The sequence below is a fragment of the Oreochromis niloticus genome, linkage group LG19, assembly GCF_001858045.2.
Source record: "Oreochromis niloticus isolate F11D_XX linkage group LG19, O_niloticus_UMD_NMBU, whole genome shotgun sequence".
Taxonomy (NCBI): Eukaryota; Metazoa; Chordata; class Actinopteri; order Cichliformes; family Cichlidae; genus Oreochromis; species Oreochromis niloticus.
Window position 1 is genome coordinate 17,600,481 of NC_031983.2, and position 144,179 is coordinate 17,744,659.

Below are 144,179 nucleotides of genomic sequence, written 5' to 3' on the forward strand. Positions count from 1 at the left end.
TGTGAAACCAGTCTTCTTGTACAGGGCGGGACAATAAGAAATGCCACGACACTGACAGACATTTGCCATTTGTTTACACTGAGCCTGCACTCTCATCTTGTGGTCCTTGTATGATTGGTGTTACTAAAGAGGAGGCTTCCTCGTCATATTCACCATTGTCTTTGCTGCTTTCGCGATCTTTCCGATTCTCCGTGTCTTACTTCACGTAACTATCAGCGCTGACTTTCTCAACACTTCCGCTCTGTGCCCGTGGAGTTTTGGATTAAGGACAGCTGGGCTGTAAGATGTTTTATTTGCATGGCACTGTGACTGTTTATGCCACACTGCGATGGCAGTGTTTGCCTTAGTAGGCATGTGTTTTCCGACATGTAACAGAGAAGGAAGAGGGAGCTTGTGGATGTTGAGTGTGGGAGAGGCGTGCATGTGTGCGTGCCAATAAAAATGGGAGACAATAGCAGCATAAAACCCACAAGCCAAGACACTGACACATCAATTTCACTCACAGGGCCAAGATGGTGACAAAGGTCTGCCATGAATTAACTGTTCTAACACTGCGAATAGGCGAACGAGCGAAATGTTCGGAAAAGTGACACAAACAGTCACATCAGTGTCACAATTCTTTTCATGCTTCCTGGAAAATAACTGCAGAGCACGAACGGGAACTGTCCCACAAACAAGAGCCCTCTCTGAGGGAGGATAATGGCGGACACTGTAGGCCAGGACCTAAAGGTCATCGTGGCTGTTAGGCTGGCACTGTGGGCGCACTCCGGCTGACTCAACCAGGAGAGGACAAGCAAGACTAACTCATGTTAGTCAAATATTAGTCACAGCGCCCATTTAGACCATGCACATGAAAATGTTCCTGTTCTCCAGACAAACTCTGGGGCCCAAATGTCTCACTGTTCTCAATCACATTGTGACCCGATGTCACTGCATTTCCTCTCGCGTCTGTTGGAGCAGCCAACGAGTTGCCGGATTCCTGTGTCAGAGGACTCCCACTCAGATCCTGATGAATTTAAACTGAGCTGATACCACACCTCCGCTGGAGGGCAACTTTTCCTCTGTGGAAATGGAGTTTCTTCTCTGGAAACAAAAGTCGCTCTTGTCTTCTTCTTCTGAGGAATTTTATCTTCAGTATAAATTGGATGCTGATTGGCCAAAATAATCAGGCACTGGTTTTTTATGTGTGTACAGTCTTGCATGAACATATTTCTGAAACGTTTCCAGTTAATATCAGCCTTGAGATCTTCATTGTCTGCTCCTATTTTCAAAATTATGCACACTATGTTACTGGTATTCACAGGACTGCACTTTGTTTACTTTATTCATTCTTCCATAAAGAAAAAAAGTAGAATTTCTATTGCTTGGATTAGTCTGCAGCTTTTTGCTGGTATATTCAGTTATATATATTCATATATTTTACATTGCTTGCATGTCTTCTGAAAGCTGAAGTTACATGAACGGTGATGTATGACAACATAATGTTTATGACCACTGCCTTTTCCCCGAATCACTCATGAGTTTCCTTGAGGCGTTTCCTTGCCTAGCTGACCTTTTTACTGGAGATATTTGGACATGTCAAAGAACAACTTCAAATGAATAATGATCCAATTCCATTTAGCTGCTTCATTTTCAGAAACGTTGTGTGTGAAATTTCAACTTGTTAAAGTGAAAGCACAGGTGCAAATGTATTTTAGGGAGCCACTGATTCGGTGGGACGTTTAGGGGGAACGGCGAGACTGTTAACGTTAACGACCCAGACTATGACAAGACGAAATGACTGCCGAGAAAAAGGCCTGTTATTTTTTGTGGTCAGGAGACTGGTTAATCTTCCCAGCATCTATGAGTCTGTTGGTTCTTGTGTTTACATATTTGATGATGATAATCTAGACTGAAAGGTCACACTGAATAAAGATGAAATAAATCAGCAGTGAGTGAAGCAGTCTGTGGGTGTTTGGCAGCTCTGTGTTTTGACTATTGCTTATTCAGTGTCTAGCCATAGTGGCTGGCAGTTTCACTACAATAGAGCTGGAACTGTTAATGTTAAGGAACGAGTTTTTCATATTTCCGTCACGTGCATTCCCGTAGAATAAACCCTGGTGGCCAATATAAAAGAGTCTTTAAAGCTAATTTCCCTTTTAATGCTAAACTATTTAACTTTTGATGCCAGTGTGCCCAAAAGTGGAACAGCTGTAGGCTAGATGTTTGCTCCAAGACCGATCGAATGCAGATTAAAAAATAATAATGAAATGAAAATATTCCCTATCCTCAGGCTGAACAAAGATGCACGTTTTAATGGTAACATCCCTGCCACAAACAAAACAAAAGTAAACAAAAAGTGCACATTAAAAGAATTTAGGAATTGATTTAAAAGGATTAAGAGATACAGTTATCATTACGTCATAATATAACTCTGTCAAATATCTGAGCAGAACTCAACAAGAATTAATGAGGAAATGTCATAATTCACTTGGGAGTCTGTTAGGAAGAAGAAGAATCTCCTCATTGACACAAGGATTAAAATGGAGAGACAAGATTTAGCTTTGGCAACCTTTCCTGTAGCACTCACTGACTCAATAGCCTCATATGGTGAAAAATTGTAAAGCAGAGACCCGAGGCATGGAAAGTAACAGAGACAGAGTGATTCAGTGAAAGTGAATGGCTCTAACCATCACTCAAGGGGGGAGAGCCTTAGAGAGAGAGAGAGAAAAAAAAAAGCAGGGAAAGGACGGAAAGAGGGGGAAATGACTGGCGACTGTGTGGGAAGAGAGACAGAGAGCGAGAGAGAGAGAGAGAGGAGGGGCTTAAAAAGTATGAACTTGTGTATGATTTAGCTGCAGGAAGCATTAAGAAGGGAGAAGACTGCAAACAGGACGTGGTAATACCCACGCTTTTTTTTTGGCTTTAATGAGGACAAGCTACTCCAAGACTTATCAGAGGGTGATTTTTTTTTGCCTCCGCACTTGGTCACACTTTTTTCTAGTGCGCTTCTTCAGTCCCGAGAGTTGCCTTGTTAATAAAATCCGGTCCTGGAACCCGTGGTGTTTTTCCTCTTTCTGCTGTGCGTAATTTGTATCCAGGATCGATCGAAAAAAAAGGCGACAGAGCAACAACACGAGGACGAGAAGTCAAGACATATATAAAAGTAACTGGTGGAAAATGAAAGGCGTCTTGGATTTCTGCTTGATTTTCCTCACGCTGCACATTCCCGGCGTGCTGTCCTTGTCCACACGTAAGTTGCACACAGATGTCCATCGATGCGCAAAGTTACGATAGTGCTGGGGAAAGGTTTGGGGGTTTGGCTATATATGTTTGTTATGTTTTATTTTATTTTATTCTAATTTTTAATTTGATTTTTTAATTTAATATTTATATATTTTTCGAAAGAAATCAATGCAAACCAAGTGTCACTCAAATATCCCAATGTAAACACCAGCACCATGTGACAGTCCAAGTCTTGCTCCGGTATGTTTGATTCTGGCGATAAATATGTTGTAAAAATAGACTTTTACTGCTACTACAGTGAAACGTTTTAGAAATGTATTAGGCAAGTTAATATTGGAGTATTACGCTCTAGTAATACGATTTTGAAGGGGGAAAAATGCAGTTTTTTGAGCACAACAGTGTTTTAGTGATACCACGTGGGACACAATTACTTAGGAAGAAATATTAGTCACTGGAAAAAACACACAAAAGGATGAATCTAATAAATATTATGCTCATATCAAGTAGAGTAAAAATAGTTGACCACAAATAGTTTCCATACAAGAAATATTATATGAACCCCATATAAGAACATGTAGGAATTGCAGGGGGCTTTCTTTGAATAATACTGTTTTTACAATGTGTTTCCAATCTAAAATAACACCAATTCCACGGATTCTTTCCTAAGTTGCCTTACATAACAGCAGGTCACTTCCTTGGGACACATACTGGATCCACTTTGCTGGCTTTCTGGATACATTTTAAAAAAAAAACGAAAAAAGAAAACGGCCACTTTGTCCACTTGACAGCTCATGTTATAGATGGGCTCCTGCTGTAGTAAACTGGTCGTTTCCCTGCAGAGAGAACTCATCTCCCATGAGGCTGATTTTCAACAAGTCAGGCCATAACTCGTTAAACACATGGAGAGCATGGGGGCTTTACGAACCACATCAACACAATGACATCATCTGCTGGGGTTGTGGAGAATGTTAACCACCAGCTTAATGCACAATAATCTAAATAAATCAAAGTTATGTCCATTTCACTCTTTAAGTGGTTGGATTAGTTTTTATGGCGAGCTCGCTGGCAAACAGCAGCTCCACTGTGAGGATCTCCTGCTATTCATCCTGTTTCAAAGGCACTAATAAAAGAAACTATAGTTTTAGGGGCTTAAAGGAGACAATGGGCCCTGATCATAAGCCGCCCTGCTGTTTATTATACGACATAATCGGTCATTACCATTTTATTCATTGTAATAATGGACTTTGCTTCCCTTTCACTGACTATGCTGCGGTTTACGAATGCCACCATAGTAAAACAGTTTAAATGTGGAATTTTTTTTGCACTAACATATAATTACTTTTCACTGCAGCTCATAAACTTTTACATTTTTAGTTTATGTATTCCGTGAACAAACAATGAGACGTTTATGTGGGATATTATCATATTTTTTAAAACTTTTTAAAAACAAAACAGACTTTTAATCAGAAACAAACTTATTCTATCCTATATTTTCCTTTTGTGCGCCCTATTTAAACTAAGATAAGCTAATTTAATCTCTCTCGATAAGACCATCAGTTAAATAACTCAAATGTAAACCTGTAAAAAAACAAAAAACTCAAGAGAAACAAATAACATCCGTTGCTGTTTCCTCGGTCTCTTTCCCAACGACGTTGCATGGCTCATTGTCACTAAATGTTGCGTGACTTCTTTCACTTGGCTTGTCCAAGCGGCCCCTCAAAAAGTTCCACATGTACTTCTATTAAGCAGACAGAGAAAAGTATTGGCTGCCTTTCAAGCGTTGCATGAATGAGTGAGAGGAGCTTTTTAATACAAAGAGGAGGTGGCATGTACCTTTGAAGACTGACAGCCTCAATACCGCTTAAGTCCACTGGAGACCTTTCACTCTCAAACAAAAGTTCAAAACTTTTCCTCGGCTGAACTTGCCCCATAAGCTCGTCTCCTGCCCCAATGAGAGCTGTGTTTCGAGTTGCCTCAACCTCTCCAAACAAATAATATTTTACAAACCATTTCCTCCAGTGAGTGTGTCCAAGAGGCAATAAATAGCAGTAATTTCGTCTAGAACCGCCTTGTTTGAAGGAGTGTTAAAGGGGCTTCACACCCTGCTCAGGGGCAATGTCCTCAGTGCCTGGAATACATAAACACTGATTGTTATTCAGATGGATCGCAGTCCACTGTATCCGGTGACAAAGACAACCCAGCCTCTGTGCAAGTGTTTGTTTGTGTTCATTTGTGTGTGCATAAATGTGTGGAAGTGTTGTGTCAGAGCTCAAGATGGGGTTACCATATTAATATTGGAGTGGAGTTACAGTTGATTTCGCTTGTTCAAAGGCGACTCCTCCATAAAAGACCCACAACATTGTCTGTAAGCGCAAGGTGGCTGGCAGCTGAATAGATGTGGCCCCGGGCACAGATTTACAGTGGTCTAACAAAGTATTGATGCTCTCAGTCAGTGTTCTTCGCTCATTCCTTCATAAAAGGTTTTCCACAGTTACGCACTTTTCAATACGTTGGACTTAGCGTTATTTTTTTAACTCTCGTCCCCTCTTGTCTCCTCTCTTCTCTTCCATATCCCCATCTTTTTTTGTTCCTTTATAGTTTTGTTCACTTGTAGTGAGATCAAAGCTCCACTGTTTGACTTTTAGTTGTCAGATAAGATAAAGAGATAAACAGTTAAACTCTTTCTTTGACTATTTAGCAGCTTCTTTGCTAAAACAACTAAAAATACAAAAAAGCAACGAAACTGAACTGCGTCAGTGTTAGCTAATGCAAGTGAGAGAGGTAGGGTTAAAAGATCTAACGAAACTGCATTAGCGCATGTCTGTGCTCTTTCTGTCAGATGTTTTATCCCAAAATAGTGCACACTCTGCATTGCCCAAATAATTTTACATAGAAGCATTTGCACTTCATACTACAGCATGAAGTTCAGCATGCACAAGCATGCACATTTGCTTGATTGTGATAGATAATCCAATTCAGACATTTCATCCCTTATTAGTTGCAGATTTTTGTCACAGAATCATGAAGCAGATGGTTTAGTCAGGACACTGGAAAAAAGAATAGCTTTAAAGGGTTTTTTCTCAGTAAGATTTTAATTATTACTACTCTAATGTTCTGTTAGGGGTCTAAATGAGGGCAAAACAAAAGAATCAGCGTCACGCTATGTTGGGTGTGCTTTTTCTATAATAAAACTTATATTTCAGCAGAAGTGGGTCTCGCAACCTTCAACAATTATATAAGACAAACAGTCCTAAACAGGTACCAAAGCTATAATCTACAGCAGGACAAGGTTGCTTAATGGGGAACAAATATGGCAAATAAGCAGTTATCTTTTGCTCACTGGTAAATTGTTACATAACAGGCTGGCAAACCTGTGAATCCCAAACATTAACTACAATTCTTCACAATACACAAATAGCACTAACTAATCAGTGCAGTGTCAGTTGTCCCATTAATGCTGTTAACATTTTGATTATTTTAATTTGGGGGATTTACAGAAAAACAAGCAAATCTGACTCAGAGTTCAGTGACTGACATGGAACTTTTGAATTTTCTTCTACAAATTTCAAGTAAAGTACAAAAAAAGCCATTTTTCTCATTGCGGGAATTTGAAATGTGGCTTCACTGAGGATGGTGTGCAGAAATCAGCCACCACAGGCAGAGGACAAAATCAGATTGGAGCAGGGAGTTGAGCTAGCCAACCATGCAGCAGACAGTGAGCAAACCCACTGTCACATTACAGCAAGAGGGCAGCAAACCACCTTCATGACAATGATGTTTCAAATATGATGCGCTGGGCAGGGTTGCACTGTTGGAACACAAACCAAGGAATGAGGTTGCAGAATGAGGCTTTGCCCATCGTTTTTCACTTACACGTACAATAAGAACAAATGAATTAATACCTAACTGGCAAAACACAGGGTGATAGTGACTTACCACAAAGAGCTGCTCTGACTTTTAGAAGAAAATAGGGCATCACTCAACTTGCAGCAGCTAAAATACTGGGCAGCCTGTGTTTACGTCATGGAATATAAGGAAGGCTCAAATTTGGCAACTCAGTAAATTTCCACTGCAAACCAGGCGCAGCAAACCTTTACAGGTGAAACATACATGGGACTGGGCTGACTGTGATGTGGTGCCCTGTAGAGTTTACAAGTGACCCTAACATGCAGTGCTACGTAAGGCGACAACATGAGTTGAAGGTAGATGTGTGGATGAGAGCTTCATACTGTGGGAAAGCCTTTTGATAATTCCAGCACAAGTACAACTTCATGAGGCCAATTCAGGGGTTTCAAGAATGAAGACATTGGCCCGCAGCTACATGTGGTGGCCAAACATGAATGCATATGCTGAGACAGGCATGCAAAATCAACCAAGCTACAACCATGGGAGTGTCTAACTCCACCATTGATGAGATTCCATATGGATTTGTGTGTGCCTCAGTGGTCTCACTGTTCACAATAAGTTGATTCAAGCTCAGCCATTGCATTCCATAAATACTGAAACTTATCTTTGCTACCCTTGAAATCCTGTGCTCATGAGCTCAGAGAGCACAGAGTTTAAAAACTTGCACAGGCATGGCATCGAGCATATATTGACGGTGGCACTGTGTAGCATTCTGTTAGGGGTTTCAGTGAGGGGGTAAAAAGCCTTGTAGGGTGTGGCTTCGTAGTAAGAGGCTCAGGAAGATGTTGGAGTGGAGCTGTGAAATAAAATTGCCAGGGATTCAGCTAACATGCCTGGCAGCCCCTCATATCCACATTGCAGCAGGACCAGTTTAGCTGTCGATGAGTCTGACGAGTCAGAACCCATCTGTGGGTGAGGGATTTTATGCTGGAAACAGATTCCCAGTGAAAGAACCCGAGCAGTGTCTCAAGATGATAAAAACACATTGACTAATATGTTAGGACATGTCCATGTTATGACCAGAAACAGCATGCCTTCAGCTTACAAGATAAGCACTGCCCTGCTAACAAAGCTCCACTAGAGCCAAGAAACACTAAACCTGAGAGCACGGTGCAGGACAGAGTGGTTCTGGAAAACAGGGAACAGGAATTTGAAATAGAGCAACATTATCCAGCTGGAGGTGGTGAAAAGCACCAGAGCATTATCAGAAGGTTGAGGGGCCGAGAGAGAAGACACGAGGCTCCAAAAATGAAAGGGAAGTAGGGCACAAGTCCAGAGCTTTGCTATACTGAAACTGTTAATAAAGGTTCCAGCAGATAATTGGATATTTTGTCTTCAGCTACACTTTAGTACATCTGGAGTGCCCCTTGAACACAGGCAGTAACTTTTTCAAGTATTAGCCTAAACTTTAAAACCATTCGAAAGACATACTCCCTCTAATATCCATGTCCTCCCACCCTCCTCCAGATGTAGCAATCATCTACCCTCAGGACCCTGTACTTCGCATTGGGTCTAACCTGACAGCCAGCTGCTGGGTCCACCCCGAACTTGGCGTCCACGCCAGCTCGCTGTTCTGGACACTGAATGGTCAACAGCTGCCCAGCTCCTTCTACAGAGTGCTTAGTCCGACTAACCTCAGTGTGACGCTGGCAGGACTCAATGCCTCCAAGCAAACATCTGGTGACAACCTTGTCTGTCACAATCACAAGGGACACATACTGGCTGGCTCCTGTCTCTATGTTGGCAGTAAGTTGAAGCATAAAATGTATAACTTTAAAATAATCTTATTCCTCTGACGATTCTCTGTATTTGCTTCTCTGCTTCGCTACGAGGAAATGTTACATAAATGTATAAGTGCAGGCGAGGACTTAGAGGAGCAATACACCAAAGAGATGAATGGAATGAAAAGGAAATGGGAGTAAAAGGAAACAGCAACCAAGTAGTGGGCAGATTTTTAAGTGTCCCTGCACATTTGTAGCTGTATTTTATGTTTAGTGTTCCTGCCTTCAGGCCCAGCGAGAGGCCTCTATTGCCCGACGCTTTAACCACCTGTGTGGTCCATTACTCGCACTATCACTCATAAAGTATGGGCCTGACATTTTACACACGCACAAACACACATGTCTGTACTTCTACAGTTTTGAGACGTAGTGTTTTTCTTTTTTTATTGGTACAGTAAACTTTATAGAACTTACTGATTTGGGGCTTATGACAACCCTAATAGGGCATATTCCTGTTTGCTGTGAAACAGTATGAGACTATGAAAAATGTGCTTATTTTTCTACCCAGAAAACAAGTAAACATACAGTATATAAGGACATGAATATTGACAGTGAAATAGCAATAATCTCACTAACAGGGTGGCAAGACTTAGTAATGCCATCCATGTTAGTATGGCAGGGAACCAGCAGGTGTTGGTCCTGGAAAAGACATATGCTCATCGGCCACTTTGCTAGGTATACCCATTCATCTAATCAGCCAATCATATGGCAGCAACTCGTTAGGCATGCAGACATGGTCAAGACAACTTGCTGAGGATCAGAAACAAGAAGAAGGTGACTTTAAATGTGACGTGGCTGTTCGTTGCAGAGTATTTTAAAATGACTAATCTACTGGGACACAAGCTTCTCTAGGTTTACAGAGAATGGTCTGAAAAAGAGAAATGAATGGCATTTCTCTGGGAGAAAAAAGCCTTGTTGATGTCAAATGTCAGAGGAGAATGGCCAGACTGTAACAATGTAACTCAAATAACAACTTATGACAGCGAGGTATGAAAAAGAGCATCTTGGAACGCACAACATGTTCAGCATTAAAGCAGATGGGCTACAGCAGCAAAAGACCGCACCAGGCGCCACTTTTGTCAGCTAAGAACAGGAAACTGAACCTATAATTCACACGGCTCACTAAAATTGGACATAAACAACTGGAAAAATGTTGTCTGGTCTGATGAGTTTCTGCTGCAAGATTCACATGGTAGGTTCAGAACATCAAAGCATGGGTCCGTCCTGCTTTGTATCAGTGGTTCAGTCTGCTGGCAGTGGTGGTGTAATTGTGTGGGGGATATTTTCTTAGAACACTCCGGATCCCACAGCACCAAACGAGCATCGTTTAAACGCCACAGCCCCCCCGAGTATAGTTGCTGACCACCATCCTCTGATGATGGATGTTCTCAGCAGGATAACATACCATGTCACAAAGCTCAAATAATCTCTCTAAATAATGTAGTTTAATGACCTCCACAGTCACTAAATCTAAATAGATCACTTCTGGGATGTAATGAAACAGGAGATTCACATCGTGGATGTGCAGCAACTGGGTGAAGCTCTCGTGTCCACAGGGGCTAAAAACTGAGGAATGTTCCAGCACTTTGTTGAATCTGTGCCATGAAGCATTAAGACAGTTGTGAAGGTAAAAGGGGGCCTAGCCAGTACTAGCAAGGTGTACCTAATAAAGTGTCCAGTGAGTATAGCTTAAACAATATAATTAGACTATTATTATTATTATTATTAAGATAATTGGGGGGAGTGGTCTTTTTCTCTGGTCTTTTTTTCATTACAGTAAGTTTAAAGAGCTTTTACTACTATTATTAACAGTGATGAGAATGCTTACTAGAACTGCAAGAACACAAAATCATAAACACGCTCTCTCTAACACACACACAGAAAGATGCAATCAACAAGATCTCTGTGGGACACTAGACCTGAGCACCTTGTGTTCTGAGAGATGAACATGCACATACACACGCCAGTAACAAAAAGACACAAAACAACAGCTATTCCAGAGGAATATCACTTTGTAGCCTCACTCATCATTTCTCCTTTGCCATGTTTTTTCTCCTCTCTTTTCTCTTCACAAATTTCCCCCACCCTCTGTCTTCGTCCTACTCTCTCTCCATCTTCACCCCATTCTCTCCCAGTGCCTCCAGTGAAACCAGTCAATCTGACCTGTTGGTCCAGGAACACCAAAGACCTGACTTGTAGCTGGGCCCCAGGGGAAAAAGGGGAGACTAATATCAGCACGCAGTACAAGCTCAAGTATAAACTCAGGTATGCACACACGCACTGCAGCTTAACTTTTACAAGTGACTCAATTCACTGTTTTTTAAATGATCTAAATCAATTACACTACTATCTACACATTACCTACCCACACGCAGCTTTGCACGAGAATGCAAACATCTGAATCATTCGGACTGCAAATTAAGCACACCTGCCAGCTCCCTAATACACAGTTTGTGTAGTTTCCAAATGAACCCATGTGAGAACAGTTAGCTGGTGGCTATCATGTGTCACTCTAGAAAGCCGACACCCATTTTCCTAAACCAAAGGGAGTAGTTCCATTAGTAAGAACACATCTGTGGCAGATAATCTCTGCTTGTGTGCTATATGTGAGAATGTCCAGCTTTGGACAAGCAGATAGTTACTGTTCATTACATCACTGTTCTAAATGTAATCAGAATGCAGTTACTAATCAGACAATTCTGTCTTGACTTGACCAACATAGTTACTTTGGTTTGCACGATTCGTGGATAGAAAGAATGATCTAAGGGGCAATGATTAACTAAGGGACAAGAAAGAGCAAAACTACTTCATGCAAAAACAGGAATCTACCACTGCAAACCCAGCATCAAACCTCTAAACCTCAGAGCAACAACAGCAACACCCCAAACCAGAGTTTTGCTCACAGAGAGTGTGAACAAGGCAACCTGAACAAGGCAGCCAAAGCTTCACTTTTAACACATAGCAAAAGCAGAAAAAGAATAACTTTCACAGCAACAGATTCTTCCAACAGTGTCCGAGCAACCTAAAACATTTTTAAAAAAAATCTTTCAGTAGTTGTACAGTCGGTCTTATAGTGGACCTATCAACACCGTGCTAGAAAAAACAGAAAGCCTTTCACCCAGGAAAGCTGATTCTTTTCATCTGGATGCAGCATTTTCACTCATCCAAGCGATTTCTTTAGTCTTAGAGACTGAAGAATTCACATGGATGAGTGATGAAAGATTTATCCCACTAAAAACATTGCATCCAGATGAACACAATCAACTCTCTGGGATTTCCTTACCTGGATTGTTAGGCAAGCATCGAGACCTTTCATGCTTACTTACTGTTATTGTGCTATGACTGTCCAGTTGGCACGGAGGGCTTTTGGCCAGTTAATAACATTTCTCAGTAGCCTAACTTAATGGATGAAGTGAAAAACAAAATAAAACATGAAAACGCAGCCAAGGTTTTAAACGAGTAAGCCCACTGCGAATGTTTTCAGTTAAAATCAGTATATTTCATAAGATTTTTTTTTGTTTTTTGTTTTTTTACAATACTGACATTCCTTAGAAAATCCCATGAAAGAAGTTTAAGTGGAGGTGGAAACAAATCCAAATACCGCTGGATTTATTTTCAAGAACAATAACACACATGATACCCAGAGTGAACGCTGTTCAATAATAGAAAGCTTGAGTGTCATGAGAAGATGGTTCAATGTGGAAGCAAAATATTTAAAAATGATTTTCATATGGGGTATAAGCGCTATAAAATATATAGATTTTAAATAAAAATAATAATAAGAATCAACCTTTTTAAAACACCAAAAGGAAAATAAGTCTATATGCTGTACCTACAGATAGTTTAATTTCAATTTCAATTGGTATAAAGATTTGATAGAAATGCTAGGGGTGGATAAATTAGCAACTTGTACCACATCATGGAATAAATTGTGTTTTGTTTTTCTTTCAGATGGTATGGGACAGAGAAAGAGTGTGCAGATTACACTCATACACAGCTGTACTCCTGCAGCATCACCCAGGACCTGCACCTCTTCACACCCTACGAGATCTGGGTGGAGGCCTCAAACCAGCTAGGCTGGGCTACCTCTGATGTCATCACCCTTGACATCCTAGACGTGGGTGAGTGTGAGAAGAAGTTCGCTTTGACCCTTGTGCTTCATCTGCTGCTCTGAGAGCCTTGATCTCAGTGTCAATGAGGCCTCTGGCTGTAATCTAGGATGATTTGCAGCAACCTTTTAGGCTTGTTAGCCTTCAGAAGGAAAAAAATGTCTACCTGATCCTTCATCCAATCTGCTGGAGGTTCAACCAATGAGTGAATTTCCCTTGTGTTAATTCACTATTTGAACATTCACAGCAAAACCAAGATTAAACATGAGAAAATAACTGATTCAAAACATTAAAGAGGAAACACTGTAATTTATACAAATAGAACAAGACCGACAGTAAACTTTGAGAAAACACCTTACCTGACGCAGGACACCATGATGTTTTCTAACCAAATTAGCCAATTCTAGTACCGCCAATTTGACCAATCCAGGCTAGTTTAAAGTCACACTCCTACAGTTATGGAAATACAGCCTTTATCTTTCTTACTGAGAGTGACATGAAACTATCTAGACCACCTTCTTTGCTGTGCAGCTAGCTTCCCTTATCATTAAGAATGCTAAATCTAAAACACACCTTCAAGCGCCACTAAAATGCATCGCATTTGTTTAAAACATAGTGTAACGACACCAATTTGTGGTTTTACAGGAGGTTATTTGCCAAAACTTTTCTTAGCCAGCAGCAGTTACTTCAAGTCTGCACAAAGCCAGGGTACCTAATGAATTTGTCTGTTTCTAGTCTTATCCTAAACTAAGCTGAAAGTCTCAGTTGCTTCATAGTGATTTGAGGAATACGAGAGTGCTTTCTAATCTAACAGGAAGGTAAAAAAGATGTAAAAAAAAAAAAAACGCTATATTTTCCGTAGAGAGTGATTTTTACTCTAATTTGTTACCATTATGTCAAATTTCATTGCCACATTTTATTAAGGCATTTCTTAAAGTGTAAATATCATATACACTATACTCGGTTCAGCTCTATACAATATACACGCGACATAGTATAGATTCTATACTATAGAAGATACTATCAGATGGTTTTGGGGGGGGGGGGAATTGTTAAATAAATGTTAAAGCTCCTCAGTGAGACTAAGCCGCTGATTTCTTGCCAGGTTCATCATCTCAAGACTCCCTTTCGATTTATCTTGTGGCCCCCAAGTCAGTACCTGTGATCTAAACAACTTTTATTTCCACAGACAGGTCATTGGCTTGACTTCTGTGAATTCTGCCTTTTAGAGAAAGTTGTTCACAAGCACTGATCTGGCTTCTCACTGATAGAAACTGAGGGGCAATTCCTTTTAAAGCTTTGTTATGCCTAGCTTAGTGCGGTTTAAGCCAACGGAGCATACATCATTATCCTCAACACTCACTCACACATACAGACACACACACATGCACACATTCAGTCACATGCATGCTGACACCTGGATAGGCAAAGTTGTGCGATGACTGGAAACGCCCTCCCTTTTGATGAGCTTGTTTTCTTTTTACTCATGCTCACTGGACACACACACATGTGCACCACCTTATAACCCCCTTTTATCTAGTTTAGGAATGTTCCCGGCTGATCCTTGGGACTAATCCTGTCTCTGAGGCGGCCGTAGACGCCCGAGGCTTGAAAAGTTTGGGCTTTGAGGCTTTATGACATGGACCGGAAATAATACAACCTGATTAGCTAAGAACTCTTCACCTGGTTTACTCCTGACATGTTCCTAACAATATACTGGAAGAAGCCCATATGGAGTTTCGAAGGTGAACACGTCATTGGCAAGGAAACAAGTGTCCATCAAGTTGTAATCCCTTTCTTCTTCCTAATGTATGCATGCACGCACCTGTTTACACACCCTGAGGGCTGGGCAGGTCCTGGTAACAGTATAGAGACAGAGGCAGAGAGAGTGGGAGGTTTCTGCACTGGTCTCACTTTTTCATTCAAGTAGTTACCACAACAGCAGCAGCGTGTCATGAAACACAGCAACCAACCACACCTGCATCGGGGTGCCGTGACTCACTGGAGTATACGGTCACGTCCGATCAGCTATGAAGGCGAGGCGGAAACACCTACAGTTTCCCCTGCATTTCTTACTCACAGGGAATCCTCTGAACAGAGAGGCTAGAGGAAACTTGTATCGCCGTCTGACTCTGAAATGATGACGTATTGAGGAAAGGCATATGTTAACGATGATTCATCCGTAATCTGTCACGTCTCATTGACTTTTATTGCCAAATGCATATAATGCTCAGGGTATCACATTTGCTGTTAACTGCAGAACAATACCATTACTATGTGTTACTTTTAAATTAAGTAAAAACCCATTTTCTTCTAACAATTTGACACTTTTCTATCATTCTGTTATTGCCCCAGTCTGTTTTATCTGTTAATACTGGAACATTTGTCTTTCTTTTTTAAATAGATGTTAAAAAGAGTTTTTTAATTAACAATAGTTTACTGTCATAACTTTAAATTATGCTCAATTCTAGCATCTTGAACAAAGATGCTATATTATATATATTCATATATTCAATATATATTTGAGTTTTGGAGGCCTGCTGTTTGCCACATGTCTAACAATCACAAGGAAACAGGAACCCTCTTTTCTAGAAGTTTAACACGGGACAAAGAAATAGTCTCTGTTGATTTTTAAGTTGTTACATTTAATGAGTAAATCAAAAGGAAATGACGTAGTGGATAGAAAAACACGATTCAAAAGAAAAAAAATGATCTCCTTGGTCCTTAATATTATGTAACTGGAAAAAAGAAATCTCAGCTTTCAAGAAAATGAAATGAAAACTCATGTCTAACATTGGTTTTGCATTGTGAAAGAGATACATTTTTTTTTATCAACCGTAGCATAAAATCAATTATTTCAGTTAAAACACTGCAACAAATTGGTGTAAAATTACAGCGATGCACCGTATTTTGTGAATGCGGACGAATACTGTAAATTCTGATGCCTTTGAGAAAAAAAAAAGTTAAGAGCAAGCTACTGCACATAATGAAATATTTTTCTTTGGCAAGCGCAAGAACTTATGGGAATATAAATGTTTACATTCAAATCATTATTTTACACATGTTCTCGTGTTTATTTCCGTTGTTCTGCAATTAGTCTGTTTGACTGCTGTGGATGTTCTGTGTGGTTTCATGGTTTGATCAAGACCCCTATAGTTGCATATAGCCTGCGTGCATCTTCAGCGTCTTGAATAGACCTATAAACCATTCTTATAGTTGTGGACAGATGAGCCAGAAGAAAAATGATATATGGAAAAAAGCACTGGGCCACATCTCTTAATCTTTGAATGCAGGTATTTTCAGTCCCTTTGCCAAAGGTGGATAAACTCAGTGTACATGGACGAGGACATGCAGTTACACTTTACAGTATAATGATATCCAGGAAGCAGTGAAGCTTATATTAAATACAGGTTTAAAAATATTATATACAGTAAGAAACTGTTGTTGCAGAGTACAGAAGGTAGACTTTAACAGTAAAGCTTCCTGTACAACAGGAAGTATTTTTTAGAGTGTACTTTAACAAAACCTATGTTTCCATCTGCAGATGTCATTGGCTATAATTGCATTGAGCCCTATGTGTGTCCACTAAAGTATTCGTATTCACATTTTACTCTTCGGTTTACTGTTTAATCTCTTTCCAACAAGAAAAAAGCCTCTTGTGTCAACTCCCATTTTTCCTGCGCTGAATCTTTCCCATCTTCTTCTTCTTCCCTCTGATCAGCTTGTTTATTTACTAGCTATTCAATGATGGCATTCTGAAAAAAAGGAGCTGAAGTAGATACTGAAATGATCTCAAAAGCCCCAAAACGAGTAAAGTTAATATAATGCTCAGTCACCACATGTTTGTTTGCCGAAAAGATAATTGTTGTCAGATGAACATGCCTCTTCCAGCTCGCACAAGTCAACTCTGCAAAACTAAAAGGCGCCTAGAGACCTCAAACCTCCGGCAACACTGAGCAATCTTTCAATGTGTTGTTACACATAAAGACATCACTCCTACTGCTTAAAATTGAAACTGAATGGATTGCTTGGTCGTGTAAACATAAGGAGGTAGAGAAAAGGCCCTAAGCAAAGAGTTTTGTTGTTGTAATATGCTTTGTTTTACTAAAAAAAAATGCTTGTGACATTAATGTTTTAATTCAGATTAGTGGTTCAAATCAACCTCTAGTCAGCCACAGCATCTGTTAGAGCTATTTGATAAAAATCAAGGGGGTATTTGCCTCTCTCACAGAGCAGACAGATAAACTATTTCCTATCTGTGCTCGATTTCTTTATAACACATACATTTGTAATACAGGCAACAGCTTACAGCAGGGAATCAAATGTATGAGTCGGGTAATCTCTCATGAACAGCTATTAACTGTTGGTTAGAACACAAAAAGATGGAGCCATTACATCCATGCGTTCATTCTGACCAGGGACTGTTTCTTTCTTCTTGCACTTTCTGTGTGTTTGCCACTATCAAAGTAATGGATAAGCATCATGTGGCATGCCACTGATCAGATGTTTTGGGTGCAGATGTTGCAGCAGTTTCCACCTGCACCACAAGACCTAAATATATTCACTATATTTTTCATTATCAGTTCTGCATGTGATGCTTAATGTCCTGATGCCATTCCTCCTTCTCCAGTGACCACAGACCCTCCATCAGGTGTGACCGTCAGTCGCGTCGGGCAGTTGGAGGACCAGCTGAGCGTTCGCTGGGAGGCCCCGCCTGCTCTCAAAGACTTCCTGTTTCAGGCCAAATACCAAATCCGCTACAGGCTGGAGGACAGCCAAGACTGGAAGGTAGAGGACACGAATCCATAGCTATAAGGATGCAAATCTGTTCTCTTTGTCTTTTTCTGTATAACAGCAGCACTGTCCCAGCTGTTTCTCATCCTTGTGCTGTAATCACCTCTGATGTAGCCTGATTGAGGCCTCCTCTGCCAGATGAGTTAATAGTTGGGCTGGTCAGAAATTTTCATTAGTCATAAATCTAGAAGCTACAGCCCAAAGCCACTGTATGTGTAACTCCGCACGAGCCTTTAATGAATGAAAAACACAGTGTAAAACCTTAAGACGCGCAGATGGTGCTTCCCAGAAATCATTTTCCTCTGGGTAAGAGTGAAGATTCTCCTGTAATTAAGGGGGAATTACACCGATGTAATATAAGCAAGTCTTGACTCGCAAAGTGGAAAAAGAAAAGGCGGGGAGTGGAGCGAGGCGGAGGAGGGATGATACGATTTTGAAGGAGGAGAGCTGGAGACTCGACACAGAGTGGTTTTAAAGGGTCGATGGTGAAAACAAAGCACCATTTCCCTCTGAACCAGCCCTAATCATGAGGTCATGCTGAGGAATGGAGGGATACATCTCAGCTGTTAATGTCTTCAATATGTCTGTAAGACGCTCAGCTGTAACTTCTGCCTGTTTGGCTCCCCCACATCACATCATTAGCCTTTTGATGCCAGTAATTTCCATGTTCTGTTTTTTGTTTGAGTCCTTTTTAACAAGTGTTTATAGACTGATGCCAGAGAGAAAGTGAGGATTATTAGACAAGATTATTAATTGCAGCATGTGTGCCTTTCTTCTTCTCTATTTGCCTGTCTTCAGTTATGCTGTTTGCATGAGTACCTGTAAGCGCTGCTGTGTGTGTGTCCCAGCATATCCAGCTCTGTAATAAATAATAGAGAACAGATTTTACCCAGCAGGCACGGTTACATTAAAATAGTTTCATAAACATGCTGATCAGCAGCCACCAAACAATGTGAGGTTCATGCATGTTTGGGTCTGTACATGGTTTGCGGTTGTGTTTTCTGCATCTTGATTCGGTCCTGTGTTTTAGTTTATGCCCATTGGTATTTAATACTGTGGTCAGACCTCCAGCGCTCAGCGCTTTTGTGTTTGTGTCTTTGATTTGTCGTGTAGGTGATGGAGGATGTTGGGAATCAGACCTCTTGTAGACTGGCTGGACTGAGACCCGGAACGGTATATTTCGTCCAGGTGCGTTGGATATGTCTCGATGTGTAATGATTAAGTACTTCAGAGTAGCTTTCAGACTTTCTAATGCTGTATTTTCTCCAGGTTCGATGTAATCCCGTGGGCATTTATGGTTCTCGCAAGGCTGGCATCTGGAGTGAGTGGAGCCACCCGACTGCTGCTTCCACACCCCACAGTGGTGAGCACACACTTGTACACAGTCAGAAGGGCAATCAGAAGTCATTTTTTGTCCATTATTGAGGTTTTTAAGAGCATTTTAAGGCATCATAGTGCACATATCCCACAGATCGCTCCTGCTGCTGAAAACTGGCAGCCTCAATGTCTCAGTGGTACTGTTTTATACACTTCTTAGTCAGTCTTCCAGGTTGTTTTTTATAGTGCTGGCAGTTTTACTTATGTTAGACAAATCCAGTCAAAGACAATAAAAAATAATAGCCTAACCGTCAATGTAACATAATGCAATCTTTGCCCAACCTGACATTACAAAATCAAACCAGACTTTGATAATGTTTTACTTGCAATAGGTTGTAAAATAAACAATTTCAGGACCAACAAAAAATTCAAAAAACATTACTCATGTTCACAAAGTAGTGAGCACTTGTGGTTGTTTCTTCCCCAGACATAACTGCTGTGCAAAATGTTATCATAACTGATCGGAATAAAGACCACAACTATGAAAACAAAACCCAGTTCATAAAACCTTGATTTTTTTTTTCATTTTCTGGAAGGGTTTCTGCAAGGGCAAGCTGAAAAAGCACAAATCGGGGAGGGGGGTTTAATTCTGTCTCCCTTTCTCTCCTCAAAGTCTTTTCAGTCACTCGTCTGTCTTTTTTTTAAAGTCTTTGACAGTGAAAAATTGCATTTGCTTGAGTACTGCTCTGCAGATTCTTAACATACTGGAGCATTACTTGCTTATTTCACTTTGCCATTATAACTACTTTAAACTTTAAGCCACAAATTTGAGCCAGGTGAAAATTCTGCCTCGGTGTTTTGCATGGCATAAGCCCAGATTATACAGTTAGCGTATAACCTCAAAATTCAAACTGTGCAAACCATTTACCATTTACCATACCAACACCACAGCTACAATAACAGAATCAGCAGCAGCTCCTTACTTTGCTGCACGCACAGTATGACCTTTCCATCTTTGATGTTTTCTGCATGTGTTTTGATCATTTGAGGTTCAGTTAAGCCCTTTTAGTCATCTTCTTGAGAAGTTGAATCACTGCTGCTTTTTTGATTTATCCAGGTGCATCCAGTTGAATTCAACGTGATATAAGGAGATGTTAAATAAACTGTATGGCTGATTTCTGACTTCTAGATGGGATAAAGCCAGTATAAAAGTAAAAATTTGGTGAATGAATCTCATCAGCATCATCAGCTTGAATTTAAATTGTTACCTGCTGCCCTTCATGTAACTTAACACTGACCTTGCGTTACTGTAACTCCATAGCGTGCAAACTAACCAGTTTAGTCTCTATTAAACTGTACTGTCTTAGCGTAATATTTTTAATGCAAATGTTAATTAACACAAAATCCTGCTTCATTTTGTTTAGAAATAGATTTCACATCATGAAAAAAGATAACTCTAAAATGAATTAGGACATTAAAAGTATAATACCTGCTGAAAAGTCCTTATCTTCCTCTCCTTGGGAAATACATTAAGCGTCCAAGACACCATGCATGAGAAGCTGCACAGAAACACTTGCGCTGACTGAAAAGTTACATCTTTAGGCTAGCTCCCCTTCTGCAGTGCTAGCTAGATGCTTAAGTACCGCAGACGCAACATTGACACCTCGGGTAAACGCACCACAGGAAAAACTGATTTGAGGGTGAAGTGAGGTGTGGGATGTCGTGTCCACGCTGACGGCTGGGAGCAATGCCAGACTGCAACACACAGAAATTTAACTCTCTCGGCATTATGTATCAGCCTAATCTTCAGATTTGATTACTCATTTATTGAAAGTGCCAGAATGCTGTTCCGGATCATTCCCACCCACTTTAATCCCCGACTTTAGGGCAAGCCAACCCTGTGACTGAGGAACTGCTATCCAATGAGTGTAAAGTGTCCCTTGACATCCAAGGGGTTTTTATCCAATGTGCAATGTCACGATAAGAGTCTATATTAAAATTATGTCAGATGGTAAGTGGACTGGTACTTAATATAGGGCTTTTTGACTCAATTTGAGTACTCAAAGCACTTTCTTACTACAAGCTTCATTCACACACACACACTCCTTTTCTATGCCTAATACCTTTTGACTGGTTTCTCCTCCCTGCAGAGAGAATGATGTCAGGCTCCTGCGACTCAAAATCCAGCGGAGACTCCAACTCCACCTTGCGCAGGGAGCTGAAGCAGTTCTTCGGCTGGGCGCGGAAACACGCCTACGGCTGCAGCAGCATGTCCATGAAGTTGTATGACCAGTGGAGAGTGCTGATGCAGAAATCCCACAAAGTTCGCAACCAGGTAGGTAAGCATCATCATTCCAATCAAATCACAAACATGCACGTGTACACATGCTGCTCACACAAATACATAGAAATCTAAAACTTTTTTATAAACGCTGATTTTTTTTGCAGGTTCTCCAAGGGGATAAGTCATAGCACACGCTGGCTTTACGAGCAGAAAACAAGTCAAGAAAAGAACTGAGTGAATGTGATTCGTGTTTATGTGTGTATATGAGATAAAGAGAGTGTATTCGTATATCAGAATTATAAAGACAGTTTGCTCCGGACATTTTTTGTACGGCTACCAGCTGTGGCCACAAGAGGACATCCAAAGAAAAAGTGGGATATTCTTCCTTTATGTAACTTTTTGAGTCAACGTAAGGAAGGTGAACTCATCACAGACATGCTGGTATCACAAGAGGCACCATTTGGACTACCTTCTTCTTTCAAAAATGACACATTTGCATGAATAACTTGGATTATAGTAAAGACTCTTGTATTTGTGTGCAAAAAGGCAATCAGATCAGAAGTATTCAGTTACATTTTGGACTTCTTTTTTTTTCCTGTGGATCCAAAGCACCATCTAGTGGCGGTTCAACCTCAATGGATACTCCCACCTCAGCCTTCACCGTGGCCCCCATGTAAAAGGCAAAAGTAAATTATCATACAGTATTTCTAATTTCTTCTTTGTTTTATAGCTGGATACTATACCAAACTGGTTCACTCAGGATTCTTCTGTTTCTGAGTGTCAGTAAGTGACTGATGACGTGATGGTGTTTGTGTACGGAAGCATTTCTCTGCCTTTTATTTTTGTACTAAATTGTACCAGCATATTTAAAGTATAAAGCTATGTTTTAATTCTTAAATTATGTTTAGTTAGTAAAGACTGTACAATGACTGAAGTTGTTATCACTCTGATGCTGTTCTATAAAATGATGTCAGAAACCCAGGGTTTGGAAAATAGTTGTCTGCACACCAGAGTCGCCAAGCACTGAAAAACACAACTCTGCGCCTTCTCATATTGGTCAGATGACCAAAATGCAAATGGCAATTTAGCTGGATAAAAAACAAAACAAAACAAAGCAATAGAGATCATATGGATTCTTAATAACATATCATGTTGACTCCACAATGCATAAGGGGTGAAAATGGAGCTGACCCAAAGTACTTTACAGTGGAGGCAGATGGACTGATGGGAATACAGAATATTAGTCAAGAGCGGCTCAGTGTCATCGTCGCCTCGTGCCGAGAAGATCCTAGTTTCTAATCCACTAGCCAGCTTGGGCCTTTGTCTGTTTTTGCATGCTCTCCTGGTGCCTGTATGGGTGCTTTCCAGTTTAGTCTCAGCTTTCTTCCAAAGTCCAAAGACATGCATTTAAGAAGTGCTGAGTCTAAATTGGCCAATGCATAAATGTGAGACTTTCTCTGTGTGTTAGCTCTGTTACAAACCTGCAACCTATTCAGAGTGTACCCTGCCTCCTGCCCTGCTGGTATAGGCTCCAGCCCCCACAGGCCTAAACTAGATAAGTGGAAGAAAATGGATGGATTGTATTAGGAAAGTTACAAGCAGGAGTAACAGAAATGATAACATGTTGAGGACTATACAAAGCAAATCACAATAAGTAATATATAATCTGGTGAAAGTAAGAACAAAACCAGACTGAAAAAAAACTATTAAAGGTGTTTAAATTAATTAAAAGTAGGTATACAGTGGTCCCTTGTTTATCGCGGGAGTTACGTTCCAAAAATAACCCGCGATAGGTGAAATCCGCGAAGTAGCCAACTTTATTTTTTTACAATTATTATAGATGTTTAAGGCTGTAAAACCCCTCACTTCACACTTTATACACTTATCACTTATCTTTATACACTTTTCTCAGACAGGCATGAACATTTTCACACTTCTCTCTCTTGTTAAACACTCCCAAAGATCAAACCTTCGTAGAAAAATAAGTCCAGTATTATAGAATGAAACCAAAAGCACCCGCGGTTCCTTTTGACGGTGCAAAACGTTTCGTCGACATTGTTAGTTTTGTTGGGGAGAAAACTTACAAACATACAGTACAGCACTTCAGAGTCACACAGCTAGCGATAGAAGATTTATTACTGCGTTAATTTGACCAGCTGAACGCATTCTGTACTGTACAGGAGACACAGCACGACACTGATTGACAATGATCTACAGCCAATCAGGACGCAGAACTCAATGCACTGTAAGAAAAAAAAAAGCATGCAAAATTGTACCAAAAAAAAAAAAAAAAGAAATCCGCGAAAGGTAAACCGCGTTATAGCGAGGGACCACTGTACATATATAAAAACATCACAAATAAAGGGACATTGATTACTAAAAGAAAAATGAAAACTCTGTATTTACAGTACACAATAGATACAATAAAGTACCTAACTTAAATTAGTAAACTTGGCCTGGGTGTAGAAACACTTGGACAATCTTGTGCACGTCATGCAGATGCCTTCAGTTCTTCACATATTAAACGTGCATCAACCACGCTGGGCTGTAAATGAATGATGAATGAAGAATTATGATGAAGTGTGTCAAGCAGCACAAAAGAAAGACGCCTTAAATGAGTCGGAATGACTAGGTGTGCAAAATAAAAATGTTCACAAGCAGAAACAGGTGTGGCGTCCATGGAGCATGGCAGTCAATGATTGAGAGTAAAAACAAAAAGTGGCATGCATGTAGTGGACCTGTCTCTTACTACATCTTATTGTTTTTCCTTTGATTCTTGGCTGTATAATCTACCAAAAACCACATGTGAAAGAGTGCAGAGCAAGCAATAACAAGCTTATGTCTCCATCGAACCAATGAATCCATGTTAGAGCTCGACAGCGAGTAACATCTTTGATCCCTGCTTGTTACATGGTGTCAGTGTTTATCTGGGAAACTTGAGACGCTGGTTGTGTTTTCTGTCATGCTGGGAGTTCATCTTCCTCTGACAAGCAGTATCTTGTTACTGTGCCTGTGAGCACTCAGTCAGCAGTGCTTAATATTTAACTAGCATGGAGTTCTCCTTGGTCATGGCTCTGCTCTCAAGCCTTTAGTTACCTCTGCATCCGGTGTCCAGGGTCCTGAATGTCAACAATGGGGAGCTCTATATGTGCATGCCAAATGCTAATCCTACTCCGAACTTCTGCCACAGCTAACTCTTTTCAGATGGTGTCTAGGTGCTAATTCAGTAGCCACAGTGGCCCGCAGTGATATGGAAATTGTGGCTGTAAATCCATTGTTCTCATGTGCACTGACACAACCTTTTATAAGTTCAATATAAATATTAATATACTGATGTGCTGTGGTTCTCACTGCACAGTACTGAGGACCCGATACTGGACACAAGGCAAGGCAAGGGGCTGACAAACACTAAGGAAGGAAACAAAAGCAATAAAATAAAATCAGGACGGATGAGAATGTGATTTATCAAAATAAAACAGGAACCAGATTAAGAGATAAGGTGAAACAAGAAGCCACTCATGCAGTGACACTTTAAGTCTTAATGCCATTGTTTTTGTTTGTGCTTTTTTGGGGGGAAAAAATCCTGTGATCGACTGACAGCCTGTTCTGGGCACTATAACAGCTGGGATGGGCTCCATGCTTCATGGATGAATAGATGAAAAAACACAAAGACAGGTAAACACAGAAAGACAATGGCACTAATGCACTAGACATATGGACACAAGCCAGGGAAACTTTAGGGAAATCAGAAAAAAAAAATATTATAAACACCCAAATTAATCACAAAATCAAAACAGGAACCGAAAACTCAACAAATGCAACACTAGAACCCGGGACGATGACAGAAATCTTATGTCTTGGAAGAAATACTGTAATTTATTTACATAAAACTAAAACTGTTAGTTTAAAGTGCATAAATAATCGGAGAAAATGGACTTTAAGGACAAAAACAGCAGCAGAAAACGGGAATCAGAAAAGGTCCTTTAACCTTTTGCTGATAAAAAAAAAACCTCCTAATTCCTTGTGAAATTTATTGTACTAATAAAAAATTACATCAAGAAATCTGAATTATCTGAATCTGCACAATGTTTTTGGTCAGTTCTGCCTATGCTTTTCAACACACTTAGCTTCATTTCTGTCATTTTGACTATTTACATGCTACTTCTAAAATTTAAAGTAGTCATAAAGTAGCCACATTTTCACCATTTTTTGCTGTTAAATATATAAATAAATACTGCAGAAGGCCTGTGAGGCTTTTCGAATAAAATTGTGTCCACTTGACATCAAGAAGGACCCCAAATGAAATTTGCAAGCATTTGTACTCACATAAATATCCTTACAAGTTCAATAAAGAACTTGGTGTTTAATGCTCAGATATCAATATGCAGCAGAGGAATGTTCTAGGTCCTTCCACTTTAATAGCATGTCCACTGAGATGCTGTTACTCGAGTGAAGACAATTACTGCAGTACAGTAACCAAATACTTTGGAATAGTGTTACAAATTAACTACAGTACACGTTACCAACATGATCATTATACATCACTTCAAGATCCTGTTTCAGCAGAGCATTTCACATTTAGATTTACATGCTAAACAATTATTTGAGCTCTTTAAGTGTCTATTTGGTAGAAACTATTTCTCCTGAGGAACCTTGTAGATAAAAAGGTTGACAACAAGTTTGTGCAGATCAGGGCCTCAGTCAAGATAGGATTTCTTTACCTCATGATAATGAATAATTCAGCCTGGGAGACTTACCTGGACAGAGCCACACAAGAAAAGGAGTAAGAACGGGATGTGTCTGAAGTAACAGTGGACTCAAATAAGAAAAGCCGAGGAGAGGGAAGAAAGAGGTCGGTAGACTATGGAGGAGGCGGAGAAGAAACGGCCGATTATCTCTGCTAGAGAAAGAGGTCAGTTTGAGAAATGTGTATGCCTGCATGTGTGGTTATGTATGTATGTGTGTGTGTGTGTGCATCCACATGGACTGTATTATAGCTGAATTATACAGTCGTTGCTCCATACTTGTTTGAGATTTCTACTTTGTTTAGAATCCATTCCCCAAAAAGCAGAGGAAGTAGGTTAAAATGCATAACCATAGAAAATAAGTCAAAGAGCTCCATATGGAAATCATCAGAGACGATGCAGCCGGAGCCAAAGAGCGGTGGGTGTGCTATACTGCTGCTTGGAGCTCAATCTGTTGCATCATTTTCACCACCATCCTCCTCCACCTACTCATTGTCAGGCCCAGGCCCTGGACGCTACAGCCTGCCCCCTACAGTTGGATACGTCAACCATGACTTCACCAAGCCCAGAAGTGCAGCATATACCTTCCACAGTCGTATGAGCAGTGCCAGTAAGTTGTCAGTTATTTATGTATGTTCTGTTAAACTTGCCCTCAGTGGACCAATCATGACTAAGGAGTGCTACAAAGAAGTACTTAATGCTAAGCTGGAGCAGTTAAAGTAAAGGAATAGCACTTTCATGGTTTTTGGCCTTGTTTGCAGTGGTCTCTGTGGACTCCAGCCCAGGACCGAGGTACCACGTTGGATCAAAGGTCACGCGCTTTGGCTGCATGGAAACGCCATCTTACTCCATTTTGGGCAGAGGAGGGAGCACAGGAAGTAAAGGTAAAAAGAAAAGAAAAAAACATTCAACCTGTGTGATTGACGTCAGATATTTGGACAAGCATTAGTCATCCATCCATTTATCAGTCCATCCACCCATTCATCCATCTTCACCCTAAAATAAAGGAGTAATTTCAAACTACTTTCCTTTTATGTTAGGTGACCTATTCCAGACTCCCGGGCCCGGGGCCTACAGTCCAGAGAAGGCTCCACCCCTCAATGGCCACCGCAGACCTCCATCACACGTTATTGGAGCTCGAACCAGATACCGCTCTGTGGATGCTGTACCAGCACCTAACAGGTAAAGGCGAGGAGGAGAGGTAGATTGAAGGTCAATGAAAGTGGTGTGACATCACCTGTTGGTTTGTGGATCCCTTTCCTGAAGCCTTCCAGTATCCATAAACGCAGTTCAAGTTAGCATTTAGTATCAATCTAGGACTTAATTCATTTAAAATTGTGCATAGATTTCTTGAGCATTCTTTAAGTATGCAGTATTAAAACTTGCAGCCACTGTTACTAGGCTCTGACTATATTTATTTCTGCTCTAAAGTCCGACAGTACAACATGGAAGATTGACTCTATTATGGAGTAAGGGTTAAGTAGCTATTTGAGGAACCTCAACTTTTTAACTTCTGCTTTGAAATTCATTCCCAGCCTCAGAGGTTGTTGCTTAATAGCGTCTGATTGAGCTCCTTTGTTTCCTAAACTTAGAGGGGATAGCCGGCTATATCCACCCCAGCCATTTCCTACTAAGTCCACAGTCTTTGATAAATATGGTTTCCTTTGTTTTTTAGGAAAGAAGAATGGGCTTGGGAGTAGGTGCCCAAGACAGCATGAGGAATTTGGAAATCAAACAGAGAATAACACCAGATTCACCATCTTACATCACACTCAGTGCTCCTGTTAACCTTTATATTGTTTTCATCAATCTTCCAGTTACAGTCTTCCTAATCTTCTGGGACATCATATTCCTCACAAACCCTCCAGTGCCAGCTACAGTTTCTCAGCCCGGAGGAAGGTCGGCGCTCCCTCTGAAGATCTCGCCACAACTCCCGGACCAGGAAAGTACAACAGCACCAACCCGGACATTTACCGTCAGCGCCATCCGTCCTTCACCATGCAGGGGAGGACTAAAAGGCCCGATTATTCTTCTGCTATTCCTGGCCCTGGCGCCTACAGCCCGGAGAGATTTCATTTGCACCTTCCAAGACCACCATCCTTCCCTCTGGGCATCAGACACTCTGAGTTTGTCACCCCACTTGTGGTAAATGTAACTGACTGACAATGAGCATTTGCTTCAGACACCTTATTTTTATTCTTTTTGACTTGACAAACCAACACTGTTACAAAATAACAATAATAAAAAAAATACTGACTGAAATATAAAATACTTAAACTGTGCACATGTTATCCATTTACAATACTCTTTAATAAATAAAACAAAATATAAATAGTTTGTGTTTGCATTGGTCGTGCAGTTAAAATACCAGAAAATGAAATTGTTTACTTCAGTGCAAGCTTAACAGGAAATGGGTAAACAAAAAAAGGAAGTCAGTGGAACTTCCTACAGTCTTTTTCTTGGTATTGTGATCTTGACGGGTATACTCCAGTCGCTGCATTTGCCCAGACCAAGTAGCTCCCTAGCACACACTTGGAACAAGTATGGCCTCCCTGCGGGCAGGCCCTTCAGTTCAACCTTGGTGTTCTCATAAGGACCCAGCTAGAGGAGAAAATATAGGATACATATGTAAAAACACACATAGTTAAGACCAGGAGGCTACAAGTCAGCCCAGTGGAAAAAGATACTGGTTACTTTAAGTCACATATTAAAACGAAGTAAAGGACTTATAAATAGTTGATGAATCATAAACCGTTTCATGAAAGTGGATGGAAGAGTTTAGTAATAAGGCAAATGTGTTTGCCATCATTAGTCATACTTTCAAATCAGTTACAGTGTGTGCTGTTGCACATTTTTTTTAAAGTTTCAGTAAATCATGACCAACATCTTAAAAACAGTTTATGAGAAAATATTTTCACACAATTTTGAACACTTGAAGTCAAGTTAATGAGTCTTGTAATATTTAAAAGGAAACAGAAAAGCTACTGATGATTAAATGATTAAATTAAAAACTGGATCCTGTAGATGATGGGAACTTTTTAGAAAAACAACAAGTACAAAAAAAGCAATTTGAGGTTGCTTCAAAAAGTTTGGGTAATTTTGAACTTGCACATGTGATATCCGTGTAAGCGTTAAGTGTGATGTGCCACTTACAAAACTTGTGGTTACAACACTTTTATGCAAATATGGTGTGATGAAAACCATACTTACACGAACAGACCTTCGGGTCCCCTTGTTTTCCCACTGGTAGAGAATCTGGTATTTTAGGGGGAATATTACCATGTTGGTCCAAGTAGGTGGAGGAGCCCACTCAACCAACAACTTTCTGTTGTTAGTAGGGGAAACCCGGACATCAACGGGAGGATCTGGTTTCACTGAACACATAGAACAGATTTTTTTTTTTTTAATTTTATTGCTTTTTTGTTTGTTTGTTTAGATAAAAACAGGAATTGGGTTATGAAGCTAAGTGAAGTTTGATCACATTCGGTGTAATTTCATTTCTCACCTATATCCTCCAGCATGAAGTTTGTTAGATGGGAGCTGCTTCTCCCAGAATGAACTGCTGTGATGTTGATGATGTAGTCAGTAAGAAGCTTCAGGTTGGGCAGCTGGCAGATCCAGAACTGAAAAAAAAAAGAAAGAGAAAGAGACGATGAAAGAAAACTTTGGGGAATTCACAAAATGACAAGCACTTGAGATGATCAGAATTAGTAATCAACGACAGATCACAAATTACTGAGACCCTGGTTTCCTCAGACTCACAAGATAAACTTGAAATGATTCAAAAAAAGAAAAGAAAAGAAAAGAAAAGAAAAGAAAAGAAAAGAAAAGAAAAGAAAAGAAACAGGATTTTCCAAAACTCAGCCTGTCCCGTCAGGTTTGTGGATCATTCCAGTACAGTATATATATATATATATACATATATATATATATATATATATATATATATATATATATATATATATATATATATACATATATATACATACAGTACAACTTATCTAAATGAGTTAAATTTTGTTGCATGAATTCTGGAAACCACCTCTTCTCCTTTCTCTTGGCTGCTCGCAAACCTAAGGGTTAATGTCACCCCATGACTGAAAATTCCCTCCACACTATGCATGATGCATGATTTCAGTCTCAGGATCCAGGGAATTTTGCTCATAACAGACAAGAATATATCCAAAAATTCCTAGAAGCAGAGCCAATATCAGATGATCTCTTAATGTTATAAACTGGTACCTGCTCAGAGGATGAAGAGCCAGGTGGAAGGAGATGGCATTCCTCGGTGCTTGCCTGATTATGTCTCTCACTGGTAAACACAAACATTTACACATAAACACATTTAAGAAAAAAAAGGCTATTTAATGACACTTGTTAAGCAGAGTGTCTTCTACAAAAAAGGGGTCAGTGGTTTGGGTCAGCACCCACTAAAACTATTCACAGACTTACCTGTATGTGGCAATGTAATGTGTGGTAGGGAAGTGGGGTGGTTTAGGCCAGGTGCACAGGGTCACATTCGGATAGCTCGAACACCGGCAGTGCACCTTGGGAGCGGAGAGGGGATCTGGAAGGGAAAAGCTGGATTTAGTCACTGAGTACAAAACATAAACACTGATAGAAATACAGAATAAAGAAAAATACAAAATTTAATATCTGTATCTGTGTCACTTTGAGAATAATATTATAACATAAAATGAAAGAAAGAAAGAATAAGTGGAAGTGGGAAACATGTAGTCAAGATCAGACTAGCACTCACTCTGTGATGTTCCAGTTCCTCTCAGCAGGTCCACTGCTTGACTTTCAAGAATGCTAATTAGTAGAATCACAGTGACATAGCCACCACCAAACACTGCAGCCCTCATTGCTTCAGAGGAGGGATTATTCACCAAGAGCAGTTTTTCAAAGTAGTTTTAGAAATGTTACAGTCAACTCCCAAACCCGGGTCCAAGTTAAATACTACTCTCTTCTGTTATTCCCTTGTCCTTTGCCCTTCTCCTTGCAGATCTGCACCTGTCTTTGTGTCAAAGTACAGCGATAACAAGCTGCTTCACAGTCTCGCCTCCCCTGTGTATTTGAGCGCCTCACAGCTGATCACGGTATAAAAGCCAAAGAGGTCATTGCGAAAGAGGAACAGTCTTGGTCTGGTGGAGCACAGGAAATTCCTTATAAGAACTGAACAGTTATGAATTACTGCATCCTGAGTAAGGTTTCCCTACGTCATGAAAGAGAATTTTTTTAAGTTGTTACTTCTTTAATGGTGCATTTATGGCACAAACGAAATTACTGGTCTCCAGGAGCCTCACAGGGCACGTGGATTTACAAATATGCAAATAAGCTTATCAGTAAAGACAAAATCAGCAAAGCCAAAAAAGTCCCTACTTCATATCAACTGTCAGTGCTCTCTGGTACTCTCCTCAGCTCATGGTGTCTTGACTGCCATCTAGTGCACAAATTAAGAATCAGCAGGTACAGGTTTAAATCATTCTGTATATACAGTGGTGGGTTATCACTCGGGCAATAAAGTCATACTTCAGCAGAGGTATAACCCCCCTCTAGTGTCCAGTTTTATGTCATCTGCGCATTCACAGTCCAAGCTCTCAGACATTTTCTCGATTGACTCTGTGAGGCCACGATAGCTTCTTGGGGCTCCATCCAGAGAGGGAGGCACTGTGGAGGTTCCAACCCACTGTGTGAGTCCCGTCTTTGTGTATGTTAAGACTGTGAAGCCCCCCGCTGGAGGTCCGCAGCGAGGTGAAGGCCTTGCTGATCCAGCTGTTCTTTGCTTCCTGCAGATCACTGGTCAGGATTCCCTTCTGGTGCTCCAGCTCCTGCATGAGGACAACACAGATGTTTGACTGCAAATACTGCACTGTGCAATTAATTTTACTATGTTTTTACTAAATATGCACTTTTTTAATTTACATTATCAAAAAAAAATACTTTTAATAGTTTTAAATAACAATGACAATTCATATGATTATTGGCAAATTAACGCTCAAGTTTTGAATCTAATTTAGGTCAGAGTTATACCTGAATTTAACTGTAATGATTAGTTTTAAATAATTCACTAACTGGACACCATTATGAATTACTTTAACCCTGTAAATCCTGAACCATAAAACAATTGTCAGAAAATTCAATTTTTTTTTGAAACTGCAGTGTTTACCGAACCTTCTGACCAAAGTTTGTACATGCGAGTTTTATTTTGCATCATATTTGCTACATTAAGCATTTTTTGCACAATTTAGTTACATTTTTCAGGGGAAAAAAGTTGCACAGATGATTTAGGAGTCTCAAAGGCTCACAAAAACACACGTATTAAATATGATAGAAATATGATAATGTATTGTGGAAGTAATGCAATTTATTTATATGCCTATTTTAAGCATGCCAGATATGTGATTAGAGCACTTTAATACTTAAAAAGTAATAAAGTAATAAGTAATGAATCTTGAAGTATTCTTCAGGATTATCCCATTATGCTATTTCTGTGTTATTTATGAAGCAAATGACTTCAAAAATGAGCCAGGGTAATTCCTGTCAGCTTTTGAAGTCTCTGTTTTCTGCTACTTCTTCCTGAAAATGTTCCTTTGCAACTTTCACTTTCCAATGTTGTCAAACCTGTTTTACTGGAACAGCGACAATATCTCAGAACCTGGTCCTGTTGTCTGTCTCCAGGGGCTTATGCTTAGTAAGAAGTGCTTCATATCAGCTTTATTAGAGGTCAGGTGTCAACATATTCCCTATAAAAAGCCAGATTTTATGCAGTACTAGACTAGCAGAGCTCACAATCATGCTAATGACCACTTTAAAATAAAATAATCTTTTTTTTTTTTATTGAATGCCACTGATCTCTCCCCCTTATGCTCAAAAAACCAGTTGAGGTTGTTTGAGCAGCTAATCAGGATGCCTTCTGGGCACTTTCCCATCAGGTTTTCCGGCCACATCTATCCATCTATCCAGGGAGACACCCCAGAGCCAACCCAGAACATGGTGGAAGGATTATAAATCTCATCATATTTGTAACTGGCTCAGTATCCCCAAGCAGGAAATGGGACTGGGGAAAGAAAGACCCTATTTAGCCTGCTACCACCTCACCCCAATTCTGGATAAGCGGAAGAAAATAAATGGATAGACAGCTGGATGGGTGGCAACCAATATTTATCCAGATCTTGCTTGATTTTTCTTAACTGTGACCAAGAAGCAAACTGAGAGAGATATTTTATAGTGTAAAACTATGACAAAAACATTTCTTTGCTGCATTTTGTTGCCACTTATTGGCTGACATATATCCAGATATCCTCTTATCTGCAAAACACTGACAATTTCCAGTAAATATTAGCCTACCAGGGTTTTTTTTTTAAAAAAACCCTTTATTGTGCATGTTTTGGTTACATGCTTGTAGATATTTGTGAAGGTCAGAGATTTAATCAAGATATGTATCTATGAATGGTCCGGTCCGGTCTGATTCACTGGTCTTACCTGGATTTTGCACGTGGCCTCCACCATCTGGAGTTTGGTCTGGACCAGCTCCTTTTCCAATTCCCCAATCTGAGCCCTGAGGAGCTCCTTTTCCTGCTCCCTCCTCCTCTGCTCCTCCAGCGTGGGACCTTCATCCATCTCCTCCAAGCCCTGTTCAGTCACTTTCTGATCTTCTGTCTGCGCAGCCGTTCCTGAGTCCCCACCTATGTCGGACGTTTCATCTGAATTCACGACGTGTTGACAGTGGGAACAAGCTTTTATTGCACTCTGTAATGTGAAAAAAAAGGGTGTAGCAAAAATTAAATGATACAGATTTTTTTTTCTCTCAAACGTGACATATGTAATAGATAATCTCTGATGAGAAAGATGAGTAACTGATGAGTTAATAGAAAGGTTGAAAGAATTTTATACAACAACAGGATTGGAAATGAAGCACGGCGGAGGTAAGAGGTGAGATAAAAGAAGAAGAGATGACAGCAAAGCTCCAAAGGAAGAGTGCTACCCTCACCTTAAGTGAATCCATCTCCTCTCTGTGGGCGGCTTGCTGGCTTTCAAGGCGGTTTGTCAGCTGAGAACAGATCTGAGCCAAAGATCATGACTTTAACATAATTAAGCAAAAGATCAGCAGAAGAAATGTAGTGACTTTAGAAACCCTCTGTACCTGTTTGTAGTCTGCAATGATACCAGACGACCTTTTGAGTTTCTGCTCAGCCTTTTCTATTTCTCTCCGAAACACTTCCTTCAGCTATAATGAAAGATAACATTCCTTCGCTCAGTTATGCCTGCAGTTAAATATCAAAATCTCTGATTGTGAGGAAGCATGAATAACTTAAATCTCACCATGGCATCTTCCTCCTCTTTCCCTCTTTTCTCCTCTTCTGTGGTCTGCAGTTGCTGTCTAGTTTCCATAAGGTCTTTGGTTAGTTCGTCCACTCTGTCCTCCGCCTGCAAAGAGACAATCGCAGCAGTCAGCTCAGGATATTACTCTTTCATCGTGAATGAAACTTTTATATCGATGTCGCATATAACTGCAGGGCCATGCACAATACCAGAAGTTAATAATAATACAATAAGACAAAAGCACTGCGCTATTCTAATGAAATGTAAAATGAATGCCAAATATATTATTCTATTACGGTTACACTTTATTCATTTCCTGTGGGGTTTCTCTACCCTTTTGAAAAGGGCAGTAATTAATTGTACCTTGTCTAGAGCGTTCCTCAGGGCCACCTTGCTGGTGATCAATTTGTGGGCCAGATTGTCATTTTCCTGCTCCAGACGAAGGCTGGCCTGCTGAAGCTGACGGTTTTCCTTCTGCAAACCACAGAAACAATCTATCAAAGTCTCAGCATTAAAAAAAAAGACATTTTAGAAAAAGAATAAGAAAATAACTTGAACATGTGCTGAGTTTAGAGACAAAGACCCCCACCACATATTTGTCCAAAGTGTCTTCCTCATCATCCATTATTTGAAGCCGGCACTCCTTCAGTTTAGCTTTCTTTGTTGGTACCTAATGGCAGAGAGTCAAAATACACTAAATATAACAACGCAGAAAAACTGTCATATTTGACTGAGCTGAAGAAAGCTATCTCCTCCACACAGATATTGTGCCGGATGAGGGATGAGCATGACAAATCAAGAACGAGCCCAAGAAAGAGATCCAGAAGGAGATAGCACCAAGATAAGATAAAATAAGCACATGGGGAAATGATCAAATTACAATGCCTGAGGGAATAATAGTAGAAGGAAGTCTGAAATGGCAATTTCCATATCTCAGATATCTAAAATGAACAACCAGAAATCATTCCCTTTTTTTTCTGAAATTAAAATCCATCCATAAAACATCCAAAGGAATGTTTTATGTGTTGTGATTGTACTTGCAGCTACCGTTTAGCCAGTTGCTCGTGTAATAGATGTAGAAATATTGTAAAGATCAAACCCAAACAGGCCTGTAGAGGCAAGCTAAGGGCAGCACTACACCCATTTAATGCTTTGCTTCTAATCAACATTCAAATAAGGATAATCTGTAACTTGAAATGAGTGTGTGAGTGTTACAATCTACTAACATAATCATTTATATTAATAGGTTGTTAATATGCATTAACAAGTAAGAAGAATTTTGTTGCTGTAGAGGATAAAAGTAGTGTCTTGTTGGAAAGATCAGCCAAATGTGTAATATTTCTTCTGAAATGTAGACATCTAAACATTGAAATACACACAGGCAGTACAAATCTGCTTAAGGACAGTACTTGAGTAAATATAGACTCATGTTCTACTACTTCAATGCTGAATTATGAAGAAAAATAGCTCAGCTGTTGTCACTAAGCGCACAAACTGAAAGAAAAAGAAACAGTCTTACTGTGAATTTAGGTCCTGTTTCAGACTCCAGACAGGCAAAAATCTCCTCCTCGCTCATCTGTTCGATTGCATGGGCATCGTAAGCATTGACCATGGACACCTCTTCCATCATCTTGTCCAAATATGCAGCTACAAGAGCTGCCTCCGCTCAATCAGATGTAAACAGTCAGAGCTTTTGCACGTCGAGACTCCAATTTTAAACAGACCCACGAGAAGTAATGGGGATCCCGTCAGGCCTGAAGGACAATGTGTCTCTTAAGTGAATTAAAGAAGCGGGTTCATAGCGATGCAGTCACCTTCTTCTTCCTTGCAGTGATGATCGTTGCAAGTCCAGTATTTGAGCATAAACAGGAAATATCAGGTTAAAGTCCAAGTCATCCGAGGATAAGGAAAGTCTGTTTATAGTCCAAAGGTGAGTAACAGAATAATACGCCAAAGGTAAAATGTATCTCTGCTTGAATCCTCGTTAGAGGTCAGTCAGAACTCCCTATTGTTTCAGGAAAAACAGTGTTATAGGTATTCGGGCGGTAACAGGTTCAACAGGGTTTACAACCGACCTGAGAGGGAGTGTGACAATAAGACAACCTTACACACACCCAGAGCAGAGCTCGGCTTTCTTATCAACTCACGTGTCCATGCTCTCTCTCACACGCACGTATACATATATAGAAGAACAAAAAAAGAAACACGTGTTTTTGGAGCTGAACTTTTCAAACAAACTAGTTCACTCTAATTTATTTGGTGAAAGCAAGCTCACGCTATGAATTGTTTTTCTCTCACACTTTAAGCTTTCAAACCTCTTTAAAAATTCACTCCAATCATCTTTTCTTCTCCTTTTTCCCCCCTTTACACTTTTCTTTGCCAGGTAGAGGTGCTGTGTGAAGCTGCCAGACCCTGCTTATGTATTTAAAGAGTAAAAGATGTCGTATTTGCGATCTGTCATCCGCAGGTGTTGGCGTGACAGAGAACTGTCGCTCTATTATTGTCATGGGTGAAGCAGCCTGACAGGGTATGAAACGGGTCGAGCAGGTAAAGCACTCAAATACCAAAGCACCAGTGTGGAATAACAAGGAGGATTCTGCGTTCGACGCCCTCTTTTTCCCCATGGTCTCGGTGTCACTTTCATGTAATGATGCATGGTTTCTCTTAATTCCTGGCTTGCATTATAAACCTCTCAGTTTTTATCTTCTCTTTCTTGATGACAGACCGGTTTCTTTTTTAAGGTTTCACTTCCCTTTCTTTAAACTTCAGTGTTTCACTACCTTTCTTTATCTGAATTTTGTAATTTTTATTTGTTTCCCCTTTGTGGCTTTAAAGAAAAAAATCAAAACAATTCCCGCTCTAATGTACGTCTGTAGTTTTCTGTTTTTTTCTCTTCTGTGACCAGAAACTGATTTCAACATCGCGTATCTACTGTCTGAGTCACCGTGTGGAAAAGACAGACCAAAAAACCATGTAAATATACACCAATATCTACTGCATATGTTTAGTTACGTTTTTTTGTTTCCCCCTCTGTGGCTTTTTTTTTTTTTTTAATCTGCACTTCCTGCTCTAATGTACACTACCAGTAAGTTTGTTTTTTCTTTATTTTCATGACTATTTACCTTGTAGATTCTCACTGAAGACATCAAAACTATGAATGAACACATATGGAATTATATAGTACACAAAACAGTGTGAAATAACATTTTGTATATTTTAGCTTCTTCAAAGTAGCCACCCTTTGCTTTGATTACGGCCTTGCACACTCTTGGCATTCTCTCGATGAGCTTCATCGGGTAGTCACCTGAAATGGTTTTCCAACAGTCTTGAAGGAGTTCCCAGAGATGCTGAGCACTTGTTGGCCCTTTTGCCGTCTCATCTCAAACCACCTTGATGGGTTTAGGTCAGGTGACTGTGGAGGCCAGGCCATCTGGTGCAGCACTCCATCACTCTCCTTCTTGGTCAAATAGCCCTTACACAGCCCAGAGGTGGTTCAGCGTGCCGTCAGTTTTGAGTAAATGCCCAACAGTGTCACCAGCAAAGCTCCCCCACACCGTCACACCACCTCACGGTGGGAACCATGCATGTAGAGACCATTCGTTCACCTTTTCTGCGTCGCATAAAGACACAGCAGGTGGAACCAAAGAGCTCAAATTTGGATTCATCAGACTAAAGCTTACAGTTCCGCTGGTCTAATGTCCATTCCTCGTGTTTCTTGGCTCAAACAAATCTCTTCTGCTCGTTGCTTTTCCTTAGTCGTGGCTTCTTAGCAGTTATTTGACTATAAAGGCCTGATTTGCACAGTCAGAGCCACTTTCATCCTAGTGCTTAATGGTTTTTGCGACTGCACTAAGAACACATTCAAAGTTTCCAGACTGACCTTCAGTTCTTAAAGTGGACTATCGTTTCTCTTTACGGAGCTGATTGGTTCTCGCCTTAATATGAATTCTAACGGTTGTCAAATAAGCCTGTCAGCTGTGTACCAACCTGATTCCTGCACAACACAACTGATGGTCCCGACCCCATTTAAAGGCAAGAAATTCCACAAACAAACCCTGACAAGGCACACCTGTGAAGTGAAAACCATTACAGCTGACTACATCATGAAGCTCATTGAGAGAAGGCCAAGAGTGTGGAAAGCAGTAATCAAGGCAAAGGGTGACTACTTTGAAGAAGCTAAAATATCCAAAATGTTCAAAATCTAAAATGTAAAAAATATTTTGAGTTATTTCACTTTTTTTTGTTTACTACATAATTTCATATGTGTTCATTTATAGTTTTGATGACTTCAGTGAGAATCTACAATATGAATAGTCATGAAAATAAAGAAAAACCATAAAATGAGAAGCTGTGTCCAAACTCTTGACTGGTAGTGTACATCTGTGGTTTTCTTTTCTTTTCTTTTCTGTTTTTTTTTTTTCTTCTATGACCAGAAACCGATTTCATAATCCTGTGTATCTACTGTCTGAGTCACTGTGTGAAAAAGACAGACCATAAAAATATGCAGATATCTACATATTTATTCCTCCTGAAAAAAAAGGAACATTATGTGAAACATTGTGGGTTTTCCTCAGGTCAAAGCAGAATGTGTTTTTTTAAATACAGAAACAGTAACCTGAAAATAAAAGTTAAGTTCTGACACAACAGTTGTGTTCTCTATGGTGCGATAAACCTGTGAGCACAAACACTGAGTCGCTCTCATCGGACTAAGGGGATATTTGTTGGGTAGGTGGCAGTGAACGCCAGTGTTCAGTGAACATCTAAACTGACAAAGACATTAAAAATAAAAATAAAGCAGTTTACATACAATACTGTGCAAAAGTCTTAAGTTAGCACTCCATTATTTGGGTTTAGCTTCTAAGGAGGCAGACTTGTTGGTATTTTTAAACCAGTTTTGAGCAATAGTCCACTCCCTGCGCCTGATCATTTTCAGAGGAATGTTTTTTAACACTGACCTATGAATTAAACAAGCATAAAAAAGGCACCTAATCCAAGTAATGAACCAGTGTCATGTCTATACGCACCAGACAAATTAGCAAAGAACCAATTATTAAATTGTATCTTTAGGCACTTTGTTATTAGAAGTCTGCTGCAAAAACATAAATTTATTTTCTCATGTATTTTATTGAAACTACAAAAAATGCCAAAGATAGTTTGACTGGCTTAAAATACTATTTGTGCACAAACAAGGTGATTACCAAAGGGCTACTTCCTGAAAACTGCATATCTCAGCATGATGTGCAGTGTGTCTTTGAGAAATGAGAGGAAAGAGGACTGGAGGAGGACAAAAAGAAGAAGTAGCAGTTCTATAGCAGATGAACAGTCATTTTAAAGGAAGGCAAACAGGCAGAAAAGGGTGAGATATGCTAAATTACACAAGAACTGGACTGAAAATCAGCAGAAACAGGTCCTATGGAGTGAAAATTGGAAGTTTTTGGCTCAAATAGTCATCAGCATGTATCGAGGAGTTCAACAGTGAGTTTCTACAGCGATCTGTAAAACACAGCAAGGCTCTCTCATGGTTTCGGGCTGTATGTCAGTGAACGGTGTTGGGGATTTTGTTGAAGTTGATGGAATTATGAACGCTGAAAAGTACCCTATGGTCATCAGTCATGGGTTGGACTACCGAGAGCCTGGACTTACTGATATTACTATAACAGATCATACCTACAGAGAATGAAATAAAAAACAGCCAACATCCAAAGAAGAGCTTTGAATGTTCTTCAAGAAGCCTGGAGAACTATTCCTGAAGACTTCTCAAAGAAATTACAAGAAAGCTGACTAAGAGCATTCAGGCTGTGTTGAAAAGTAAAAGTAGTCATACCCAAAAATTCACTTTTAGGCTTGCTAGAATTTTACAAACTTTTTTCTTTCCCTTATAAACTGTATTTCTGTGTATGTCGGTGTATGTTTCATGATATCCCTGCACCCATTTCCCATTTTCCTATAAAGAAATGACATGTGGCTCAAGACTTTTCCACAGTACTGCATAAAATTTAGAACGTACGTCTGAACAAGAGACTGTAAGATCAAGAAAATAAGGAAATTTAGTGAAGCTTACAGCTGAGTGAAAACAATGTGACATTAAAGTGAATAAATATAGTTTAGATCTTAAGTAATAGTCTATGTTCAATAATACTCTACATCACTGTTTCACACATTTTCCTGCGTTTTTCACACCTCTGGCACAATTTATGTTTTAAGCTGAGTTGCCATTTCCACAGTTGTGTTCCTCTGCAGCTGTAAGGAGTGCACAGGAACACAGAAAGAAACCAAAACTGAAGAGAAAAGTACTGAAATACGTCTAAACCCGAACATCCCTCACAAAAAAATGACAATACTCCTTAAAAATATATAGATTCAGGCATATACTGCAATAACACTCTTATTACTGTACTGTAGCAGATATGATGGCTCATATATAGATACAAAACCTAAGCTTTAAGATCATTAAGTATGGTACAGCATCTTTCTTTTCTTCTTATAACATGTCTAAAAATCTGCCTTTACACGTCACAATCTGTAAGCACAGAAAAGGTAAATACATCAGCTTCTATGGAAGACACTGCGGAACAAACTCTCTTCAGTTTCATGGCAATTTCATGTCAGAAGTGAAAACAGAAACAGACTAAACTGACACTTTTCTCACAGACTTTCTGGTAATCTGCAAGAAGAACAAAAAAAGGCTTAAAAAGTTGTAGTTCCTTCGCTCGTCATGTCTTTCTTCTGGATAAAAACAGTTAAGCTCCATTAGTAGTTAATATAGCTGTTAGCCCTCATGTAGTGTAAGCTGCAGTGGTAAGAGGTTCACACTACCATTAACCCTTTGTGACACAGGGAAAAAGGGAGAAACTGGAGAAAAGAATAAGAATAACTGCAGTGATGTTGTGCATGCCTTCTTCATGTGTGTCTCAGCTCTGTCTCCTCGTCAGCAGCAGTCACATTTGATTTTTTGAGTGGAAATGCTGCTAAAAATAAATTCAAAGTGCTCACACGTAAGAGAAAGGTATTTATGTGGTTAATCTTAATCATACTGAGGGTGAATGATAAATGCAGCACTATATCTAGCTGTGTTTATGTAACTATGTCATTCTTCAGATTAGGCTGACATTTGTCTGCTGCCGGAAAAATGGTGGTTTTTACTTGATCCCTGCATCCAGGATGCATTTGCCAGAGAATGAGCCGAACATGAGATCATAAACTCTGTGTTCATCTAATCTAATGCAACTGAGGTCCTGAGTCATAAATAACTGCCGAATGACTTATTAATGCAGAATTTGCCATTAATGTCCTTACTGTTTTTCCACTGAGTTTAATAAAACATGTTTCTAATTTAGTACTAAGCCTTTTCTTGTCAAACTGAATACATTTTTTCTCCATAAATTACATAATTACATTCACAAAACTTCACAGAAATTAAAAAACAAATTCTATATGTCACCATTTTTTAATGGCTAAATTACTTTAACGCCCAAAAACCTCGCCTGTTTTTCTGCCTGGGGACTGTCTGAGCTTATGGGTCACGTCCCTGCAAATTATGCGAGCATGTACAGTAATATGGGCATGTGTGTATAATTGTGCTGTCCTCTAATCAATTACCTGAAGTTAGTCTCAAACAAAAGGGCATGTGCTAGACCGTGTAGGTGTGTGGGTGCCTGTACAGTGAAGCAAAGGTCAGACGTCAGTGCTGTAGGAGCGCGGCGGGGGAGGAAACGTGTCCGAGGGACTGCAGTAGCTCAGAGGGGAGGAGCTCTGAGGGTGAACCGACAGGGGAAGAGATACAGATGGGTTCTCGTAGTAAGTATGGAAGCCGAGACGCTCCCCTCCGTTACGCATGTCGTCTGTGAGTCCCGAGCGCAGGGTGTACGGTGAGCAGCTGGGGCAGTGGTGAGCACCCGAATCCAGCTGATCCAGAGAGACGGGGGTGATGGCAGTGCCGTCCATGGCGAGGGCGTTGCAGGCATTGCATGGAAAGTGAGAGAGAGGATCCGGTCCTGCCATGGAGGCCACGTCCACCTCAGAATCATTTTTCTTACAGCAGTAATACTGCAGGAGGATGACAAAGAAGGCACCAGGGTGTGAGCAAGAAGAAGAACAAGGGTTCGAATGTCTTCTTAAACATTCTGTGATTCTGATTGCTTTATCACATCAAAATAAAATTGTGACATCAAAATCAAAATATGAACAGTGACAAACAAAATTCAGTTTAACATGGTGGGAATTAAGTTTGTTTTTTTTCAGAGGTAGGTGAAAAGACTGACAGTATAGTCAGACAGCTGTCACTAGGCTTTGGAAGGGCATTGTGCAAATGTTGAACCACTGACTGCTCTGGCCACCACATCTGCTTTTATTGTAACCAGATCCAGCTGTAACTTGGTACTAGAGTGCTATGTTACATAAATGAGACACAGAGTGTGGAAAACCATGTTAAGCTGGCAGACAATTAGACTGGGTTATGGCTCAGTCTCACTACATTAAAAAAACTCAACATCCTTGAGTTGCCCGGTGACTGAAGTGACTTTCTGGCAAATTCAGGGAACGATTGGAAGTAGGTCGCCTCCAGGTTGAGTGTTCGACAACCTCAATCTCACGGCAACCACTTTTGCTTGTTTGTTTGCTTGTTTCTATTTTAACTATTGCAATCTGACTGAAGCCTAGATTATACTCTGTTGCGGACATGGACAAGGACGGCTGGATGGTCAGACAGCTGAGTACTCATTCCTGTTACTACTTTTTGAAGTCTGCCAACTTGGTTGGCTGTCTGGTGATGACATTCTCTATATTTAAATTTCTTGGTTTTTTTACTGTATAATTGTCTGTCTTTAACTTACTGACTGACTGTTGCTTTAAATTGGCACTATGTGAATAAAACTGCATTGAAATGAATTTTATGTACGTCACTAGAACCCTATGGTATTTTGCTAGTAAATTACAAACCTGGAGCAACTACGCCACTAACTGTGGAAACATTTCTGTTTCAAGCCAGAGAAGTTCAGTCTGGACTCTGATTGTAAGTAGTTAATGTGAATTTCCAATTAGTGTGAATTACTGTGCATGTAGATGGCAACAGATTTGCAGCAATTTATCACAGTATGATATCAAACAGATAGCAAGTAACTGGCAACTTGACCTTATTTAATTGCAGACTAATAGCAGACTGTGCCAATTTGCCATTTTTTCACTCGCTTTTAAGATGGCAGCTGAGTGTGAGTAGTGCCCATCTTTAAAGCAAGTATTTCAAAGACAATAAGACTGCAAGTTCATTGCACACGGTCACAAACTAGATTAGTTAGTTGAGTTTGTTAAACATCAGTAATGTAAAAAGAGCTTCTGGGTGAACAGCAAACTGCCTAAAAGACCAAGAACCATGAACGTGCACAGTAATACCTGGAGTCTACAGTAACAGAGAACTGCTACAATGCACAGCAGTATCACTCCGGCAAGTATTCCTCCGGTTATGACAATAGTTCCCGCTGACATCCGACCAGCTCTCCATCAAACCCTTCACACAGAAACAACACAGAAAGCGAGACAGAATCAACAATGACAGAAAAGAGGGGAAAATACGTCAAGAATTACATTTGGATTTCAGTAATGTTAGAATAATTTCTGCAGAATATTTAGCATACTTACGTTCAGCACAGGTTTCTAATGGCTAAAAAATATAAACAAAATAGGCTGGATTAGTGTATTTATATGCCATTATTAAACAATTACAACTGATGAAAATGCACAAATGCCATTCTTCCAAAATAAAAGTCCTTCTGGGTTTACATGATGTAAAAAAGCAAAGCTGCTGTGCTTCGAGCCCCCAAAACGTGTTCATTTAGACTGAGACGAGGTGATATATGATTCAAACGATTCTGTTTCTGATTGAATCAAATGGCAAACTCTGGCGTATTTGTGCAGAGAACAGGAAACACTTATAAGAGTCTTCACTCTTTACAAACTGTATTTGCCAGAAGTCTGTCCATACCCCAAACTAGGTCTACTTACATCGTTATTGGGTTCAAATAGTGAGATTTTTTTGTTATATTTTTGCTGAGCTGCAGTTGAATTTTTGCAGGGTACTGTGCATAAATAGGATATTACAAATTCTAATTTTGACATTTGCTTTTTAGGGATAAAACAAATGAGAGTAGTTGTATTTTTAAACATTGGCACATGAAGGGTAGCTGTTTAGCACTGCATGCTGTCTTAATGCTGAGCTCATCCCCTCCCAGCTTCTGCTCAACACTCTGTGAACTGACATGAGAGGAATGCTGAGCTGCAATACTGAACTATTTCTTTCATTTGAAACCCATCTGCAGGCTATAACCTCCAGGCTAATGTTTTTTTTTGTTTTTTTAATTTTCAGAGGTTAAGTGCTCAGAGCAAAAATAATCTTTTCAAGGCGCCGTCAGGTCTGAATTCCAAAAAACCAACCGAGCACAAACATAAGAAGACAGCAGGAGAATGTAAGAAGGTAGGAAACTATAGCAGGCCTGAGGACTGTTACTCTCAAAATCACCTCTCTTTGGAACTCCTGCAGGTAGAAAAAGATGCTTCTGTCAAGAGGAAATGTTTGGCATGAGAAACGCTACATAGCAGCTGTTGTGCAATGCCGCTGATAATTTCTATGATTCTGTAATTATGTAATTTATATTCAACCAAGCAATTGTTTAGCCCATAAATGCAGTGTAGTTATATAATCTGTGGCTTTTACAAATTAAATAACACAAGTGGTTGCCTAAAATGTCTAAAAGTAGTTTACAACATACACCCGCAGGCCACATTTTATTAGTTCAGCTGCTTGCTAATACAAATCAGCCACTCACGTGGGAGCAACTCAATGCATTGCAGCTCAAGTCTGAAGAAGTGCTTAGTTGATGTCAGAGCTCAGAGGAGAATGGCCAGACTGCTTCATGTTGATAGCAAATGAGTATCTGTGAATGGATAACACATCAAATCCTTTAAGCAGTGTGTATGGTCTTCTGTTGTAGCAGTGGCAGACCACACCCACTGCCACTCCTGCTATCTAAAGAACAGGAAACTAAGGCTACAATTCACATTGGCTCACCAAAATTAGCCAATCAAACACTGGAAAATGTTACCTGCTCTGCTGATTTCTGTAACTAATTAGAATAATAGGTCGAGAACTTGGTATAAACAACATGAAAGCAAGACTCTATCCCACCTTGTATCAACAGTTCCAGCTGCTGCTGGTGATGTAAAAGGTTGGAACTCTTTGGGGCCCTTAGTGCCAGTCAAGCATTGTTTAAACACCACACCATACACAAGTGTTGTCCCTGACTATATCCATCCTTTTATGACCGCAGTGTACCCATCCTCTTAAGGTTGCTTCCAGCAGGATACCATGCACTCAAATGGCCTCCACAGTCACCACATCTCAGTTCAATAGAGCACCTTTGGGATCGGGTGGAATGGAAGATTGATATCATGAATGTGCAACCAATATTTCTGCAGCAAATGCATAATACTATCACGTCAATAATAACCAAAGCCTCTGAAGAATGTTTCCAGCATCCGGTTGAATCTATGCCATGAAGAATTAAGTCAGTTCTGAATGCAAAAAGGAGTAAAGCCACATGTACCTAATGAAGTGGCTGGTGGGTTTGTATTACAGCTGCTGTTTCATGACAAAGAATCTGTTCTTTCTATATAACCCATAAATAGGCATACAAAGGAATGAATCACGCTCACTCCAGAATACTTAAAACAACTGGGAGCTGTTTTGAATTGAAAAATAACACTCAATGTGTGGTTGAATTAACCTGCTGAATGCAGCAGCACATTCTCTGCATACTAATAATATGTGTGGCATTTCATACAAGTATGTGCAGCACAGTTTCAGCATAATAATACGTTCAAGCGATATGTCGCTTGTCCTTTTTTACTGTGACAGCTTCAAAATCACCTCTCACTGCTGCGCTGATAGCTGCCACCATGAAATCTCCTGGATATTATCAGGGCATATTGTCACATGAACCCAATTCCTTTCCCCTTTTCTTTGCTTTGCAGGTAAACAACCTTAAGCAAACAGATCTGATTGACACTGAGACACAAAAGAACCAAAGTAGTGTAAAGAAATAAAAGAAAAGAAATCAAGGCAGATGCACGTATATTTATCTCCGACGCGCACAGCAAATTTACTGCCTCGCCTCAAAAAGATCTGCTTCTAAACAAGCCTGTCTGAGAGAAAGCACTAAATTAGCTGCGTGCGAGCGATAAAGAACCCCGCGTGTGTGTGTGTGTGTGTGTGCGTGTGTGGATGTCTTAATTTCATTTTACTGGCAGTGACATCAAAATACTAAATAAACAAACAACCACGGCGCAGAATACCCAAATTAATCCGCTCAGAGAGTGACCTCTTATATCAGCTTTTAAATTTCATGATTTTGACATTAATTTAGACAAATTTGCATGGCTGCGTTCGGGCAGAAATATTCATTTTAGGCACTGCCATTATAGTAATTACAACACCAGAAGACTCTATTTATCTACCGTTCAACTTGATTAACTAAAACATCCAGATATTTCTCACTGGAGTAACAGCATTTAATTATGCCAATTAAATGGATTCAAACAAACAAAAAAACCCAACTTCCCTTTATATTAATGCACGTTTGTGAAAGCTGTGAGCTTTCTAAAGCAGTAATTTGCAGTTAATTTACATTTCATTGACTAATTAATAGATTTAACTGTTCTGGGATTTGATATTTTGACATTTGGTAAATCTCAGCAGGAAGGTTAAATAAAAAGAATAGTTCATAATTGGGTGGCTTGGTCAGCTGCCAGCGAGAGGTTTCGCTGCTCTGTCCCTTTATTTGTCCGATGTATCATTAATGAGGTTAATGACCCTTCATAAAGAGCAGCGACAGATCAGTTCATAAATCTTCTCCCTGTACAATGAATAAACTTGAATCTCTGACTATTTTAAATGGATACTACAATCACATAAAGCACTAGATCTCTTTCAGTATGTGTGTGGCCTGAAACGAGCATGTGAGCCTCCCTCTCAGAGAGCTCACTTCTGCAGTATCTTCCATTGCGTCATCGTACTAAATTATATACACCATGGGCCGCGATAATGTCGTTAAAAGCGATGTGAAGTCTCTTTTGCTCCCCATTTCTCCATCCCCTCCCTGTCTAGCGCACAATCTCACGTCTCCTTACTCCTCTTTGTGCATCTTATCTTTCCTTGATTCTCTTTGTCTCTCATTTACTCTTTGAAGAATACCCTACTTTTTCCAAAACGCTATACATCACTCCGTGCTCAGGCTATCGACTTAAATTTAAGACCTGTGTGCAACTATTGTGGCACATGCATGCAAAATTCATAACCTTCTCTGAAATATATCAACAAAGGCGCAGCAATGGAATCTTTCTAGAAAGAAAAATAAGTCACTTTGACTAACACGCGACCAAATTATGCTAGAGAGGGAGCGCTGAGGTAAAGCCTCAGATTAGAGAGTTTCCAGTAGACTGGAGAGACAAACATGCCAAGTGACAGAGGTTGGAAGACTCAACTTTAATGCTGTCATCTTATCCAACACAATTCATGTATGACTCCCAGTGGGTTCAGAGCCGTCTGATTTAGCTGGGAAGTACACACATACACACACACTCATAATACCACATAAAACCCTTAGATTTAACTGTGGTCTGAAAGAAGGATCTGCCACAATCCTGTCAGTAGCTGACTTGGACAAGTGACACTGAAGAAGGGGGATGAAGCCGTCTCAGAGGAGCCAACAGGCATCTGATTTCCACAACACAGAAGCTACATAAAGTCATTATGTATACCAGTCCCAGGTGACCTGTACACTCTAGTTATACAGTGTGTATCTGTCAAGTCAGCTTCAATCACAGAAAGAAAGGATCCACTTCCTCACTGTGCAAAAAGCAGCGCTGAAGAAAATGTAAATCCCTGAGATTTGCAGGGATTTTGAGAGTTGCCAAGAAATGATGTAAAGTGTATGTGCAAATGAGAGACAGGGAGGCTCTTAAGCAGTCAGCAACATTGTCACTCTTGACTCAAAACACTGAGTGTCTAGCAGGGTTGGGCAAAAATTCAATTTTGGCTTCAGCTCATTATTATTTTCACTGTCGATTAATTTGTACTGAGAGAAGAGAGCAGGTGGAGGAGAACCTGGAGAGGTGATGATATTCACTGGAGAGAAGAGGACTGAAAGTCGGAAGAAGCATGAAATATTATGTGTTTGATTGAGAGGGAGACAGGTGTAACACTGAATCTGCAAGCAGTAGATGTAGAGAAGGTTGATGAGCTTAAATATCTGGGGGTCCACCGTGAAAAGTGTAATGGAGAGGGGAAAAGAGAGTGCAAGCACGGTGGAGTGTGTGGAGATGAGTGTCAGGGATGATTTGTGACAGTGGGATAGCAGCAAGAGTGAAAGGGAAGGTTTACAAAACAGTACTGAGACATCCTATGAGGTATAGTTTGGAAATGGTGGGACTGACACAAAGTGTAGTAGTGAAGGAGGACACGGAGGAGGTTGGTGTGACAGTGGGGGATGCTAGGGACAGGCAGACAATTCACTGTGGTGACCACCTGCTTCTCATCAGCAGTGATGATTCTTGGCTCACAGGTTGGCTGCGTTTTAAAGAGAAGTTTGTGTTTGACTTGAGGTTCATAGAACTGCCGCAAATAGGCACATACAACAGGTAAAAACAGGACTTCTAATTAATGATCTAAAAATAGCAGCAGTGCCGGAAGGGTTCAGAAGTGCACAAGGAGAAACCTCAATGGGACAAAATCTAAATCAGGTCAGGCTTTTTGCTTTATATTGGACACACTGATAGATTTCATTTATTATGAATGATCTTAGGCATCAAGAATTTGTCCTTGGTGGTTTTCTGATATTTCTGCCATCTTCTGGGAATTCTCTGACATTTTTGTAGATGAATTGATTAATTGATTAATCAGAAAGAACATAGAAAGATGGCTTTATTGAACATCCGAGTCTCAAAAAGTCTGTGTGCATAAATAAAAAAATCTTTACCAGATAGCTGACTTTGAAAGCAGATTTCAGAAAGAAAAATCCAACCACAATACCACAACTTTATTGATCCTTTGGTAAGTTATTCTTATCTGTCCAATGAATGAAGCAAGTTGACTCAACTGTCTGAATTTTGGAGTCTGGGTTAATGATACAGCAGATAAATTCAACAATCACAGGTTGGGAACATTCCTCATAGAAAATACAAGGCATTGAGTTGCTATAGTCTCTGACTGGCCTCCTCTTCTTCTCTGCTTGCGAAAAGCCATTAAAGACCACGAAAACGGGAATTCTTGCATGCAAAGACAATAAATCATCAACTTTAACACTAAATCTGTTATACTGCATTACACCATATTTACCCTGATGTTATATTCGTCTCTAGCATATACTTTGTTATTAATATTATTTAAAAATCACATTAGCCTCCTTTAGCACAGATAAGAAAACTGACTCTTCTTCTTCTTCTGCTTTTTCTCCTCTCCCTCTCTTTTTCGTTCACATACAACATGCACATGAAGAGCTCATTAGAAAGATGATTAAACCTTTGTTCAAGCTACCACAAAATCCTCTCATTCGACCTCCGCAATGTTAGAAACGCTGAGAGAGGTGAAGAGGTTTCACACTCCACTTGCAGAACTATATTTAGCAGTTTTGCCATCTCTTAACACAGTGAAAAGCACGAGATGAGAGGCAGAAGAGAGAGGTGTCAAATTTTAATTCGTTTTCTCTGCGGGAAATGAAACGATCCTCGCATACAGCTACATGCAAATGAACACGCACGCACCCACAACCAAAAACACCCCTGATCGAATGCTGAAGAGGTAAAAACACCGCTTCCCTCAGAACTTTCATGTGGGACGATGTGGTGATGATTAGTGTTGTGAAGCTGGGAGGTTCTTCTCCCATGTGATGCCTGAGTGAACTGTGGAAATTAGAGAAGCTATGACAGGAAACTTTAATTAGAAAACTCTATGCTATACGGTAAAGCAGTGGATGACAGCAGATCATTAGATGAAAAGTGATCCCGTATCTGTTCAGTCAATCTGAAGCTAAAAGGAAAATTAGCTTAGGTTTGCAGCAAAGGCTGGAAATGGGGAGGAAATTTAATTCGTTCAGTTCAATTCAGTTTATTTATATAGTTCCAAATCACAACAGCACCTTACTGTATACATCATTCCAATTGCTTTATGTGGTAAGGTAAAGACCCTGCAATATTAGATAGAAAGCCCAACAATCACACAACCCCCTGTAGGCAAGCAGTAGGCCACAGTGGGAAGGAAAAACTCCCTTTTAACAGGAAGAATGAGGTGCAGGGAGGGGCAGACTGGGGGTGAGCACAAAAGGCAAACTACAGGAGAGAGAGTAAAGCATGTGGCTTAGTTAATTTTGAAGATAACAAAACCTGCATACCAGTATTACCAGGACTGCTTAACAGGGACTTTGTGTTAAATCTATACTGTACCAGTGTCATAACCACACACTCTTCTGAAAACACATGCTACAACACTTCCCTAGAAATGTTACTGCACAACTATCGTGATCTGTCCACTACTGTCGATTTCTCCTATCCATTTATGGTTGCTTGTTTGAGTGGATTAGTGAAAGATTAGCCTCAATATAAGGAATCACGGATATTAGCAAATTCCTGGAAGGAGACAGCAGAAAATATCACGAGGGAATGTACAAAGAAGGAAAAACCTCACAGCGTTTTATTTGTGTGTGTTGTGGCTGGCACTGCATGCACAACACCAAGACATGACCGCAATGTAATTAGCGCATAATGAACCAGACACATGCATAAATGTTGGCAACGAAACCACCACTTGCATAAGTAGGCAGACCCATGTCTATACATTATGGCCGTGCACTATGTACTATGTTTGTGATGTTGTTGGTCCTTCAGCTTAGCATTTGCCATGGAAAAAAACAGCCGTTATATACAAGAAACTTCTTTGTATTGAAGTGAAACCAACAATGTAAACTCCCCAGAGTGCTGTTGTTTGTGCTTCTCATGCTGCTTTTTTTTTTTTTTTTATCTTTGAGGCTTATTTTTTGGACTTCTTCACTCTTCATACTGACCTCTGCTGTCCTGTTCAAGCCTAATTTAAAACCAGTTTTACTTGTCTAAAGTGTCACAGACTAGGAATGTCACAATACCACCAATACCAGTGCAATTATATGATCCTTTATAACCAGTTTAATACCAAAACTAAATGATTAGGCCATGTACCAAATCATAAACACCTGACGTGTTGCTGGCAGACTGTTAATATTATGTATCATTGAAAGGACAGACTTGAATGTTAGGGTAGTTCATGGACAGCACTGCCCAAATTAGATGAGTTTAAGTATCAGGGGGTCCTTTTTCATGAAAGAATGAATGCTATGTCACTCTCTTGTGGTGAACAAAGAGCTGAGTCTGAAAGCAAAGAGCTGCAACTACTCAATATCAAAAGGAGCCAGATGTGATGGTTTGGGCATCTGTCCAGGACATTTCTTGGATCCCTCCCAAGTGAGGTGCTTCAGGCATGTCTTACTGGAAGGAAGCCCAGGGGCAAACCCAGGACATGATGTAGAGATTATACCTCTCGACTGGATTGGGAACGCCTTGATGTCCTTCCAGATGAGCTGGAGATGCATTGAGCATCAGAAGATGGATGAATGGATGTCTAAAAGCTCAAAACTTATATACATATCATTGAAAAACTACTAAAACTACTACTATATCAGAAAGGAGGTATGTGAGATTTTCAATATATGCCTTTTAAGTTCTTATTTAATAAAAGCTAAAAGATATGGATAAGGGTTAGCAAGTGGTTAATTTTTTTATAAATAAAGAGATGAGTTTACAAATGGAAAAGGAAGAAAAGAGAGAAGGAAAGCAGGGAGGGATCAAACAGGGAGAGTAGGGAAGCAGGAGAAGGTGGCAGTGGCTGAGTGGCTGAATGATATACCCACTCTTAAATAATGATATGAATATTTTGTTGAGGTGGCCTTCAACTTTGCGCCGAAAATCACAGCAGGTCCTTGCAATTTTAAAGCCCCGGGGCTTCAATTATTCAGGTATCATTCCTTTAACAATATTTTTCCATCACAGGACAATTTAGCCAGGTAGTAAAATCGGGGACTTTTCTGCCTTGTCTGCCTCTGAAAGCACTCATCTCAGCGTGTGAGGAGAGGAACACATCCACATCTAAGACAGAAACACCCACTATCAGAAGGGAACAAAGGCAGCCAGAGGGAGGAAGGTGGTGCGTGTGTGTGTGCTAGATTTCATTATGAAATACTCAGAAAATGAGTCTCAGAAATACACATTTTTCCTTATGACTGACAGCACATGAACTTAATCAGGTCTCCTGTTGCGTTTGATGCGGTTACCGCATGTCCTAATTACCTCATTGTCAATTATTTTTTGTATTACTTATGACTGAATGCATCTCAGGGGTTCTGGGGATGAATTTCTTTCAGAGTATGCCAAAACAAGAGGGAGGGGGGTTATACAGAAATCCAAGTACACTCTTGAGATCTGAATTGAAGATCCACAGCAAGAGCAGAAACACAACTTTCCTTTGCACAGTTTGCCCAGAGGTTCAGAATCGAGATCAGAGGCACTGCATGAACAACTTTGTGGCCAAAGGTTTACAGTGCTGGCTTCCTGTAACAAACAGTGTGTGTAGGCTACTGTACGTGCCAGAGACATAGCTGTACAAAAAGCACCCTTACCTTTAGAAGTCAGCATCTGGGGGAGAGCATTCTCTGCTGTGCTGCAAATCCCCCCTGGAAAACCCCAAAAAAGACCTGACATCAGTTACAACAATGATTTCAAGAGATGCCTCAGGGCCCCAGCAGTGATGTGGTCAGCACTGCGGCTACAGTAACTGAGCGAGTTTGTCTCAAAGTGGGGATGGGTCTGTCTGCATTCCCATCAAAAATCCACTCATCCATCAATTTTTCACATCATTAATCGCTCACACAATCACTGACACATTTTGCTCCCTGTCATTGCTCATATTACCTCATAAGACATATGGAAGTTGTCATAATCGTGCAAATTAAAGCACATTTTCTGGTCATTCACGCCACAATAACCTCTGACATCTTTTTCATCCTAGTCCAATGCAATCAGACTACTGTACGCAAAATTACTAGAAAGAGCTGTGAGATAGATGTTAAACCCTCTAAAAAACAAAAATCGATTTTCCTCACCTTACTGTCCACATCATTTCAAGTAGCGTCTAAACTACTACTAGTTTAGACGTTAAACTAGACGTCTTTTTTTTGGCGAAATAAAATTGAAAATCCTTACTTTTCCGATATAAACACATCTAATGCTTTAACAGAATTGGCGGCTGGAGGTCAATTTAACAGCTGTTACATCACTGATTAGCCTCATTTTACTCAATTAAGCAGATAAATTAATGCGCACAGCTGTTAAGTGGCGCGCGGATGATGTAAATCCAGGATGCCCTACCTTTTCGGACTGAATGTCTCAGCAACCTGTTAGAGAGACGTTTCTTTTCTTTTCTTCCCTTCTTCTTATTTGCACCGCTGTCGGTCCGGTGTTACGCGGCTCCACAGACAGTAAAGTCCACTGATTTCCTCTCCAGCACCGGTCATTAAAGGTGCCCGGAGCCCCCCTGTGCTGGCTCTACAACCGGAATCATCACGTCATTATCCGCCGTTGGTTATCCCCTCTTGACCACGGGTTTACTCACAGCGTGGAGCCAGTGAGGGCCTGTGGGAAATCTCATGGCATCCGACCCCTCTTTGAAGCGCTAAAGACGGATGAGACCAGGCGGTAGTCCGGCTGCAGAGTGTCACCGCTCGGCATGGCAGCGTTTTCAGCGAGGTTCTCTGGGGGCGTTTCGGCACCTGCTACCGCCGTGCCCGGTGGGGCGGGGTAGAAAGAACAGTGGGAAGAGTGAGACGGTGTCAGCTGTACCGTGTGATATCATTTTACAGGACGATGGAAGGGGTGGTGATGGTGGTAGTGGGGGGGGCAGAGGGTCGTCACCAGTATGACATGAAAGCGTAAAACGGGTGCATGATATACTCAGCTGCAGTGGGAGAGGTACACACGGACTCTGCGGAATCCAAAGGACATCCAAAACATGTCATGCCACTTGTCTCAGTAAGTCATAAGCTTGAAAGAATCCAGAAAACCAACCTGCCACATGATGTCTACACAGGATTTGAGATATTTTGAGAGGAAAATCTGCCCAGTAAAAAAAGAAAAGTTGTGGGGAAAGAAGAGGTTAAAAGGCTGAGTGACACACACACACACAAAATTAAGACTGTAAAAAAATCTCTTCTGAATTGAAGCTGCCCCTGGATCTGATTAATGTGCAGCAACTACATAGCAAATATAGAGGTCATACTCAAGGGTGAGTGGTGGCCTTGCTTCAGTGCTCCACTTTTACTTTCCTCTCTGGTTAAGGACTACAAATTGCAACAAGTAGGTTACAGGCTTCACAAAACAGCTACTAAAAAAACTCGAGCCACTGTTTGTGCTGTCCTTGGTGCTGAAGTCGACTATAAGCAAAACAGAGGGCAGGGTGATACGCAGCTAAAGAACTGTTCCATAAATCTCATTGTCATCCATTTAAGTCCTTCAAGCAGCTGCAGACAACTCTCTCAAATGACTTGAGCAAACAAGGTCCATCTTGACAGTAATATCCACATAGCATACACTGTGTGGACAAATATTTGGAAAGTGTTCTGCCTTGAGTATTCTAGTCTTACCACCTGCGCAAAGAGATTTAAAAAATCTTTTAAAAGACATGTAGGATAGGAGGTTAGATCCACAAATATGTTATTCTAAACTATTGGCTCACGCAGTGTTTAACAAAGCAGTGAACACTCTTCTCATCAGTGTTTCATAGAGAGTCATGCTCTCTGAGTGACCTTTTTACAGCCATGATGTTGCTAATGAACATTGTTAGCCTTGTTCCACCAGCACTGCATTATTTTGTCGACCCTAATCTAACTTTATTAAAATCTGTATTTTCTTTTCTTTTTTTCTTTTTTTTTAAATCCCATTGAGGTTTGTATAGCTACTAAAGAGCTTTGGTATGTTTCCATATGAAAAATGGATTTAATTCACACTGAAAAGTCAGAAAATGTAAAAAAATAAATACAAAAAAAATAAGTCTTTCATATAGATGCAATGCCCTTGAAATAGCTGAATTATTTAGGCATGCTCGGTGGACAGTCCATGTTTTGCTGCAAATATTCAACAGGATTGTACATAAAAGAGAGAGAGAGAGAGAATGTTTACAAGTTGAGGCATCATTATTGACCAAGGAATACCTCACGATAGATTTTTGGTCAAAGGTTTTATAAACAGCATTTGGAAGGTTGTGGTTGCTGCTTCAGTGAAATCTGATCACAAACAGATGGAGAGAAAAAAGCGACTCCATAGATGCTTTATTACTGATAACTGAACACCTAATACATGTGTATATTCAGCTTTGGATACAGCGAGCTCATTGTATTTATTCAACAATACATTTAATCCCGAGGAGTAAAATTTGCCTAATAATTGTGCGTGCAGTGTAATGAGGAGATTTAGTCTGGCTAAACTTGTTTAAGTATAATCTTGATCCAGATAATGGCTCTTTAGCATTTCTCTGCTTCTCTGTGTCTCTCTGGCTAAGTTAAGCTAGCTTTGTAGCAGGGGGCTGATGAAGGCAGGCCAGTGGGGAGCGCTGAGATTACTGCTCAAATTGAATAAAGGCGTCGACACATTACAGCGGCTTAGATGATACACCCCACTGCACTGATTAACTCAAAACAAGCCCAGTGTTATACACGGGAAACAGAAACACACATAAACACAAAGCGCACAAGCCATGCGCATAAACCTGGCCAACCCACCTCTTTAACACCATTTTTTCCTGCATTTACCTTCTCTCATTTTGTCTCTGCTACACACACGCGGCTCACAACCACTCGCCGCGGCCTCTGCCTCATGACTTGAGTTCATTACTGCCTTGGCAGGATTCCTCATATGAAATTAGAATGACAACAGGAATGACACAGAGTGTAGCAGTGGAAAGTTTACACAGGGTGAAATCGAAAGAGAGTGTGTGCGTGTGCGCACGTTAAACAAATCTAATCTAATCGTCTCTGATTCATGGGCAAGCTTGTCTGCATGCATTTGTGATACACTTCCTCTTTGCGTATGTACCCAGTCTAGGAGATGGAGACAGAGAGCGGATGAGACAGAATGGCTTCTGACAGGAGAACACAGCATGAGCACAACTCTCTGGGACAAAGTCGCAAAGCCTTTCTCAGCAGGACCACCAGCTACTGTTGACAGTGCCGGCTGAGTTTATTTGCTGGTAGTACAACTTGTGACACAGTTACATAGCCCAAAGGCTGAATTAGAACTTTCTTAACCAAAGAAGCACTGGGAAGCTGCTGGTCTCCACTGCATGGTTAGACACCAAGGAAAGGCTACTTCTCAAGTTCCTCAAAAGCAAAAGACACTAGCAGTAAATGTGCAGATTGGATGCTGCATATATCCCTTTTTTCAGCTGCAAATTTTACCCCAGCTTCATGGTTGGTCTAGAAACAAGTTGTTAGAAATGTCATCGTTTATTTGTGTAGCATTTAAAGATAAAGACAAATACATTTTTACCCAGGCGAGCTGTATTGAATGGCTATCATTTGTTTGTCTACTTTGCATGACTGAAACTCTAGACTTTGGTCTAAATTTGCAGTATTTTATACATTTTCCTGGCTTGAAAAGTGAAGCCGGTGCAGAAGCACAGGGTGACTCCTTTGAGTGTAAAATAAGACACCGGAATGGGAAAGAAAGGTGATTTAAGTGACTTGGTTGTTGGTGTCAGACAGGCTGGTCGGAATATTTCAGAAACTGCTCATCTACTGGAATTTTTCCAAACAACCATGTCGAGGGTTTATAGAAAATGGTCTGAAAAAGAGAAAATATCCAGTGAGTGGCTCTGGCAAAAACAAACAAACAAACAAACAAAAAAAACAGTTTATGTCAGAGGTCAGAGAAGAATGGCCAGCCTGCTTTGAGCCGAAAGGGAGGCAACAGTAGCTCAAGTAATCATTTGTAACAACCAAGGTATGCAGAAGAGCGTCTATGAATGCACAACAAGTCTAATCTTAGAGGAGATGAGCTACAGCAACAGAGGACCACTCCGGGTGCAGATACAGGAAACTGAGGCTACAGTTTGAATGGCTTTAACAAAACTGGACCCTAGAAGCCTGGAAAACATTGGCTTGTCTGATGTGTCTGAAGGTCGCGTCATTGTGACACATTTAGATGGTGGGTGTGTAAACACTGGTGGTGTAAACAATGCTAGTGGTGGTGTAATGGTGTGTGAGATATTTCTTTAGCATTTTTTGGGTCCCTCAGTACCAGCTGAACATCGCTGAAGTCCCACAGCGTACCTGAGTATTGCAGCTCACCACAGTACACCCATCTCCTGTTGGCTGCTCCCAGCTCTTTAACACAGCATGTCACAGAGCTCAAATCTGATTTCCTACACATGAAACTGTGTAACCAAATAGCCTCCAGAGTCACCAGATCTCAATACAATAAAGCACATTTGGGAAGTAGTGGAACGGGAGATTCGCATGCTGGATATGCAGCTAACAAATCTGCAGCAACTATGTGATGCTGCCATGTCAATATGGACCAAAAGCTGTGAGGAATATTTCCAGCACCTTAAAAGAATTAAGAAAGCTCTAAAGGCAAAAGAGGGACCAACCCAGTACTAGCAAGGTGTACTCAATGAAGTGCCCAGTGATCATATAACAGTGTGTATGTATGTGTATGTATGGTCGAAGGGGTCCAATTTCACTGCAGGTGCAAACTTGCATGTGACAAATAAAGGTTTGATTAATTGATTGATTGATTGATTTGATTGAACTATTAGCTGGAAAGAAAAGCATCTGGATGACTTTAAGTTGCTTGAAGACGTTTCACCTCTCATCCGAGAAGCTTCTTCAGACCCCCAAAAACACTTTCCTGTAAGCCTCAATTGAATTTTGATTTGATTTCTAATTAGGTCATTTTTGCATGCTGGTAGAGCAAATTAAGCTGTGCACATGGTAAAAATTATCCTCAGAACGTTAGCACTGCTCATGTGAGCAGACTAGCTTTTTAGCATCTATATTAAGTCAAAGCGCTGTTTGTCTCAGAGGCTACACTGCAGGCTAAGATGTGGGTTTTTTGTTGTTGTATTTGTTTTTCATGACAACTGTGAACGAAACATCACATGGAATCTGGTCTTCTCTTAGTCCTGATGTGGGCCACTTCCATATGTGGTCCTAAAAGAGATACAGATCTACTTTTTCCTCCTCAGTTTGAACAGTCAAATAAGAAATCATGAGACTTTAATGTCATTTGCCTAACTTGAGTGTGCGCTTTATCCAAACCAGAGTCACTAACGTATCTGTAAACACAGAAAACACAATAAAATATAACCAAGAATTTACAATGAACCTTTTCTAAAATAAAAACATATCAAAAACACACCACTTCAAGCTTCAAAGCCTGAAAACTTGCCAAGTAAAGAAAAAAAAACTGATGTACTACAACCCATTTATGTCAAAGAGGAGAATATAGTCACAGTTTAAATTATGCGAGTAAAAGCACAAGCTGATTAACTTTTAATAGACCTGCTCTTATATACAGTACATTAATAGCAGGATAACAAAACAGGAACATTGCATGAAAGGGACCAGACTCTGAGGCAACCTCAGTGAATACGTTAAGCTGAAAGTCTGGTTCCCTTGCACCCACTTTAAATGAGTGCTTACATGCACCACTCTTCCAAAGGCCAAATAGCCTTCACAAGTGTTTTTTTTTAACACCTAAATAAACTCAAGTGCCTTCAGTGGCCTCTGAGCTCACCAGATTGAGGCATCAATAAACCTTTATGTGAAATCCTGGAGGGTGAGTAAGTAGAGTGTGAAACTAGATTTTCAACTCCTTCAACCTTAAAGATGTTTTTGGGTGTAGTACACACAGTTTGGGAGAGGCAGGCCTGTAGCAGCAGTACAGAGAGGACTGAAGCTTTCCTGAAGCTAGCGGTTGTTCTTATTAGTTCAAATTCAAATGCCCCCCCCTTTCCTCTTCAAAGCTGCAGTATCTTGAATTTAGTGTTATGTAGGACAAGTAGCCAGTTCTTAATATCCTGTATTCTCCACAGAGGAGATTTATGCAGCTGATCTACCACTGAGGCAATGCTTAGACCAATATAGTGAAAGCTAATTAGATCTGTTTGTCACCACTAGCAATGCTCTGCGGTGCTGTAGAGTAGAACATATTTGCTGCCATACATCCAGAACAATCAAATTAATTCCACATTGTACCATTAAAAGTAGTGTAGAAACATGATCTTTCCCACAGGTAGCATTGATTAAATTTTAACCAGGCTTCATTTTCCCCGCCTTATTTTGTGCTATTACAAAGAAGCAGTTGTTTTTATTATGTCACCCTATTATAATCTATGATTTGTTGATTATATTTTGTATCAATGTGCATTATAATCCGAATCTGTGAAAAAGTAACTAAATGAGTGATGCAGGGATGCTCTCTGCAACTTCTGGACATAGCCAGCGGCCGTTTGATGCCGCTGCACCTCCTGAAGCTCCATTGTTCAACTGAAGGAAAAAGCACCCCAGACCACTGTGGTGCGTAGAAAACATTTCAGGTGGCTTGTCATGCCAGTAACCTTGGAAACCATCAGGACCATCAAGGTTCATTTTTTTCTTATCAGAGAATAAAACTTTCGTCCACCTTTCAATGTCCCATGTTTGGTGCTCTCTTGCAAAGTCCAAATGGTCAGTTCTGTGGCGTTCAAGGGGACGAGGCCTTTGAAGGCGTTCTTTGTTTTTGAAGCCCTTCAGTCTCAGTTGCCGTCTGATGGTTATGAGGCTGCAGTCGGCACCAGTAACAGCCTTAATTTGGGTCGAGGATCGTCCAGTGTCTTGACGGACAGCCAATTGGATCCTCCAGCTCAGTGCTGGTGAAATTTTTTTGGGTCTTCCACTTGACTTTTTCGTTCCATGACTCTCATTTAAGAGATCTCATTTAAGAAATTCCAAATGACTGTCTTAGTGCATCCCACCTCAGCTGCGATGGCGCGCTGCGAGAGCCCCGGCTTACGCAGTTCAACAACCCGACCACGTTCAAAAAGGGAACATTTTTTTGCCTTTTTCATTAGAACATCGTGACAGTGTGACTACCTGACAGAAAATGACAACGAATCCACATTTTTGCACAGATTTGGCCTTTTAAAGGCATGTTTTGATCAGCTCTAAAACAGCATGTTTCAGTTTAAGTGTTGTTTTCAATAAATTGCATGCTCAAAAGAATGTTTCGTCTCACTGCCATTTCTTCTTGTTGCACGTTGAAGCTCTACTTGGAACCTTGTTAAGATCCAACCATGCAAAATACAATTTTTTTCCATTTTTCAAGTGGTCTTAAACTTTTGATCGGGACTGTACTTCCATCATTTTTAAAACAAATAACTTTTTTTTTTGTTTGCCCTACGAATCAATCAAACATATAACGGCACCTAACTCATGGATGAAGCAGTGTCGTGATGAAACATAACAGACAAGTTAGCAGAGAACTAGTTTTAAACTATATCTTTAAGCACTTTACTAGCAAACTCTTGTAAAAACACATCAATTATTTCATAATTAGCTTTTTTAATCTAACTTTATGAAAAATGCCAAAGATAACATAGTTTGACAGGCATAAAAGAGTATTTTTGCACCAGCAAGGTGAATTTGGCATATCTCAGCAGTGCAGTGTGTTCTTAAAAATTCTTAGGAAATTGGACAAGTGGAGGACAGAAGTGGAGCAGAGGAACAGTATCTAAAAGTCATATCCTTAAGAAATCCAGCAAAGACCTGAAACAGGACCCGAGAGATGTATCCTGAGCCTTTAAGTTGCTGCGTCTACTGTTCACTGACGACTCATCAGAAATGGTCTCAGTGGAAGCGTGGCTGTCAAGAAGAAAATCTTTACAAGGGGAAATTCAGAGAAAAGGCTGAGGTATAAAAAAGGTCAACAGGTCTTCTAGAACGACTAATCCAAATTTGAGGTTTATTGTCAATACGTAAGGAGGTGGTCAGGGAGAGGTACAACAGGGTTTGGTGTCATGGTTTGGGGCTATATTTCAGCCATAGTGTTGGGGATTTTGTCAAAATGTATGCAATTATGAACACAGAAAAGTACCATCAAAATTTGATCCATCATGTAATACCATCTGGAAAGCATCTGATTGGCAAAGCTTTATTTTCAAGCATAACAGTGATGTCAAACACACTCCCAATGCAGTAAGAGTATGAGCTGTGGATTTGCCTCTGCATAGCCTGAAGAAGAGCCTTGTGTGGTGTGGTACAGGAACAGTGTGAATCTTATGGTTTGGTAAAGAAAAGTTCACTGACTGTATTTTTATCCTACATACATAAAGCTTATCCTCGTTATGCCAACGAGCTGTTTTGCCTTCCATCAAAGCTATAACAATTATCATCACGAGCGGAGCTGCTGCAGGTGAAGGCTTCTCTACAGTATGAGGCATATTAGTCAATTCTATTAACATGCTCTGCTGAGCTTGGCTTAATTTTAAAAAAAAAATTACATTCAATAATGCAAAGCGTCTCCAAGCACAAGACCAAGACAATATCACCTGCGGCAGCCTCTTCTTCAGGGTTCGGGCAGAGAGTCTGTGAGTAATGTATAATTTTCACATAATTTAAAGTTGTAGAAATGACATCAAGTTGAGTCACCGGCATGCAAACATTTCTGACTTTAAAATAACCTCAGTGTATGACGCAGTTGATTCTAGCAACTACTCGTCTCTCTGTGCCATCTGTGTTATTTAATGTGACTGCATGCCAAGAAAACTGCATCCAGAACATCAAAACTCCTTTCAAATTTAATATGAGTCACATAAGAGTCACAATGATTTGAAGTTTCAGTGTATTTTTGCTGTGAAGACGGCTTAAACGGCTTCATTCATTCACTCAACATCGACTGATGATGATTTATTTCTTTGCAGTTTCACAGCACAGCACGATCCAGGTCACCCAATAACCACAGCACACACCAGAGCCTGAAATCCAGCACACAAATTCACACGCATGGAGTTCAAAGCATTTCTGCTGTTTTCACAGTCGATTTGTGTTTTTAAATTGAATTATACTCAGTCTGGACTGCGACGCAGACAGCGGAAAATACAGATTTTTACTGCTGTAGCAGCACTACAGCTCAGAGAACCAAATAAATGAGAATCTGATTCAAAGAATTTCAGTTTCTCGCAGCTGCTGAGGATATAAAATAATTGAATGTGAGAAAGCAGAACAGACTATCAGTTAGCTAAAAGAAAACTCTATCATCACTCTCAGTCTTTTTGCTTATGCGCAGAGTGTGGGGAAAACCTACAGCTGGGCTCCAGAGACGAAATCCAGGTCCAGAAAGGAGCCAAAGCTGCTTCAACCTTCCTTCACCTCATATTAAGTGCCTGCATCTCTAATGAGGCAGAGTCCCTGAATGTGGCTGAATAAGTCTGTCTCACAGTCTGAGCACAAGTTTATTTAAGTATCTTGTGGTAGGGAAAGAGCGGCAGGCCTTCAGTGAAAGCAGGAATGTCCATGATGGCTATGGCACCTTCCACTTTGGGAGAGGCGGGAAGGAAAGTAAGCTTAGACACTTCACCATAGGCTGAGCTCCTTAAATCCTCATCTTTGCCTTTTTCTTCCTGCTTTTCACCACTACCCTCCTCATCATTCTCTTCAGCACCAAATCCCACCACCTTAAGGACACAGAGACGAAATTAGTACAGATATAAAGTATATCATGTCCAAAATACAAAGAAAAGTAAAGGACTGTGCAACATAAACACAAAGGCATTGCTTACATGCACACTGAGCTTCCTGCTGCTCTGTCCACGATGTTCTTTGAACCAAGAGACGAGTTCATCTCTCGTCATCTGTTTCAGAGCCTCGATCTGAACACACAGTGGCACAGACCAATGGTAAGACAGAACCATTCACTGGAAACATAACAGCTTAATTCTCAGTGTCAGAACCAAACATGTTTTAAAAGGATAAACCACATTTTTTCCTATAAATTAGAGAGGTAACAATGTTGACAGTGCCAAACAGCCAGTTTATCTGTCCCCAGTGGGTCAATTAGTTTTGAAATAGTGTTGTGCTTTCATAGAGCACAAATAAAACAGGTTCTGTAGTTCTGTAATAAGTTTTTCTGTGGTCTGTTCCTTTGGCAATGTCTATCTGAGGACCTAAAAACACAAAATTCAGCCACTGAACTTTGAAAATGCAAGTCATGTGAACATTCTCGTTAATACTTGTTATTTCTCTCTTCCTTGTTGTATACTTTGCATTAACTATGTTCATATTTTGTAAAGAGCTGAGAATATATACATATAGACATATACAGCCATCATAGAAAGGAAGTGCACCCTCTATTTATACTTAAGGTTTTATGTATGAGGCCGTAATTAGAGATAATCTGGTCCTTAGCAGATCTTAAAATTGGATTAAAATGACCTGGGATAGAAAAAACAAAATATTTCATTGTGTCATTTACTTATCAAAAACGAAAAAAGCCAAAATGGGGAATCACTGTGTTAAAAACTAAATATATCCTTACTGCTTCCAGAGGAACTAGGTGCTGTTGATAAAATGCACTTGATAAAACTGATCATCAGAAAGAGTGACCGCCTCTATAAAAGCAGAAGTTTTGGCAGGTTGCAGGTCTGGTGCATTCAGGTGTGTGCAACAGAGTGCCAAGAAAGAAGACATTGGCAATGATCTTAGGGAAACAACTTCTAAACAATTTGCAGTCCATTAATTCTACAGTGACAAAGAGTATTCAGTGGACTCAAGACAGCTGCCAATCTTCCCCAGAGTGGATCGCACAATGCTCAGAGAAAAAAAGCAGCAAAAAAACCTCAAGAGCTACATCTCAGACTCTACTGGCCTCAGTTATAATATTAAATGTTAACACTTATGACTGTCCCATTTAAAAAAAGACTGAAAAAGAGTGGCTTGTTTGGAAGGATTGCCAGGAGAAAGCCTTTTCTGTTATTTAAAAAAAACAAAACAAAACATTGCAGCAAGCCTTAGCTTTGCAAAACGGCATCTTAACAAACCATGAAACTTCTGGAACAATGTCCAGACAAGACCCAAGTGGAGATATCAGGTCATAATCCACAGCGCCACACTTGCTGAAAATCAAACAGCACATCAGCACAAACACTTCGTAGCAACTGTCAAGTACGGTGGTGGTGGGGTGATGATTTGGGATTGTTTTGCAGCCACAGGACTGCAATGAGTCAACCATGAACTCCACTGTATACCAAAATATTCTACAGTCGAACGTGAGCCCGTCTGTCAGCTGACAGCTAAACAGCTAAAGCTGGGCTCACGCCACAGGACAATGATCCCAAGAAAAGCAGCAAATCTTCGACAGAATGGCTGAAAAAGAAAAGAATACGTTGTTGCAATGTCCCAAACAAAGTCCAGACTTCAACTAAATTAGAGGACCTGTGGTAGAACCATACATTTTCCCATAGTGGAGTATAGATGACAAAGTTGGGGCAAACTGTTAAGAATAAGGCGGCTGGAATTATGTGAGAATATACTCCCATTCAGCAGCAATACATTCATAGAGCAAGTGAATAGCATTGGTCATTCTGTTCATTCAGTGAAACAGTCCTGGTGTTTATGTGGATGTAAATAACACTGAACAACCCTGTAATGCACCAGAACAGAAAGGCACTGACTCACAACCCTCAAAACCAAAGTATTTGTCCCACGGTCATCAAGGTCCACGTCTCGACGGCTCAGAACTACTTTAGCAGCACGAGGACGTCTTAAACAACATCAGAGCCGTTATTTTAAACATCGTGTTGTCCTCACCTCTCTATTGAGCCTATCGAACACATACTGCTGCGTAACCACCTCCGCCCAGTTCCTGTCCACCTCCTCACCAAGATGTGTGTCCTCGCACTCTTTGAGCTTTACTAAAGCAGTCACCTGCAGAAAACACGAGCACACAGGCTTTCTAGTCACTTCTACCACAGTGCAGCTTCACATTTAGGCATTCAGCCGGATTTTACATGACTCAGAAATGTGTTATTAATGGAATGAGATACAACTTTTGACATTTAGAAAATTTCTGGATAGGCAGCATTTTCTGTAACTTTTTCCATAAGAATGAGAAACTCATAAATACAATAAGAAAAAACAAAACACATTTACGCAGACCTGAGTATTAAAGGCCTCCTCAGTCAGTGCATTGAGCTTCTCTCCGAATGAAGCCAAGAACTCTTCAATCTTTAACTCCACCAGCTCGGTGCTGAGAGAGATGAGAGGTAAGAGATATATTGTAGGGTATAGAACGCATTTGATTCCTTTAGTCATTTATCACTTCCACTTGCTTCACTTTCCATGGCCACATGGATAAATTGCAGCTTGGGTTTGGATGAACAGCAAGATAGATTTACCTTGGTTTTGGGAAAGGTGTTAAGATAAATCGTATCTTGCTTTGGGCAAATTAAAGGTTTCCATTGTGTTGCAGACTCACTTGAACTTCGTGGCCTGTGTCTCCACTGTGACAGAGAAACCTAGAACGCCTGAGGTGTTTCTGCAGGTGGGGTAGACATGGTATCTGCAGACGGAGACAAAAAGAACGCTTTAGGATTAGAGAAAATACGGGTGAAATAAGCTGATGAAAAACTGCATTACATCTGATTTGCACTCTGTAATAAAACCAGTCTGGCAAGTATGAAAATTGAATTTCAATGTGAAAAGCATTTGTCCCAGTAGAACTAGAGCAGCTTGGCGCAGGTTTAAATATTACTAGCTCCCACATTTCAGACACACCAAACAGAAATCCGACAGTCTCTTAACAAGGTCGGCACAGGCTTGTTCCTTCTAGAAGGCAAAGTAATGAAATACAATACAGACAGAGACGTGTAGGTGGAAACAGAAGGTTAGTTTCTCTGCATACCTTTGATTTTCACATAAAATAACTTCAATACCCTCAAAATGGAAGGAAAAAATGTAAAAAGGAAAAAAGAAAAGAGGAAGAGAACTGGATATACTAAGAAAGTTACTTTGAAAAGTCGTGTATTTCCATAGGGAGCACATTTAGGACAAATACAAATAAATCAAATTAACTGCAGCTTTCTAGTTTTAGAAAAATATTAGCGTGTAATGCTAATTTAAATGGAAAAACTCACTGTTTCGCTTAGTTTCAGAAATTTGGTTTTAAATGAACAGAAAAATATTATCGAACGCTGCAGAAACTCACCCCAGAGTCTCTTTGGTCCTGAGGAAATCAAAGCAGGGTTCCTCCATGTGCATCTGAAAACCCCCCCAAAACAACTCAGTCAACGATGGAGGGATGACGGCATCAAAGAGGGAGTGTGTGGAAACAGAGAAGCAACATATTGTAATGCTCACCACCAACAGCTCCATCAGCGTGTGCTCCCTTAAAGCCTTGGGGCCAGACTAAATAAAAAGGAAACAGAAAGAAAATGGGAATGAATTTGTGTGCATACAAAAAATGAACCTTCAGAGATAAAATAACTTGATGACCTGTAGACGTGCATGTATAATTGTGTGTGTGTATACCTGGTAGTAAACAGTGACTTCCGAGTTGGCGTCTCCTTTATTCAGTGATTTGACCTTACAGATGTGGTGCTTCTGTGGAAGCTCGACCACTCGGAACATCACTGGTACCTCTGCTGTCAGCTTGGAGAACTGCAACTTACTGCCAGGCAAGACATGAGAAGAGAAGGGAGTAAAATAAGTGAGAAGGTAAAGAGGAGAGAGGAAAAAAAGCGAAGGCGAAAGGCGAATCATGGACTAAACAACTGAAGCTGATGTGAATCACGGCGTATTATAGCAAACAAATCTATTTGATTGTATAGTATTGGTGTTCTCATTAGGGAGTGCATTCAGTGTAATAACTGACTTACTCTGTGACATATTGCAGAAACTGCACAGACTCCTGTGGAGGAAATACAATAAAGAGTAATGAATAGTGAGAGATAAGAGAGAAAGAGAGTGAGGAGAGGCAATCAGCCAAGCACGAGGGCAATGTCAAGTACACCCAGTAGCAACTGATGCAAGTGTAGACGTGAACGTTGACTGATTCACTCTAATCAGCTAATATTATTGTCAATCAGTATGCTTGTCTGTGTGCTGTCTGCTGTCCACTCACTGCACTGCTAAAGTTCCCTTGCACCAGTCCCTCTGCAAAGAGCTCAGCTCTGAAGCTCCGGCTGAACTCCGTCAGCTCTTCAGTGGTCAAACCAGCTGTTAGAGCCTGATATTTGTCCACCATGGACCAGCGAGAGTGCTCCAAGATCAACAAGCGCACGTCCCTGGAGGAGAGAAAAAGGGATGAGAGCGAGAAGATAAAAGAGGACGGTGACGACCGGAGGCTCTTCTATTTAGGGCTGTCACACATTTCACCACTAGAAGGCAACATACACTTGATAATCTCGCATAGCAATGGGGAAGCAACGTACTTGCTGAGTTTCTCAGGTTTAATGAGGATGTTGAAGTAGGTCTTTTTGAGCTGCTCTGCGAACATGCTGAAGACGTCAGGGGAGGCCGAGAAATCTGCCAGGTGGTCAATGATCAGGTGAAACATCAACTACAGAGAAAAATATGGTCAACAAGTCAGACATACATTACATAAGATTCTTTATTATTCAGTGCGTGGTTAAATGTATGCAAAACAATTGTAACTGTTGGGAGATTAAAATCAATTTAGCCTTTGCACACCAACAAGGTGGATTTTTAAAATAAACAAACGTGTTACAGACAGACATTTTTATGGCCAGCTGAGGCCCATTTCCTGTTATTTTATAACAATTAAGCAGACTTGCATTTGGTGTCTTTTCTCTGGAATCGTCAACATGAGCTCCAAAGAGATGATTCAAGGAGTCCATCATTATACTGAAAAACTGCAATAAACCTATCAGAGCTTCCAAATCAACACTCTGGCACATTCTTTAAAAGGAAAGCACCGATGAGACCACAGGAACAACTACATCGAATAAGTCAATCCTTTTTTTCACACTCACAAGGACGTAGACATGTCATTGACAAAATCTACAATCAAGAAACACCTTCGTGAATGTGATTATAGCAGGTTTATGACAAGGTGACAAAGACATAAGAACCGGAAAGCCAGATTCGACTTTTCCAGAAAACATGTCAAATTCCTTGGACGTATAAAACCAAGATTGACTTGTACCAGAATGGTGGGGGGCTAAAAGTATGGAGAATGAAAGGAACAGCTCATAATCTGAAGCATACCACGCTATCTGTCAAACATGGTGGAGGCAATGTTTTGGCGTGTATGGCTGCCAGCAAAACTGGGTCACTAGTGTTTAGTGATGATGTGACTGCTGGTAGAAGTAGCAGGAAGGATACTGAAGTGTACAGGCCTATGCTCTCTGCTCATTTAGCCAACAGCTTCAAAAGTGATTGGATACCGTTTCACAGTTCAAATGGGAAAACGATCCAAAGCATGCTGCAAAAGCAACCCAAGAGATTCTCAAGACAAAGAAATGGCATATACTTCAATGGCGTAGTAATTCACCTTATCTCAACCCAACACAGCATGGTTTTCAGTTACTGAAGACGAAACAGAAGGCAGAGAGTCCCAACTGAAGGCGGGTACAGTAAAAGCCTGGCAGACCATCTCAAGTGATGGTTCTAGATTTCAGGCACTCATTGACTGCAAAGGATTTTCATCAGTTTGTCCAATTAATTTTGAGCTTCTAAAAATGGGGACTATGTATAAAAATTGATATAGTTCCTAAACAGTTAAGCAAAATTTTTGTAAAGCCGCTTGAATTAAAGCTGAAAGGCTGTACGTCAATTGTACATTGAATATTTGATTTAAAAATCCCCTGTGGTGGTGTACAAAGGCTAAAATACAACATGCCACTATCCAAACTGTTTATCTATGTGTGTATGTATGCTTACTCACAGGAAGCTTGTGGTTAAATCCTTTAACTTTGATGACCAGTCCGTGCTCACCAGCAACCAGTTTATACTCCAACTGGGCCACTTCAGCCTCATAGGCTGGCTCTGCCAGGTTGTGGCCCAGAATGTTTACCAGAAGGTCAAACAAGACCACACTGGAACGCAAGAGGAAGGCGAAAAATAAAGAGAATAAGAGAAAAATGAAATAGACAGGGGGCAGGGAATAGTACAGAAGGAGGTAAGAAGGATGAGATGGAGGATAGAGAGAAAAAAAACAGGCAAAATAGAAAAAGAAGGTGGAAGGACAGAGGAAGGAGAAACGTGGGGAAGGGGGAGGAGGGGTAAAAGTGACAAAAAGACATAAGTGGATGCAGTGGGAGAGAGAGAGCAGATAAAAAAGCAGACATTAACAAAGGTCACAGCAAAAAACAAACACTTATTTTCACAAACTCTTATCTGAGCTTAAACTCACTTCTTAGCGGATTGCTGGATTACTGGAGAGATTAAGTGGAATCTGACGTAGGCTAAAGAAGAAGAGAGAGCAAACAGGTGTCAACCATTCCCTAATGACATTAAATACCTTTAAAATAACATCTTGCATGCTAATTGATGCACACAGTACAAGTACACACACACACACACTAACACACAGTCTACCTCTTGGGATTTTGAATTTGTTATCTTTCTTGTACCACAGGCAGCCCCTGTCGCTGTCGGCTATCCGGACTGGGAACTCGGTGTCTGGGCAGTCAGAGGGCTTCAGGGTGAAGTCAGTGGCTGAACAAGTGCACACACACAATAAATCACCATTCCACTCGGTACAGCCTCATAAATAATGCGTGACTTTCGACAATTCATTATATACAGTTTAGGGATAAACATGTAGTCGCTTGTCAACACAGAGAAAGATGTTACCCCCACAATAAATGATTCAGAAACCCTTGGGCCAGAAAGTGAAGCTGCCAGCTTTTAGTAAAGCTGGCCGCGTGGGTCTGTCACTTTACAAAGTTTGTAAGCAAACCGCAACGACAGAATGAATCAACCTTTGCATTTGGCCAGAAGTGAGCCAGAGGTGTTTTGTTTTTCTGTTTAAATTAAAATATTGACCTTTAATTAACATACACCGTTCAATCCATGCAATCAGCAAATATAACTGGAGCTGTGTAACCATTTTTGTGCCGATCGGTCTGAATTTACATTCCAAACAGCACTTTATCCACTGGTGTATTACAGGAGCTGGCCCTGTGATGATACACTGAGTAAAGTGTATGTGTTTTTGTTCTACTTTTAAAATAATTAATTTAATAAAATGTTTTTCTTTTGTTGTAGCCAGATGTGTGGTAAATTTTAAAATGTAGACAGTGATGGATTTAATCTATATCACTGTGAAATTTTATAACTATAACGACAAGCTGTTCAAAACTGATTTGTAACTTTTCCATAACTTTGTTCTGCTAAAATGATTAAGCTGTTAGATGCTGTATTATCATATGCTTTATTTATTAGTGGATTCTAAAATACAGTTTACCTTTACAATCTGTAATAAAATAACTTCAATTATTTGTAAAACTAATAAACCTGCAGGACACCGGCTCTCGAGGCCTGGAGTTCCCTAACCCTGGTTTATGGGGACTGACTTGCTTTTGAAGCCAGCCTCAAGTGGCCATTCGAGGAACTACAGTTTGTGGCACTTCTAAGTTTTTCATTTTCAACAGAAGCTGTGGCTTGATCTGGACAGAAAAAAAGAGGAATTTCTGCTAGACTACAACAAGAAAAGACTAGTATAAAATAGTGTTAAATACATAATTTACCACACATGAAATCAGTTAAGCTATACAAGGGTATGCCAACAAAAACAGGATCATCTTTCCTCCGGCACAGCTATCCTGATCTCTCAAACATTTTTTCTCCATCTTGCGCTGCTGTCAAAATATGGGTTGAGCTAATTTAACACTCCACTTCTAAAATGCAAAGTTTCTCTCCCCTGGACTTAAATTATAGGAGGAGGATAAACATGCTGTGCAACAACATTTAACTGCTGCTTTAATAACTGCCGAGGTAAGGGGGAGAAAACTTACTGCAAATGCTCCGAGTGGGGTTTCAAATCACTCAACCTCCCCCAGAGTGAAAAATACCATCCTGACTTCACAGATTTTAGCTTGAATTAATACACCTCAGCTAGATCAGTGACTAACAAGGGAGCATTACAAATGACAAAATACACTGACAAAAACACTCAGTTCATCCAGGTCTGGTCAATATATCTGATTACCAGTATTTCGTGGATGGATTAATGGAGAGCCACAGTCCAAACTGCTGGAGCACATCTTGTCCACATCATCGTATTGGACACTTTTCAGATACGGCATGCAGCAGTTTAGGCCAGAAAGACCCACTTTTTTGCCCATAATGCAAAAAGACGTTTCTTCACCTACCAATGAACTTATTCTCTGCAGGAAGGTGGAGGTCAGCGTTAAGCTCCAGGTTTCCTGTCCACTGCTCCATCCACTCTTGCTGGATATCTGTATGAAGGTTAAACATCTATTAACACAGAAGAAATACTTGCCAATTTGATTCAACTCCTGAATAAAGTGAACTCTGTACTTTTATATTTTAATTTAAATGCTTTTCCAACACCATTGTTTGCCATATAAAAGACAGAGATAAATGCTGGCATTTCTACTGCTGGCTCTGCTTTATATGTGGCTGAATACCACCACACAAGGGAAAAAAAGACAATGTATTCACTGAACGCTTACAATGTACGAAGGAACTGCTACAGTGACAGTAAACACACACACACACATACCCTCCATGCTGTATTGTGTGCCAAACCACTTCTCCCTGAGGGGACACTGGCCCTCATGTTCTGGTGACAACAGCATCAGGTTGGCTTTCTCAGGGGTGAGGAGAGACAGAGCTGCACTGATCACCTACACACACACACAAAATCAAATCAAAAGATGTTTGCAGCACAGAGAGAGATCATATTTCCTCAGTTTCTAAAGAACATCAATGTTAATGGGAGACAGTTTTAGCAGCCAAAAACAATGAGACAGAAAAAGAGAACAGACGTTAACACAGAAAATATGCAAAGCCACAATTAGACTGTAACTTTTGATGCAAAATAACATCCACCAGCAGAAAAGAGGATCCCAGCTCCAAGAAATATATTTTGAGCAAAATCATTAAAGGAGCGATGAGAAACACATCTATATTTTTCTACTTTTGAGTGACCCGTTTCATTAACATCTTTATCTAAAAAAGGACATTCTGCATTTTAGAATAAAAGCCCTGAAAGTGGTTCACTCCCAGAACTACTGAACTACTTACTTCTGGATTGAACTCAAACATCAACTGATCTCCTGTCAGGAAGTCTTCTTTAGGGAACAGTTGCATGTTTTCACAAATGTCCTCCACGTACTCTATAGGATCAATCTGGCAAAGAGAAAATCAAAATCGAGAGGTTTTACTCACACATCCTCATTGATAATAACAATACTACATTGCTACATGTCCAAAACACGGCAACTCAGCGACTAATGAAGGCTGTTAGCCTTACTTGCTCCTGATAGTGAAACTCATTTGCTTCAATCCTCTGAATCTCTTCATATATCCTGAGTGCACAGATAGACAGAAACAAAGAATTACAACTTTTATTCACCTCATAAAATTGCTTAGATGTCACAACACCAGTACTCTCTAAGACAGAATAAGGAACATAACGAAAACAAAAATAATAAGACCATAAATATACAAATGAACAGCCAACCAAACATATCATGGTGTCAGTATCCCAAATAAAGCAGCATTTACTACTACTACACACTCCACAATGCACCGAGTGAGACAATCAAACAGACAGAAAATCCATGTTGTATATTTGATTTCAAACAGAGAAAAAAAAGAAATTGTTAAAAAAAAACAAGGTAACTAAATCAGTCTTCTTGGGTCGCTTGGTAAGACTATATATATCTGTGTGTGTACTTGTCTAACTATCTTAGTAAGGACCGGTTTGGGATTTCCACCATCATAGTGGACCCGTGTTCACTTTTATAGACCCCATTTAAGGCACTGTTTGAGGGTTAAGATTGATTTGAAGGTGTGTGTGTGTGTGTGTGTGTGTGTGTGTGTGTGTGTGTGTGTGTGTGTGTGTGTGTGTGTGTGTGTGTGTGAGAAAGTGAGTGAAAGAAAGTGCCTTTGTTGTGGTCCAAGTGTCTGCAACATCTTCAGGTACTGGAACACCAGGTGAGTCACCTGTTAAAAGCCACAGACAAGCAAATTATTAGTGTATAGCCACATTTTTTGTTAGTAGAATTCCAGCAAAAAATTATTCCTTCCTTTCTGCAATCAATTGATATGGAGGTATTGTTAAGTTTTATAATCCATAACAATTACACTGATGCCAAAAAGAAGTTGCCAATCATGTTAACTATGGTTACCTGATTATAGTCATTGGAACAGGTCTGACAACTGATTTGGAAAAAGTGGTTTAATTCAGAATACTAAACAGCTCAGTAATACATGTCTTGATCCCACTTTTAGAGAATCAGACATGTAAATGAAAATATCTCTGTTAAAGTAAGAGCAAAAAATAATTATTAACATTGAACAAAACCATTGTTCATCAGTTGTGACAAAGTAAAAAATCACTTACAATAACTTAAAATGAGTATTTTCTATCTCCAGACATCAATTTGAAAGGGGCCTTTTGATATTTTGGAATATGCATTTGCTTCCTTGCCCAGTTATAAAAAAGATTGATGCCTCTCTCATAGCAGTACACCAGGTACGAAGCTACTGCCAGTAACTGATTTGCTTAGCTAGCACAAAGACTGGAACAAAGTCCACTGGTTTCACAGTCTTGCTAATTAATACATAATATCTTCATTACAGTGGAATTATGCACCAGACTGTTTCTTGCCAAGATCAGCTGCGAAGCAGACACTTAAAAAAATACAGGCAGATTTTTATGGTCTCGGTCTTCTTGCAAAATCGGATCTTTTTTTCCATTAGTGTCTGTATACAGTTTGTGGCACAATCCCCAATCCTTGTGAAGATGTACAAGTAAGAAGCAGCATGCTTATTCATGAGCATATGAGATGCAGGTAGGGTGCATTCTGTTATCTTTGGATAGCACTAGAATAGCTGTTTGTCAGTGTCAATTTTTTATGCTAGTCAAGTTAACCAGCAGTAGCCTCCTAATAAATACAAAAACATGTCCTTTTTGTATTTATGGTGGTCTGTGCGTGCTATTATGTTTTACTTTGTGATTTTTATATGTGAAAAGTGCCATATAAATACATTTTACTTACTTAAATGAGAGGTGTATGCTTTCTGTAATACTCTATGGGCTACCTAAGGCAAGCTCCTAGCAAAGTTAACCCCTTATATAAATACAGCCTTAAACCTGTGAGGGAACACTTTTCTGAACTGCAGGAGGTTTTTATTGCCGGCACCAGTTTCATATTAAGTTGGCTTGCTTTGTGTCTAACAGGAGGAGAAGTGGGAGACATGTCACTGGTAATCCAATGGCACACTGTAATTTTGATGTCAAGCTTGACACTATTTAGTGTCATCCACCTTGAGTCTGCTGATCCCTCTAATCAAGTCATTTTATTTAAAGAACAATTTTTTAAAGAAGAGAAAAAAAGCTAATCTATATAAGCCAAAGTCTGCATAGGTATATAACCAAGTGAGTGACAAGACTTTTGAAGGTTGTAAGGTTTCCCTTTGCAGTTAAAATTCCATTGACCAACAATGTTTAAGCAGCCTTTGTAGAGAAGCAGTTCATATGAAGTGGAAAAGGACTTTATCTGCTAAAAGGGAAATCTTGAAAACATTAACTATTGTTTCACAAAAGCTTTATTTGGCCTTTTCACCATTTATAATCAGTAAAAAGTCAACAGGAAAGTCTTGTCTGGATATCCCTCAAAAGTAAGCTATTGTCGCCATAGGGCAAACTAACTGAAGGTGTTCCCAGATCCAGATCATCATGATTAGTTTCATGCACTTAGTTGCTGCCCCTTAACAAAACTATACACATACTTTAGTAGACTGGTATTATATATTCCTAATTCCATTATCAGTCTTCCCACAAAAAAACAGAAGACTAAAAAATGTCTAAACCTAATTCGACAGCAAGGAAATACAAAAGTCGTGTAAAGTACTTCCATTACTACCTTCTGTTGAACCTCAGTAACCGACTGGATTGTATAGTTGATCGACTTGTTCAGGTGTACCACCAGAAATATACCACTAGCTCAGCTTACACTTGACTTCATCTCATATTTTTATCCATAAAACTCTTGTCTTCTCAGTGAATTGAGAGGTTACTCTCTCTATATCAAATGCTCTTGATCTAAATAAACAATATTCTTGAGGTTATTTAAGTATTCATACAGAAATTACCTCCATAACGGTGAACAGGATATTTTTCCATTGCATACTTAAGAGTAGGAAATGGTCCTCTTGTCGAATTATCAGGCACTGCCTTTGTGTTAAATACAAGAGTTGCCATAGCAACTGACGCACAGTGCTTCCTTGACCTTAACTGTTGTATGCGAGCTACTTCCAGTATCTTAATAATGAAGAAAACCTGACTCTTTATGATATGACAATAAATAATAAACTTTGCGTGGGAGATTGATGCTTAAACCGCTGATTAATTTAATTTGCCCAGTCCCAAGGTTTTTTTTCCTTTTTATTTTGAAAGAAATGCAGAAGAAATAACAAATGTTAAAAAATTTTATTTACCTTGTAGAAGTTTTGGAAACCCTCATCAGTTAGGGTGATGGAGATTGAAAAGATGGAGTAGGTGGTGTTTTGGTCAAAGCCAGTTTCACTGTTTCCTCCAAACAAAGCCACAGCCCAGCACCTTTGAAAATGCAACATAGAAACATAACAACAAATTAACACAAATAGGCCTTTGACTAAAGAATTACTCACTGTTGTATGCGGTAAAATGAATGAACAATAAATAGAGGGCACTCAAGACATGTCACTTGATGATTCCTGGCTGCAAACACTTCACTTTCTACTGGGGGAGTGAACAGTGAAGAAAATACATGTAATATTAAATCATTCATTTGAACAGCTTAGAGATATCTGAGACTTGTTGGACACTAAATCAAGGTGAACGCTTCAGTTGTTTAAGAGTATAAAGACATCTTTCATTCATGTGATGATGCACTTAAAGGACAAGTTTGGTTGAGAAGTCTGCTCTGTATTAGAATAGGCAACTAGGAGGAATCTAAAACTTTTCCATACTGCAGTTTTTATACTGCACTTACAAAAATGTACTATTACACTGGGTTATATGGCGTATTTCTAATGGATTTATCAATGGTACATATTCAGCAAGAACATGGTATGATAATTCAAGGCCTCTGATCAGTAATGTTCTACAGACGGACATGGAGATAATTTCCAAATCTGACAGAGGGGGACAACATGTTCCCATTTTTAAGCCCATCTCTTGGCCCTTTTTGCTAGGATTGTCTGAATTCAATAAAAACAACCACTCCACTGCCTTTGCAGTTTGGGAATTGAGTCAAAGTACACTCAAATTTCACTGTTGTCATTTATCAACAATTGAAAGGATCATAAACAGTAAATAGGAGCATTCTTTTAGACTATCCAAGTGGTGCTGATGGTAAAGGGAGCATTGGATGGGCTCTTGGTAACGTGGGATGACACAAGGTTTGGTAAATCACTTCACCACTTAGCAACAAGAGGCTGAAATGCACTTGTACAGCCATATCCAGAGACGAGAACGTATGAATCACATTGTCAAGTGGGATGGCAAAGTGTATAGTATGAAGATTGGGCTCAAACACTCAGGGCTGGCGCAGAGCGGGAAAAAAAGCTCATGTATGCCCAGCAAATTGAAGAGCTTTTAATTGGGTTTTGGAGTGCCCTCAAATCAGAAAAACAAACAGACAGAAGCAATAACACTCACTTCTTCCTAAGCACTGAGAGGATGCTTCCTGTGCCTTCATGGCCAATCAGCCAAGAGATGTAGTGGAGAGGCTTCACTCTGACGAAAATGAAAAGTAGAAACAAAAAACATTGATGCAATCCATCTACAATCAGGGGAAAAGCATGGTATCTTTTGGCTGACCTAATTCTATATTTATATGAAGAGACATCAATGCAATTCAAATACATGGATGGGGAAAAAAAACAAAACAAAAGAATTTGATGAAATTTCTCTCAAGTGAGGGGAGAGCATTGTGTGACTCTATATTTGTTGTATATGTTCTGCATGACGCTCACCTGTAGTATTTCTCCTGAGGAGGAAGAGCCCAGGTGATATTCAGAGCATGAACTTTCCCGACAGGGACAACTGTGAATGCAAACAGGTGGAGAAACACCATCAAGTAGCTGAATCGAACAGACACTTGGGCCTGGAGAAGTAAACCTGACATCAACAGAAAAAGCAAATGGAACCACCGATTTTTTAATTCTGAAACGTATCAACCTGATTATTTCAGAGCTCTTTCCTCTTTCTGTTACGTATATTTTAAATAAAATTGCATAAAGGCAGCCTATTGTGCATGCTCTTATTTTCGTATGCTAATATTAAACTCTGCCAATTACTCCCAACTATTCAGGCTTCTATAACACTCTGTTTCCACTATTCTTGGGTCTGTATGTCAGTGACAGATGATAACCCCATTATGGTCATCAAAATTGTTTGTCTAAGAAAGTGGATAAACTGAGCATCGGCAAACAAGTCCCTGTACACAATAAAAATTATTTGTACATTCTACTCATTTTCAGTTTTAACTATGTGAAAAACTACTTTAGTAGAGTCCACGAATAAAAATATGGAGCTGGAAATGAGAACAACAAGTCCCCTTTAAAACTGCTACTTGAATCAGCTTGACAGCCTCGAGTAACTCATCTCAGCTGACATATTACACATTTTGGTCCTCAGCGGCTCTTTTGAATACATCCGGACTCATTATAAATGTCTTATATGCATCATCACAGGGACTGACTGAAAGCTGTTTTGGGATTAGTGTCACTTCAGGATATGAAGTGAATTATTTCTTTGTGCTCAATAACTAGCCAGTTGGATAATAAGCAGAGAAGCAAAGGATTTCACAGGATGTGTCCCGATCATGTCAGGGCTTCTACTGGCCCAAATGTAGAAGGGAGTAATGGACCCAATGTGCTTGTTCTAAATACATGGTCTGAAACTGGATATGAAATTTTAAATAAGACAGTATGATTTTATAAATGATGACAAACTACGCTGGAGACCCCTGGGCTACAAATCATTGATCTACGGAGGACCCCAAAGGTCCCACTTTGAGAACCACTACTTACATAACCTGTTAGGGCTTATTTATATGTGGGAACCTGCCGTTCACCAGATGTGCTTAGAGATATCCGGTAAGGTGTGTCAGTACCTCTGTAGAGCTTGCTGAAAGCCGTTGTGTCAAAAGGATCCAGCATATCAGAGAAATCTGGCTTGGGCAAACCACTATAAACACAAAAACACTACCGTGAGGATTAACATAACTTAAACAGTTCCAAGACGTAATTACAGCGACTTCAACCCACCCTTATGTTTTAAGTAACATAGAAAACAGTTAATGGAAAAGGTTTCAAGTATAAGATTGAGGATGGATGTCTCCAATTACTGTTTACACAATCGGGAAAGTAATAGCACATTATTTCTGTCAGGCACAGCTATAAAATCCTTTCATTCATTTAAAGCTTGATGAAAATTAATTTAGTTCATCTAAAGAAGTTAAAGTCACTTCAAGCAATTTTATAAGCACAGATGTGAGCATGTGGAAATGTAATCCTTTAATTGAAATGAAAGCCTTAAAAACTGGAGGTTATGTGGTTTTTATGTGTGTAACAGTGACACTGATTCACTAAAAAAGGTTCTGCAATGACTCATAAAGCATACGGAAGCTGTGCAGCAAAAAAAACAAACATAAAAAAAACACAAATTCAGCTCAGCTCCGCTTTAGGGAGAAGCGATCCCTTCCAGGTGCATAATTTTGAAGAAGAAAAAAAGCATCTGAGATGAAGAAAGCAGAGAAAGAGATGGTGAAAAAGGCTTGACATTTACATTTGAGCAAAGGATATTGAGACTCAATCTATATAGCGCCAGCTTCTCATCACAGCAACTGAGAGCCTCTTCTTGAATACTCACTTGTTAGGCACCTTGCTGAAGATCTCTCTGACCCACTCCTCCAGAGTGTCCAGCTTCTCTAAAGGACGCAGTGAGTGAAGGAGGATAAATTAGAGTTTGAGTGTGTTTCAATTATTCTGGCTGAAAACAACTGAGATTTGGGAAGAAGTCAGTGCAGTAACGATACATGCTAAAATGCCTGCTTTAAAAGAAACTATGTTACAGTGTGGCTTTACATGCTTTAATATAATGCTAAAATGTAAATGAAAATTCACGACTTTCTGTGTTTCCAACTAAATAAGGTATAGACTTATTAGTTTTTAATTATTGCTAATGCAAACAAACCATAAGCCTACATTTAGAGCTTTTACATTATTGTATAATAAGATGCAGCTTTTGTATTTTGCATTGTAGCTTTTTTTACAAACATTTGAATGTATAGCATGGTTAATTTAATTGTGACACCTTTTTCCTATGCATGTTTCAAATTACTAAATGGAAGTCAGACAAAATGACGCAAAGTTGTTTTTCAAGACTACAGTAAATAATTTTAATTCAGCAACAAAGGAGCAATTGTTTACAATGTTCTTCTTTATTCTTTATCCCTTCTTTTGTGCCAAGTCAACAGTCAGTTCACACTGTTGCCTCACAGCAAGATGGTTACTGGTTCGAATTTGCCGGCCAGCTGGGGCCTTTCTGTGCTCTCTCTATGCTTCTATGAGTTCTCTCTGGGTACTCTGGCTTCCTCACACAGTCCAAAGACATGCTTGTTAACTGGTGATTCTAAATTGGTTGTAGGTCTGAATTTCAGCATGAATGGTCGTCTGTCTCTGTTGGCCCTGCAACAGGCTGGCAACCTTGCCCTATGACAGCTAGGATGAGCACCAACTCCCCTGTGACTCTGAACCAGATAAGCAGTTAAGAAAATAGATGCGTGGATGGATTCTTTAATGAAACATGATGTAAAAACCAGGTAGGATTGTTCAGCTGGGCTTCAAAACAGATGTTTTCCCTTGCTGATATGGAAGCTCCTAAAAGCAGCTTTTTCAGACAACACCGATCGATATTATAAGGAAAAATCCTTTGGCCTATAGCTTGAAAAAGTTTAACTGCACTCTCTGGTCAGATGCCTGAGGTTAATTTCACCTCTGAAAACAACCAGAATGATTAGTGCAATGTAGTGACATCATAATGACCTAATGCACACAGGTGCAAATACATTGCTGCAGCAAGCAAGTCAAAGCGCTAGAGGTGATCAAAAAAATGAAGCGAGCATTATAAAGAATATTATAAAACCTTGCAAGGAAAGGTGTCTTCAATCTTTAGCATTTCGATGCTTCATCATTTTCCAACAGAAATGATGGTTATACATATTTCCGGTTGTTTTACTCCAATTAGCGATCTACTATAACACCTTTGCATCCCTCTACACTGGCAGACTCTTAGAAGACAGCACAAGAGGTGCAACAAGAGTGAATTTTATTGAGGGCGAGTAAGTGTTTCATGAGGATGGCATTTCTCAGCACCAAATGTCAACACTTCATCATTTTACTTGTATGCTGTAGTTAATTAGCTGAGTGATATTTTCTGTGAAACCAAGAAAATGTATTAGATACTTTGTATGTGACTTTGTTTTGAGTAATACAGCAATTCGAGCTGATTCGGGAATGATTATCTACAGTTGGCTGAACATGGATGAAGTGGATCCTTATTGGAGATAATGATCGTCTGAATTTTTGATTAATACACAGATTGCTTTTTCAATGAATCGGTTCGTTTGGTGTATGAAATTATTGAAACCAATTACATTTCTGTCAATCTACTAATCGGCTAGTTCTTGATGCATAATAAATGGGACCGATTTTCCTGACCTTTTGACTGCACAGCCAGAGTCATGTAGTGGGCAGAGTAGTATTTCTTCCAGAAGGCACGCAACCGCTTATACACATTGATCTTCATTCTTTTGGGCTCCTGCTTCAGTGTCTCCGCATTCCCTGGTATTGTGACAAGTTAACAATCAAGTGACAAACATAATACATGACAGAGAGAAGGCCTAACACATGCAGGGATATGAGAAGGCAGGTAAACTGGTGCAGGTTTCAGCTCTCCTGTTTGTTATTGCTGAACATACCCCAAGGAGGCCCTGCGTGTATTATTTGTCCCAGCGGTTGTTTTTACTAACTCACCCCAGCAGAACTTGCCCATAGGGTGTCCAGGTTTGGCCAGACTGCCAAATAGCATCTCCTTCCTGTGGGAGTCAGATGGCTTAGCCAGCTGGTACTCTGATAGACAGACGGAGGGACACAGGAAAAGGTAAGACGGGAGAAAAAGACAAATGTCTGTGGTGATAAAAAGAGCTCTGCGCACTAAAACACTTTATAAGAACCAGTATTAATTTCTCAGAATGCAGGAGTGATGCACATAGGCACCAAGACCCACCACTGTCAACAGCCTCCACTTCCCTGTCAATGGCATCCCGAATCATCAGGGGGCAGATGAAGAACTGTGCCCACCTGAGAACAACAGGACAAAGCGGTAATAATCAGAGGCTAGAAGGACCGACAGACAGACAGAGCACAGATCAGACATAAACAATCAGATCTAGATGGACGCACGTCGAATATATATCCAAGTGCACACCATGATCCACACTACATCTATCGGCCTCTGAGATCTGAATATATGACATCCAATTTTCACTATTCTTACTTCATATCACTTACTTTATACAGTCACACTGTTCAGATTGAACTAAACCCCTAATTTAACTAAAACATGGAGTGACATGCCAGTGGTTTAAATTTAACTTTAAAGTTTCAAGTTATTACTAAAAGAGGATTTAGGCATAATTTAAATTAAAACTGGCAGTGTCCAAAACCATTTTCTTCATCTCATACTTGGCACTGTAATTACCAGGTAAATGCGTCCCTTTGATTCACCCGTTCAGTTTATGAACTCAGCTTGCTAACCAAATTTGATATGGTTAGCTGATAACTTGCTACGCCACCTTCTGATCAAAATAAGGTAATTTCTGGCAACATTTAGACATAATGGTTTAATGGCAGTCAAAACTGCAATAGTGAGGTTTCAAAATGTAGAGTCCACAAACCCATGGATGATGTCTCGGTGGCTATGTCCACAAAGCAAAAATGTTAGGACTGAAGAGTAAAAGAGAGCGCTAATAGGGAATATGGTTGACAGATGCTAGACATTTTCACACTATAATCATCAGGTCTGCTAGAACTTTTATTTGGTAAATTATGCTTTAGCATGTTAAGTGCCTTACTGTTTGGATTAGACCATAGATTTTCCCTTATAGCCTCTATGAGTCTTTGGTTTCATTGTTAATTGTTCTAACTTGTCTCCGTCGCATAATATGAGTTTATATTCTCCTTTTTCTTGTTTCTCTCTTGTGTTTACCTGTAAATCATCACCACCTCGTAAGGATGACTGCTCGAAAAAAAAAAGATAACAACCAAAAAACAAAAAAACCCAACTGACTCCTAACCTGTCAAGAGCCTCTTTGAAGTTTTTCCTCTGAATGTCAAACTGGAAGATGGTCCTCTCACAGTCCGTGGAGGCATTGTCGCTCCCACCGTGCTTCTTGAGGAAAGCATCAAAGCCGTTTTCTGATGGATACTTCTCACTGCCCATGAACACCACTGGGCGACAACGAAATCACAGTAAGGGTGAAAAGAGAGAAGGGATTACAAATCATCAAAAAAAAAAAGGAATCCAAAGAAAATAATCTACTAAAGCTACTTGCACGATGTGTCTTTTGTGGTTTTCTTATTTATGTGGACAATGAGACAAATGCAGACAATAACACATCACATTTCTGGCTCAGCCTTAATAGAATTTTGATAACTCTGTCTCAGATGAAGCCGCGTGCATAACTCTAAATAGTGCCGGGAATATTTGGTGACAGCATGAGAAAAGGTTTCCTTTCAGAATGATCATTTGGAAACAATGTTCAACAATCACAATTGGTAGAGGAGACAGATAGCAATTTCTCTGCTGACAGTAGCATCAATAGACTGGATTGCAATTCTGAAGTTATGTGGCATTTGTGCAAGCCTAGCTTTTTTTTCCCCCCAACTGAAAAATATCTTGCTTGCTTCCTCATAGTGAATGCAGTGATTTCTTGCCTTATTCTTGTAGGTGAGCTAAAGTTAATCTGCCAACAAGGCAAGGTAGACATCAACCGACAGGCCCCAGGTTTCCAGGAGCCCCAAAACCCCACAATCACTGTCACTTGGTTGGTAGTAAATGAATTATTTGCATCTCACATTCTAAGACTTTCCTTATACAGGAATAAATTAATTTTTGCTTATATTATGTATAGGAGTTAAAAAAAAAAAGGGACATTCAGTAGGAGAAAGCTGCAAATGTTCAAAAGCAACTGGTACACAACAATCTTTGCTGGATTATTTGCTGTTTACTGTATCTTGGGATACATTATTATGCATTCTATGTAGTAAATGGGCATTTGTAAGTGATGAGTTAGATGCATAATACACAGAGAGCAGGAGGAAAAGTGGGTCAAAAGGAGCCTGAAAACTAATTTTTTGCCCTGTGGCCCCACAGTGGGTGGATCTGGTCCCTCTGGAGATGGATATTCTGGGAAATGTCACATATTGTTAACTGATACTGAACGAGACAAAATAGGCTAAGAGCCACACTAAATAATTAAAACAAACTACACAAGGATGCATTTAAAATTAGGATGTGTGATAGGAAACATTTAAAATGGATGGAGAAACCACTGAATTAAAGAACAATGAAAACTTTTTGAAAAAGATGATAATACTTGTCTACTGGATTAATTACTCACTGTGTTCCAGAAAGTGAGCGAGGCCGGGGAGATCGCTGGGGTCACTGAAGCTGCCCACACCAACACACAACGCTGCCGCAGACTGAAACACAGGATATCGAGGCATATCTGAGTCTGGCATTGCACTTCAGGGAAAACTTGAATGATATTCTGTTTATCTTGCTGCCAAAAAGGCCATAAAAACAGAAACCAATGTAATAAAGTACTGAGACGCAGACCACAAAATTGTTGAGTTTGATAGTTTTATGGCCTTAGCTGACAATATCGAAAACTAATCTTATCTTTTAAATGCCAAAAGCAATATATGAAAAGAACTTTCAGGTACAGACATGTTTAAAGTAGTGTTAGCTCCAGATGCTTACTGTACTGGGGTAGTTTTGTAGGATTAACAGAACAAAATAGTTCTGATTTATCTAATACTGGGCATTAGTGGAGACCCTCCAATCATCCACCATCTGAAACAAGCCCATAACACCTCTGTCTTTAAGGTTTCCTTCTCTTTAAAAGATACTGGCAGCCATTTATTTAACAGAAAAATAGAATACTGTGTTCACAAATATACACTGATTAGTGAAAAACAAATTGATGCATAATTGTAAAGGTAAAGACGCAACAACAATGCAGAGAAAACACAGAAAACCCCAACAATCACATGACCCCCTATGAGCAAGCGCTTTAGCGACAGTGGGAAGGAAAAACTCAATTTTAACAGGAAGAAGCATCCAGCATAATCATGCTCAGGGTGGAGCAGCCATCTGTCGCGACTGGTTGGCATGAGGGGAGGAAGACAAGACAACGACATGCTGTAGACGAGAGCCAGAGATTAATAATAATAACTAATGATTAAATGCAGAGAGGTGCATAAACGCATATATGTATGTGGCTTAGAGACCAGCCACATATGTAGTTTGTTAAAGGCCGAGGAATTGAGAACTCATAGAGATTTGCACGTCATGAAGGGAAATTTTCATTCATCTCTCCACCTTCAGACTCAAAATATAAAAGGATCACACCTATTTTTTATCATTTGAGAAGGCGTGCCTTCACCAAGAAGTGAAAATACAAAGGAAAGAAACACCTTGAGACTCATCTCCTGAAATTAAGTCAAGGATTTAACACACCCAACCTAACACAGTGCATTAACATGCTTATTTATTCCGATATTGTCGCAATTACTTATTATCAGCAGACACGCGAACCTCACATCTACAGAGAGCTGTTAACAACAACATCCAGCTAGCGTTAGTCTTGTTTTCTAAAACACACTTTGATAAAGAGTTTGATTACATTCTCACATCATATGACAGTTTATTCGTCAACTGTCCCAATCCAACAAAGTTAGAGCCACTTCAAAGAAAGTTAACAGAAGCTAATAGCAGCTAACAGAGACCAACAGGAGCTTCACTGACTCATCGATTCGTATCGGACACCTTTCACAAAGTTTTACAGCCTCCTCCAGAGTAAATAGTTGCGGACATCTGGCGTATTGACAGCTGAGGTAAACAGAGGACCGACAGCCTATACTCACTGCAGATGAACCACAGCCAGGGTTGTCTGTCTTACAGCGGCCACTGTAGCTAAGATACACTTGAATCGGGAGTGGAAAGAAAACAGAATTCAGTAGATTGCAATCTACTGACATCTAGTGGTGAGATTTTACACATTGTAGCTTTAAGCTTTCTTGTCATTGGTTGGTATTTGCAAAAGGAGGTTTGAACATCAGGTGGGTGGAGCTTCTGAGCGTTGAGATATCCACCCCAACTTTTATGTTATTAAAATACTTTTCAAATGTGCAATATTGCCATTGTTTTGACAGGGAGTACTGCAGGGTGTGAGCAAAGTCTTTCTACTTTAAAGCTTGTAAAAAATTAAACTTGTCTTTATTTTCTTAGAAGAGATAATGATAAAACAAAAGTGTGTTTTTTAAAATATTTTGTTGACTCTATTCACATATAGGGGATTTTCACAAGCTTCACTGAAGAGGTATGTGCCACCCTGCTAGATCTCTTGCACCTCTTTTGCGTTACCCCACCATGGAAAATTTTCTAGATCTGCCACTGATCATATATAAAAACAACTGTCTGAAACAAAGCATTTAGTGCAGTCTCAAGCCTGAGCACATATCCTAAATTCTGAATATTTGAAACTCTGGCTGTATTTCATCAGAGTATTAACCACTGTAACGTGTTGCAGAAAATATAGAAGAGCATAAAAGATGCACTTTAAATAGTTTGTGGAGTAGTGGAGTCAATTTGTTTTTTTACATTATTTCAAACAGTGCAGTTTTACAAAACATAAATAAAGTCTATATTAAATGCTCTCTTGTTTCCTGTACCTGTTTCTCTGCATTTCCTTTCTTCTTTTTCCCCTCATTGTAATCATCTTCATCATCGCTGCCCTCATCTTCGTCATCTTCCTCAGACCCATCCTCTGATCCATCTTCAGATTCATCATTGTCGTCGTCCTCCTCCTCCTCCTCCTCTTCTTCTTCGCCTTCATCTGACTCTCCATCTTCTGTCGGTCCGCTGTAATCTGAGATGAGCAGAGCTCGCAGCCCGTTTTCTAACACAATGTACCTGAGGAGAGTAAAGTCAAAGGTGAGATAACACAAGGAGAAGCACTGTGGTGTCATTTGAGTTTTAGAGCCTTCATTGCTTTTTCTTAACAGCTTAACAGTTATCCCTTTGCAGATTGTATCTTATACCCTTTCAGCCTGTCTTGTGCTATACTTTTTCACAGCAAAAATTCCATCCATGCCCCACAGAGGCCGGAGGCACTGGTCTGTGCTTAAAGCATGAAATCATCCCATCAGACTACAATAATATTGCACTGATCCAGCTGGATGGGAGGCTCAATATCATTTTTGGATCTGGGTTAGTGGATCTGGGTCGTTTTGTCAGCACTTTCACAGTCATGAATGCAGAACTTTAGCAAGATGTATTTCATTACACATGAAATCCTATTAATACCTTCGAGTGAGAATAACATACATAATAGAAAAGATAAATCATGTAACTTTTCCTTTTTTTAAACAGTATAATGAGTTATTTAAATCCTCATGGGAATCTGGTAGGAATTCTTGACTGTGCGGTAGAAGAGGTTGTTTTTTTTTTTTTACCTGTACTGTTTGGGGTCACTGGGTGATTTGATGATCTCTCTGTCACCGACATTATCCTCAGCTTCCCCCCTCTTCCCGAGTCCCCGGCAGCCTGAATCTCCTCCCGGGACGCCGGCTCTGTAGCTTCTGCTGAAGCTCCCACTTGGACCGAGCCCGGAGAGTCAACCGCCGGGGCGTTTCTTGACTTGTTTGTTTGCGGCATCCTCGGCAGAGATGATGAGACTCTGGCACTGCAGGCTGACAGCCAGGGGCGACCATAAACAAGAGGACAAGTCGCTGTCAACGGCAATTTACTCCTTAGCACGGCAGCACACCGTGTAAGCCTGGAAAGAGCAATGATGAAGACCTGACATACGAGTGTGGGGGGGAAAAAACAAAGCTAAAGTTCAGCACTCTGCGTCTAAAACAACACAGATTAACCAAGACTCTCGCTGTGGCGTGGGCCTATAGATGTGAAACTGACCTGTCACACACATATAGACATACACAAACACCGGCTAGCCAGCGCCCACAATACAGCTATTCATACAACTGTCTGGTGGTTTCGCTCTATTCAGCTGGATGTCAGCTAAAATCCGACCCTGTCTCAGCAGCCCGCAGCGAAACCTGAACCTATCATCTCACAGACCACCAAGAGCAAGTGGACATTTGAGAGGAAACACGAGTGAGAGAGGAAGGATTTAATGTTAACAAGCCGTGTCTGGTTCTGTTAGAAGTCTGTTTGCCACAAGCAAAAAAGAGCCGGAGTGTTTATTTTTTAATCTACTTCTTCTTTTTTTTTCTTTTTAGAAATACTTCACGAAGCCGGTCAAAAACAATGAAGCCATACCTTCCTCCCTACCGACAGCAGAAGGGCCTCGGAGCCTGCGAATGTCCCCCACAACAACAACGATTGCTGTGATTTGCTGAGAGGAAGACGCGCTGAACTATGACGGCTGGTGATTGGCTCTAGGGACAAGGAGGCGTGGTTTGGGTGTTAACACGTGTGCGCTGAGCAGTCAGGAGCGGTTACGTTGTAACAAGCTTCAGGCCCGGGACGGACAATGACAGGCAGCCACCTGGATGCAAACAGACATCTGTTTATGATTATGACCAGTAGATTGATAATATATCTTACCGGCCGCTTGTCATAACAGGTAAATGTCTTAGTTTCTCATCTCCTCAGGCAACATGAACTCTCAGAGGTGGCTTTGAAGTGAATGCTGTCTTGTCAGCTGGTGACATAATAATAGTATCTGTACTTCAGAAAAACTGTGCCTCACCACACAGGTTGCACTTGTGAAGTCTTCACATATGGCTCATTGTTTTAGGGGCCGCTAGGTGGCAGGCACAGGCCACGGGGGATAGGGGGCAGGAGGGGGGGATTTACTCCAGATCCTTGAGGTTTATCTAGCTTTAAGACTTCCATTAGAGGACTATCCTTTAGTGTTGTTTTCATCAAATGCCAAGAGCTTTTAGGATGTGCATTAATGCATTCAGCACATTTGCAGGGAGATATTTACCATAACAGATGAGAAGATAACAAGAGGAAAAAAGGAAAGTTTTATTTCCCCACATTAAAGCATTTGGGTATGTTAACAAAAAGACCTAAAGTGAGGGTTTACTGAATTAGTCTAATATACCTTTACTTCAAACGTTATGTCACAGTCAAAGAGTTAAAAGCATCATCCTATGAATAAGCCACGTTGACATTTGTCCAGCGCTCCTCCTCAGCCTTCACTCAGCAGCGTGTTGGCATTTCCCCCCCTCCGCTGTGCCAATATGTCCTCCCCCTCACTCACCAACTCTCTCTTTTCCTCCCTGTCTGAAGCCAATCTGATTTGCCCCTGGGCTTCTGTCGGCAGAAAGAGGTGATAAACACCGCAACCATGACAACCGGCGAGCCAGACACACGCCTGAGTTCCTGGATCCTAATGGCTTCACTTGGCATCCTCTCCTCTTTTAATTCATCAGGTCCGGCCTTCACCTGAGCTGATATTAGGGCTCTCTGGACAGATGAAGGCGCCGTGATTCCGCTACACTTTGAGCTCTCTCATCGAGTCTTTTAAGATAAGAGTCTATCAGCTTGTGAGATGAAACAGTGTTAACACTAAAGCATGCACACTGCTTTAAATAGACCTCAGGAATTAGTCACTGAATAAATATTTCCTCTGTCTGGATAATATTAACGCAAATGCAGGAATATTGATTCTTCTGACAGCGATTTTCACAAACAAATCCTACTGATCACTAATGGAGCCTCTGTGAAAACACTGTGACTGGGACAAGGCATGTGAGCACAAAGCGATTGCTCACCCAAAATTGCAAGGCTGTGGTAATAGCAAGGATAAGCACCGTATTAGAAACTCTGTGAAAGTGCCTTTACGTGTGTCTCCATGCGAAAACTTTCAGAGCAAAAATGGCAGGCTTGAGCTGGTGATCGATTGGACGGGCGTCTGCAGACAGTGAACCTCACCTTTAACGCTAACACACATGGCCTTTTCGTGGTAAAATATATTGTATTAGTTTGGCTGCAACGTGAGCCATCATAATTTTCCGCCTTTTTTTGGTCCCTCTGTATGACTGAGCCCAAATTGAAGTTCACATCGGGCACCTCAGGCCTCCCCCAAAAAATGTGTCTGCGTGAAAATGGAATGTAGAATTCAGCCAGCTGAATCAACATGGGTAATATGAATGTGTCCCCCTCGGACACCTTCCTTGAGTCACTGGAAGCAGCAGCCTTTACCTTAAGACTCTGAGAGGGCAAGGTTCCCATAGCAACTGATTTGAATCCTAATTAAAACAGGAGATTTGATTAATTAGTTCAATGATGTGTGTGTGTGAGAGAATGTGTGTGTGGCATGACTGTTTGCATGTGTGTGGGAGTCTGCGTGTTCTCGTGAGTCACGGTGTATCTTGTGTGTAAATGAGGATGGGGAGGGGTGGTGGTGTTATATATGCCTATACGTGTGTGTGTGTGTGTGTGTTTATGTGTGTGTTCGTGAGCCCGTGAGTAATCCTTTGAATCACTGCCGTGTCTCGAGCATGTATGCGTGTGTGTGTGTGCTATGTCTCCCGGGAGGCTTGTCCTTGCCTGCAGTACTACTGTGTGAATCAGAGGTGAGGCCTTTGGAGTTGCCCTCTGCTTTAATCTGGAGCTAATGACAGAACCACCTGCCCTCCTGGCAATCCTCCCCCTCCTTCCAAATACCTATTCCGTCTATCTGTTGGCTCCCCCTTGCACTCCCCCCTTTACATGTTCAGCCAACCCTCACAACCTTACCCAAAATGCTCACTGTCTCCCTTCCACTCGCCTCCCACACTCAGCTTGTTTTATTCCCTTTTTCGCTCCTTCTGTCCCTCTTCTCTTTCACTTGCTTTCCACATCCTGCCACAGAGTGCATGATACTTCTGCCTGCATCTCCGATTGCCTCATCGCATTGAGTAAGCAGAGACTAGGGGGCAGTGCAGGCCCCAGTGAAACTCAAACACGTGTTTGGGGACGACTCAACACTATGTGAGCAAGATGTAGCTTTAAGGAGCTCTTTCGACCAAGGAATAATCTGCGTCCTTACTCTTGTTGGTGCTCGTTCTTAAGTCTTGAGTTTGTGTGCTCTCACGCACGCAAGCCAGTCCCGCCGGAGATCGCGTGAGCGAAGGCATAATTGGAAAGAGCTGCAAAAACTGGGATGACCACTTTGTGCGATGTGTCCTCGGTGGAAAGAAAGATGGAGTGAGCAGGGAGAGGAAAACAAAGGAGGAAGAAATCAAAGCAAGTAAACCAGACTGAATTGACAAGAGCCCACAGGAGAATCAAAGTAAGAGAGTAACGAGGAAAGAAGGGGAGAGAGAAGGAAAGGAAGGAAGAAAAGATGTGTATAAAATAAGGAATAAGGAAAAGTATGCTCTGACAGAAAATAATTCACATGAGAGGAAGGAAAAGCCTTTGGAGAAGGAGCAAGCCGAGGAGGAAGAAAGGAGAAGTGGCTCAAATGAAACAGCATGACTCCCCATCCATTTCAACACTGGACAGCTCCATAGACAGCACTAGGCCAGTATAAATAGATCCCCTACTTTAGAGGCCCCGTCAACACTCTAAAAAAGTACTTTATGTGCTCAGAGCGGCTCCTGCCCCCAGAGAACAGACACGCAGGTATCTGATGGTGCCTGATAACCATCTTCTCTCAGTTCCTCTCCGTTTGTTTTCTTAATTTAGGGAGCCTCCACGGTTCAACAACAACACCTCTGTGAGAAAAGAGTGTTTTTCTCCCAGATTCTCAGTCACAGGCAGCATTCCGCCCTGAGGTGGACAGTAATAACCCCAGGTCTGGCATCACATTACCGCTGTCACAGAGATTACAATAATATCTCAGGACAAAAACCCTATGCGTGATTGAAGCTTATTTATAAACACAAGCATCCCTGCATGGTGTAGGCGAATTAAATGTGTGCATGCCTCAGTAAGCAATCCCCACGAATGCATGTGTTCATGTGGCTGTGCACACATGCCCCGCATCTGCCAGCCTGTTTCCATTGCGAGCCAGCGTTAAGTAGCCTTGTGGGGAAGCTGTAATACAGACTAATGCACCTGAGAGCCCTGAAATCTATAACCATCATCTACATCTCCCTGATATTACTGGAACCGTCTTACTGTTTCTGATAGGAATCTCCAGAGATCCCCCACCCCCACCCCCCCACCCCCATCCCACCCCATCTCTACTCCTGTAAGGAGAGAGAGAAAGAGAGAGAGAGGAAAGAGAGCACTAGGGGAGAAATGCACCTCTCCATTTCCTCAAGGTTATTCACCTTAATGCACGCTGAAATCAATGTGAAATTGAACTGAAAATTGAACTTTCAGCTCAGTAATGTGGAAGACATGTTGTTATTAAATCTTTTCCTATAGCCATGAAACCGGCTGACTGATAGTTGAACGCTTTTGAATGCGTGTTTTCAAAACCATGGCACCATGGGGTGTTTTATTGAGACCCTCCCCTTGGTCCGCTGGAGACGCCGGGCTTCACGGGGGCTCCATAGCCGCCACTTAGAGGAAGTATCGATGGAGCATCAGCCACCTAGCAGGCTGTGATTAGCTGATGTGGGGAGCTCAATTCAGCGTTGGTAGGGGGGCTTCATTGCTCTCGATCTGGGCGGCATCTGTTGCGCCCACCACCCCCGTTTGGCAGGACAGGTGTTTTGATGTAGGCCGCGCACAGACTTCTGGGTCTCGCTGTAATCTCCGCTGCGGCCCCCCTCATAGAAGTCACCACAGTTTTCCCGACCGGTGCTGTGTTTGTGTGCGTGTGTGTGCGTCCTCGAGCGCGCGCGCGCGCACGACGAAAGCCAGCTGGCACGAGTCGCCATGGTAACACACACCGGTTTCACGAAATCCGTCGGTGCTTAAGGGCAAGAGAGGAGAGATGAATAAACTAATGAGATTATAAATTATTGTCGGTATAGCTGAACAGTCGGGGTATTTTTTTTTTTTTTACCGGGATGCGTAACCGGGCAACGTGAGGAGAAAGTTTATGGGGCCCATTGTCTGTGACTCTGTTGTGTCTCCTGTAATCTGTTTATGATGAGGAACTGAACTGGCTCCTCTGGTGAGGAGGAACCCACCCTGCGCGCTTTGTGCCTCATATACAAACTAGCAGTTGCGCGCCGCCTTATTGCATGATTAATTCCGGCGCCTGCCCCCCCTCTTTTTCCCTCCCTTCTATGAATTACCTAGTTGTGTTTGAGATGAGGAGAGGATTCTCCATTATTACGCCCAGGTTACAACTCCGCGCATTGCACGCCTGTTCAGCAGACCAGTGCCGCAGCTCCCACGGGCTGCACTGTGGAGAAGCGGACCTGCATCCTAAAGCCAATCGTTTTTTTCCTCTTTTTCTCTCTCTCTCTAGCTCTCTCTCTCTCTCCCGGTTTTTATCCTCCACCTCATTGCAGTCTTATCACGTCTTTCCCCCCCCCGCTCTGGTCCCCCCTCCCTCCCCATCCGCCTCAGCCGCTACAGGAGAGGAGAGAGGGAGCGAGAGAGAGAGAGAGGGAGAAGAGTGCGGCTGAATGTGAACGACATGTCGACAGTCAGCCTCTAAAGTGTTTTCTCGGTCGTTCTCTAATTCTTTGGCGGCGGACTGAGTGAGTATTACCCGCATCCCTGCTCTGCTAAGCGTCGCTGTGTGGATCAGAGAGGCTGGTGAGGAGAGACAGACAATGAGGAATGCAATTGGATTGCGTTGCTCTGCCAAGGATTTTCATACATAGCCTGGTAAATGTCTTAATAGGTTCTGTTAATGACTAGGCTGTTTAATTGGTCATGCCTTAATTCTTCTAACTATTACAATTTGTGTGCCGTAATGTTAGGGGCTAATTGATTTTCTTGAAAGGCATATCCCCATACATTTGATCAGTGATGCTGCTGCTTGCCTGATAGTGCGGGTCTGTGCTGGGAGCAGGGGCCCATGTAAAAGCCTGTGTGAAGCTTGGTGAGTGTGTATACTGACGGACAGAGAGGACAGAGAGATAGAGACTGGAATTATGTGACATGAATAATATGGTGAAGAATAAGCAGTGACTGTCATCTCTGGTTCGCTTGCGTCAGTGTGCAGGTCTGGAGGAGAGGGGAGAGTGAGGAGAAAAAAAAACTCAGAGAGACTAAAGAAAGACAGGGAGGGAAGCCACACCTGTGTCAGGCCGGTTTTCAGATGGACATGAAGACAGAAGGACAGAGACAGACGCACACAGAAGCACAGGCAGAGTTCTGGGCTGCCACCAGTCAGTGCTTAAGTCCTTTCGTTTCTTGTTACCATAATGATGCAGAGCTATGCCGACTGCTGACTAGTCCACTCGGCTGATTGGAGAAAGAGGCTTGACTGTGTTTCTTCTCATTAAGGAGAGATGCCCATCCACTAAAGCAGACTCCAACAGGATGGATCCCAGTGGTCTATCTGGACTCTGTATTGATCTCCTCTATACAGGGGGGCCACGGTCCAAGTAATAAACAATACATATCTAGACTGAAGACCCAGTGGGACTCTGAATGGGCAGTATTTTGTATTGTTTTCCAATTTGTCCAAAACTGTTGAGCATGTAAGCCTGTTTTCTGCTGTGAAGCACAGATGCTCCGAACACTTTCATACACTGATGACTGTTTTTCACTTCTCCTTATGCTTTCTTCCTTTAAAATCGTGAGGTTTTCCAACAAGTATTGCAGCATTACACTGGTTTGTTATGAAAGCTCACACTCATCTACACGTGTCTAGCTACCTGTTTCTGTACTTGGCAGGCTATAAAAGCCTACTTTTTGGATATGGTTTGACCTTTCTCACATTGTGTGCAACACACACGCATGAAACTTGGCTCCAGCACAGTTTCTCTGTGAGGCGGGCGTACATTGTGTGCAGGGCGAGAGGAGGGCTTTGATGTAATCAATATCAGATTTCAGCTGTTTCACTGTGAGCTCTCATCCTGAGTGGCAGCCTTGACTGACTTCTTGCTGCTTATGCAATCCCACTCTTCTCTCCCACCTCACCCATTTCCTCTTCCTTTGTACCTACTCTCCGCACATTACTCCTCCTTTATACATCTGCCTCTCCTTTACTCCTTTCCTTCCCCTTGTTCCCATTTTTCCTCGTCCTCCTCCTCCTCCTCTTCTCATTTCTACCTCTCCCTTCATCTTTCCCCCGTCATAATCATCTCCGTGATTGCTCTTCCTCTCCCGGGCGGTGATGTTTTCACTCCTGCCTCCTTGTCTAACTCGCTGATGCTAGATTATTGCTGTATGATTACAGCTACCATACCATCATGATCATTATTGCATTTCGCATGGCAGTGTTCAACACTGTATGAGCAGATCGAGATGCTTTATCCAATTTAGATCTCATTAAGACTCGAGAGGAAATATCCCCGTGCAGCACTCACAATCTCAGCTGTTTTTCGCTTTTCTTGTCTTTGTTGTTGTGCCAGGAGTTCTGCAACTCATTCTCTTGTTATTACCGTGCCGCTCTCATCATCGTCACGACCATCATCACTATCGCCGTCAGTTCACGTTCCTGCCTGTCGTCGCACTGATTCACACCACCCCCACCTTTTGAAATTTTTTTGAAGAGTTTTGATTTTGCAGCAAAGCTTTTCACTCCACTGTCATTATCACAATAATGATTATGACAGGACTCGATGGCTGTTGATAACCCAACATATTTTTCTGATTGATAATATGGGGTATTTTGTGCCTCATACTTCTGTTCTCTTGATTGCCATTCATCTTATTAAATGGAGCAGTTCATTAGACAGAAGCATTATGAGTCTGATTTGCATTCACCCATATTCATATTGCATACATTAAAACAACACATGCGTGACATTTCGGCTTCACCCGGCATTTGAAAACACCGATGAATACATTCATCACAAGCTTTACCCACCCCCTGCCCCAGCACTTGTTCAGAAAGCCACTCGGAAAAAGGATAAAACGTGATTCACAGGTGAACGAGCCCACGTGCGTGCCTTTGTTTTGCATTTTCAATGTCAACATTTGAATTTTTAATTCAAAAGAGACATTGTAGCAGCTGAGAGATTCTTCAGCCTGTTGTTTTGAAATCAATTTGTCCTGGTCTTGTAAACCCTCTAAGCCTTGTTTTCCTGTTACGAATACAAGCACATGCATATATGGTTCACGGCTATCATGCCATACTGTGGCCTTCCTATACGGCTTCATTCCACTGTAATGCTGTTCCGTCCCCATGACACTACAGTCTGTGTGATTTAACATTTATTTTCTGACTGCTTTAGTATGCCTCTGATGTATCATCCATCTGATTCATCCTGAACTGACTTTTGCTGCTGCCTCGCTGGCTGTTTGCCCTCTTTTAACAATGCATTTGTGTGATTGTGTGTGCGTTTGCCTCACCGTGCAGTGCGGTGAAGGCCTGATGCCGGGCTGTAGCCGCAGGCTGTTGAGCTGAGAGGGAGAAGCAGAAGGATGCAGTGGGTCACTCTGGCGGTGGCCCTGGGGTGTGCGCGTCTCTCCCAGGCGTCGCACACCCCCACCCCTACCCCACCTCCACACACACCCCTCTCGTGGACAACTCCGAGGAAGAAGTGGACGAGCCGTGCTTCGAGCCGTGCACGTGCGAGGTCAAAGAAGGTGTGCTGCACGTGCACTGCGATGGGCGGGGCTTCACAAATGCCAGCCAGGTATGGCTTTCTACTTCATTTGTCTGGCCACGCATGTGGAGCTGCACTTCACTTTACTGCGCTGTCACTTATCTTATTAAAGCGCCATATCTCCCAGTCTAATATCCTGCCTCTAATGTGGCTTAGGGCTGTTTCTAACTGCTAAATTTATGTAATTAATAAGATAACTAATCAGACCTCTAATTAATCATTCAGGTGTCACAGTCATGGGTCCGCCCTTTCAAACTCAACCTCCAGAGGAACTCTCTAAGGCGTCTCTATAGCAACGGGTTTCAGCACCTTGGCAACGCAGTGTCGATAAACCTTGGCAACAATGCTCTCCAGGACATCCGAGTGGGAGCCTTCCATGGGCTCGCCAAACTGAGACGTCTGTACCTCCACGAGAACAAGCTGGAGGTTTTCAGAAATGACACCTTCGCCGGCTTAGAGGCTCTGGAATACCTCCAGGTAGTCCCGAGGAGTTAATCCATGTTGATTATCCACGATTGACTTAATTATTGACAAATTTGTCCAGGATTACTATAGATAGCTGTGACAGAAATAGTCAATGGCTAGCAGGTGGCCTGTGTGAAAGGATCTCCTCAACATCTCTGTGCATTTTTGCAAATGGAGAGCTCTCAGTTGAGTTTACTTTCCAACTCGAGCAATTACTCATTCGTCACATCTTTTCTTTCCTACCTGCAGGCCGACTACAACGTGATCAAACGAATTGACAGCGGTGCTCTGAGGTTCCTGTACAAGCTCCGTGTTCTCATCCTGAATGACAACCTCATCCCTAACTTGCCTCCTCATCTGTTCAGGTTGGATTCTGATTATTTTACTGCAGAGCTTTTAAATTAGGACTGATCCAGGACTGATCTGTAGAAATATCAGTGTCGGACACAATTAGTCACGCTGTACTGCTGAATTAATGTTCCTGTGGCATACTATTTCACATCATAAGAGATGGATTAATCATCAGATAAAATGCTGGCTCCTCTGTGATGGAATGTGTGAATTTTATTTTACTATAACAGTGTCCTTTCATGTGAACTAGCAAACTATTTCCCTCCTCCTCCTGTACCAGATCCGTGTCTCTGACTCATCTGGACCTGCGGGGAAACCGTCTGAAGAGCCTGGCATATGCTGGGACGCTGGAGTACGTTGGCCGCTCCCTGATGGAGATACAGCTGGAGGAGAATCCCTGGAACTGCGGCTGCGAGGCAGTGCAGTTACAGCAGTGGCTGGGTCAGATTCCCTACACAGCAGTAGTCGGGGATGTTACATGCGAGTATCCCTTCCACCTTCACGGTAAAGACCTGAGGGAAATCCCCCGCAAAGAACTGTGTGCCGACCTGCCAGATAAAGAGCTGCAAGCAGTGGGGAGTGGTCCATCAGCAGGATCACAACCCCAACATTTGCCCCCTAACTCTAAACACCAACCTGGGCGAGTCAGACCAACTAAACCCTCCTCTATGGTGCACGGCTCCCGCCAGAACACACATACTTCCTCCACTTCGTCATCCTCTTCCTCTGCAGAGCGTAAAGACAGGGAGAGGCACCCAAGGCCGACTAAAAGGCCTCGACCCTCCAGAACATCCCCCACGCCGCGCAGTCTGATGCCCAACCAGAATCCCCCGGTGGCTGGTTACCAAACACGGCCCCCTATTCCCATCATCTGTCCCCTGGGCTGCACTTGCAACCTGCACATAACTGACCTGGGTCTCACCGTCAACTGCAAAGAGAACGGCTTCCTCAATGTGTCCCAGCTCACACCTCGGCCTCTCAACGGCCGCAAGCTCTACCTGAGTGGAAATTTAATACAGAGGATCTACCGCACAGACTTCTGGAATTTCTCCAGCCTCGACATGCTTCACCTGGGGAACAACCGCATCTCGTACCTTCAGGAGGGCGCCTTTTCCAGCCTGACGAGCCTGAGGAGCCTCTACCTGAACGGAAACAATCTGGAGAGGCTGAGTCCCCACATGTTTCTAGGATTGCAGAATCTAAGGTAAGAACCTTTTGGATCAGTCACACCATTTACTTCTATTCACTTCAGACATACATATTAATTAAAACCTCATCAGCTTAGGTATTTAGAGATTTGTTTATAAGTATGTGGAAATTAATTTCACTGTAATACTGGAATGGCACAGAGCAGAACATTTTGATTACCATTATGCCGGAGTTTGATTGAAATGAAAGGTGCCCATTCTCTTCCAGAAGTGTCATTTGTTAGTCACGCTGCCTGATGCCATGCTTCAGTTTGGGTGTGAGTGACAACGTGAAAATTAATGGGTTTTTGTTGTATTTGCATACAGAGGTGTCGATAAGGCGGTGAGACATTTGGAGTTTTTGCCAGGATTTTTTTTTGAAGAAGAAAAGCTTAAAATAAAAACACGCTGTCAGAGTGATGCATATTTGTGTCATCATCAGAATAAGACAGTTCCTTGGTTAATAACCTATATCCAAAGTCAGTCATTAAACAGTGACGAAGACAGCAGAGCAGACCGCAAAGACTTCTTTTAGCCTTTTGGCTTTCAGCTCCACTATTTTATATTTAAAGACAAGGTTCAGGAAAAAAAATCTCCATAGCCATTTATTTGACTATTAATCAATAATAAAAATCCTCTCTGGACTTTTCAAAATGTCTACCTCTTAACCTCTCGTTAGCCTTTGTTAGCGACTTAATGGTGAGAGAGCTGTACAAGTCATTTAAACCACATCCGTCACTTATTCTAGCAATTGCACTACTGGATGACTAGCATGCACAGAGAATTCTCCAGCTGTACTTTGCACATATTTCTGTTATTTAAAAAAAAGAGCCCTTTTAATTTGATCTAACAAGATAATCTGATACGCAAAGGCCAGTGTTAGTAGTCATCAGTGCAAAATTACACAATTTTATTTGATAGTGATCAGTTTATGGCTGCGAACAGGGAATGAGAAGATGAAATCCAATTTCTGGTGTGACTTTGTGACATGAATATTCATTGATGTGTTTCCCATGCACGGCCGCGGCATATACTTGGAACTTAAATGTATGAAAAGGCATCAAAAGGAATGACTAATTTATGCAGAAAGGAAAATGACCTTAGTGCATCACAAAATCACGAGATACAGCTTAGATACAACATACCGATAGTCTCTTTGCTTGTAAAGTCTGTGACACTGCCATCTTCTCTCCTGTTTTTAGGTACCTTTATTTTGAGTACAATGAGATCCGTGAAGTCGATCCCGGCACTTTCGACTCCATGCCATCCCTCCAGTTATTGTTCCTTAATGCCAACCTGCTGCGGAGTCTCCCTCTTGGTGTATTCTCCAGAGTCAACCTAGCTCGGCTAAACCTTAGAAACAATCACCTGCTCCAGCTTCCAATGGAGGGTGTGCTTGAACACCTCACCGGACTGGTACAGGTTAGTGTAACTTACTACATTACTAACCGTATTTACTGAATGGCTGTGGCGGTGTGGATGCAGGTGGATGCTTGAGAACACAATTCTGGTCTGCTAACCTCTGTGTGTGCAAATGAGTCAGATACCTGGCATGAGGCTTTCAGCTAATTTAGGCCAAATAACATGCATTTTGCTGAGTGACAGTTGCCGGGTGGAAAAATAGAGATTATTGAATTGGATCACCCCCGTTGATTTGCTACACAAAAATGTGCATAATTATACAGAGCGTATTTATTTCAAATGTCAGCCGATGAGATTAAAAGAACTAATAGATTGCCAAGACACATTATATTATCACAGCTTGATGAAATAAACAAAACAACCTGAAATCTTGGATCAAGCCATGGCCACGTTTAAAAACTTCTGGCAGCCCCTGGTCTCCTGGCCTCTGGCACAGCTGCAGTTTTCTCTGTCATCTGTAGCGTCTGTTGTTTTGTGGGCTCTGCTGTGGCTTGTGGGACTACGGTTGCGCCTCAGGTATTCTAATTGGAAAATTGCAATTGACTTCATTTGCATAAGTGGTCTTAATAAATCAGGAGCTAAACTGGAGAAAGCTGAACCTCTCAAGTTTTTGTGAATGCTTGTAATTAAAGTACCTTTCAGTAAATAGACTGTATAAACTGCTGTTATGTGGTAAATCCAGCTTTTTGTGAGAGCTTACCTCGCACATTTGACTGCAGCTTTATGTGACTGGTTGCTATACACAGCGCACCAATAAGGACAGAAAGCGAGGTGTTACATTTTTTTTTTTCATTTTTTATCCTGCCTCCTCTCACTTCAGCAAATTTAGTGTACCAGGCTTTTCTTAGACAGCCCGAGTAGAATGAGGTAAGGTGGGTGTAGATTAGCCCGAATGTCATTGTGAATTTCCATTTTTCTTTGCTCCATGCAAAATTCCTGATCCTAGGTAGTGTGGGTGAGACTGGCAGTTCAGAGGCTGTTTCTAAATCTTTGCTCGGGGAAGGGACGACAGTAGTTCACGGAGCTGGAGGAGCCATGTAAAAGTGTATTATGGGTTTTTCTTTTGCACTGTTATACACCTCTGATGTCCAAGAGCATTAAAGCATTGACCAAATGGAAGCACACAGTGGGCTGTATTCATAAAGCTCAGCGGTACCACCATTGTAGTCCCTCAAATCTGTGCCACAGTAATTGAATACATTCATTTACCAGGGTTGTTATTACTCTGACAAAGCCACATTAAGGCTGCCCATAGACCACGTAAAATAATGTGACAATGATATCACCTGTTGACTTACTGCTGGCCTGTTTGAAGCTCGGGATGAGGGATTTCTGGGCGCTGGCGTGTGCTTTTGGAGCCAGAGTTTGCACAGAAAAAAAAAAAAAATCAAAGGGTAACGCAGATGGAAACGGGGTTTAGCTCGCAGCTGCAGTAAAAAGCAGTCCATTTTGTTAATCATAAAACAGCAGCATGTATAGCTTAGAGTCATTGTCACCATCAAGAGCAGGATTATACAGTTACACCCACTTATATACACTGATATGAAAATACCCTGCTGATGTCAGTGTAATTAAAAAAAACAATATTAGCGTGACACCAAGGAGAAAAATTAAAATCTCTCTGGTGTTTATGATTTCTTAACTAGAGAACGAATAGCAGCTCAACAGCAGATGAACCTTAAACCAAAGAAATTCGAGTTAGGTGACTCAGTATCTGAGTGGATGCCAGAAACGATATATGTACAGTTCAGAAACACATATGTCGCTCTCAGTAAATGCAAAGAACGTGTTGTGCAGCAGAGCAGCGCTTCCCTGTCATTGCCAGCTGTAATGGAGAAACTTGCCCATGGCCATGTTTCACTTATATAAACACAAACAGCAAGTCTGTCTCTGTCCGACGATAACAGCTGTAAAATGGCCATTTGGTGCTTTTACACTTTGGTTCTGTGTGGATTACAGAAACAAGATGTGAAGTGTTAGAGAGATTTAGAGGTGGTGGTAGGTGGATTTGCTTATCTTTGGACAGAGCTATGCTAGCTGCTTCCAGCCCTGTTTTAGCTGTAGCTTCATATTTAGAGGGTTTTTTCCGCTACAGATGTAAATATAGAATCTTCTCAACACAATAACAAGCAGTCAGAAGGTTTATGAAGCTGAAAACAAGTTAGATTTTCTTGCAATACAAACCAGCATTTCTACTGAAATTGCACAACAAAGGCGTTTTTTTCTTTTTTGAATAAAAGTGAAAGTATCTGTAATCATTTTAAACGGTGCTCTGAAAAGATGTGTTTTCTGTTTCAGCACAAAAGACATCTTTGGTCTCATTGACTGGCTAAGTACTCTGATTTAGCATTAAATGCCAACTCATGCAGGTGCGCTGTGAGGTGAAATTTCTTATAGAACAAAGGCGGGATTGTCCTATTATTATGATAAGAGTAATGTCGTGTTAATAGCCACTCAAATTAAATTATGTGTAGGTAGATAAACACATAGGTTGGTAATTGATGCAGAGCTATTAATGCTACTTAATGCAGTAAAAAGTTAAATGCTCTTTGTTGCAGAGTTTTCAGAAGAAACAAACTGAATTCCATTATAATTCTTTTTAAACACAGAAGCTGTGACTGTGCACTTGAAACTGTTTTTTTTTGTCTATAATGTGTTCACATATGGCGATATAATAAATGGCCATAACTATCTTTAGCAGCTGTGACGAGTAAATTCTTCTTCTAGGGTGTGCAGTCTGTTTGGAAGAGCTGATAGAACCGCTTCCATCGCTGGGTGCTCTTTCTCATTTTATGTTATTTTTTTCTCAGACCCTCATGTCCACGTAATAACAGTTTGCAGCACATTTCAAAATCAAGATATCTCATACAGCTGCATTAAAAGACAGTTTTTATTTTCCCTCCGAATAAAAGATCAAGGGCTTCTTTCCAGGCTTGCCATGTTGCGCTGATGTTCAGCAATCACACGGAGGCAGAGATGCCAATTTCTTCACCGACAGTAGCCTCAGTGGACCAGAAACTCTTGCTCTTTGCTCTGTGCTATTACTACCACTCTCTCTCCAGCTACATGAAACACAAACAGCTGGATAGAGAAAGTTCATGCCCCTTCTCGAGGGGTTGTTCAAGTCACTCGGGAAAATATAGGAAATCGCTATCTGAGGTAGAAGTCTACGAAAGGGAGCATGAGTACACCATGAAAGTAAATTACAACACTTCAAAAAATAGAATAAAATCAAAATCTGTGTGAGTGCATTCAATACCACAATCTGATGAAATATAGAAGTGTAAGTGGAGGGCATCTATAAGTTAGTGCTTTGGCGTAATTCTTTGGCTTTCTATGCATAGCATCTCACACTCTAGCACTGTAGCCGTAAAGAGAGATTTTGAATATACACGTTTTTCAGAATAAACACAATTTTGCATATGCTGCAGATTCTTCTTCAGTCTTTTCGTGTTCGCTCTGTGTGTGTGTTTTTCAAAAGACAATGAAACCCATTCATCAGTATGGAAAAGGCTTGGCAAGCTGAAGCTCAGGGGCGTCTCGTCACCAGAGACTACAGCTGAATCCCTGCACCAGATCTTCCAAAACCTGCTTGTATTGACTCTATTTCTGTGAACTAACTGGAGCAATTCTAATGACTGACAGGATGTTTGGGTAAAGTGATCAATTAGAAGGCACATGGCTCACTAAGAACGTTCTGAATTTCTCCCCTGATGTGAATTTTTTTATAGCTCTCAAATAAAGTTTGGACGATTATTGCCTGATCTTTGCTCTCTGTCATAATGATAAAAACCCACAAGAGCAAATATGCTCTTCTGTGGTTAAAGCAGGGCCGTTTCAGTCCTTTATTTAAGTCAGGCTGAATATATTTTCTGACAAAAGAGGGTTTCCAATATATCATCGCAGGCTGGATTAAAGCAATGAATGCCGGTTTGGTTAGCGTGCCACTTTTTATTGTCAATTTAGTGTACGTGACTTACTCCAAGCCTTTGTGTTCACAGAACGTGCATAATGGTATCATGCGCTCATATTTTCCCCGCACCTGCCGGGCTAACTGAGGGTCTATAATTTCCTGTCACAACACAAGCTGTGATTGACAAGTTGACAGCAAATCGCACACTAGGTGACCAGGCGTATAAATTGTAAACAGTGTTGGATGTGTTGGACAGATGCTTTGAAAAGAGAAGGGGATAAAGCCTTTGGGATTTGCGTGAAAGAAAACAATAAAATGCTTCAAGAATTTCCACCAGATGTAAGACTGTCATTATGAAAGTTATGAAACAGCAAAAACAAACTGACACTTTGGTCATGCAGTGTTTCTTTAAAATGTCACTTTGCTCATTCGCGCTGCATTAGAGGCTAGATGCGTCACAGTAATGCAGTGGATGCTTTTCAGTGGACTTTTAATATGAGTGAGTGAAAACTGCAGCATAGTTTCTCTTCGCCTTCCAGTTGCAATTACGCTATTATGAAAGCCACACAAAAAGCCCACAGTGGGCTAACTTCAATAAAGTGAAGGAGCATCCGGTTGTTCAGTGTGAGGCATGGGGAGGTAGCTGTATCATGGCTCCCACAACAGCAATGCTGAATCATCTCGGAACGCATCCATCTATTCCTGCAAGCCAGGGAGATAGCCTAACCGAATTAGCATGACAACATTTGTGCGAGCTCCTTGGAAGTGTGACAGAGAGAATATCAGCTTTCATTGCCAATGTCATTGCTAAAGATATGGAACAGATGAGTTCTGTAGACAATACAACGTGATGTAAGTGATTCCCTTCGTGCATAATCTGCTTTAGGCTTTTCAGAGCGCGGCAAAGTGAATATTTGAGTTTGTTTTAAGGCGCACAATCAATAGCTGGCAATGAGAAAATGGATTTGCACGCATACCTATTGGATTATAGTACAGGGGAGAGTTGCATCACATCCTGTTAAAAACGAAGTGCTGTGATACTCTTGCACGCTCGTCACAGAAAAGCTGCTGGTGAGTTTTATGAATAAGCACTTATATAGAAACTCTGAGCGGTGTCTATTCAAAACTTTAATTTTCTTATAACCTGCTATAGCACATGGTTTTTCTATGAGAGCCCTCGCTGCTGGGACAAGTTGAATATTGAGGATATATCCAGCCTGGGCACCATCATCTGGTAAACGCAAGCACTTTAATGTTTTGATGACCCTATAATGAGAGTATTTACATAATCTGTGCATTCATCACATGCATATTTTAAAAATAATTTGGAGCTACTGGTCAGTGTGGAGAGCCATTATATCAGTTCTGAAAAACTCATTTTCCAAACCTTATTACTTGGAAAGGGTTAGAGATATCATTTTTCTGGTTGTCATCTAAATAGGAGTCGGAGCCATCGGCCCATTCTTCAGCACAAAGTCAGAGAAATTATCTACTGCACGGCAGACCAGTAATTACACTATTACTACACAATGACAACACACTGTATTTTTAATGTATTTCTCCAGGTGGATCTGCAGCAGAACCCATGGGAGTGCAACTGTGAAGCTGCTCCACTGAAGCGTTGGCTGGAGGGGCTCAGCGCTGTGGTTGTGATGGGAGAGGTGGTGTGCCATTCCCCGGATAAGACCAAAGGTGTAGACCTGCGATCTCTCTCCATGGAGCTGCTCTGCCCTGAGCTGGAGCCTCAAGAGGACCAGGAGCAGGAGGAGCAGACGGCCACCTCCACGGCCGCAGACAGAGGCGTATCGGTTGACAACCCCGGCTCAGGCGTCGGTCCCCTTCCGGGGAAGGATTCAATCCCTCTGTCGGTTTTAGTGCTCAGTCTGCTTGTGCTGTTTGTCTCTGCTTTTTTTGCGGCTGCGGCACTAATCGCCTACGCCCTGAGGAGGAGAGACAAGCTGCCGTTCCGCCGCCAGGGAGAGGTGGATTTGGCCGGCATCCAGATGGAGTGCGGGATCTTCACTGAGCAGACGCACCATCATCATCATCACCACGGCCTCCCAGAGACGCCGCCTCTACCTCCGCCTGAGCACAACCACGTCTACGACACCATTCTGCCCCCAGAGGCCGCCGCTAAAGGCCCTAACCCTGTGGCGGCATCGCACATGTGTAGCAACCCCATCTACAAAGATGAGCAGGACGTAGCGGTGAAACAGCGGCCGCAGCAGCAGCAGCAACAGACGTTTGCAGCTTCGAAAGAGTGTGAGGGGGGTTACTGCTCTGCAGCAGAGAAGGAGAGGGAGTGGGCTCTGGAGGTGTCCTCGTCACCCATCAACACTGTTACAGGAGCCATGGGACCACTCGCTGGCCTCCACGGGAACGGCATCCTGTGCCCCACAGTAATTGATAGCCAGGGCCCCACTCCTAAAGTGGAGCTGGTGGACTGTCTCTTCAGACTCCCAACCCCCGAGTTCAGAGATTTGCCAGATAGGTATGTGAGGCCCCCGCCCCGCTACCCCCACCCCCAAGACTCCAAACAGGACACGAGACCTGACCAAACGCTTGTGGTCACCACCACCACGAGCTCCACTCCAGGTGGTAGCAGTCAGAGCGAGCAGGGAGCTGGAGAGCAGAGAGCCAGACTGAGGACCACACCAGACTACATGGAGGTGCTAGACCGCTCTTACCAGTTTTAACGCACCTCCTCTTTCTCCCCTCCTCATCCTCATCCTCCTCCTCCTCTTCCTGCTACCCATCTTCTCTTGTCTCTTCATCATCTCCCTCTCTGGTGGTGAATCATCCAGTAACAATGACTTCTGTACAGAGGTTGGCTTTGAGAGGAGCCTGTGGGGGAGCGGGACTACACTACACGCTATGTTTATTCCTGGATAACGAGCTGAGGTCACTTTTTGTATTTTCCCCACTACTGGCATATAGGTTGGTTTTTTGGCAAGGAGTAGCTGATCACAGATCTCTGCCTGGAGGCCAAACTTCAGCTGCAGCTACTACAGTATCTTTTTCTTTTTTTTTAAAAGTACTGAGGCTCGGCTTTTCTACTCGGCGCCACAATTAGCAGGAGACGGCATGGTGGTGGTGGTAGTGGGCGTTGATGCTCATAATATTGCTCTCAAAAGACCTGCGTGGAGGTGAAACACACCAGCTCTTCAAAGCATCATCAAACACAGAGTCGTGAACTGTGACAGCCTCGAAGTTTGGAGCGAGCTGGGTGGACACGTTAGGATGGAGACCAGACAGAGAACAGCAAGAAGAAGAGAAGTAACTGAAAACAGCCAAGTGCCTTAGCAATGAACAGCCAGCAGTGTGGTCAATGCTTATTTTTCTATGAATACAGATCTATTTATCTAAACAAAGAGGTTTGACTACCAATGGATGGGACGCTGATGGACGACTGAGACTAATCAAAACCCGCCGAGTAATTGCATTCCCCTGGATGAGCCAAAAATAATAATATACCCAGTCAATATTGGAGTTGTTTGTATGCAGTTCTGTTCATTTTCATCATCTCATCCAGTTAACTTAATTTGCTTAACCGGTTGATTTTTTTTTACAGGGCTACGATGATGGACATATCCAGGAATAGTCGTTTGGTGTGTGAAATTATAAAAAGGTTCTGGTTTTATGGAAAAAAAAGGATACAGATTTTTTTTTCTTTGGTTTGTTTGACTGAAAGACAAAACAAAGGAAATTACAGAAGGACATTAAGGCAATGGATGCATCTTGGATTTCTTAATCAGCCAGACTTAATGGGGCCACGAGGACCTCTGCTGCACATTTTCATTTTCATCGGACACAGGCACAGAGGTTATTGTATTGATTTTTAAGTATTTCTCAGAGGAAAATTGAATGGCAAAAAAAGATCAATGGACAAAAAAAACAGGACATAAAAAAGGCATTTTTTGTCTAAAAAAGAAAAAAAAAACAAAAGAGACAGACACTTCTATCAACTATCGATTATTATCTTTTACAGAGGTACCTTTTTATGCTTTCATCTCTTACCAATAGTAGAGGCAGTTGTGAATATATTTATTCTTAGTTTTCGCGTGTTGAAGCTCTCCTGTAAGGGATCATGTTATATTAATGTATAGGATGGTTCTGCATCTGGTTCAGCCTTCTTACCGCCGACCCACGAAATACAATAAAGGGTGCTACATAAAAAAAGCTACTGTGTAACCGCTTCACACATACATACACTTGCCCTGACCCCCATAAATGCACACTCACTCTCCCCGTTGCTTTAATAGTGTATGAAAGAGACGGCTTGAGGTATGCTAAGCCTCTAAGCTTGTCCATTCAGCGTGTTGCGGAGATCAGATGAGAGTTGAGCAAAGCTGGCTGCCTGCAGGGTTCCTCACACACTAAAGGGTGGAGATAGAAGCTAATAGTGTGAAATCTACCACATTAATGGTGTAAAATAAATACAAGTCCATTGGGTGAAATAAGGACATAACTGGGGGCCCTGTGGCCAAGGTCGTGAATTGCTCCATCTCTTTCCGGCTAGTGTTTCTTTCATAATGATCTTCCCTCTCTCTTCTGCTTTCATCTTTCCATCTGATTTGCTCCTTTCTCCCCTTTTCCTCTGCTCTTTATTCCTCTGCTCTCCTCCTCACCTTTTCCTTTTGTTCTTTCTTCTCTCCTCTATTTCCCCTTCCTTCTCATTGCTCTGGCTGTCAGCTCAGCCTCGCAGGACGGACACGGAGAGGTGCTGTTCAATATGCTGCTCAACACACAGGTAGCTCACATTCAAGTGTGTGTGTGTGTGTGTTTTGTTTCTTTCTGCTGTGCTCTTTCCATCCTTCGGTGATGAGTGCAGTTCTTCAGACGCCTCCTCACTCTCAGTGTTCAGAACTCTGTTGCACAGATAATCCCCCTGTGGGTGCGTTTGTGTGTGCGTATGCGCACAGTCGGGACTTTGTGCATTCAGAGGGGTGTGCCTTTGTTTGTAGGTGTGTGTGTGTTTAAGAAAGTGTGTGAAGCCGGGCGTTTGTGCGGCTCGTCTGTTGGCGTGTGCATGACGGGGAGAGTGAGTGCAGCGGCACAGCCTCAGTCCAGCCTTAATCCTCTAAGCTGTGTAGTTCACTCATGCCACATCAGCCCCATTGTGTCTACAGACAAAGAAGCCCAGTTAAAACTAAATGCCAGTTAGAGCAACAAACGACTAATTATAGCATCATTCTCTCCGTCCTGTTCGCTCGCTTTCCCTCACTTTTAATGCTTCCTTCTCACTTCCTCGACCATCAGCATGTCTAATTTTTGCAGCCCTCTCTGCTCTGGACCCGTTTCAGAGAGTGCGTGTGTGTTTGTGCTTGTGTGTGGGTGCGAGTGTGTCGACGTGTGTGTGTTTGGCTCTTGCGTTTCCCTGTATGCTCGTGTATGTGTCTGTGTATGTGTGTTTGACTATCTGACAGCTTTGCCATGGTTCATGTGTTTGGGTCCTGTCAGAGCTGTCCTGTCACTGTGTGAAAAAAATCATTCATTTCCCAGAGTCGAGGATGAAAGAGTCTTTAGACTTCAAACGCCTGTGGGCCTCTGTGGCTTAGATTGCCTCTCGCTCTTCCACCACCACCGTGTCATTTATTCCTTAAAAAAAAACAACAAAAAAACCAGTGCGGCTGTGGCATCGGTTAAGTAGAGATGGCAGAGACGTGGTGCGGAGCTGGACAATTAGCCTGATTAAAACACTGTCATTTTGCATAATAGATTTAGCCTGAGCTGCGATAGGCGGATCCTTTCTGAGTGAGAGTGTGTTTATGTGCGAAAGCATGAAAACATATTCTTCTCTGCATAAACATGCGAAGTATTAAAAATGCACAGTTAGGCATGGTTTGAAAAGAGATCTATTTAAAAGTCATGGTGCATAGCTGCACAAGCTTTGGTGTTTGGCCATGACAAATAGTTGTGGTTGAGCTGGTCATCGCTCGCAAACACACGCGCGCCACACACACTCATAAACATTTACATCAATATATCAGCGCTGCAAATGTGTGCAAACTTTCTACATACAAATACAAGTAAGCACGAGTAAACAAAGTCCATTTAAATATGTACATAAACTGTACATACAAGCACATATACAAACACAGCGTCTGCTGCAGCGCTGTGATGTTGTTTGGTTGCTCTGCATTGCAGTAATCGGCTCCGCTCTTCTCCTCTGCTCTCACCCACAGACAATCACCGGCTCTCAATGGACAACATCAGCAAGGGAAATACCTACAAAGAGAGCGAGAGACATAGAGGGTGCAAGGGAGAGAGAGAGATAGAAGGGGGGGACAGTGAGGGGAGAGTAAGGAGGATGCTGGAAGAAAGGGGATGATGAGAAGGTAGGGAGGGAAAGACGGACTAAAGAAGACAGGGGGAGATTTAAGGGCGGATGGGGGAAGATGAAAAGAAGGCGAGAAAGATCAGCAAGCGGGTGTTTCCAGGCTTAAGGCTGCTGGAGGACTTGTCATTTGCGTGCAAGAGGAGAGTTACAGTAGGCAGCAGGGCAGAGAGAAGAAAAAGGAACGTAGAGTAGATGTGCGAAACAGACTCAGATAATGTATCTGTCCATTACGGGGGCACACATTTCTGGCTGCCTCTGCTTTGAGTCTGCTCCCTGGCACGCGACGCCACCCACGTGATCTCTGCAAAGACCTGGAGCTCAATTACAAGTCTGCCAAACAGTTGAAAGATGAAGATTTTTGAGTCTTCTAGTGTAAAATGACAATACTTATTTACAGGGCTGTGAAGGAAAATGGCGGATTACTCGGCGTGGTGGCTAGGTGTTATTATAGTAAGCTGATATGTGTCTGTTACTGTGTCATTCTGCTGTTGCACTAAGCTGGTATGGAGACACTAAGATGGCAGGGACCGGCCCGGTTGACGTTGAAAACATCACGCAGGCTTTACAGGGCCTTGTGATGAAGAGTTTGTGTGTGTGTGTGTGTGTGTGTGTGTGCAGGGTTTTATATCTGCGTCTTGTCAGTTTTAAGGTTTTTGTGTGCGAGAGATGAAGAACAGACAGAAGAAGGAGAATATGGGTGATCTTCACAGAAAAGCTATTTTAAGGGAAGTTGGTATCATCGAACAGATTTGCACCCGGATTTTAAGTCCCCACGCAACCACAAGGTTTTGAGTTTCCTGCTGCAAGAAGACACCGCTTGCCTCGGGTTCCTAGCAACTCCCAGAGAACGCTGCCACTAATAGAAAGCGAACAGAAACGTAATTATGCTCAAAATGGCATTTTTGAAGTCTGATTTTCACTTGGAGATTGGCGTTATTGATTTTTTTAAATCCAATTTTCCATTTTTAAAAATTGACTACATACCAATTATTCGCTGGATTGAGACTTGGAGAAAAACTACAAAGCCTGAGGATCACTGTCTCTCTCTGAAACAGTGTTGACGCCACCATAAATTCTGATTTGTGAACGTGTCTCCCTGCTGTTTCCTTCGTAGTCAGAAGCGAGCCAGGAGCAGAGGATTAGAGCCTACCTCAGCACTGGAATGGCTGGTGGCTGCTATTGCACAGCTCCCAACGCTTCCTAAATACCCCAGCTGGTGGTTTTTAGTTTTGAGAGGCAGTGGGCCACACAACTGTCGACTTTGCACTTCATTTATGATAAACTTAAGTCGGTCTTAATCTCTGCTCGTCGCCGTGTGTTGAACCAGTGTTTGGAACAACATGTTTATCTGGCGGGGAAGGCGAGTGGAGTGGGAGCCAGGGGAAGGCACCCGTTCATAGAGATAACCCAGAATGTCTTCTCTCCCTCCAAGTGAGGCTCTGAAACTGGGAGTGCGATTGTGTTTATGTGTCTGTGTGCAGGGCCGTAACAGTGATTTATGGGTCCTGTGCACAGAGGGGAGTTCTGGACCGTGGCTTTACTTTTTCATCACTGCAGTTATGGCATCAAACAACTAAATCCAACCAGCCACAACATAAAGTTCGCACACTTTGATCTCCCGATCGGTTACAGAAAAATCCTCGGGGAATGATGCCTTCAAAGCTGTTTTCACACATGAACCCCCAACTGTGTTGGGAGAATCAGACTGGGATATTGTCCGGAGTCGCCGTTTATCACATGTAGCACACCGAAGATTTTTGAGTCAAGCCTGCTCTCTCTGATGGTTTCAACAATGACTTCACTTGGGCAGAGCTTTTAGGAGGCAGGACACATGATACCCACTCACCTGCCTGCTCTCAAGATAGTTAGCTGTGCTATTCCCACATGGGCTTAATTGGACATTATCCAACTTCATTCTAGAAAATGGCCGGATAAAGACTGTTAAAGCGGATCTACCCTTTATTTCTGGCTCTATAATTTCAATACTGGACTCTACTAAAATAGATTTGTTTGATTCACTGTTCAGAATAATCCTTATTTATCTGATACTGAGCTCTTGGTGCACCTCGGTTCATCCTCTGTTTGAAACAAGCTGGTTTAGCTCTACTCCTTTTAAGGCCACCTTTAATTTTAGCTTGGTTTTCTCTCATTGGCTGCCCTTCGCAAACAGAAGTTTTGAACAGCATGTAGGCGTGGCTTCCATGGACACATGCTGCACTCACTGACCAATTCATTAGGTACATCTTGCTAGTATTGGGGCACACCCCTTTCTTACATAGATTTAACAAGGTACTGGAATCATTCCTCAGAGATTTTGGTCTATTTTCATATGTCAGCATCATGTAGCTGCTGCAGATTTGTTGGCTACACATCCATGATGCAAATCTCCCTTTTCAGATGCGTTCCTGCATTGAGATCTGGGGAATATTTGGGTTCTTGTCATGTTCAAGAAACCAGTTTGATCTGCACTTCGTGACATGCCACAATATACTAAAAAAGTAAATGATGTTCAATTGATGCTAAGTCACTCTGGTACTAAGAACCATATTACACAATTACAACCGTCCTGAACCGTTTCTGTCAGGCTGGATGGATCCAAGCTTTCATGTTTTTATGGCACATTCTGACCCTACTAAATGTTGCAGCAGAAATCAAGGCTCAACAGACGAGGCGATGTTTTTCTAATCTTCTATTCTCAAGTGTTGCTGAGAATTGTAGCTTTAGTTTCCTGATCTTCTGTATACTTTGTTGTAAGGAGTGGGTTATTTTAGTCACTGTTGCTTTCCTATCAGCTTGAAGCTCTATGGCAATTCTCTTCTGACCTCTGGCATCAACAAGGCATTTTCACCAAGAGAACTGCCGCTCCCTGGATATCTTCTCTTTTTTGGACCATTCTGTGTAAACCCTAGAGATGGTCGTGTGGGAAAATCCCAGTAGATTGGCGGTTTTTGAAATACTTAGACCATCTTATCTGGTACTAACAACCATGCCGCATTCAAAGTTACTTAAATCACCTTTCTTCACCATTCTGACGCTCAGTTTGGACATTTAGTTCTTACGTTCAGCTCTGCCAGTACATGTCTGCAAAAGTTCAGGACTGCAGTGCGGGTGAGAAAACAACTTAAGCTCTCGAGAATAAACTTGAGAATAAACAACTACTATTACTGTGCACATAAATGCATAAAAAAAATCAATAGTGTTGCAATTTATGCCGATGAATGGTGGAAAATGCCATAATATTACTTTTACTAAAGGTTATAACATTTTTGGTGCCTTAAATTTCACTTGAAACCAAACTTACCTTAATTCATTTAAGCTCAAATCCAGTTTTTTTTTAAATGGGATTACAACAGAGAGACTGACAGGAAATACAGTTAGAGAGGGATGTTGTGATGTCCCAAATGCAATAGTTTAATATCAAACACTGCTTTTGTCTCAATCTTTGATATGCAAACACAGACACACACACACACACCAGATAGACTGATGATGCAATAAGGACATTGTTTAGACTGCTGCTGTTTCATCCACCTATCCATCATAATGTAGTAACAAGTGAATCAGTGGCAAATATTGACATCTGTGAGAGTTATGAAGCTCTCACCAAGCATTAGTTAGCAAACCATCACGGAGAAAAACAAATCTTTGAAGCCACGCAAGTCAATATTTTTATATTAACAATGGATCAAATGACTCCCGAGTAATGTGAAAGGAGCTGGTGGTTGTGAAGAACTTACAGAATTATCACCCAGCTCTGCAGGTGATAATACCTTGTTGATTAAACTCACCATGAAATGATCAAAGCAAGAAAGTGATAGAGAATTTTAATAGATCATTAAAAACTCATGAGTTAGCCTTGATTTGATGTAGTAAACAGAATTTGACTAAAAAATGCAAGGTTAAAAAGATTGTCGGGAAAAAAGAAGAGGGGAAAAAAAGAAATATCCATAACAAATTTTCTCCTTTGTTTTATGCGTATGTGTGTGAGATGAAGCGTGACAGAAACACGGTCATTCGTATGCATTATATATACTGTCATTGAAATTTTAACACATCTGAAAGTAATAATTAATGCAAGCATTTAATGTTTAAGAGTTACGCTTAAATGTTAAACCTGTGCATGACCCAAACCTGCAGTTAATTCATTTTGCAGTTCAAGTGTTGGTGTTGCTCTTGTGCTGGATAGCATTACAGCATGCGCACATCCTTCATACTTTGAACAGTTAGTCTTCAAAATGTAACCGAGACAGACAATTTTTAAGGCTCTTTACAAAAAAAGCCCCCTGATTTTATTTCTGACGGTTCCACTTTGTCTCACACAACACTTGCTGTGTCGTGCGTTGTATTTGTTTGCGGTTTTGATGATTTTCTGGATTCCATGTTTCAAAACCAGAGCAGTGTGAAATAGAAGTGTAAAATCTTCATAAATATACACTTGGGGATGACAAAAGGCATTTTAGTTCAGACAGTTTTGGAACCATAGCTCATCCCGGGGAGCTGCTGTTTAAAAAAATACAAGCATAACAAATGTGTGCGTGTGTTGTGTGCATGTGTTTTGCTGAGTGAGAGCCCTCTGGTACGTGCATGTGCCAGTTCTTCAGCCGTGGAATGAATCAGATCTGCTCTCAAGACTGCGTACCTCTCTCCAACAGCGGACTCGTAAAAGAAAGCCCTACATGAAATCCATTATGCTTAATTCCCCAAATCCATAATACTCTCAGAGGTCTTAATCTCCATCCCATTCTTATATAAATTAGCTTCTTCGTCTCTGGCAGACAGAGCTCTCTCTGTCGACACCAAATGCCCAGACCGCTCTGCACTCAGTTGGGAGAAATCACTGCGACTACAAGAGACAGCCATGATCTTTTCTTTGGCCGCTGCAAAAGAATAAACCTTTTGGGAAATATGCTTATTCACTTTCTGGCAAGGAGTTCGATGAGAAGACGGATACCACTCTCATTGCATATTATGTTAGCTTTGCCTAGCACAAAGGCAGGAAGCAGAGGGAAACAGCTAGCCTGGCCCACGGGGATGTAAACAGGATTGCACGAGTTACACTGTGAGCATTTTGTTAACCTTATGTTTAGTTCATTTCACATCAGAGATAACAAGTGTAAGCCTTAATGAAGCTAAATACTGTGTTTCAGATTTGAGCTGCACCTCTGTGAAGAGTAGTGCTGTTTCTGATGCAAACTGCGGCAACTGAGCGCTACGCTAAGCTCTCAAAGTACCTTAATTGCCTCCATGAGCTGTGTGTCACAGCCGCTCCAACTGCTCACAGTGTTGATAAGCAGGCCAAATCAGCAGGCCGAACCACAATAACATCCAGTTATTAATGGAACATCGGCATGTACACACCTGTCCCTTTCAGCTCATGTGGTATCTCTGCTTCACATCTCTCCCCACTCCAATCGCCCCACCGCCTCTGGATTAGACAAATGATTAAACAAAGGAAATATTACCAGTTAATTACAGAGCTTTAGAGTTGCTGCTAGGCAGATTTTGGTGGGCAGAGCAGGGCTAGCTATTTCCTGCTGTTTCCCAGTCTCGGTGCCAGTCTAAGCCAACTTGTGGCTCCATATTTTCTGCACTGAGGGAGGAGTGCTATTGATCTTTCCAGCTCGCGCTCTCTGCCAGAAAGGGGATAAACGGAATAATTTCCCAAATTGTCAAACTTTTGCTTTAGGAGTAGAGGGACATCTACAGGAGGCCGCCATCCACCAGGAAACAGAATGAACTTGCTATTTTCAGGCCATGCACAAGGGAGAAAAAGCGACACTTTGTCAGGCTCAGATCTATTTTTTTTTGCGGCCTTCAGATTCTCTTTTTGTTTAGGGCATCTGTCAGACTGTTTTCTCGAAAGTGGTGGTGCGATGAGGATGAGTGAAGCGTTCCGACTCGCATGTGTGTGTGATGCTGGATAACCGGGGGCGATGCACCGCAGTGTGGAACCAGGAAATAAAAACAACATTCCAAAGAGAATAATGCAGCAGGAGGAGGAACCTAGTTCTACCGAGGTCCCCTGGCATCGCTCGCTAGCTAGCGTGTTTGTCTGCGCGCATGTGTTTGTGTGTGTCTGTCTATGTGCCTCTGCCAGCTTTTGTGCTTCTCCATGTGCTGGTTATGTACACATGCTTGTCCTCCAGCACTGGAATGAATCACACACACACACGGAGTCACATAATTAGTGCTGGGTCCCCACAGTGAAAAATTCCAAAGATTCTTCTCCACATTTCCAAAGAACACAATGTTTTTGCTTCTTTTTTGCACAACATCAATCAGAGGGAAAGACTTTCACTGTTTTTCAGCACATTTTTTTTACCCCTCTTTTCTTCCATCTTTACATATTCTCCCTAACTCTATTACCCCTCCCTCTCCTCCTAATCGCCCCTACTTTCAAACGCCTCCCTCCGTAATTATTTCCTTCTTGTCTCCCCTCATTGCCCTCCCCCTCTTTTTATTATTTCTGCCTCCCCCCTTCCTTACTTCTTATTTAATCTCAGTTCATTTTTGCTACCCCCCCCCACCACCACCACCACCAACTGTATCCCTTCCCCTTTTCCTTTTCTCTCTCCTCTGTCTGTCTCTGTTAAATGGGAGCAGTGACCCCATTACGGAGCGTCGGTGCTGCAGAGCGGCGGAGGAAGAGGAGGCGAGGGAAGGAGGAGCAGGAGGAGGAGTGGATGGGAGGATGGATTGCGTTCTGTGCGTTTGAATGGGATGATTAATGAGCATCGCCTCCAGAGGGTGTTATCCCTGCTCCGGACCAGCAGGGACACCAATGGGTCACCTCTGGTCTCAGGCACGCGGCTGTGATACACACACGGCGCACACAGAGGCTGGAACGCTGTGCAAACAGGCGCACACACACACCTCGCAAACCCATCACCGCTGACATTATCATTAACAATGGTGGGACAATGGGATCGGGGGCCACAATAGCAAACACAACCCAGAGCCGGAGAGTGTTCATAGTTCATGAACAAGCTGTTTCGCAGCTCCAGTGCTGCTGCTCAGGTTGCTTACTCTTTGCTGTCCATTCACTTGCAACATGGCATCGATTTAACATGATGAATTGAGTACACGCTGAATCTAAATATTGAAGTCGTGATGTTGAATGTTCAGTTTGTCGTCTCCTAATGATTAAGAGCGAATGACTATTTTTAGTATTGATGTTTCTGGTAATTATTTTTCATTAATATCCCGTATTACCGCTGCTGTTGTGAGGGTCTTTTTACTGCTATGTCTTTCTTTGAAGGCTGAAAAAGTCATTCCCTGCCACACACTGTACTAATTAACATTAATCATTACACATCACATTACATATTAATGCAGAAACTTATTATCTATATGAGCTCCTTATAATCCCTAAAGGGACCTATACTCATCTATAACTACATGTTTTTATTCTTGGATTCCACTGACGTAGGTTTGCGTGATTCAGAATTCAAAACAATGATTATTTATCCAACACCTGGCCTTGGCGCAGACCCCAGGTTTTTAGCCTTTTTTCTTTTCTTTTTATATGTTTCTTTCCAACCCCAACTTTCTCCTGATCAGCCGCCTATGATAAACAGAACCCAATATTAGGAATAACTGCCCTCACTGACATCATAAAGAGCCAAGAGAAGAAAAACAGTTTGAAACCCAGCGTGTGCAGCAGTTTGAAGCCTGAGCATTTAGCTCACAGGCATTATTTGCACATCCACGATCTGATATCCTTGTTTTGCTGTTATTTCAACATCATCATAACATTGTTTGGGTATTCAGTTAGCATTAGCCAAGAAGTTAGCTAATGCTGTTAAAAACTATCACAAGTAAACCAACACGAGTAACCCAAATTTGGCTAACGGCAAAGCTAACTTGAAAATATATTTGTTATATTGAATAACCTGATAAAGAAACCACTTGTTATTGCTTGCTATTTAATCCAAAAGAGACTTTAATATAAGCAAAGTCATTTTTTTCCCCCTTCATATTCTAAAGCTACGACAGCGTGATTGGTCTAATGTTGATCCTGGACCAACATTATTATGATGATGCAAGATCAGCGCCAACGCGGGGATACACCGTTTGCACAGAAAATAAGGACAAAGCATAATAGTTTGGCTGCAGTTTGGCTTAAATTCAAGCCTCATTTTAAGTAATAAATGTGTTTATAGTCATTTTAATATATTTACATTTAGTAATTATTTCAGTCTCTCTCAGGTTGTGTATCTAAGCACAGGGGGACCCCAGGATGGTTATACAGCGATATAATCCTGCACAGATTTTTACAATTAACAGCTACACTACTGTCTATTTGCTCTTTGTAAGTCACTGCTAATACTAATAAAACGTCTAATTTCAACATTGAAAGCCTTCAACTGCAAGATACAGCCTAGCAAGAAAGCAGATTTTGCACTTACCCTAAACCTTCTCCACATATAAAGTATGATATATATTTCTTACGTTATCCTGCTATCGGTCACTGCTGGATCAATCAGATTAAGAGCTGCAGGTGAAAGGCTGCAAGCATCCACTTTCTCACTGAGGTACCCCTCTTTTCTGGGTCCTGCTGATGTGTTAAGGACTACTTACACTGCGTGCAGCATCAGAATGTGGTAAAATTATTGAGTGACTTCCTTTTTAAATCAGTGTGACTGCATTTGGCTGCTCTGTTAACAGGTATACTAGTTCCTCTTCTGTTTCTGACAAAGTACTCCGACGTGCTAATGCAATATCAGGGAAAATGTAAGGATGACAACTTGAATGTCAACAATCTTGTAGTGACATATCAATAACCTGATAACAGCTGCTTCCTTTTGGTTTGCATGAGGTTAGTAAAGGCTGCTCTAAACCCATCTTTTCAAAATTACTCTCCCTCTTGCAGCATTTATTATGCTTTTTTCTTAAAAACAGAAACACTTCCTTATTTTATTTTTTTTCTAGACATAGTTGACCTTCTCTGTGATCCTAACAGTGCACTGAATTTGTGCACATTAGTGTTGTGTCACAGGTGAACTTCAAAAGAACTAATCTTTTGGATGAATAAGCTGAACACAGTTGCTTCCAGAAAGAATCCATTCAGTTCTCAGGTCCTTTTAGTTCTCACTCAGTTGGAAGCAAACGTGCAGGGATGCACACTGAGTGAGTGATTCAAGTCATCCTTCTGCGGGGATACGCTCGCATGGAAGCCATTCTTTTCTTTGAGTGTGTGGCTAGTGTTGCTGGGAGCTAGTGCAACATAATCAATGGTGCAAGATGATCAATGGCCTATTTTCTCACGTGGCTGCACATACAAAGAAACAAGAACAGAAAGCGCATCTTTAAGTTTCCTGTAATTTCAGCAAACTTCCCGGATAAACATGTACACAAAATATTATGCTGGCGAGTATAAAAGAGAGTGTGAAGACTCACCAGTGCTACTGCAGCTTCAATTCAGTGCAAGGGAGAAGTGCACATTCAGTTATTCATTCACTGACCGTACTACTCTGTGAGTTCATGCAAGGCTAATCAAAATTCAAGAGTAATGCTGAAGTGTAGATCAGTTAAAAAGAGTAAAAATCATATCCGTTAATCAGCAGGAAAACGACTCTCTGAAGTCAGCATACACTCTGCTTGACCATCACTCTGGGCCCGGGGGTATTTTCCTACTAGCTATGACTTACCATCTTCCCTTTTCACATGCGTTGAGGGATTTAATGCTAGGTCCCCAGAAGTGGAAAAATTGGCCCAGGGTGCAGTGTGCACTTCCCCATCACATGTGTGTCATTTTGCACAATATATTCAAAGTAATTCAAAGTTGTAGACCAGTACTCCATTATTTTTCAGTCCTTGGCACAAATTGAGGAAATAAATGCTTGATTAGAAGCTACAACTAATTACTCAGTGTAGAAACGGCAATGCAACAGCATATGATTACGTGTTGCTAATATATTATTTTCTCTTACACATTTCCTACACATTATATGTAATTTTGTGAGCCAAAATGACATTCGGTATCCTAAATATCAACGGTTTCTTCTCTTTCATGTGGAAGCACTATTCAAGGCTGTGATCTTTTCAAAAGTTCAGTCTTTGAAATGTCAAAAAAAATAATATAGCAATAATATTCTTCTTGGTTCATCCAGCAAACTTTCAAAAACTCTACTTTTTACATTGGAAACTATTCCATCAAATTGTCACATTTCAGAAACGGAAACGAATCCTTGCGATTTTTGTGTCATTATTGCATTAAATGATTAACTGGCTATCAAAACGCTTATACCTAATAATTTAATCAACTTCTTGTTTCGGCACTTTGAGGCACTTAGGAACTTGATGAATTGCATGCATCTTGATTACACTGCTACGAAGAGAAAAGAGCAATTAGAGTGAAGGTGCTGTTGTAAGGTGCAAAAACCTCTGTTTGAAAAAAAGCTTTGTGGAGTGTGCTGTGTTTGGCCTCATTTTTATTTTCCTCTTTCATTCTGTCACTCCACAGGACATTCTTCTTCTGCCTCTCCCCCACTGTTTCTGCCTCTATGGAAACAGCTCTTGTAAACTTCAACCACATGTGGACAGTTGATGGCAAAATGAATTTCACTCATTCCCACAATGATGAGAGTCGATAGGAGACTGGGGCGCCGCTGATGTCGACTGCAGCAGTTGAAGATGCTGCGGTAAATCATTTCAAAATGTATTAAGCCACCCAGATCCCGACCAAATGCTGCACCAGTCTCTATTCTGCATTTTTCAACCCCAACAAAACTTCTTATGACTGTGAATTTGCAATTGTAAGTAAGATTACCCTGCGAGTTTGCAAGACGTTGGAAAGCTGCTGCAGATACCCAATTGTTGAAATGAATAAATACCCAGCAAACTACCCCCAAAAAGTGCACAGCTGAGCAGACTCAGCAGAGCAGAATGTGCTGCTCTGTTCAACTTATTCGAGGCCAGAAGGGGTTTTTAAATATTGCAATGTAAATGCAGCATTAGCACGTCTACAGCTGTGGGCCTGCCTGTTATACAAATAATGGGCTGGGTATAAAACAACAAATGCATACGCATAGCATCAGTTTTACCAGTTGTTGCAAGAAAATCACTTATTTCAGAGGCTTTTTTTGTGTGTGTTCCAGTTGTACCCATCCAACCATTAGCTGATTATTACCTTGTTACACCTGACAGCCTCATGGGAACACAGAACGGTACCCGCCTTCGTCTCCCTCCTTCCATCTGCCTCACTGTATTTACATCACTGCTGAGCACCTGTTTAAATTTGATCTTGAAGGTGAGAGGATCCTCACACTCCAGATTGGACTGGCTTATTTTCTTTAACTGATGCTTGTAATCCACTTAGCAGCACAACTTCTCCTCTCCTCGACGTCCTTGACTCCTTAAAACAGCTCTCATTCTACTCCACAGAAATGATGGTTTTTGTGTAAATACGAAATGAGGCACACAAAAGTTTTTTTGTTGCTCAAACAGGTGCTCAGGTCATTTTCACTGTGCACAAGGCTAAATGAGGCAGTTTTTTGCTGTAGATGGTCCAGGTCAAGTTTTTATAATGGTTTATCTTAATTTATGCAATCAAGAGTTAAGAGTATAAAGAAAATTCAGTTGTAACAATTTGAAATGAAATAGAAAAAATTAAAAAGGCTTTTCATTGCAAAACTGAAGGCAAATGAGAGACCTCTGCACCCGAGTGTTGGAGCAGTGAAGACATAGAGAAATTAAAAGTAACTGACAAGAGAGGCTGACACATTTTTCACTGCTTGTATTCATCACTTGCAAGTTTTGTTTGCTGGAGATTATACAGTATGGTGCAAAAGTTCCTTATTCCTTTGTATTTTGCTAGGAGATGGGAAATAAGTGCAGTATACAGGATGAAAACAGAGTTTGCCAGCTTGAAAATCAATATTTAGTTTGACCACTTTTATTCTTTGACACAGCCTGAACTCTCTTAGTCAAGCTTTCTTCTAGTTACTTTAAGTAGTCTTCAGGAACAGTTCTTCAGGCTTCTTGAAGTACATTCAAAGCTCTGCTTTGGATGTTGGCTTCCTTTTATTAGATTCTCTGTCAATGTGATCATACACTGCTCCAGTAATGTTGGGGTCCAAGCTCTGTGAAGGCCAGTGCACAACTGGTATGGCTCCACTGACTGTGTATGCTTTTACTGCACTGGCAGTGGGTCTGGAATCATTATCATGCTGAAAAATGAAGCTTTTGTCTATCAGATGCTTTCCAGATGGTATTCTGTTGCGGATCAAAATCTGACAGGACTTTTTGTGCATTCATAAGTTCATCAATTTTGACAAGATCTTTGACAACACCACTGACTGAAGTGCACGACCAAACAATCACAGAGCCGCCCCCCTTTTTTACAGATGGCTGTAGATACTCATTGTTGTACCTCTCTCCTGCATACTGATGATGCACACTGTTGCCACTGATCTTCAGTCCAGCTCTTGTTTAATTTGGCATACCTCAGGCTTTTCTTTCTGTTTCCCTTGCTTAAGAATAGCTTCTTTTTGACAGCCACACTTGCATTTATAATTTCTGGTGAAGCTTCAGTAGATGGATCAGCTGAAGGCACAAATGTACATTTAAGGTCCCGTGCCAGGTCTTTGCTGTTTTGCTACTTTTTTATTACATGGCTTTCAGATACTGTTCATCTGCTTCTTTTATGAAAGAATGTCAGAAAGCCCGGAGAACTATTGCTCATAAGCAGTTTAAAAATACAAGAAAGTCTTGCTCCTGGGAAGCAAAGCATAAAGAAATGACGGGTGGTTTGAAGATTTTGCAGAGTACTGTAGGTTTTCTGTAAAAAGTTCTTTATTTGCATTATAAATATGAAGCTATTACAGGAGCTATTATATGAGCTATTATATTTCTATTAGATTTCGGTTATAATGTAATGTGATTATTATTCTACTGTAAATTATTCTAATACTTCAGATGGAGCTCTAGTGTGCATTGTTTCTTAGCTTCTCACGTCTCGGCCAGATTAAACAATTAAATTGCAACGCTCTGCAGAAGTGCAAAAGATTTGGGTATCTATGTTTGGATTTGTTTCCATTGCATGCCAACACTGGGAAGGAAATCTGCTTGATCCCAATTCATTTTTCAGCAGGACAACAAATCCAAACATGCATCAGAAAGAACTGTGTGCAGAAAGAAGATGGGCAAAGAGTCCCACACAACATGATTAAGTCAGTCTGGGGTTTATCTGAAGAGACAGAAGTAACTGAGAAACTCTAAATCCACAGAAGAGCTGCAGAAAGCTCTGAAAGATGCAAAAAAAAAAAAAAAAAAAAAAGGCACCAGTTATTCTGGTTTACTGCACTTTGCATGGAGTTAATTCAAGTGACAAATTAAAATTATTGAATGTGTTAATTTTAAAAGCATTTTCATTCGACAAATTTCCCTTCAGGGACAATAAAGTTTACTTTTCTTTCCTAAAACATTTGCACAGGGCTGTATCTTCAGTACATTTTAGGAGACTAAAGTGGCACAAACTTGGCACAGAAATCGCAGCAACACTGCTTCTTATCACTGATAGTGCAAGCTAACTTTTTATAGAAAATGGCAGCCAACTAAACAAATCGTTGCCTGTCAAAGATACAGCGTGTTAACAAGCAGCAAACATGTCTGACACAACAGAAAGAACCACAACGACGTTAGCTCAAGGCTAAGTTGGAGCTGAAAGCACCAACCTGTCTGAATGTGTTTTTCCCTACAAGTCTTTTAAGTTGAATGTCGTTTTGGTCTCTTTCTTTCCACCACACATGGCGTGTATATAACACATTTTTCTGTGCAGTCTAAGATCTTTTTTTGAGTCACTGAATGCAAAGGTTATGACTTAGACAAATCCAGCAGAAGCTACTCTAAAAAAAAAAAGATGCCGCTTTAGATTGTGATTCAGTGCCAGACACATGTGGCTCAAAGGCTCACAACTTGATCTGTGACAGGGTGGGGAAAGATTTGGAATAAATAAACTCTCTTTTGCTGGAAGCCTAACCAGTTTCTGAAAGACTGGAAAATTCTTATTCATATTTGAGTTTAAATTTGAAGAAAGCAATAGACTAGATTCAGGTGTAAAGCTAATGTATTTACTACTTGAACATAACTTGAGTGCTCCCTAAAGAATACAAGTGTGTTATTATTGTCCAGCCATCCATTGTCTTCCACTCACTTCCGGGCACGAGGTGCTGGAGCCTATCCAAGGTGAGAGGCAGGACGCACCCTCTAACTCAGGCTAACACACAGACACGGGCCATTTAGAATCCCCATGCATGTCTTCGGATTGGAAGAGGAATTTGAAGTAACCAGAGAGAATGCACGATGACACGGGGAGAACATGCAAACCCAACACACGCTACCTTCTTACTGTGAGGTGACAGAGCTAACCACCCCACCACCGTACTGCCCGTGTGTTATCATTGTAATGTGGTTTGTTAGCACATAATGTAATTATTACATGAAGTACTTTACTATCTCATGCAATCATTTTTTTATGCTTTCAGCAGGGATGAATGTCTTCAAAAAGACATGAAAGGATTTTCATTAAATTTGAAGGACAGACAGGCCTCGCTTAAGCAAACTGGTGATGGTAATTCAAATCTATTATGTCGATAATAAAATTTAAAAATAGATATTTTTAATAAACCATTTTATGAATAGATTTTTCATCGCGACCCTGAATTGGATAAGTGGAAGAAAATGGATGCATGGATGGATTTTATGACCAAAGATGAGACTTGAATCCAAATACTAAGGCCAATACTAAAGTATAAGGAGGCAATTAAGTGAAAAACTTAAAGCAGATATAAATAACTTCCCTGCACCTCTTTTATATATGTAAATGTTGATTGCATTAGGTTAACAAGCAGGCAGGTTTTGGTACTTTCCAGATATTTAAAAGGCCAACTTAATGCATGACTCATGATTCATTCTTGTTTCACTTTTGACCATTTTAACTACTGGACAACACAACCAATTGCTACTAGAGAAAACAAAACTGCTGTCCTTTTCCTGACGGCAGACAGAATTGCACAGCGAAGGTTTAGGCTATAGAGAACTTTAAGTGTGTCTAGAGCAGCCACAGTCTAAAACCATCATTTATTTAAAATGGTCAGTTAATACATAGATTTTGTTTATGCTTCCTTTAAGTGATTTATTAAGTGCACCAATCTGATTGATTTGCACATAAAGTGGGGTCCAAAAGTCTGGTGATGACTGAGGATATTTGTATTGTGTTTGTTAGACTGCTATACAACATGGTGCATTAAAAAAATATCAGCCTAACAAATATTGTAATTTTAGCATTTGCAATCTTTTGCTTTAATGACAGCATGCACTGGAGCTGGCATGGACTCCATTAGTTCGTTCATCAGCCTCTCTTTCCACTTAGTTTGTTGCCGGCGGCTGTCTGCTAGCCTTCACCGCTGCTAATTGGAGTCACTGAACTAGACCTTTCAACTGTGTGTGTGGTACTGGTGCTTTTTTGGAGGATTTTTAATGTAATTATCTGACAAATATTATTTCCTGCTGTGTGGTACAGACTGTCCAAGAAGTCGGTTCTTCAGTTATGGTGAGTAAAATTCTAATATTTTATTTATATGTTACTTAGCAAGGATTAGGTACTTTCTCAGTGCAATGCAGTCTATGCATGCAGCTTGCTAACCACGTTTCTCCATGGGGGATTCTCCTTTAGAAACATGAAAAGGTATTACTTTCATATTTTCTATTATTGTAGGGCCTTACAATATAAAGCACCTTGAGGCAACTGCTGTTGTGATTTGGTGCTATATGAATAAATAAATAAATAAATAAATAAATAAAAAACAGGTAGAAACAGCCTGACTGTTACCTGATGAAGTTTAGCGGCAGTTCACAAATGACGGCTCACTTGACTGGATCAGCATTCACTCAGCTTGTAGGTTCTTGGCTAACTTAGCGTTAGCATGCTATCTGTGCAGGTGCTTGCAAAGAGCGGAAGTTGTGTTAGCAGCATAATGCAGCTGCTTCTGTCCTGGATGCAGTTTGTACTTTACCATTGCGCTCTCATCCTTGTGTAATAAAAATAAAAGTTATGTCCATACCCACGCTATAAACTGTCCTATTATTTTCCTCCTCTGATAACTGAAATCATGTGCAAGAATCATTAAGCGGGATCAATAGTCAAGCAGGCTAACAATTCCAAGGAATTCGACTACTAAGAACCGGTTCTTGATTCTCATCCCTATGTCTGCATCTCGAGACCGAACAGTTTGTTTACATTCTCACGTCATATGAGAGTTTATTCACTAAGTGTGCAAATTCAGCAATCTTAGATCCTCTTCAAAGAAAATATCAGCAGTGCTGGCTAACAGCAGCTAAGAGTGGCAAAAACAGCTTACCGACAGAAAAGTTCAGGATATCTGCAAGAACTCACCCGAGTATCGCTGTCATCGGTCAGAAGTGAGCTTCACTGACTCATCGATTTGTATCTGACCCTTTTCACAAAGTTATACAGCCTCCTCCAGCGTAAGCAGGTATGAACACCTGGCATATTGACGGCTGAAGTCAGACCCTACACTCATTACAGATAAATGACAGGCAGAGTTGTTTGTCCTAAGAGGCCACTGTAGGTAGGGTTATGCACTTGAATTTTGAGGGGTGAGAACGCAGTTTCCTGCAATCTGCAATCTCCTGACAGAGTAGTGATATTTTACACTAACTTTAAGCCATAGTGGCTACAGTCATTTTTGCATGATCCGACAGTGTTACAAAGAGCTTTGTGTAAAGTCGGGAATGTTTGGCTTTCTCAGCCTTCAAGCGCCTCCATAAATGTTTTATGGGGCAGAGGTTAGGTAATAGAAGAGCTCCCTTATCTTTTTTGTTCATCAGGTTCCCTGCAAAAATGCAAAACTAAAAGTGTTACTTCTCCTATTCCAGTGTAAGCAAAACACCTCCACTCCCACCTATATCTTATTCCACTGTTTTTCCTGTTCATCTCTTTACATCCACCCTTCTTTTACTGCCACAGGTCTCAAACTTGAACTTATCAATAGATTTTTTTCAGTAATCCACTGTGGAATATGTCTCAGCAAGTCCCACTCCAGTGAAGTGGTTTACAGACCACTACTTATCCTGTGAGACCACTATCAGACGGCCTTCTTTTGACAGGACTTTTTCTTATTGGAATTGTGTGTCCTTTACTTAGCAAATCCTTTTTTTTCTATGATGAAGTGAACAAACCTTGATGTATTGATCTTCTGATGGTGTGGTCACTTCTAGTCTGTCTGATCGTTTTTCAGATAAAACTGAGTTTCTCAAAGCATGCACTGCCTTCTTAGAAACCTTCAATCTCGCCGTGTTTTGACCCCGAGAAAATACACTCTCCAGTGCTTTAACAATCTGGCTTTAGATACTTTCTCACCCACTATTAAAATGCTACTTGATAAACAACGTTCTGCTGGCAACGTGGAGCAAAGCCGTATTTAAAAAGTGAACAGTGGCTGCAGGTTGATTTATTTGAGCAAGCCTCGCATGAGCAGTGTTGGGTAGAGTTACTGTTAAAAGTAGCTTGTTGTGCTACAGTATTGCTTCTTTAGAAAGGTAATTTATCAAAAAATGTTTGCTTTGCAAAAAATGAACACCCCTTTGCAACATCTTGCCCACGTTAGTTATATTATTTACAGTGTTTTTAGCCTTTTGTAAAACTACTAGTGTTTCAGCTCAGTGCATAGTGAGTTGATAGGCGAAAGATCTCTGTTCCACCTTGGGTGACTGGATCCTAATAAAACAAATGTGGGGCAAACACTGTGTTTGTATCTCAACAATGCTGGAAGGTACTATGAAATATTAATATCTAACTGAAAATACAAATACAATAAACTGTGCATTTTTGTCACGTAGAGACCAAATATATTTCCAACTCTGTTCCTAAGTAGATACAACAGGGAGAAAAGGAATCTTAAGTTGGTTTCATGCAATAGTCTTTATATATTGCCATATTCTCTTTTATTTCACTGTTATTTCAGCTGCTTTTCTGTCTTGTAAGAGTTTTTTGGTTTCAGCTTGGATGTATCCACAAATTGTTATATCCTTTCTGAGCTATAGCTGACAATTTTAGCAATTTTTATCCAATCATGATACATATACTGTGTCGCTTTACATCATATTCCCCCCCGTGTGAAATTGAAAAATAACTATTTCACAGAATAGACTGCCGCTTCATTTTATTTGTCACAGTTTCCATCATATTCACCAAACTCTGCAAAGCTTGTGACTTGATGGTGAGTTGCAACCTTCCCTGATGAGTATGGCATTAGACAGGCCAACCTTCTTCTGACTGTAATAAAAAGCCTTCCCTTTCATGTACATTGGGTAAAAGCCAGACTTTAGGAAAGTGCATGTTCTGCAGAAATAGTCAAAATGTGGGACATTATCTCAAGATGTGGGAGGTGGGGATGAGGAATAAAAATGCAATGCAGTTCCACATAAATAGGGACATCTGGTCACCCTACTGCCGCCATGTAGCAAGCAACAAGCTCATTAATATCCCTTGGAGTGACAGCTTTAACCAAACTGGAAGCTGTTGCTGTTTCAGCATCCTTTCCCTGCCACCGTGCTACCGAGCTTCCTTGCCTCCAGGGTGAATTAGAGCCCTTTACAACTAACACACACACAATCTGCATTTTACTCTAATGTTTTCCCCACAAATTTAAAATGATATAGTACTTCCTTATTACAAAGACTCTTGACTGTCATGTTGTTAGCCTAATAGTTGGGAATTTTTGGTCATTCTTCCAGACACATTTGTGAGGTCAGACACTGATGTTGGATGAGAAAGGTCTTTATGGACCTTGCTTTGCACATTGTTTCACAATCAGGTTGGAACAGGAGGGGGGTCATCCCCAAACTGTTCCCATAAATTTGGGAGCATGAATGTCCTGTTTAACAGAGTTAACAGCTCCACACCATAATCCCCCCCCTAAGCCAAACTTTACACTTGGGACAATGCAGTTAGACAAGTACCATTTCCAATGGATTACCAGATGGATAAGCATGATTTGTCTCTCCAGAGAGCACATCTCCAATGCTTTAGAGTCCAGTGTTTCGTGCTTTACACTACTGCATCTGGTGCTTTGTACAAGCCTTGATGTTAGGCTTGGATGCAGCTGCTTGGCCATGGAAACCCATTCCATGAAGCTCTCTGCAAACTGTTCAACTGAAGATCACATGAAATTTGGAGGCCCGATGGTGCCTCCTGGCACTGAGTTGTTGTCATTGCCATTCGTTTCCAGTTTGCTATAATACCAACAGTTCACTGTGGAATATTTAGTAGCGAGGAAATTTCACGACTAGATTTGTTCCACAGGTGGCATCCTATCATGGTACCACGCTGGAATTTACTGAGTTCCTGAGAGCGACCCATTCTTTCACAAGTGTTTGTAGAAGCACTCTGCTTGCCTAGGGGCTTGATTTTATACACCTGTGGTCATGGAAGTGATTCCAACACCTGAATTCAGTGTTTTGGATGAGTGAGTGAATACTTTTGGCAATATAGTGCACCTTAGGGTCACTTGAATACTTCTTCATAAGAAAGATGGAACTTAGGGAAATCTCAGTGCCACAAAGTTGCTTTAGTCATGTGGCTGACCCCCAAATAGTGCAGGATCTAAGTTATTTCTTCACTTTACAGACTCTAACGTCTCATGTTCTTAAATCTCCTGACTTTTTGAACTGGTTCTTGCTCGTGGGAGATTGTATCCATAAATTCCTTTATGGATGACAGTGTGAACCCAAAACGTTGACCCTCATCAACTCGTCTCCACAACTATTGGATGGTTTGTAACCTAGATGATATCCTGGAATGACTTTAGAAACACATCTAGTAAACTGGTAAATCTTAAGCGAGACTGCACTCTGCTAAACCTGACTGCGAGGAGTGGTATGCTCAATAAAAACATGGCAAAAGGACAAAGGCTAAAAGCAGCAACAAAAAAAGCTTTAAAGGCCACATCTGAAGTTTGTTTCGCTAACTTCTGGGGAAGTAACTCGAGCACTGAAATGCTGCTATTTCTTCCTCATTTTTGTTTCTTTTCCCATTTTCGTGCAAGCACACGCTGCTCTCTCTCGCGCGCTTTCTCTGCTGTTGCAGTGCAGTTTGAACTATAGCTGGCACCGAGGTGGCAGCAGCAGCAGGCGGGGGCAGTCTGGAGCTGAGGAGGGGAGGTGGAAAGAGACGAGGAGCGGCACCTGAACCTCATTAACCCTCTGTTTTTTTATAGCCCCTCGGTCAGTGTCAGCAGTTAGGGGAGTCTGGTGCGGGCAAACACTATGAGCTGCGGGAACAGCACCTAGTGAAAAAAAGCCTTCTGTTTATATTACAGCCAAAGTGTCTGTTTGTATTATGTCTTACAAGTCGGCGTAGCTCCCAAAAGGCAAACACAACTCTGTCCCTCGACTGCACTCTGCATTGCTAAAAAGAACAAGCACTACTGTCGTAACTGTAAATGCATTACCATGCTTTTTGGCATACTATGAGTTTATGTTTTACACTTGATCCTCATTATAGCAAAAAATTCATAAATATCATAAACATTTGGAACAGAATAAAAATGCACAGACTATACAGCAACCTTATTTTTATGTAACTTGCCTCATTAATTCATACCAAGAACTGGGGTTGGTTCCTTCCTATTAAGAAGATGTTTTTATCCTCTCGACATTGAGTTTTTCTCTTTTTGTTCCCATACATACGTGGCTTCAGGATTATATCCTTCAATTGCCTATGAGGTCATTCCAAAAGTTTTTTGTTTTTTTGTTTTTTTGTTCACCAGTCTCTTAAGTGGAAATATGTTCCAGAATTTTTATACCCTTTTATACCCCAAAATGCAGCCTGAAATAGCTGCTACTTTTCAAAACCTTGAGACTTTATAAGAGCATACTGGGGAGGTTCAGAGCTATGTGTGAAGGTACAGCAAATTGTTATAAGTGCAGTAACCGCATGTGGACCGAGAGAGGCATTGGGTACAAAAAAGAGCATCAAGCATGACATCTGCTTGTGATATCCCAGCAGTGTGTCATGTGGCCATGAAAGACAACCAACATGGCAGCTGAAACACCTCACGTCATGCTGAATGGAAAAAAAACAAACATCTTGCCTTCTCTTGTCTAGTTTGAAAGATTCTGTAATGTTTGCACAAGTGGCCTGCAGAAGCACTTAGCATGAGTCGTGCTTTTAAGAAGCCAAATAAGGGATGTTTCATTTTATTTAAATGGCAATTTAGCAAGGCTGGTAACGCAGGATATATCAGCCGAGTCAACATGAGTGACTTTGCAGATGTTGACATTACCTTCAATGGACCAGACTTTTGTTGTCTTTTTTTGGGTGTTCTTGAGCACTAATTATCCAGGTTTTCTAGAGGTTTTTCTTTTACTGCAGTTTTAGACTGCATCTCTGGCATTTTATTATTAGCAGCCTGTCATAACAACACATCATTATTTCCTTTTTTGTATTTGATTCAACAAAAAATGCCAAACATAACACAGTTTGAGAGAAATAAAATTGCACTAGTCATTTTTGCTCCGGCAAGGTGATTTCTAAACAGCTGTTAGCTGAAAACTTTGCTTGACAGGGCGGGTGTGACTCAAGTCGACCAATCAGAAGGTCTGTGGATTGATCCCCGGTTTCTCCAGTCCATATGTCAAAGTATCATTGGGCAATTTACTGAACCCTGTGTTGCCCCAGATGCATTCATTGGAGTGTGTGTGTGTGTGAATGTTAGATATAGCACTTAGGCATAGATAAAAGTGCTTTATGACTGTGCGTGTGTGAGTGAGTGAATGAGACTTGCATTAGAAAGTGCTTTGAGTGCTCAAAATGAGTATAAAGGCACTATATAAGTACCAGTCCATTTACCAAATCTTGGCACGGTGTGCAAATCTAAGGAAACTGGATAAGTGGAGGAAAACAAGAAGTAGCAAGCTGAAAGATTATCTCCAGCAGATGACCAGTATCTAAAAGTCAGAGAAAGATATAGAGGAAATCCAGCAAAGACACAACAGAGGAACTGAGAGATCCATCTGACCCTTCAGCTGATCTGACTGTTCACAAAAACCTCATCAGAAATAGCCTCAGTGTAAGGGTGGCTGTCAAGAAGCTATTCTTTAGGAAGGGAACTAGGGTGGAAAGGCTTAGGTGTGCCAAATCACACAAGAATTTGTCTGGGAATCAGTGGCAACATGTCTTAAGGAGTGATGAATCCAATTTTGAATTTTCTAGTACACAATTATCCTCAATAGATACAGTGGAGAACAGAAGAGAGGTACAACAACACGTATCTCTCTACTGCCATCTGTAAAACACAGCAGAGGTTCTGTTGTGGTTTTTGTTTTGTGATCTTGTTAAAAAAAATGATGGACTTCTGAATCTAGAAAAGTACCAGATTTTGATCCACCATACAATTCCATATGGATTAGCTATCTGCAGAACTTGGACTTCAACATTATTGAAGGAGAGTGGGAATATCTTGAAAGAGAATGGAATAAAAGGCGAGGAATATCCGATGAAAAGCTTTGGAAAGTCCATCAAGAAGTTTGGAGAACTGTTCTTGAAAATTATGTGAAAGATTTACTATAAAGTTTACCTAACAGAGCTCAGGATGTGTTGAAGAACAAAGGTAGTCATACCAAATATTGACTTCCTTTTTTCTATATACCATGTTTCCATTTATGTTTGGACGTTTCAGTAACTCACTGCACTTCTTTTCCATTTTCCCAGCAAAATAAAGAGAAGGTGCAAGATGAACAGTACAGTACATCCACACATCCCACAGTTTAAACGTTGACTGTTGGACAGTCAAGATAAACTTGACTGGAGTTCCCATCCCTGCACTACTGGCTCTAATTTAGCAGCATGAGGAAATCCTTCATCCGGCTCCTTCATAAAATATTAGGTAATTTAATGATGGTCATATGCATAAATGTATGCAAACACAAACACACACACGCAAAAGTGTGTGTACACTTTTAATGACAGCCAAGCACCAGCATTCCTTTTAATATTCATATCTTTTACGTAACCTTTACGTAACTGTGGGACATGTGTACACATTTCTACGTGCTTGTGCATGATCTGTGCACGTGTTTGTGCATGCAGGAGTGTTTGTGTGTGTGTGTATGTGTGTAGTTTAAGTCTTTTCTCTGTAGTTTCCCTCATTATGAGAAAGCTCTTTAATGTTTGTCTCCCAGTAGAGAGGGGAAGGGAGTGTGAAACTGTTATTGCAGAGAGTGAGAGAAAAATCTAAGGGAGGGAGCCAGACAGACACTCCTGCTCATGCGGTATGATCTCTGAGTTGATGACACCCATATTTGCCTCACTGGCATCTGTGCAGGCACCTACGCTGTGTCTCTGTGTGACCTCAACAATATAGTTGCAGATGACGAGGAAAGAGTGATTGGGGTGTTTTACTTAAGAGGATAATATAGAGGGGGGTGTAGAGGGGGAAGAGTTGGAGGAGGTGAGAGATAAGAGGTGTGGATGAGGGAGGCGAAGAGGTACAACACGGTGAATAAAGAGGCTAAGGAGGGATGATGGCAGGCAAGGAAAAGGCAAAGTCTGCTCCCATCAGACTCTGACTGTACATAACAGTGACTGGAGAGCCCTCAGGATTGTGTGTGTGTGTTTATGTGTGTGTTTGCTGGGCATGCTCTGTTGGCCACTGATAACCCCACAGCACAACTGTCACAGTCACGCTTTCACTCACAGTGTGGGTGCAGTCTGCGTGTGTGTCTGCATGTATTTTTCAGTGTGTGTGTCCATCTGCCTTTCCCTGTTGCTCTCCGCCTGCCTCAGCGTCAGTCTGTTTCTATATTCCTTGATACCTCTCCAGTATCAGAGGCCACGATTTAAAACGGCTCAGTGGCCGCGTGGGGAGCCCACAGATCGGGGAAGAAACTCAGAGTGTAGCACACATCTAACAGGAGCCTCGTGGCCATTACTAGTGCACAATAACTGAACAGCCAGCTGGAGTGCCAGGATGCGTCTTGGTGGGCTGTCACTGGACCAAAACAGAAAAGAGAAGTCTGAAGTGACTTTACTGCTCGCTCAAGGCAACTGAAAATGGGGCTCAAAACTGTGCTGCCATTTCAGCAGCTAGAAGATAACCCCATGTGGAAACACGTCACCATGTTTACGATCTTTAAATCTATATATGTAAAGACACTAAGGTTCTCCTTTGTGCGTCCAACGGGTTTGATAACTGCAGGCTAATGAAAACAGTGTAAATGGCATCATTAAAGAAAAACATCCAGTTGTCAGAGGTGCTCATTAAAATCATTTTTCTGCCCTGAGCCTGGGGGCAAATTTGATTCTGCCTGCAATTTTTTAATTCACAAATATTAATAGCAATAAATATTAACAACTGACAGTTGTTCTGTGCTTCACAATTTGTAGTGTGTCTTGTATGTTGATTTCTAACTGATGTTTTAATAATTACAGATCCAATGAAATGCCTAACAGTGAAGCATTCTTTTAGAGAAGCGGAGGACATTAAATTACACACAACTAAAGCAATGTCAAGGATGAATGCTTGACACTCATTTCCTCTTTCAGTCCTTGGATTTTTTTTATTTAACCTTGTGCACAAACTCTCAGAATCTACAGTGGCTTTTTGAAGACAGAGCTGTAACACTGCCACATAAAAAAATCACTGTACTGCCATTCTGCGAGCTACACAGTCGAATGTTAACCTGCCGATTTACATATCATTAGAAATAATTTGTCAAAGCAACATGCTATTGTTTGCTTATTAGCATTGAAAACCAGCAGCGCTGAAGTAAATGAGAATAGCACAGGTGGTTATTGATGCTAAAATTTACCATCACCAATGTGTTGTTGCTAAAAAAAACTATTGCACATTACTCGTTGCTTTTCCTTAAAAGTGATGCATTACGTTACTTAATCAGTCACTGAAGAAAATAATTTGTTCCACTGCTCAGGGTGTGTGTGTTGCTCTGTAACAAGGCCTAAAATGCATTATCGCATAATTACCAGTTAACCTCTGAGACTATAGTCCACATGCTAACACAATCACAATCAAGACACACAATTTTTTTCCTTTTTTAGTGTTTAAGTTTGAGCATAAAGCTGAAAATGCAAAGTAGATATCCACAGGAACGAGACTTCAAGGTGATTTTACTGACATTACATGAAGAGGCAGAAAAGGATGCTACAGTGCTACAAGTCTGACTGTTCGCTGTTCAAGTTCTTAGTCTGGCTCCTGGGCTGGGGTCGGCAGACATGCAGCTTTAACATCATTCTGGGTTCTTCACTACCTTTGTTTCAGCTGCTGCCTGTGCAGATATTTGCAGAAAGCATAATGCAGTTGTTTCTTGCCTGGGTGGAATTTCCACTTCAGCGTGGTGCCTTTATCATCTTGTCCTTTCGTATAATAAAAACAAATGTAATGTTTATATCTCCACTTCTCAAAAGCTGTGGATCGCACCACCACTTTCCTCTTTCCTGCTCATAAACTGATACCAGCTGATTGTAGGAAAGTGTGCAGAAAGAAACATACATGTTTTTACTTCTTTTTGCTGTAGTACAGCAACACGTTACATTACTGTATTACTTTGGAACACGTTACACCCAACACTGGCCACTATCACGTAGCACTGGAAGTAGTTAGGAGCAGTGTGTGGTAGAAAACCAGTGTGGTAGACAATAGCAAGTCAATGGCTAGGTGACATGAAGTGGGTGGGGCTTGTGTAAACATCTTCTCAACTTCAAGGTGAGTGTTTGAAGGGACTGCCAGTGAGAATGAAGGATACACAAACATAGGACGTGAGTGTCACTGTGTACCAAGATACATAACCAACTCACAAAACAGTTGTCATTTAATATAAGGCAAGGTCATAGCTTTGAAGAGCACAGTTTATTCATTTTTATAAGCTTTTTTCTCACATAAACTCAGGTTGAACCATTGTCTGAAGTTGCTGTTTCTCACAGATAGAACACAACAGGAGCTACGTCGCTTCAACCATGTCCAAACTCCTGAAAACACTTCTCATGGAGCTGCCTGGGAAGCGTGTGCAGGAGGCAATGCACATGAAACTGACTCACTATATTTATGCTCTGCCGTATTCTCACACGGGTGGAAGCTTGAAGGTTAAAGACTGTTTAATCTCCCGATATCCAGTCAGGTAATGCCTAGATAAAATCAGGATTGCAGTGAATGTGTGAAAATGGCTAAAGTGATATTGGATATTAAAAAATATCCTAATTAAGGTTTTCATATATGGCTTCAAACTACAGTATCCTTCTAGCAAACATATTTCTAAGGAGATTCACCCACTAGACCTTTAGCTGATTTAGATCACAGCAGACTGGTTGATAAACAGTGACATTTCATGGGGAGACCACAACAATGAATGCTGCAAAAACCTTCACAGTATCAGCAGCGAGTTTCTTCTGCTGAGCGCAGAAATACAACGGTGAAACTGTCAGTTAATTCTGGGTGTATTGAATCAACTTGTAGCATTGATTCTCTTCATTTAGGCGACCTATTGATTAACTGTGGCTGCTGGATTCATTGTTACAAGTAACAGAAACACTTTCTATAATAGCAACCTACAGAGTAAACTTTTAGCCACTGGGTGAAACATCAATAAATGGCTTGCCATGAAATTTCACTGGAGATGTCTGTTTCCCCTCTACCTCTTTATTTTTTTCATCAAAAGTAGTCAACGAAAGCTACCTGATGGAGTGCCATGAAATTTGATCGGTTGGAAAATTCTGAGAATAAGTTTTAATGGCACAACTTTTATTCTTGTGCCACATGGTTGCACCTTAGACCAAAGATTAATTTTAAGTTCAGTTAGTCTCAGTAGTATTTGTGTTTGGTATTAACTACCCAGTGTTAACCTGCTAACACAGTACCAAACTAAGAAGGTGAACATGGAGAATGTTCTACACGTTAGTTTGCTTATCATTTACCAAGTAGCTGCACAGAGAAAGTGAGTTTGCATAACTCTCCACCAACATACAAAGGATTACCCAAGACAAAGGGCAGCCAGACGGACTTGAGCGCAGTCCTCCAACAAGCAAACAGCGCATTGTACGCACTGTGTGCACTAGAAGCACTCGGATTCAGTCCAGTCTACATAGTTTCACTTTTGTTTTCTTCATGGCTGGGGCAAAGCTAAGGACCAGTAACAGCACAAACTGGAGCAAGAGTTGCCAGCATACCCAGTTGGTTTCACATGTTTTGGATGCTGCCCACATGCATCTGCAAATCTCTGTGTAGCACCAGGAAGAAAAAAAAAACACAATACAATACAATGCTGAGGCTATAGTCTTGTTTTTATCGTGTCACATTTTGTAGGAGTCAATGATTTGAGCTGCAACCTGGCTATTCATAGTAGTTTTGAGAACAGCACTTTATAGGACACTTTCATTGGGGGAGTTTGCCACAGAGTATGTCTGTGGTCAGCCTTCAGAATAAATCAGTTCATGTCTGCACTGCAGCAAAACATATCTGCCCCCCAGTCTTGCTGCCTGTGTGTATCTTTTCAATATAAGACATACATGTCGTGTCACTGGATATATAGCTAAACATACCTCCTGCCTGGCCTTTTTAGGATCCGTGGTTTTTCTCTCAGTCGGAAAGAATAAAGACAGACAAAGTTGGAAATGAAAACAAAACAGTTAACAGAAGGGAATGCAGCCAGTGAAACTAATGATAAGGATCATTTTGAATTACATATACTGCAGAAAGAAAACGTGTCACAGCTACAGATTAGGGTTCATCTTCCCTTGCCTGACATATTCTTTGTATTATTATCTGTATTTAAATCCTCTCTTCCAGGAGCGATGCTAAAAAGCAAAGTGCTTCACTTTAAAGATGACAAATTCAGATCAAGCTCGATGTTGTCAGAGCTACCTAGGAATGCCATCTGTGAGTAATATTTTAAATAGAAGATAAATGTTGATGAAGCATGTGTCATTCGCACTTCAGCTTCCGCGCCACAAAAGTTATTGTTTTTGTTGCGTCGTGAAATAGTCTTTTCTTTATTTTAAACAGTCACTCATCAAGCAGATTTGCCAATATAAAGACAGCATAATGAAGCATTTTGTCAGCTTGAGAATAACACATTTTAATGCGCTGTCAGGTTTACAATAAAAATGTAATTACAGTTTTGTCAACGCACAATAGGAATAGGGTTGAAGAATCAGACTGCTCGGTAAGATTTGCATTTTGTTTAAATTTTGTTTTCTATTACCTTTCTGAATTGTGGGTGATTAATTGTTTTCTTCACTCTTGCATAAACAAATTAATTTCAGGGTGCTCTGGAACGCTCATGCACTACAGTTCAGGAATATTAGGTGCAGGTACTTAGATTTGAGACATGTTCATTGTAACTAAATGGTTATTTTCTTTCATATTGAATAATAGCCTAAATGATTCTGCACTCATTCCGCTTCTGTGCAAGCTGTTCGCCCGCCAGTGTCTTGCTCAAGGACACTTCAGCATGTAAAGGGCAGGTGATCAAATTGCCAACTCTGCAATTAGTGGGGAACCTTTTCTACCATCTGAACCACAATCACTCAGATAAAGGCAGATAGTTAGTGAGCAGAGTTCCAGGGAAATGTTCATCGGATTTTCTTTGTCTTTCTGGTATCAATATTATCTCATTCTGTACATTTTTGCTGACAGTCATCATTATGTTTCCTGCCCTGGTGGGATTAGTGCTATGTCTCTTCTCATGTATTATAAATCATCTTCATTTCCGGAGTTACTCTCCCATGTTCGGAGGCCGCTTGACAAAGCATCCTAATGTTTGTAACAGTTCAGTGATTACCAAACAGCCTGACAGCCCGGTGGCGGCAGCACAGCCAGACGAGCCCATCTTCCCGCTCTGCTTCTGGTCAGAGCTCTGCAGAGCTGGTTGTTGGGGAACTGCAAGACATTTTTCAGCCTCGATGGCTGCCAACTTCGAAACAGCTCCCTGCAGTCTAAAACTGATGCAAGGTCAATTTAGTGGATCTAAAGGGCTCACAAGGAGCAGGCCTCGTCCCTCTATGATTTTGTAGGGTAGAATCTCTTCACCAATCATTTCAGGATGTTATCCTGTGTCTACCCTCAACACCTCACATGTCTATACTCTATCTATTGACCTACAAAGAAAGAAATTATAACATGAAAATTAAAGATCATTTTCATATTTTTTCCCTTTACTCATCCAAGTCTATATTTAGAGTATCTACCATGAGAGTTAATTCACCGAAAGTACAGTTCGTCAAAACCTCTCGTCTTCATTTTGATTTTTGCTATTAGGGTTTATTTCCAATGTTTGCCGTTCCAAAAATCTGCTTTTGTCCACTCGTCAATTTTAAGAGTTGTGATTGCAAGGAAGGTGTATTTTGGAGAGCGTAGGAAGCAGGAAGCCAGAAGTCAAAACTAACAGAGGGTGAAATGTTTTTAGAAGTCCCATTTTTATCTCAGCTGCACAGTTTGTAATTCTTCTTTTACTTCTGCTTCACTGCTTCATATGAGAGCTGGGAGATATGCTATCTGAGTATTATAGTGGGAAAAGGGTCTGAGACAAGATATCAAGTGTGATTTTGGTTATATTGATGTTTGTGTTTATGTATGTGTGACTGTTTAGCTCCAATCTTGGGTATTATATTCACATTCTATTATAACCACCAGTGATTCGAGTTAAATTCACTGGCGAATAAACCTGTCCTTTACTAGAGACAAAACTGTGCGTGTAGATCTGTGCCAGTTTTCTAAAGTGCCTTTTCTTTTTCAAGATGACAGAGTCAGAGAATTAGAGTCTGTTTGTCTCTGACTAATTGTCAAACCTCAAATTCAGGAGGCCCAGTGTGGATTCCATCCTACCCATGAAATAAGCTTTTTACCTTTGTAGAGTTTCTAAGGTGGTCACAGGAGTTTGACTATGTATGTGTGATTTTATGGATTTGAAGAAGACTAACCTTGTGCAACCTTATGGGAGTGCTCCAAAAGTATGAGGTACTTTGGTTTAGGCTACAAGCCATCTGGTCCTTTTATGATCAAAGTGAGACCAGTGCGTTTCTTGGCACAAAGTCAAGAACATTACCAGTGGTAGTCCTTGTCACCAATCGGTTCTGGAGGTTCAGCCGGGGGAAGGCTGACCTGTTTTGGAAACCTCAGAATCCCCTCTCGCCTCTCACAGATGACGTGGTTCTGCTGGCTTCATCAGAACGTGACCTTTAATATGCACTGTGGCACTTTTCAGCCAAGTGTGAAGCAGTCAGGATGGGGTCAGCACTTCAGTCTGAGACTATAGTTCCGGAAAATAGTGGAAATGCTCCCTCTGGTTAAGGGGTTAGGAGCAGCCTCAAGCAAAGGAGCTAGTGTGAGCCGTGTGAGATGGAGGGGTGCATTATTGGAGCCGTTGTGCCTGACAGTTCTGGTGAAGAGCTGGATGGCAGATCTTACAATTTACCAGTTTATCTGTGTTCCAGGTCTGGCCAGTGGTCATGAGCTCTGAGTAGTGAATGAAACAGTGACTGTTACAAGAGTTTAAAAATGAGTTTGCTCTGTGCTGTGGCTGAGTTTAACTCTTGGAGGCAGGATCAGGAGCAAGGATCGAGAAATGTTTAGCTTAGGTGGTTCAGGAATCTAATTAAGATGCTTCATGGGCATTATCTTACCTTAGAACCTTAGAGGTTTTCCCTCCACCTGTGAGGAGACGCTGGGGCACCACCAGAATTTGCTGGTGGGATTACAAATTTAATCCGGTCTAGAAACACCTTAGAGGGACTGGAGAGAGAGGTCTAAAGACTTGGCTGAGCCTGCTGGCACCGTGACCAAACACAGCTTGGGATAGATAAGGTGAACAAAATGAATGGATGGATGGAGAGCAAGTTTTTATCAGCAGCAGGTTTTGATTTATGAGCTTCAGTCATCAGTTAAAAGATGTCCTATGGATCCTGTAAGGTCAAGAAAAGATGTAGGGTAGAAAATATAAGGACTTTGAGAGAATCTTGCTGCATTTATATGTGAGTCTCCTTAAATATTCAGAAATCAATATTATTGGATCTGTGTCCTTAAGATGTTGTTTTTTCACGCAGGCAATATAAATGTGTTAATCCCTGTGAAAAACCCCACTTAATTAACAAGGCTCGGTTGGTCTTTTTCCCTTTTTTTTGTTCTTTTTTTTAATGACCACAGGCTACTGGTCACACAAGTGAAACTAAATGCTTAGCACACTGGTTGCTCGCCCTCCTGTCCACTCATATTCTCTCTTGCTAAAGAGACGATTTAGTTTAACCTTTGTCTTTATTAAGGCTTTCAGGATCTGTGCCTTAAGTAAAATTAATTAATGATAATCCTAAAGACTGGCAATGCAGCAAAGCTTAAAATGAGGGCATAACTTATGCAAACTGAGTTAGGCTACAATGTAAACTTTTACTTTGATCGTTTTAGTAACGCAAATATTTAATGAAAAAGTGTTTTTCTGAATTTTTCTGTTACACAGTGCGTCCATAACAAGCTGATTTTGCCACCTCAGCGTAAGGTTAAGAATTTGTCCTGGTGTTTAACATTGGCTCAAACTTCGTAACACATCAGCATATTGGAAAGCTACAGAATAAGATAAAATCATGTTGAAAGGGTTATTTTTTCTTGTGAATGGTGGAAAGGTCTGTCAGTATTATCTGCTTTCCTTTTGTAAAGACAGTACAATGTATCTGATGCTAAAGATGAACTAAAGCACTTTTCTTTTGCATTTTTGAGAATTCAAGCAACTCCAATTATATCTTCTGCTTAGACACTCATTAGTTAAGAACCTTTCCAAGCAAAAGAGACTTTTCCCTCTCAGCCATAGTCCCAACAGCAGATTTCAGCCACTGATCACATCCACACAGCAAAGACAGACTGATTTATAATTTCATAGAGGCCATGGCCATCTTAATTATATTACCCACAGAAACGGTGTTTGCAGTGTCTTGTTAGCTTTGCCGTGTGAGGAGATAATGAGAGTGACACTAACAGCACTAGAATTACATCCAGGTAGCTTCTATTTGTCTCATTACTGGAGACTACTGCATTGCCATGCAGCCTGTCATACAGAACAGCGGTCACAGTGGGTAAAGGTTTCCTGCGGTGAAGGCTTCGCTACATTTGTGTTACTGTAAAGGATTGATGAGTCTTTTTTTCTCCTTGCCTGATCACTGTCAACAATATCTTTTATATTCTCAGGGACTACATATTTCTGAGGAAGCGTGCCAGCTATGGTGCAAACCCTTAATGGAGAACTATACATGTTTTCTCAACTTTAAAACTACAGTAACTGATTTTTTTTTCCCAATTAGGGATCAGTGGGGGAAAAAAAGTTGTGGACACAACAATGGCCTATCATCACCTTTTAAGTTGTTACACTGTATGACTCTCATTATGCTCTGTTTTCACTCTCTCAAAGTCCTCTGGGAAATATTTGGCTCTCAAGCTGCTAAATGCTCCAAATAGCAGACCATACCTGTCTCCTGTTCGGTTTTTACACGTTGTCATTAGAGTTTGTAATTGCCTGTATAATATATTGCTGCTTTAAAAAGAGATAAATACAGTATGTAAAAGCACATTTAGCTTCATTGTTACAAGCACTAAATTGACAATAGCAGCACTGTCGGTAGTATTCAATTATGCATATGAATACACTGAAGATCTGAAAATTCCTCTTTTTGTTAATTTCCTCATGTCACTTGGTATTATGAGATGTGATCTTAAGTACTTTGTCTTTTTTATGCTTTCATTTCTGTCTAATTTTAGCGTATTCCCTACTATGTGATGTCATCTCTGTTTTAGCTGTGCTGTACAAAGTGCTGCATCTAAATAAAACACTGGAAACCGCCTGCGTGTCAAATGGACTGCAAGGCGGCGTTTAGCTGGACAAGGACTTCCACCCACCTTATGTGATTTCAAGTCAGAATAGTATTACGGAAGTGTCACCGCAGGTCAGGCCGATGATGTCCACTCCACAGGCTAGCCACTGAAATGCCGGGCTCGGTGCCATCAGATGAATGTCCACCAACAGTGGAGCGGGCATTCAAGGATAAGAATCTCACTCTCGGTCACCTTTAGTGGTCAAATTCATACAGGAAAAGTAAAGTTGCCCTTAGCCTCTGGAGATTGCAGAGGCAACGCTGTTATCTGGGGTTCCAGATTCAGCTTGAGGGGCTGAGAGTCGACGCCTGGGATGTTGTCTTCTTGTGTGGTTCAGCTCATGGTTTGTTTGGTTTGATTATCTGATGACACCTTATAATCCTTCACACAAGTCTGGTGTCTTGTACAATGCTTAACTTAAAAGCTTTACAGTGGATTACACTAAGAAATAAGGTTGGTAACCTTGCAGCTCTTAATCTCTACAGCGTGAGCTTTATGGAGACATTTCCTACTTTTAGAGTGCATGCATTTCCAAAACACTACAAATCCACTTATAAAAGCTCTTTGTGACCTGAAATTTATTAGTTAACAACTCCAAAACCCAGGCGCTCTATCCTCCTTTTTTTTAATATATATATTTTATCTTAAGTGTGACTTTTAATTTTGATGCTAATAAATTTTGCTCTCATGCCAGCAATTATTTTTGTGCGAGTGAGTGCCGATTGTTTCCATTTGCACATTTTAGCACGCACATCTCCACAGGAGGTCATGAACAGCCAACCAACGGCATTAACAGCACTCAAGTGCTTTTCCTTTGAAGTAAGAGT

At 41.0% G+C, this 144,179-nt stretch overlaps 6 protein-coding genes and 1 long non-coding RNA gene across 9 annotated transcripts; 3 read left to right on the top strand and 4 right to left on the bottom strand.

The window, feature by feature from the left end:
• The first annotated feature begins 2,800 nt into the window (after positions 1-2,800).
• On the top strand, positions 2,801-22,393 carry crlf1a (cytokine receptor-like factor 1a). Of its 2 annotated transcripts, none has more exons than XM_005477225.4 (9): positions 2,801-3,232; positions 8,599-8,877; positions 11,048-11,177; positions 12,864-13,033; positions 17,652-17,809; positions 18,929-19,003; positions 19,085-19,178; positions 21,283-21,471; positions 21,581-22,393. In XM_005477225.4, the coding sequence occupies exons 1-9, from the start codon at positions 3,160-3,162 to the stop codon at positions 21,595-21,597; spliced, it is 1,185 nt and encodes a 394-aa protein (XP_005477282.2). In that variant the 5' UTR covers positions 2,801-3,159; the 3' UTR covers positions 21,598-22,393. The 2 variants fall into 2 exon arrangements, with proteins under 2 accessions (XP_005477282.2, XP_003442963.2); XM_003442915.5 differs by having other exon boundaries at positions 21,283-21,467.
• Positions 22,394-26,149: 3,756 nt separating this feature from the next.
• odf3l2a (outer dense fiber of sperm tails 3-like 2a) lies at positions 26,150-28,348 on the top strand. The gene is made up of 5 exons (XM_005477226.4): positions 26,150-26,328; positions 26,661-26,771; positions 26,923-27,045; positions 27,202-27,343; positions 27,979-28,348. Exons 1-5 carry the CDS (start codon positions 26,280-26,282, stop codon positions 28,322-28,324), a joined length of 771 nt encoding a protein of 256 aa, XP_005477283.1. The 5' UTR covers positions 26,150-26,279; the 3' UTR covers positions 28,325-28,348.
• On the bottom strand, positions 28,334-31,057 carry ebi3 (Epstein-Barr virus induced 3). The gene is made up of 6 exons (XM_003442819.5): positions 30,921-31,057; positions 30,614-30,728; positions 30,404-30,473; positions 29,667-29,784; positions 29,372-29,535; positions 28,334-28,762 (listed from the first exon to the last, which is right to left on the bottom strand). Exons 1-6 carry the CDS (start codon positions 31,024-31,026, stop codon positions 28,607-28,609), a joined length of 729 nt encoding a protein of 242 aa, XP_003442867.1. The 5' UTR covers positions 31,027-31,057; the 3' UTR covers positions 28,334-28,606.
• A 670-nt stretch (positions 31,058-31,727) lies between these two features.
• On the bottom strand, positions 31,728-37,595 carry LOC100705405 (rab GTPase-activating protein 1-like). 2 transcript variants are annotated; one of them, XM_003442818.5, is made up of 8 exons: positions 36,006-37,594; positions 35,076-35,156; positions 34,850-34,960; positions 34,487-34,591; positions 34,308-34,391; positions 34,155-34,226; positions 33,647-33,913; positions 31,728-31,992 (listed from the first exon to the last, which is right to left on the bottom strand). In XM_003442818.5, exons 1-8 carry the CDS (start codon positions 36,114-36,116, stop codon positions 31,762-31,764), a joined length of 1,062 nt encoding a protein of 353 aa, XP_003442866.1. In that variant the 5' UTR covers positions 36,117-37,594; the 3' UTR covers positions 31,728-31,761. The 2 variants fall into 2 exon arrangements, with proteins under 2 accessions (XP_003442866.1, XP_005477284.1); XM_005477227.4 differs by lacking the exon at positions 35,076-35,156 and having other exon boundaries at positions 36,006-37,595.
• Positions 37,596-44,118: 6,523 nt separating this feature from the next.
• On the bottom strand, positions 44,119-55,368 carry LOC102080305 (uncharacterized). The gene is made up of 3 exons (XR_003215205.1): positions 53,981-55,368; positions 53,233-53,286; positions 44,119-44,141 (listed from the first exon to the last, which is right to left on the bottom strand). It is a non-coding gene; the product is annotated as an uncharacterized LOC102080305 (long non-coding RNA).
• A 6,284-nt stretch (positions 55,369-61,652) lies between these two features.
• LOC100705136 (nardilysin) lies at positions 61,653-87,809 on the bottom strand (the record flags this gene model as incomplete). Its single annotated transcript, XM_019348530.2, has 31 exons — positions 61,653-63,317; positions 63,423-63,512; positions 65,449-65,565; positions 65,797-65,887; positions 66,116-66,199; positions 66,845-66,897; positions 66,997-67,044; positions 67,168-67,306; positions 67,515-67,546; positions 67,760-67,922; positions 68,070-68,197; positions 69,545-69,695; positions 70,013-70,064; positions 70,198-70,317; positions 71,976-72,062; positions 72,350-72,473; positions 72,874-72,978; positions 73,103-73,157; positions 73,739-73,797; positions 76,297-76,417; positions 77,501-77,578; positions 77,818-77,887; positions 78,960-79,033; positions 79,718-79,775; positions 81,568-81,690; positions 81,883-81,978; positions 82,136-82,209; positions 83,205-83,358; positions 84,531-84,612; positions 86,866-87,106; positions 87,649-87,809. Coding segments are annotated over 31 exons (3,252 nt in total), but the record flags the coding sequence as incomplete, so codon positions are not given.
• A 7,618-nt stretch (positions 87,810-95,427) lies between these two features.
• On the top strand, positions 95,428-108,306 carry LOC100704867 (SLIT and NTRK-like protein 3). Its single transcript, XM_019348529.1, has 8 exons — positions 95,428-95,466; positions 95,590-95,665; positions 96,584-96,819; positions 97,015-97,266; positions 97,504-97,619; positions 97,886-98,809; positions 99,995-100,214; positions 105,693-108,306. The coding sequence occupies exons 1-8, from the start codon at positions 95,428-95,430 to the stop codon at positions 106,821-106,823; spliced, it is 2,994 nt and encodes a 997-aa protein (XP_019204074.1). The 3' UTR covers positions 106,824-108,306.
• The last annotated feature ends 35,873 nt before the right edge of the window (positions 108,307-144,179 follow it).

Excerpts from the sequence above, each read along its gene's own strand:
- crlf1a (XM_003442915.5), top strand. The coding sequence starts at position 3,160 with ATGAAAGGCGTCTTGGATTTCTGCTTGATTTTCCTCACGCTGCACATT. Across the intron at positions 11,178-12,863 it reads AAGCTCAAGTATAAACTCAG|ATGGTATGGGACAGAGAAAG; the intron begins GTATGCACACAC and ends TTTTTCTTTCAG. Across the intron at positions 13,034-17,651 it reads CCTTGACATCCTAGACGTGG|TGACCACAGACCCTCCATCA; the intron begins GTGAGTGTGAGA and ends CTCCTTCTCCAG.
- odf3l2a (XM_005477226.4), top strand. The coding sequence starts at position 26,280 with ATGGAGGAGGCGGAGAAGAAACGGCCGATTATCTCTGCTAGAGAAAGA. Across the intron at positions 26,772-26,922 it reads CAGTCGTATGAGCAGTGCCA|TGGTCTCTGTGGACTCCAGC; the intron begins GTAAGTTGTCAG and ends CCTTGTTTGCAG. Across the intron at positions 27,046-27,201 it reads AGGGAGCACAGGAAGTAAAG|GTGACCTATTCCAGACTCCC; the intron begins GTAAAAAGAAAA and ends CTTTTATGTTAG.
- ebi3 (XM_003442819.5), bottom strand. The coding sequence starts at position 31,026 with ATGAGGGCTGCAGTGTTTGGTGGTGGCTATGTCACTGTGATTCTACTA. Across the intron at positions 30,729-30,920 it reads AGGAACTGGAACATCACAGA|ATCCCCTCTCCGCTCCCAAG; the intron begins GTGAGTGCTAGT and ends TTTCCCTTCCAG. Across the intron at positions 28,763-29,371 it reads GGACCCGAAGGTCTGTTCGT|CTGGGTCCTTATGAGAACAC; the intron begins GTAAGTATGGTT and ends TTTCTCCTCTAG.
- LOC100705405 (XM_003442818.5), bottom strand. The coding sequence starts at position 36,116 with ATGATGGAAGAGGTGTCCATGGTCAATGCTTACGATGCCCATGCAATC. Across the intron at positions 33,914-34,154 it reads AGGAGATGGATTCACTTAAG|AGTGCAATAAAAGCTTGTTC; the intron begins GTGAGGGTAGCA and ends TTCACATTACAG. Across the intron at positions 31,993-33,646 it reads AGGCCACGTGCAAAATCCAG|GAGCTGGAGCACCAGAAGGG; the intron begins GTAAGACCAGTG and ends GTCCTCATGCAG.
- LOC100704867 (XM_019348529.1), top strand. The coding sequence starts at position 95,428 with ATGATCATTATTGCATTTCGCATGGCAGTGTTCAACACT. Across the intron at positions 97,267-97,503 it reads AGGCTCTGGAATACCTCCAG|GCCGACTACAACGTGATCAA; the intron begins GTAGTCCCGAGG and ends TCCTACCTGCAG. Across the intron at positions 98,810-99,994 it reads CTAGGATTGCAGAATCTAAG|GTACCTTTATTTTGAGTACA; the intron begins GTAAGAACCTTT and ends TCCTGTTTTTAG.